At 38.5% G+C, this 144,179-nt stretch overlaps 3 protein-coding genes and 1 long non-coding RNA gene across 12 annotated transcripts in view; 1 reads left to right on the top strand and 3 right to left on the bottom strand.

Annotated features, from left to right (window-relative positions):
• The window catches only part of mecom (MDS1 and EVI1 complex locus), a 126,106-nt gene extending 112,055 nt beyond the window's left edge, over window positions 1-14,051 (bottom strand). For all 5 annotated transcript variants that reach the window (XM_063493851.1, XM_063493850.1, XM_063493849.1 and 2 more), the window contains exon 1: window positions 13,988-14,051. In XM_063493851.1, the coding sequence (XP_063349921.1) occupies window positions 13,988-14,024 (37 nt within the window). In that variant the 5' untranslated portion in view covers window positions 14,025-14,051. The remainder of the gene's footprint in view (window positions 1-13,987) is intronic.
• Window positions 14,052-23,561: 9,510 nt separating this feature from the next.
• LOC134641417 (sodium channel subunit beta-4-like) lies at window positions 23,562-41,472 on the bottom strand. The gene is made up of 5 exons (XM_063493835.1): window positions 40,690-41,472; window positions 34,016-34,179; window positions 31,329-31,548; window positions 30,962-31,091; window positions 23,562-29,587 (listed from the first exon to the last, which is right to left on the bottom strand). The coding sequence occupies exons 1-5, from the start codon at window positions 40,781-40,783 to the stop codon at window positions 29,494-29,496; spliced, it is 702 nt and encodes a 233-aa protein (XP_063349905.1). The 5' UTR covers window positions 40,784-41,472; the 3' UTR covers window positions 23,562-29,493.
• Window positions 41,473-45,053: 3,581 nt separating this feature from the next.
• LOC134641242 (uncharacterized) lies at window positions 45,054-74,215 on the top strand. 3 transcript variants are annotated; one of them, XR_010095515.1, is made up of 6 exons: window positions 45,054-45,162; window positions 45,288-45,357; window positions 63,431-63,619; window positions 70,942-71,052; window positions 72,001-72,029; window positions 73,246-74,215. It is a non-coding gene; the product is annotated as an uncharacterized LOC134641242 (long non-coding RNA). The 3 variants fall into 3 exon arrangements; XR_010095514.1 differs by lacking the exons at window positions 70,942-71,052; window positions 72,001-72,029; window positions 73,246-74,215 and adding an exon at window positions 63,699-63,848; XR_010095516.1 differs by lacking the exons at window positions 45,054-45,162; window positions 45,288-45,357; window positions 70,942-71,052; window positions 72,001-72,029; window positions 73,246-74,215 and adding exons at window positions 59,421-59,515; window positions 63,699-63,848.
• Window positions 47,606-59,696, bottom strand: scn2b (sodium channel, voltage-gated, type II, beta). Of its 3 annotated transcripts, none has more exons than XM_063493559.1 (6): window positions 59,449-59,695; window positions 53,769-53,929; window positions 53,465-53,681; window positions 52,457-52,649; window positions 50,897-50,953; window positions 47,606-50,655 (listed from the first exon to the last, which is right to left on the bottom strand). In XM_063493559.1, the coding sequence occupies exons 1-5, from the start codon at window positions 59,522-59,524 to the stop codon at window positions 50,944-50,946; spliced, it is 657 nt and encodes a 218-aa protein (XP_063349629.1). In that variant the 5' UTR covers window positions 59,525-59,695; the 3' UTR covers window positions 47,606-50,655; window positions 50,897-50,943. The 3 variants fall into 3 exon arrangements, with proteins under 3 accessions (XP_063349629.1, XP_063349631.1, XP_063349630.1); XM_063493561.1 differs by lacking the exon at window positions 59,449-59,695 and adding an exon at window positions 56,503-56,772; XM_063493560.1 differs by lacking the exons at window positions 47,606-50,655; window positions 50,897-50,953 and having other exon boundaries at window positions 52,453-52,649; window positions 59,449-59,696.
• Window positions 74,216-144,179: the final 69,964 nt, after the last annotated feature.

A 144,179-nucleotide genomic window follows, 5' to 3' on the forward strand; every position in this document is an offset into this window, starting at 1 on the left:
GTATTGTAAATTACTGCAGTGGTACCTTAAGAAATATTGTTGGAGACGTACAGACCCTTAAGTAGTTGAACACCTTTCATAGAAACCATAGCTTTAAGACACAGAATTATAGCTAGCTAGATAAGTTTAACAATGTTTTAACAATGATGTGCAAAACTGTAGTAAAAGTGGCTCAACATTACTTGAACTTTTACTATCATGTGTAACACATGGGCTTTCTCAAAGAATCATGGTCTTTCTATAATTGTGTCAAATAAATCAAAGTACCCAAATGGTCACTACACATCTTTATAAAAAGCAGCTTTTAAAATCCTCCATCATTTAAAATGGAGGTCCAAATAAGAAATCTTCTGTTAAAAAGGAGGGATTTTTCAAATCAATGGGCTCAGATAGACAGATAGCCAAGGATATTTGATCCAGGAGAGGAAATCGGGATTTGTGAAGCAGTATAACCTGGACAGCACATTTGGGTGTCTGGCAACCAGCTTGCAACTGTCGCACTCAAGGTCAAGGGTCACTGTGTGTAGACAGAGCAGAACTTCATAATTATACATGATAAATGTAATCAGGCACAGGAAGCATTTCACTCAGCTATTTACTGGCTTAACCTTGTCAGATGTTCCAAGCTGCAGCCAAAATCGCACTGAAGCATCACATTAGTGGAGTATTAGCGCATTTGCTGCGTTCACAGCATTTACATGTAAAGTGAGCCATAGTTAATAGTACATAACAATTCTAGACTAACACTAATCAATTGTCTAGTTGTATGTTTGAAGGAATCCTTTTGCATAGGAACATAAGTGCAGATTTTAAGGTCCAGAGCTTGTTGTGATAATGATGCTATCTGGTCCAAAGATATCTCCTTAGTGAACCCTATGCTCCTGCTGGATCAGATCATTGCCCATAATGGCTGACTGCAGCCAGGGGGTCTTGACCCGCAGACACAAAACATGGCGCCAAGACAGGAGTGAGACATATGGACAAACAGACAGATAGACATTCAGACAGACATCCTGTCTCAAACCACAAATAGATACAACAATTAAATACAGTCTGGTCATTTTCATTTCACTGACCTCTGACCCTCACCTCCCACACATAAAGAGACAAATTACTTCTGCTGTTGGATTTGGCCAACATTTCCAGTGCAAGCGAACATGCAGTGTGAAGTCTGAGACAGCGGACATAAATCATACCTGTATTTGATCTGTGGGGGCCCTGGGCTAGCTGGCTGTGTGACAGCTAGCATACACCCTATGTCTCTGAATCCCCCAGGGGGTGGAATGGGTCACTTGTTTTGCAGGGCAATTGAATTTTCAGTGGTGTATAAATCTGGGGACAACTGTAGCGAGCAATTAGCTAATGAATGCTGAAAGTAGGGGAGGTGATTCGAACAAAGAGACGGTGGCTACAGTACTGCTGTTTGAACACAGTGAAGCTAATACTAATAAGCAAGACATGCACACACACACACATCGTGTAAAATGTAACTACATGATGTATTGAGTGAAAGTGACTGATTGGTGAAGGCGGCTGTACACGGAAGCTATCATTCACATTTTTAAATTTATAGAAGTTATTAGTGAAAGTAGCAACTCTCCTGCAGGCTGTGAGATGAAAAGTTTGTCACTGGTGAGTTTTGGCATTAGCTAGACTGGGTACAGGTACATGTTAAATGACATTCAATCTTCTTGCAAAGCGACACAAATTACTCTTACCAGAAAGACGGACCTAAATCAAAAGCTCGTGCTTATGCCTGCTTCACTGGCTTTGTTCACCAGTGCTTGCTGCATCACTGTGTAAACATACAGCAATGCTTATTCCACAAAAACATTACCAAAATTATATAGTATCATTCCTTGGTGTCCCGAGAGAGATTACTATGTTTCATCGGGAAGTGTCCTTCAAAGTTTCCACCATTGTAATTGTATGCTCTAGAGCTTAGACTTTGTTTTTTGCTTTTCAGAGCCAGTTTTAAAACCCCTGAGGTGGCTAGTCTCCAGGCTAGGCGAAATCAGAATTGCATTAGCACCCAAAGAGCATTTCATCAGAGCCAGCGGGGCTCTGTGGTCCAGAACACCTGTAATAGAGTTTCCCCTCTCACAGGCGCAAAAACATTTTAACTCCTTTTGTATGGGAGGTTTTCATGCTCCCGCCTGCGAGGAAATATGCTACAACTGATCAAATCAGGCCAAACAAATTGCATTTGTCAAGAGAAGGATCAAATCCGAGCACCCACAACAAACATTAGCGGCCCGATCTACACGGAATACCCTTGGCAGAGCGATAGTATTGGATTAACAAAGTAACATCGAATAAGAGAACAAAAAATATGTGTATAAATCCAAACTGACTTCTTTCCTTTGCTTTTCCCTTGCTGAATTGCTCCTCTGCGCAGTTAGGAATTACCACAGTCGCATGCAAAGAGATGTATTGGATTAGTGTGAATTCATCTAAAGAGATGCTGCAAGCCAATTTCAACATAATACGCTAGGAGAAATAGATATAACTAATTTTTCAAACTACCACACCCTTGGATAACAGACAACTTTTCCAAGTTTCCTAAAGTTGGTCTAAAAGTGATCTTAGAATAACTCCACACTTCAGTGTCTGTCCATTATTTGCACTATAAAATGCATGAAAATGATCAGATTCAAACATTTGGTAATGGGAAAAAGATATATTTTTTCTTGTTTGTTATTTAAATAAACAGAGACAGGGATGTCTGGGATGTATTGGTGTGTGAAACACAGAGAAGAGAGAGCGAAAAAGACAGACTAAGGGGCCTGAATGTCTGACAGACAAGCAGACAGATGGACAGGAACTTGGCATTAGGGAATATGATTCTGCCAGAGAGTGATCCATAAAGACTCGAGGAGGTCGAAGGGCACCATCTCTATAATGACTCATCATCACTCAGTGGTGTCCATGCTGGGATGGCCAGTGTGCGTAAGTGTGTGTGTGTGTGAATCACTGAGAAGGCCAGCGATCTGCTGAGAGATAGTGCAGTATAAACAGCCAGTTCTGCTATTCTAGGTCTCTGGGGAGAAAAAGAGAGATCTCCCTGTTGTTTTATCAGAGCGCTAGCCAAATACTGTCACCCATAATGTCAATTAATTCCTTCTTTAACTTTTTTTTCTTTTTTTTTTTGGAAGGAAAACATGGGTGAGAATGTGAACATGACATTAACTGAGTTATGGAGTATGATAAATGTCATAAAGCGTATAGCATTCTTTCTGTAGTGGGATGGGGTGGGCTGCAGACTGTGTTTGACTTCTTGGGGTTGAGTAAACACCACTGGACGGACCGTGCCATGGCAGCTGTTCTCATGGTAACGTGGCTGGTAGTGGAGCAGGGCCGAAGGAGTTGTGGTGATTTCATTAACAGATTTTTTTTTTACTCACAGCCAGCCATTACTTTTACTACAGCGCACCCCGAACTGACCACTAAAAGGGTGGCGCTGACTGCCAACACCTTGTATATGGAATTCATAAAACAATGGCTCTCACTAAATTCCCTTGCTGCATTCTCAATCAAATTGCATGGCAGTGACTGTGTCTGTGCACATTTATGTGCATGCACGTGCAAGAAGCTTTTTTTGTGCGTGTTTGTGTGCAGCACTGGATGAATATATCCATTTCTTGGCACTTGACAGCCTGTTTGTCATCCACTCCACAACCAAGAGCTGACCTTCAGAAGCATAACTACTACTATCCCGCCATATCTCTCCTCTTCCCTCCCTTCATCCTTACATTTCCATTGCCTCTCTCACCCGATATCTTCCTCACCCCTACCTCGCTCTGCTTCTCCTTCACTTTTTTGCTCTGGCCCCTACTACAGCCTTTGTCATTGATCGCTGATGCGATTCGCTGCCTCCGTGCTCAGTAATGACCTGCACTGGTAACCAGCCGGCTGCTCCTTTCGGCCTCTCGTAGATTGAACTGTCAGATGGCAGCGATTAATGGCCGGGCAGAGAGACACAGACTCACACCTGCATTGCCCCAAACTGTGCTGTCCTGCCAATCCTCTGTCCCACATCAGGTACGTGTCCACAGGTACATGTCTGCATTTGTAAATATGCCGTGTCCAGATTTCTTGTAGGGTTTGTCAAATTTTCAAACACACTACTGCATGTGCTTATGAATACATATAAAGCATGTCTTTCATACATGTACGAGCCCAAAGGCACGCATTAATATTGCCCCACTGCAGTGGGTGTTGGGAAACATAAAGTGAAAGATTATGCAAGAGAAGCTAAAGAAACAAGAACCTAAGTACATAACTCTAAATGCTTTGAGAACCTTGAAAAGTAAAACAATTTGTCCATTTTTAAAATAACTCAACCTAACCACATCCCTCTTTCTTATCCATGTAAACGTAATCATTATTTATCTGCTGCGCTATACTTGCCCTGCGTTCTTCTATATTACTAAATTAGTTATGATTGCACCCGTAATCATTCACTTATTCTACTGTTCACACTTGAGTAACTCTGAGCAAGAGAATCAGAATAAACGCCCGAAATGTTAACATATGTTATTTCCCTGAACAGAGATGAGTAGGGTGTTTGGTCTGGTCTCTCTCACTCTGTCTGTTAAGCTGAACACTGCAGGCCCACGCGGCTGTCCCGTGTTGTACTTGGCTGGCCGTCTGCTAACTGTCAGCGCAGTATCTCCTTACACTGATGAATGGGAAGTTTCCAGACCATTCCCAAAGCTTTCATTCCCTTGTTCCAACTCTTATCCAGAGGAATGACCAAGGAAACAGGGGCTCCTCCTCCTGGCTACCAGCCTCCCTCAAGGGAAGTGCCAACATGGAGACGGGCATGGAAAGAAAAATCTGCAGTAAATTCAGGAGGTTTTCAGACCCACTTCTTGCACACTTTTTGTATTGAAGATTACATTTTAAACATGCAAAACTAGATTTTTCCTCACCAATCACTAACCTAATTACACAGTGAAAACATGTTTCTTCCTTTTTATCAATCTATTATTCCATCGTGCACTGAAAAGTGGACCATTTTCCCAGCCTGAGGTCACTCTGAGGCCAGTTTTGTTTTGTATTTATCAAAACAAAGGTTGTATTTATCATACGACCTAAACTTCATTCTGACCAGTCTACCCATATCTGCTGCTAGGGAATGTTGGGGTGGCTGTAGCTCAGGAGGTAGCGTGGGTCATCTACTGATCAGAAGTTTGGCGGTTCAGTCGCTGGCTGCTTCCAGTTTGTATGCCAAATATCCTTGGACAAGATACTAACCCCATGTTGCTCTCTGATACATCCATTGGGAAATTAATGTTTGTGAATATTAGATGTGTTATGCAGGTGTCGGCCTGCATCAACACCAAGCTCGACGTCTTCAGCAGCGATGTCTTCGCCGGATTCTGAGGATCCGCTACACCGACCACATCACCAACGAGGAGATCCTGCGAAGGAGTGGCACAGTCAAACTTCACAACATCGTTGCACGCAAAAGGCTCCGACTGGCCGGCCACATCCTCCGCATGTATGATACACAGATTCCAAAAACAGCGATGCGCTGGCAACCCCTGGGCGTTAAAAGACCACGAGGACGTCCCCGCAACACCTGGCGAAGGTCATTCCATCAAGACCTAAAGACATCGAATATATCGTTGGAAGAAGCTGAAACCCGGGCACAAGATCGAGCCTGGTGGCGTTCGTTTGCCACCCGATATGCCACATAAAGCATGGGAGGATCTAAGTCTAAGTCTAAGTAAGAATATTAGATAGAGGAAAGTGCTTGTATGAATGGGTGAAAACCGTTCTTTACTACAGTGACTGCAGTAGCAAGGTGATGCACAGACATTGTTTTAACTTCTGCTGAGAGGATTTAACTTTAGTTAGATCACACCAGAGACTCATCTTCCCTATACTCTCTGTCATTTCAGAGTTATGTGGCAAATGCATACGTTTTACTCCAGAGTGGATCCTGCTACTCAAGTCATTTCACCATGTAGGCCTCACAAAATGAGTGGTGGTGAGAAGGATAACTAGTGAGTTACCGTTGAGTTCCTTTATGCTTCTCTGACCAAGTGCCCTCTTTCTTTGTTTCTTCATGTCTTAACATGAAATCCAACTCTAGACGGAGGTATAGTGATTTCACACTTGTTTGATTTCACAACTGCTTAGGTCGCTGTTTTTCAAGGTGCACTCAGAGCCCTTTAAATTATTTCACAACCAATTTGATATCTCACAGTATTTTAATCAACAGGTCAAGAAAGAGTTTCTTGGATTTCATGAGTGACATGCACTAGAAATAAATCCTGAAAATATATGTGTGCCATACTACACTGTATTTTTGGGTTATTTGGTGTAGATTAATGGGCTTGATTAAAACTGAATCTTTGATACATCAAAAATGTTCAAGAAAATGGAGGATACACAATTTGCGAGTCCTCTGTAAAATGCTCTCTACTTAGGGAACTAAGTTGGAACAAGGGGGAGGGAAATAGAGATGATGGTAGACAGTAGACAAAACATAGTAGAAGAAAGACAAATGGGAAACATAAGAAACACCAAAGAAGGGAAAAAAAGAGAAAGTGAAAGAGGAAAAAAAGATAGACGGGAGATGGAAGGCCCATAATCCTCTGAACAGTGAACATGTGAATATCAGGCCAGTAGGGGTTTGGCGTGGTGTGTGAAACGGAGATAAAATCGATTAGCTTGCCCACTGACCCAGCGAGCAGAGGGGCCCCCCATCGCCCCAGTCTTGCCACAGCCCTGACAGAGACGTCCATGCCTCGAGGTCCCGAGGGGTTGCCTGTGGACACTGAGGTGAACAAAGTGGTGCCCTCCTGTCAAACTAAAGCCCTCAAGCACCAGCAAAACAACAGACCATGCTGTAATGCTTCACTGCTCTCTGATTCCACAAGAGACAAAAAAGATGTAGTACAGGCTGCTGAAAGAGCACGTTGTGCATAAGAGAATACAGCTTAGAATACAGTACTGCAGAACTTGCTTAAAGAAAAGTACTGCAAGTTAATTGGGAATTTCAGTAAAGTGAAAACACCACACTTACTCATTTTGATTTAGGTATTAAATTTTTTATGACTTTAGTATCATACAACTGTGTTTCTTAAAAGTATTACGAGTAAATAATATATTAAGTTAACAGTTTATAAAATGCCGTAGCAGTTATAAATGGATTAGAGAGGCAGTGAATTGTGACTTTAATCACACTTAGACATTTATTTATTTTCAACTTGAAACACAACTTTTATTGACTTAGTAATTCCAGACATTATAAGCTATTGCTTGGAAAACTGTAAAAGCCTTGGCCTAACAAACTCTTGACACCTGTTGACGCACCGTGAAAGCTCTCCCCATCACTTTATCGCCTTGTTTTCCGCACATGATTTCCCAGTCACATCACCATGTGAGGAACACCTCTTTGATTCCTGGCTCATTGTAGTGTATGTGACCTCGGAGGTCACAGCGTGGAAAGAAGTGGATGTGTCACCACTAAGCTCTTCTCCGTGTTAGAAAAATATTTCTATGGTGCTTTTAGGATGCTAACGCTAATCAAAACAGGACATCCTGAGGAGGGCCGTGTTCTCTCTTCCCTGGCCCCACTCACCGGCCACTTTGTGTTTTTGTGTTTGTGGAGGAGCGACAATCCCAGGAAGCTGCGAGGAGGGTTCATCAAAGCTCCAAGCGGGGGTCCCGGGTTGCTGGATCGCTGGAATGTGGCGTGGAAAGGAATCTCTACTGTCCTATTGTTCCCTTGTTTCCTCGGTCTCATCACATGCCGGCACGTCCAGTTCACTTACAGGTAAGCGGCGCTAATCAGCACCGCATTCTTTTCCACAGTCACATTCTTTTCTCTGCTGTGACCCTGGCTGACCAGCAGCAGCGGTACACACACGTGAAGTGCACAATTTATACAGACGCACACGTGCACACTGCAGAAATCATCAAGACGGACCTCTGAGGACAGGGACATGGACTTCCCTTTTCAGAGATAAGGCACTAGATGAGATGAACACCGATGGAGCATACATCAGTAACGACAGAACCTGAGAAGTGTTTAAGGTTTAAGAAAACAAGCATCTGTGAGAAACTTGGCCAAAAAATCTAGTTCACCTGAACAAACAAGCAAACAAATAAATAAGTAAACAATACCTACAGTCTGAATTTATTTCTGGTGTATAAAATTAAGGTGCTGTGTACCCCAAAAAATAAGAATAAATGTTTTGCATATTTAAATGTATGTCGCTACAAGTTAATAGCAAATTCAGAGCTTTTCGTGACTTTTCGTCCTCATGTCTTCCTCTCTAACATCACTATTTCAACACTTAACACAGGCAAGGCAGCCGCTATCAGATCCAATCAGGTGGCTGCGTTGCAGTCCAAACTTCATCAGGAAGGGCCCAGCTTTGATCACATCTCCTCCCCTCATCTCTCCCGTCCTGAAAAGGTGAGAGGTCACTCCTTAATGAGCCTCAGGGTCCAGAGTGGGAAGGGGGTGGGGGGCTTATTGTAGCACAGATAAAAGGTGTACAGGAATCACATACACATAGCACACAAACACATGCATGCGCACATCTAACTACATCGGGTCTGTCCTGTCCTGTCTCTGCACAAGACCCGATGCCCTGTTTTGTCCCCTGGTAATCAGAAACAACTCTTGAGCTCGTTCCTTCCATTGGGCCAGCCTGCTCCACCCAGGGAGATCCCCGAGCAGTGCTGGAACACACTGTTATCAACACATTCACAAAACGATTGTTGGGTAATTCCTGTTTATAGCTATGTGCTCCCTCCAGTGTGTAAGCACTATTCTCTCTATCACCCTTGCTGCACAGCCATTAAAATACAATGTCCATAAGCAATTCCATGAACACCTGTCAGTACAAAGTAGTGTATCACTGTCTCAAGACAAAGTTTGGAGATGTACGAAACGAGCATACGGGTCATTAAAATATGGGCTACTGGAATAAAATTGATAATTCTGTGTTCTATACTCGCAACATCCTGTTTGGGTTAAAGATGAAAAGTGAATAAAGTCAAACATGATTAATCAGACATCTTCAAAAAAGGTACATATGTAACATGACTGGGCAGCTGCCTTTAAACTGATAACAGTCCAGCGAAGTGTTACACATGTATACTGGCAGCTACCAAAGAGTCATATCAAATGTTTTGCCTTCCTGGCCATAAAAGCACTCAACAATGTAGTAAAGTGAGTTAGGGTAGTTAGCTGATGTGAGACATAAGGACATAGTGTCGGGCTCTGTTTCTACCACCTGCTCCAGGTAATTGATTGGCGCATATAAAATGATTGAGTTTCTTTAATTAGCTAACAAACATCTCTCCTCCAAGCATGCCGAGGCGTGCTAATTTCACACCGCCTCATTAATAGCCTGGGTGAAGTGCACCATCAGCAGTCTGTTGACGTTATATCTCTTCGGACATCATAACGACACACAAATCAGTTTGATGTCTGGGTAAACTTTTCAGTGCAGCAAAATGCCATTTATCTCAGACTAATTTGCGATGAGAGAAACTGCAGCACGTCTCACATTTGACAACTGCGCTCTGTGCACTCTGCACGCTGCCTTTTGTGTTGTGCATACACGCACGCCAAAGAATCGCTCGTGCACGCAGCCCTGACCAAATAAGCGCATGCACATATTCACCTCGCTCCCAAGCAAACACACATACATACATACACACACAATCTATAAAAATATGCTTAGCTCGGGACTGCTCTGTTGATAATGACCTCAGTCTTGGCACCGTACGGGGCCAGACCAGACTGACGACAGACTGGAGGCTTTTGTGTGGACTCCCTATCTCTAACTCCATGACCTTTAGGGGGAAGAAGAAAGCAGAAATGCGTTTTTTTATTTAGAAGGGGTAAGGCTCACTCATTGTTCTGCACTGGTACAGTTTCCCTGTGGTAAACACACAGTGGTTCCCAGGCTTGACATGGTGCTGCACACCCCCTCCCTCCATCCATCCCTTGGTGTTCCCACACTGCCCTGTCTGGGTCGCTGCATCAGCACCCACACACACACACACACACGCACGCACACAGACACACACCACCATCAGCGTACAAACACGGCTTTATGAAATTCCTTTTATTCACGATGGTCTGAGATGTAAGAAAGCAGGGACTACAGTTGGAGAAGTGGGAGTGAAACCCCCTGGGGCAGGGCCACTGTGTCAGGGCCTGAGAGGGGACTCATGATGAGGCCTGGAAGCTCCCTACTTGCTTGGGACAGAGGCCATCCTTCAAGTGGGTGACAACAGTGTATAAACAAACCACTAACCTCGTCAGCTCTCTGTTTACAGCTGTGAGACTAAGTCCTGGACGACTCATTAACATCAGAGACCTTCCAAAGAAGCCATTTTCTGAAGAGGGGTGAGGGTGGGCGGGTGAGGGCTTTGCCCATCGTAAGGGTAGGGGGGGGAGACATGTAAGACAGATGGGGACGTTGATAGATGAGAAGGTCCTGGTCAGAGTCAAACTGCCTCCCACAACCCATATTCCACCAACAAATACACAGACAGACATGCAAATACCGCAAAACTCCACCGATACACCCCAAACAGGCTGCTTGTGTACATACGAGTGTGTGTGTCGACTTATGTGACTGGGATATATTTCACACTTGGTTTGACAGCAGTTTTCTGACGATATTGTAGTTGTTCAAGGATTTTTTCTTTCTTTTTTTGTAAGGGTTGCACATGAATTAGAATGTAGCCTTAAATGTATTAACAGAAACCTTTTAGACTCATTCAAACAAGCATTTCTTATATGTGCCACACAAACTTTCATCTAAAGCCATTAAATAAACTCAGAATCACCAGCAGTGTGTCAGACGTTTCTGAATCATACATGCAGGCCTGCAGATACATCCTGCAACAAAAGTCTCTCAAAAGATGTTACATTGCCAACAACGTGAGCCAATCCTTGTTTTCCCTTGTTACAGATGCAATGGGTTATCTTTCCTGTGCTCATTTAAAACCTGCTTATATATATACGGAATAAAACGGTGTTTATATATATATATGTTTTCGTCTTTGCTTGAACTGATAGTAGGCCCTGATTTCCATAAGAGGATTTGGCTCTACTGTTATTTATTACATCAGAAATAAAAGTTCAAAGCAACAGTTAACTAAGGAGGACAACAGAAGGGGGTAACTTCTGCCTAGGGCCCCAATGATTCTTGACCCAGGCCATTACTGAAGGCGATATGGGACATTTGTATACAGAGCTTTGGCACCAAGCGGAGCGCAGGCAAAGAGCGCCGCTCCGGGACAACAAGGGCCGTTTAATGGGGTCTCTATTTCACTTTCCTCGCGCCAGCCCGCTCCCTCTCACCTTTTAAATGGGCCAATCTATTAACCGTTTTAATGAGCTCCGCCAGACAAACGCGAGATGCATGGCCCACTGCACAATGTGGGGAGGACGACGCACTTCTCCCAAGACCGAGAAGAGAGGCGCTGACGGACAGCGAGGCCCAGCGAGACCCCTCCCTCCCACATTCACACACACACACACACACACACACACACACACACACACACACACACACACACACACACACAAACAGGGCGATAACCCATCTAAAAAGCGTTATGGCTCCACATTTCTGGAGACTGAGTGATGACTGACGGAATATTGTGGTAAAGGTGAAAATGATTAGGCTTACCAAATAGTGCCTGCCTTGGGACACACGTTGTATTTGATTGCTCTGCTGGCACTTGTTAAACTTCCAAATATTTTTATTCACTTAATTGTCTAGTTTGCCTGAATTCAGATGCGTGCTATGGTTACTCTAGGCTGGTCTTGGTAGATTAATCGCTACTGTAATTATTCCTAGCAAATTATCATAGCACTCTGAACGCATTATAACGAAACGGTATTTATCGAGACTCAAATATGCTAAGTGAACCTTTAATTAGGCCTACACCGAGCTAGTTTGGATCACCAAAGCCCCGTCCATCTTTCTGTGGCTAACATTTCACCGCGGGGTGCGGCCTGCACGCCTTGGCTTAGCATAGTTGGGGAGTTTTTTTGTGGCGCACCGCATTACATCTGGACGTGCGGACTAATCAGTCAGCCTCCATCAATCACTCTCACGTTTACCACCTCTCCATCACCTCCTGTATTACAGGCACTTAAATAAAAAAAAGAAATGCACGACTGTTTTGCAAGGAGGGAGGCACACACTGAACGCATTTACCAGCAGAGCCCTTATGAGGGGTCTGGGAATTTAAATATTCACTGTTGACACTGTGCAGACCTGGCTGATGGCCAGAGCGGGCCCGCTGCTCCGGGGGCCAAAACATTTCCCCATTCTTACTTAACAGTTAGAAATTACCTCGAAAATAATAATCACACGAAGAATTTGACCTTCTAACTTCAGAGTAGCTTTAATTGTGTGCAAAGAAAGTTGGTGCAGTTGTTCCGCGCAGCTGCTCGTTTTCTGCATTTCTAAACAAAATCATAAATAATAACAATAAAAAACTCACAGGGCTGTTTTTGTACTGTGCACGATGACGTTCTGTGTGTTTATATAACCTGTGCACCATCTTCACAGGAGTCACAGGATTTTCTGAAGCTCCAGAAGGTCAGTGAAGCAGTTTATATATTTAGAATACGTCAATTAAGCTTCATCAGACTGTCTGCATTATGCTGCATTTCTGTGCGGACAAATAATTACATTAGAACTCGGTTTCACCTGAACACGTGCAGTCTTAAAAAAAAAAAAAAACTTCTGTGGAGCCTGCTCGTTAATGACCAGCTGCCCGGGGCGTTTCACAAATTACAATTACACCGTTTTATTCCGTGCAAGTAGCTGAACTCCAACGACATACGCGCAGATCTTTAAACGCGGTAAACCTCCTCAATATGAACATTTCTGTAAACACCTGAAATCTTGCAGGCCTCGGTCATTGCACTGTAGCCTTCTTGGATGTGACTTGCCAGAGTTTGCATTACAATTCAAGGTGAAGGCACAAGCGCGTCTTACACTTAGACATTAAAAAAAAAACAAAGATAAAACAGCGTCACAACTAAAAAGAGAGCGAACGCAGCACAGAACCGCATTTTTTTTTTAAATAGATACATTTTGAAAATTATTGTAGCATGATCATCTCATTCCATGAAGTTAATTAGGTTCAAGCAAGTAAATAAACGGCGACGGTAGCATTTAATTTAATCAAACATCAGTGGATATTTCAAGTTATCATTTTATCCTGAATGGATTTTGCATTAGTAAGAAGCCTGCGTCCTGTAGTGATGAATCTAAATTTTAAAGTCCGTAAAGTGTAACACTGTAGCGTTAAAAAGTAATATAAAAATATATACGTCTCAATGTCTTTTATTTACAGGTGACACAGAATTTAGCAAATGCTACAAATTATATATTAATAAGACCTCCGGAATGAACTGCGTGACTCAAACACACTAACAAGACTTAAAAAAAAAAGAAAAAAAGAAAGGAAACTCCCCGAATCATTTTAGCGTCTCTAAATCGCCGTTTTCTCCTCGTTTCGCTCCACTTTCGCTTTACTTGTTTTTCCAAGTTTCTCCCGGGAAAATGAAGTGACCCGCAGCCCACAGCAGCAGCGTGCAGCGAGTGCAACACAACTGCCGATGCACTGGACATGGGATTTTTTAACTCGCAATACACCACGTTACACTACAGCGCCCACTACATGCAACGAGCAATTCCAATACTGGAGCGGACGCCTTACACAAAGTTCCTCCATCGCACCCTCAACTCTAAAGTTTACGCTCTACTTCTGCTCGACTTTAATTATTTTCTTCGCGACAACATCACGGTTTGCTCTTTTTTCTTGTTTTTAAGCGGGTGAAAGTGAGGGTTCGGGTCTCCTCGTGGAAACTAAATCGTAACAGAAACTATTAATAGAAGCAGTGATAACAGCGACAGTCTATAGGTATATAAGATGGCATGTTTCAAGAGAAAAAAGAAAGGGATGTTGCACCTACTCGTGGCCAGTTTCCGTGCCCTGCCTTTGGACCTCATGGTGCCAGTCTCTCGGCGTGGGTTTGTTTGGATTTTTTCTTCAATCTTTTTTTCCTCCTTTTTGTTTTTTCTCTGTCCTTTTTCTCTGGGTTTCTCAATCCAAACGCGCTATCTCTCCAGCATTGTCAGTCTGGACACCTTCGCACATGCGCACAGCCCGAAATCTGCCGGCAGCAAGTGCCAGAAAAAGTTTGGGACGATTTATCACTTTGATATTAACCTGATCTGGTCAAGATGAGTGAATCGCGGACATCTCATTTCGTGTCAGTTTTTCAAACGACCACAGAGTGAGAAAGCGGGGCACACTGCAAAAAATGTCAAGAGTTGATGTTTCACATTTAGCCGTGTGTTATTTCTTTCTTCTTTTTTTAAACCCCAAAACTTTACAAAACTTTTAAATGGAAGTCTGTTCATTAGACGGAAGACTTACGTTTCTATGTATTTTGATAAAAAACAAACAAAAAAAAAACCCTCCTTACATAGACCTAAATTGGTGGATTAAAAAATAAAGCGGCGATTCACTGCAAAATTAGACTGAAAACTTTCCCAACAAGTTCACTTTAGTTACTCTGCCTCGTGCAATAGATTTTATGTCCTTTTTAAAGACATTAAAAGAAAAGTTTTTCAGATTGAGCCCTGAACGCTTTTTTTTCTTTAAAAAAAGATGGATAGCTATTTTTTGCAGTGCAGTCAGCACCCCGGATCTATGGAGTGCCGAGAGCATTAATTATAACGATCCTTACTCTCAATCCTTACAGCGCACCTTTTCTCTTTAAATGAACTCACATTAATCAATGCTCACTTAAATTGCCGATGCTGAGTGTGGTCATTAAAGATTTTATATATTTTAATTGTGTTTTTGAACATTATCCCGAGCACTGGAAAATGAATTAAAAAGTTCCCCCTCCCTCATCCGCTTGGGCACCCGACTGACAGCTTTAATATGAGAGTGACCACGTTTTCTTTTCCTCCTTCTTCTTCCTCCTTTTTTATAATTCTTTGTGTCACTCCGCTGACAATTATTAATACGTTGAGAGCTTAGTATTAATGCTCTTTTGAGTAGTTTCTGTTGAATTTCATCTCATGGTAATTGCTGAATGTTCCAAAAGGATGTTTTTACTTGATTTAACTGCGAAGGAGAGGGTTTCTGTCAAGAAAGAAAAGCCTTTTCTCCACACCCCCACCTCTGCAGGTGGAACAGACGTCCCCTTTTTCTCCTGTGGATTTTAAGGGCCACATTGTTTTATGATTGCCGTCCAGGCAAAAAGCAAGTTAATATACTCACTTCATCTCATCTATTGCATTACAGAGACACATTTTGAAACAGAGTCATCAGGAGAAACAGAGCACCAACCACACACAGGAAAGCAGATCCTCGGTATAATTCATTTTATTTGGTAACAACAAATAAAATGAGTAAAATCGGACCCACACATCAAGAACTGATATCTTATCTTGTTTATCCCTGTGCAGTGGGAGCCTATTATAATTAAAGTAATTGGCAATTAATTAGACCCACAGGAGATATGACTCTTCTTGCAGATGAGCACATTAATGGCTGTTTTAATTTGAGCTATCGATTCCAAAGTGCGCAGAAACTGGCTGAACTTGTGACATCATATCTTCTGGCGAAAAAGAAAAGAGTGAATGGATGAATGAATGAATGAATGAAATAACAGACTGGTCAAATTTAGATAATGTAGTGTGTTCACACGGCCACGCCGATTTTACTGAAAAGCTCTGTACACACTTTCAGCTTCTGCAGATCACTTTCATCTTCTGAAGGATTTAATTTCAGACCCTTTTGATGGGGCAAAAAAAAAAAAAAAAGACACACCGAATCTCACTGTAAAAATACACACCGGTTATATTCAACTGGCAACGCCAACATACAATCTGTGCACGCCTCTATTAACATATTCTATATTTTTATTTGATTTTATTTATGTAGCTCCGTGTTCACTTAAAGGGCAGAGTTGAGAGGTTAATGCTGATACTTTATTGTGGTTGTACCTCACCCTGCCTTTACTATATAATGACATAAATGGTGCTATTAAGTGGGTTGCGCCTATACACCGTGAAGGTGGCGCGTCGGGCGTGCACAAAACACGCTGCACACCGACTGAGAGGGAGCAAGAGAGAGAGAGAGAGAGAGAGAGAGCTTCAGGCAGGGCGCTCAATTATCCTAAATGGAAACAGTTTTCATTCACCGCAATAACTCACTCTTCTCTTCTTCAGTCTTCTTCTCCCCTTTCGGAGCATTTTCCCCACTACATATTTTATCACGACACGCGGATCCCGATAGTAGTGCAGAGAGAGCCCCGTGGGCTGTAATTATTAGACATTAATTGGGCTCCAGACACCAATTCCAAGCACTAAGGCAGCCTCACATCTGCACTTAACGTTAAGTCCGCATGTAAAAAAGTTAAATTCCAAATTGTTTAAAACGAAGAAAACTTGCCTGAAACAGAAAGCGTTTGGGAGGTTTACTGTAATGCAACGGCGGGTTCAGCTGTGGAGGGGTTAAAAAATAACACGATCTGTACAAGGGGCTGTGGAGACTAAAAGCGAAAAGGGAGCCTCCGGCGCAAGGAAATTACCAGGGCCCGCATGACCTTTAAGCAACGTAGCCTAATCAATCAAGTGATCAACAGTGATATTTATCACCACGTTGTCCCACCAAACCAGTCTGCGCGATCAAAATAAAGGATGTAAAATGTCGATATTTACGTTGTTTGATGATGTTAACTTCGATATTAAAATCAAGGCACACAGTATAAGTGTCATTTTATTTCACTTTTAATTACATAATAATAATAATAATAATAATAATAATAATAATAACTACATTTGTGTTTTCATTGAATAATAATAGAAATACAAAATGTGTTTAGGATGATTAAAAACAGACAGATAATCGTTAATGGAAAACTTTTTTTTTTCAACAATAGGCCTCATTTTGGTAGATTTGGTGTCCAACTGTAGACCTGTATAACTGTACTGACTTTATTATTATTATTGTTATTATTACCATTATATATAAATATATATATATTTTTTCTTAAAGGCAATTATTTTGTCCGGTGCGTGCTGCCCCTGTGTGGCTGCACCTGTGTGGAGAATTATCAGTTTAATCAGTAAACAGCCGCACAAAGAACCGCTAAGGCAATATAATAATACTGCGCTGGAGACATTAATCCATCTTCACTGGGAAAACACTTGGCAATATCCTCAGTTAAAATAAAAACAATGTGTAGGCTGAAAAAAAGACAACTCCTTAAATACAGTGTAAACGTTCCTGTCCCTCGCAGGGTTTTAAAACAGACATTATAAACAATATTTCTATTTGTAAATATGAACGCACAGCAAAGTCTGAGAGCATTTTTCCTAGCTTGCCTACCAGGTGCAAGTGATGTCGTTTTATTTATTGCAGTGTTTTTTTTAATGGTTTTACCATTTAATCACATTTTTTTTTCCTGGACGAAATTCTTTGCTCTGTTTTCTTATACTTATTTTTGTATTATCAGATAATGCAACGTCAGATGTATTTTTTTTAAAAGGTAGAGGTAGTTAGTTGTTTTTTTTTTTTGTTGTTTTTTTTTTTTAAAAATCAGTTGGTTTGTTTAGTAGAAATGTGTACATAGCACATCATAATTAAAATGAGATAAAAGAATATATATCGTTCTTTGGAAACATGTTTTTCAGCGACGGAACAAGGTTGACACTGATTATAATTTTAAAAGACATAGTCACACTCCAAATTTTAAACTTGGATGATTTTTTAGAGTAGTACAATTAATAAAAACCCCAAATAGGAAAATGTGATATTCCTTTTATGCTCACGTTTATTATTTTTATTATTAATTCAGGCTGTGTCGATGTGTACGGAAGGCCGAACTCGTTGAAAGTCTTTCTTTATACTATACCCCCCTCTAGTGGATGTCATCCAGGAATGTTTGAGATTCTAAAAAATAAAGTATGAGTGACTGTCAATGTGTAACCATCCAGCAGTCAAACGTCAGCCCAGTCAGTACTTCCCAGGTAGATGCACATAGACTATAGACCTCTCCCTTGAAATATAGAGGACTGCATGATAACAAGTCTCACAAACTGTGAAATTTATCATTGGACCACAAGAAGAAAAACTTAAAAGCAGAAGGTAAAAGTGAGAGATTAATGGGCTGACCTGGCTGGTACTGAAGTAAAGTGCATTTTAACTGCGTCTGCCCTCAGAGTCCAGCATGGCATACAGATTACGATGCGCTCCGGAGACAATTTGTGAAAGTACTATTGATAGGGCTGGTGTTGTCGGTGGACATATTAATCTCTGAGGACTGGTTGATGAGCGGGTCTGATTCCCTCCTCCCACCCGACACATGATACAAGATACACACTCATCCCATCAATTTGCAACTGACGGTCCTCTTGCACCAGTCACATCAAAAGAGAGATCTGAGATGTAATCAATAGAACAATCGATCAGGCTAATTTATTCCCGTTTCCAGTAACAACAGACAGTGGGATCCTTGTCAGGTTCCCGGTTGCAGAGCAATTAAAGAAACACACAAATGGATGCTTAGGCCACAGAAAAAGTCAATAACCTCCAATAATGCAGGCAGCTGACTGCTTACAGCACAGTTCATCTGAACTTGAACCAGACAACATAAAAATAAACTTGAAATCTTTATAGCTATCTTAACCACATGCATGTATTGAGAAATTTATTCCAATGACCATCAGGAATCTTTCTCTGATCTTTTGCCACAAATATTGGCCTCTCCAATAGCCAGGACGAGGATTCTGCAAGGCACTTAAAAGTGAAAAATGAGACAGAGAAATTATAATATGAATCATAACAAACTATAGTGTTATTTAGACATACACATTTCATTTTTAGGATGGTAAAAAAAAAGATCCTCTGTTTTTGTCTTGTCGTTGTTCTTGTTTCTCGTGAGATTAGTGTTTGCTGTAAACTTGAGCTCTTTTGTTTTAATTAAGCTATCAAATCAAGATGGAACATAACACTGTTATGTTATGTCTGACAAAAACAATTCATGGCTAGACTACAAATGGTAATCCATCCATTCTCTTCTGCTTATCCAATTCAGTCTGTTCCAGCTGCCATAGGGGGAGAGGCGAGGTACACCCTGGACAGGTGAAGGGTTAACACAGAGAGACAGACAAGCATTTGTACTCACACTCACACCTACAGGCAATTTAAAATCACCAGTTAACCTAACCCCACTAACTGCATGTCTTTGACGGTGAGAGGAAGTCAGAGAAAACATCCAAACTCCACACAGAAAGGATTTGAACCCAGGTCCTTGCCTCAAAGTGCCTTCTTGCTGTGAGGCAACAGGGCTAACCAACACACCGCCGTTCTGCCCACAAATACAAATGATGTTTGGTATAATTAGTGCAATTCTTCCCATAATACCTGCTATAGACGTCTAAGTGATAATCTTCAAATACTTGCTGTGAAAACTGAAACAAAGCAGCTCAGTTTTTCCCCACACATTTTCTCAAGTTAAATATAAGTTGTTTCTTTTTAGTGTACCATTTGTGTTTTATAATTATTTAAAGCAATAATACATTTTATGTTCCAGACTCACCAAAATTCTAGCAGGTTGGGCTTTTGCAAGTTTGACATTTGCAAGTCAGACATTTGAACCTATCTCTTCTCATTGTTTTACCTGACCTTGATTGATTAATGGCTCAAAAAAAAAACTATCGGTCATAGAAGTGATGCCAGCTGTCTCAAGTACAACATTTTGCCATTTTTACATGCACATTCACGGTTCCATAAAATTATAGTGTCACACATATTATCCTATCCTAAAAAGGGTCCAAATGATATGGTTATAAATCTGTGCGGTAATGCTGCTGGTCTAAGGCCATTGAGTGTTTTTAGGAATCTGACATTGGTTGAGTGGTTTCCTCATCAGGAAAAGAGGCTTTCTCTGCTGGCTGTGAGTCTTAAAGTCTGGTAATAGCATAGGCACCAACTCTTCCTGGAGGTGTGACAGTCAACCACCCTGCGAAGCTGGTGAACGATGGCTTCCAGGAACTCACCTTTGCCACTTGATACACAACTTGGCAGGAGTGAAACTGAGATTTGTTGTGGAATGAACACTGCCTATTTGCCTTGTGGTAGCTTTGTTTTTGTTCCAGCTCCCAATACAGGTCCTGAGTTGTTGCTTAAAATGATGTCACCTGATTCTCCATTACACATTTGCAGCAGATCCACCTTCTTAATTTCTACCAATTGTCTGCTCACAAAATTGTTAAGCATTACAAAAAAATGAGAACGGTCAATGGGACCATAGATGTCTTTAAGGCTAAGACCTCAAACAGCTCTGTGCCAGTTCCTGACATGGCACAGATACATATGCCTGCTCTTAAGAATTGCAGAACCAGCCCAGGTTTGTCTGTCTGAGCTTTGGTATCTCCTCTTGAGTTATGGTGCAGAACATAGTTTCTGTTTAAAATGAACTGTCTGGCCATAGTCAAGAATGCAGTTTGTCAGGAACTGCAGGTTGTTCTGAACGGTAGTAATTGTCACTCATACTTGTTTGGAGGGCTATGTTGTTAAAGGTCTCTAGTAACTACAGCGTTGGTTTATTCCTGCTGAGCATGAAACCATAGAGTGTGTAAAAGTGAGACTGGATACCAATCTCATCTGGGTCTCTGGTGGGACTCACATGAGCTCACCAGCCCTCACTGTATTTAAGGACCTCTGTATTTTAGAGCAGTTGGGGCTCAGGAGATTGAGCAGGTTGTCTACCAGTTGGAAGCTCAGTGGTTTGAGCACCAGGTGCTCCAGTCTGCAAGCTGAAGTGTTCATAGGCAAGATACTGAACCCTAAATATCCTCCAGTGCATAGTGGGATTGCATGCATGATAAAACTGCTGTACACATACAGTAGAATAAAGAACTTTCTGAATGTGAGTGTGAAAGGATGGTTTTGCCTAGTACTCAAAAACACTGATTGCTCAGGCAGAGCAAAAACCATTCAGGGACTGAGATAGCGTAATATGCATATTTAGTAATGTGCATATGTTCTTATATTTGTACATATATTTATTCTTATTTTTCTCATATTTCTTATATTTTGTTTTGTTTTTTATGTTTCTTGTATTTTGTACACCACTGTTGCTTTTGGGAAGCTTGCACACAAGAATTTCACTCACATGTGCTGCCAGTGTACCAGTAATGTGATGTGACAATAAAAGTGATTTGATTTAATTATTCCCAGTAGCCACTTCATCCTATCCTCTCCTGTTTCAATATTGTCAGGTGTCAGTCACCCAGCGATCCCTCTCTGCCTGTCTCGGTCGTTTGTTTACCTCTGGAAAAGGAAATAACTCTCCCTGGAATACACCCCCCTGTTTTCCCAGATGACCCTGCCTCTCTGCCCTCTTTATCCACCATTTCCTCCCTCATTGTCTATATTCCCCACTGCTCAAACATAACAAACTTATTCATCCATAGATTTCCACTGGTAAATATAACCTATGATCTTGTTCCTGTCTTATGTCACCTTTAGGGCCCAACAGTGTTTTCATTGTATTAGAAAAGAGTGTTTATACCAACTGTATCATTCTATTGCTACTTCACAACATAGGCTGTTCGTGACTCAAAGGAGGGCAGTTGCGTACTGCTTGATCAGATTTCACACTCATTCTCTGCTCTTGAAAGTGGTGAAGGGCTTTGTGTTCTTGATGATATCTCAGAGTCAACTTATCTCAGTGATGCAGACACATGTCAGTCTGTTATAGCTTTTGCTCACAATAACATGGTTTTTGGCAGGGGTGATAAGCTGTGAGGAGGCTCTGTGCCACATGGGTCTTACACAGTCTGTCCCTTAAGGATCTTCCAGGCTGCCCATCCAATATAACAGGTTTTATAGGATGAGAAGTCCATGCAGTCAAAGTTAATCAGTTAACTTTCCAGCAACTGGAGAGAAAATCCAGCTAGGCAATTATGTTTCTGTTGCAGTATACTGTACAACAGCAATAGTAGCTCACTGGCATAGAAAATAATCATGAAGTCGTATGTACCCTTTAGATTTTATATCTTGGTTTGTTATTCCTTATGTTTTCTGTCAGTGTTTTTTTTTTAATAATAAAACAATGAAGAAAGATGTGTGACTTTTCAGAGAAGAACTTTGTTTTTGTTTTTTGCCATTTTCCACTCTAAAAATTAAGAGGCAGACACAAACTGCTGCATTTGCAGAGTTGTAAAACAAAAACTGAAACACTGCAGCACATAATATGAGAAGACAACAAACAGAGCCTCATTAATTACTGCCTTGGTTCGAACAGAGGCAGAGAGAAAGAATACATTCATCAAGGATTGTGTCTTCCTGTGCTTCCAGTGGGGATTGTATGTGCTAGTGGATTTAAGATGTAAGACCCATATAGGAGAGATTTCTCATAGCCCTGTAGGATAAAGTAAATGCCTACAGAGCAAGATATAGAGCAAGCACATAGTTCCACATGTTTGATGTGCCAGATTTGAATGCTATCGTCCTGGCATAACCCCAAAGTGACTTGTCCTAGTTTCAAACTAAGGACCTTTTGCAGTTTAGATTGATGTGCAGTCCATTGTGCTCTGGAGACATAGTGAAGCAAAAACAAAAACAACAAACAGGGATTCTGATCCAGTAATATGGTGGGTATAATCAATGAAAAGTCAGTGAAAATAAATCAAGGCTTAATCTTCCCATTTAAAAAAATTTGGCATTGTGGGATACAATGTACCCAGTGTGTGGCACACATTACCTGACAGGGAGGACTCCAGAATTGAAGGTTTTATTATGTTTACACAGATAGGTTAATCAGAAAGTAGCTAAAAAACTGACCATTTCCATGGCAACATTACCATCATAGAATCATAAGAATAATTACTTCAAAAGGAGCTTTCTGTCACATCATTTAACTTCTACAAGTGCATTTATTTGTTTTTTAAACTTTTTCTTTTAATTGAGGCGTAAACATGGCTGAAAGACTGCTTTCATTTGCAATAAAAATATATTTTGTTTGTTTTGTGCAGTGCCAGGTTCATCTCTACAATATAGCATTGTAGCATTATATTATAGCATTATAGCTATACAGAGGAATGGAATAGAATGAATGGAATAATAAGAGAAAAACTATATTGGTGAATTACTATGAATTATTCCTTTTGTTTAATTATTTATTTATTTTTTGGGGGCCGGATTAGAAATCATTTTCCATTCAATTATATGGAGTACTATACTACTATCAACACTAAAGTTGTATGACATTTAAATCATATTTCTAGTTTATTTCCTTAGGATGAAAATATTAACTAGTACACTATAGTATAAATCATATAGATGTTCTGTTATGCTAGTGCCTGTGTAGCTTTTGTCTTGCACTAATATATTGACTACCAGTATAACAACTACAAAGACAAAGAGCAGATCTAACCTATCCTAAATCAACTGATTTCAGAGCTGAATAAACACAGAGAAAGAAAACAGCACTCTGGGAAATTCAATCAACATTTTATTTTCAGGATGTACTTTGCTAATAATTGAAAAGTTTGAAGTGCATAGTCATGAAGGGAGCATGAACAACGTGGACACAAATACAGACAGACAGCTGAATATTCACAGGAAGGTTGATCCAGAAAAAATGTGTTTGCAGATGTATTTTGCTTGTGTGTGTATGTTGAACAGACTACGGTAATGTAAGCAAAACATAAGAATTTGCTGCAACAGTACGACTTTCTATCAGTTGCTATAATTTGTATGCTATCAGTGGCCTTAGCTTGCTCTAGATATGACTTTGTAAAATCATTTTTATTTGGGATAGATTTATGTTTTGCAGCCCCAGGATATGTAAAATATTGATAGAATACTCTAAAATGCAGGACTGCAGTGACAGCATGTGGAGAGGTCAGTGCTTATAAATGAAACCTAAAAGAAATTCTCAATGCCTTTGTCTGTCAAACGTTAGTTATTTGTTTAAATCACAATATGAATCATAGTTTAGTATTTTTACCACTAATGTTAACTTCAAATTATCAAAAAAGACAAAAAATTTCATTTTTTCTGAACTATATTAATCTTTCCTATAATGTGTAAGAGGGGAAAACCCAGAAAATGTTGAGAACGCAATGCTATAAAAATGTGGGCACTTTTTACTTGAAAAATGACTTACAAACTATGTCCTTAAAATAGCTGTCAATTCCTTTTCTTGACTAAGTAACTGACTAATAGTTGCAGCTCTGGTGTGGAATGTGGGAGGCAGACATTAGACTCTTGGCTTGGCAGTGTGAGTTTCAGCTGCTAGAAATACAGAAGTAGTATAGAGCATCATCATATACAGATTAGCTTTCATATGCATTTTATACAGCAGTAGACAGTAATGCAACATCATGTTTTAGTAGTGTTACCGTAGTTAATAGATTGCGTGTCATTATAATCGTGTTGTAACAACAGCAGACATGAGACTCTTGGATTGGCAGTATGAGTTTCACCCGCTCTGGCAGTAAGAGCAATACTAACTCTAAAAAATCATACTAGTCAATGAGAATTCACAATACTGTGTTACCTAGTGAATAATGTTACAGCAGAACAAATGCTGTCTATAACTATTTTATGCTCACCAGTAGTAGTCTGATGAACAACCACTGTTCATACGTGGTTTATTGTTCAATGTATTTTTTTCCTAATTTTTTTGTGTAAACTTATACATCACATCTCCCCATTAGACTACTAGCACTATATAAAGCAGGAGAAACAATTGCAACATTATGCGTAATAATACATCTTTGAACTGCTTTAACACAGTTACATGAAATTATAATCACTTTTTTTTTCTTTTTTTTTAAATTTTGTGCAATCCTCATAGTCCAAATCAAAATGCATGCTAGTAGTATCATGGCTTGTACTACAGGGGCATTTACCACTGGGTGGCAGTCATACTGTATTTGTTGTGCTGTATTGCACCACTGCAGAGGAGCATTGTACACTGTACCGTGCACACTCAGTACTGCAGCAATCACTGCAAGCTGTTGGCTAACTTCAAGAGTCATAAGAGGTTCGGTACAGGTGCTTCTTGGAGGAAGACAGGACAGATCAGAACACCAAAGATGAAATAAAAAACAAACAAACATAACAATAATAATAATGCATTCAATGCTTAGTACAATGTCTTGCGATTATAAAGGCAACTGTACCAAAACCAGACCTGCGTTATGCATTAAAACAGCTCTCCTCTCCCCATCACATATACATATTTTATCACATCAGTTATGGCTGGTATTAAAACAGTACATACCTCTTATAACCCGCTCAGATACATATGCCTAATTTGCTGCACGGAGTTTTCTATTGTTGTTTTTTAAGTATTTTATTATAATTTGTTTTTCTTCATTAAATTAAGAAGAAAATCCGTAAACACAAATAGTGAGGTTTGAGTTATGTATTATGTGAATCCACCTATACTGTATTTTGAGTGTCAGGGTTATGAAAAGTACACTAACAGACACATTAACTCCACAATATTGCTTTTCCCTAACAGGAAGACTTTGGATGTATATACCCTCTTTACAGAGGGGTCCCATAACTCTTAGACAGTGTGTGATGCCTTACATCCACATCATTCACATTTTTACAGGTTCACCAGGATATATTCACTTCTAACATTGTACTGTTAAGGTTGATCACAATTCACTCTTGATCCCATTTATACTCAGCATATACTTACACTATTTAGTAATGTATAATAAAATAAGCACTTATGCTTCTTGGGCATAGGCGTTGTACTTTATATATTGTATGAAACCTAATTGCGTGAGTCAATTGAGGTCATATTCTACAACACCTTTCCTTGCAATGGTAATTAAATGCATCCCTCAAAGACATAAGTGCAACCAAACAACTACTCAGTACATAACATCAAATCTTATAATTAGGACTCCAAAGCAAGAACATTCATAATAGGTCAGTTATGATGTTTTCTGTGATTGCAACAATGGCTGCTTTTATATTACACACAGAAAAATATATTGTATTCCTGTAAGGGGGCAGCGCATTGGTTATCTTGTAGGGCATTTCATATTTGTCAGTTGGCAGTGTCAATTAGGGTGTTTTTAGCCCATTAGTATGGTAGCCCTGAGAGCTCTGAGTAAAACATACATTTAAAAAATGTAAAATAAAAGCATACTGAGACACATCTTCAACATCTTCAACAGTTTGACAAAGTAATAAATAAAACAACAACAACAACAAACTAACAAAGAAATAATCCACAGCAAAAACAGAAACTGCAGCTGCAGCACCTTGAACTCCCAGGGCCACCACTGTGTTATTATTCCATCTAGATACAACTTTTATGAAATAGCAAAGTACAAATGGGGTAATATGTTAGACATGTGTTATAATGTGGGCCTGGGTTCAAGCTTTTCCTGATACAGCTTTCATCTGCTCAGGGAATTTTGAGCCAAGTGTAAATGGGACCTAATATAGATTGATCCAATGCAGACAAAACCATCTGCTGTAGATATATGATCCTAATCACCATACTTAAACTCAGCTGAGATACATTTCCGTGGTGTGGATACATATATTGGTACAATGATCAGTGCCTTGGACAGAATTGCCAGCCAGTCCAGACACATCTTTAAAGTGCCTTATAACAGGTTATTGCATAATCTGATATCTGTCTTATTGCTTCCATTGAAAGCAAGGGAAATGCACTCCAGTATTAGAGAGGAGCAGGCTGACAGAAGTGAACAAATAGAAAAATAAAATAAAAGCTTGTCATAGAGCTCTGTTCCAGTAAGTTAACATGTACTCGAAGTTAAAACCATTTGACACAGTGCTGCTGTCAGGTACTCGGTCAAAATGACAAACACAAAGTGAGAATGTTGTGTTTTTGTTAATTCTCTTAATATATAGTATAAAAGAATGGCAACTGTGAGGCCACTTCCGTGATTTGCCATTGTAACAAAACCACTTTAACACTGACACAGTGCTGTATTGTTTGCAGGCAAGGCCAGTGAGCTGTTCTCTGGTATCAAAATGAATCCTCCTATGTGGGTATTTGTGTAGCAGCGTGTAATGTATGTATGTAGCTTTCAGCTGTTCAAACTATTTATGCAGAGCATGTCTGCGGTCCTCATAGAAAGGACGTCAAAGTGACTGTGACTACAAACTACAAAGAGAGGTGGTTCTAATTTCCCAAGGGCATTTTAGCAGTAAACCGATCCTTGTTGACTTATGAAAGAATGAAACAGAAATGTGAATTTATGAAGATTTTGTTACATTTTCCAATTTGGCGTTTCTTGAAAGAAATAAGTACTGGTGTTTATATTGTGCACATTTAAGCATTTACTTAAAAAAATTTTTTATATGTGTTTAATTTAAAATTTCTCAATTTACTCTCAGCAACATCAACCAACGTCCCTTTTAAACAGCCAAGATCAACACTGGGGCTGTTTGTGAAGTCTGAACAAAAAGTTTAAAATCTTCAATGGCCAGGGTTTTAAATACAGTCAAGTAGTAATTTTATCAGTTTAGACTCTATAACATGCTCAGTTTTGGCCAGTTGTAGATGTACACAAAATAATGTAGCTGACCAACAAGCACTTATGACTGCCCTTGAGGGGCATTCACACACATTCAATTCAGAATAATATTAATATTTCTTTGATATATTTTTTGTACTGAATAAAAACATACATTTTGGACAATATTTGACTGCCCAACAGTCTTTACATTCTTTTGCAGTGAGCTGCCCCAAGACAATGCTACCTGCACTACCAAGGCTATATTACTGGACTTGTATATTCTTGATGGGTTTGGCAAGTTTCCTTTGAATTATATGTATATCACTGAATCCACATGTAAATTTGGAAATTAGCATTTTGAGTTGCATGTGCTTATACAGATATCCTGCTAATAAGCCATTAAGCAGCTTCTCAAACTCCTCTGGCAGGGCTTTTCAATTCTTTCACTTAAACAGAGCTGCTAAAATGTTCTTACTTTTTAATTAAGTGTAAACTTTCTTTCAGTTATTAATTTTTCTACAGTAAACTTGTCGGCCAATATTCTAAAAGTTCTTTTTCAATAACCCTGACGTGGCTAAAAAGGTGTTAAACAGTTGCAGCAGTGTTGAGATGAGCATTGACAGAGCTTCCCGCAGTTCTGGCCAGCGTGGAGGGGACCAAACAGAGACACACAGAAATGTTCCTGTATTATGGTGTAATATATAATCTTATACGAAGCTATATAAAATGTGCACATGCTCAAAATGCATTGGTTATTAGTCAGAAGCAGCATGATTAAGTTCATTCCTTTCAATAGGGAGCTGGGTAGTCTGGGGATTGTCTTTGATGATGGTTAGGGTTCTTCTTTTTTTATGTAAGTTCTTCTCACCAGCCAAGGGAGCAGAAGCAGAACAGGCACCTGTGTTTATCTAAAGCAAAACAATAAAACCTGTGCAGAACTGGATCTTTTATTCACCTAAGGTAAGCCCATTTGTTAGTCCCTGCTAACCAGCATTTCACAGAAAATCTTTGGCCCAAACAAACCAGCAGTGTGTCTAATCTGAACCCAGAAGTTCACATAAAAATTGGCATTTCAGAGGTTAATGTCAGAAAGATCCTTTGGAAACAGTTGGGATTTACTCGTTACCTACAAACACAGTTAATCAGTAAAACAGCGCCCAGTGTTTAAAATGGCAAAATACAAATTTTACAGTCAGTGTTTAAAATGTAAAACTTCCTATTTTATTTATAAACAATTTATGTGATTGGGACTGAAAATTTTTTATCTTTTATTTATAACCAAACTTCTAGTCAGTTATCACCTGGCTTATTTTCATCCAGGTGCATTTATATCATTTGAGAGCTAAGGGAAAGAATTTGAGCAGTGTTGTGCTGTTCTTCGACTGACATCCTGGCAGTTTTTCATTATGGCAGTTCAACATGGCATCAAAGATATTTGTTCCCACTGGTTGAGTATATCTAAGTCCAAGTTTCACTTGGAGTTGTAGAGTTCCAGACTAAGAATCAAACATATTGTAGCTTCTCAACTGATACTGTAAAGCATGTTTTGGACTGGAAACTGAATACTGACATTGGGTGTATAAAAAAGATTTCTTGTGATGCGTTCTTGCTTTAACGTAGTGTGAATGTTATTAGATAGTAAGAAAGTACATAGAAAAAAATAACACGTCAACTGCATAAATTGGAGATTGCAATGTGAAGAAAGTGGAGCAGAAGCTGTACAGTGGAACAAATGGGCTACCATGGTAAGTGAGAGAGATCCAGGCCTATGCACACTTCACACTTCCCAAATCTCAAGCATGATTTAAAATAGACATTTTTACAAGTTGTTTTTGTTAGCCGCTAGTAAGATAATTGATTTTTCGCTGAGTGTGTACATTTGTCTAACATATATACAAACATGTAGGCATACTTAACATTTTGTTCAAGCCTTTGGTGTCCCTTTGTTTTCAGTTTTGGCTCCTGAAAGACCATTTTCTGTGTTGTCATTCCCTGAGGAGCTCACTAGGCACTCTTTACTGTAGAGATAAGAGAAACAAAGGTTATATTGAACACCTATAAAAGGAGACAAATACAAGCGATAAGGGCCATGTGCCATATATACTGCAGGGGTTTTAAAAAAACGTAACCCACTGAGCTTCAAATAATAATTTTGTTTTGGAAACATAGAATATGGGTGACGTTATTTCATTATTATATAATATAACAGATTCATATTAATTGCCCACTTTGCTCTGAGACAATTTGACCTATATTGTCAGCATAAAACCATTACTGATTACATCAGATATTTTAATTAGAAAAATACAGAACAATCCATTAACATGGCCAAATGAGTGCCTGGGTCAGCCACAGTCAAATAACTGGGTAAATCTTTGTGACACAAAATTATTTTTCAGTAAATAATGTAGTTTTATATGAACTGGTGTTGATGATATGACGTTAGACCTAGTGATAAAGGTTACAATGATTTTAGTAGTATTCATCGAATATAAATAGTTCATTTGTTATATGAAAGCAAATACTCTTGAAATTATGACGTAACACAATTGAATTTCCTCTAATATCAGATTTTCACTGCTAGATGCAGTTTTTATATCCATAAAAGAGATAACAGAAAGCTAATAATTCCACTTCTTTTGCAAACTGGAGTATGACAAGCAATTTCTTTCATTTTTTTCCAACATACAAACTTTTTGTTATACTTTTTAGAATTCAAATAAGACTTGCACATATTAAAAATATTTGTAGTACATAAAAATATTATTTACAACATGTATGTATGAAGATCACTTGACTTATTCTTCATGTCAATATGTCTTGTCTGAAAAATTGTGTTGCCGTAACAGTGCATAACTTGTGTGATTAAACAGGAAATATAAACAGTACTTCACCACACTTAATTATTTATAACTTCTGTACATTTCATACATATGATATTGCTGCAGGTATAAGAATAAATTATGCTACATGCTTATGTGAGGAGTTTTGAGCAGCGTGCTGCAGGCTATAGTGTCTGCAAAAGTCAATGACATCATAGGACTTGTAACATGTGTTGTATGTATATGAATAAAAATATATGAATAAAAACCATTCTGCGGCTGTTGTGTCCATATCAGGAAAGAAAATTCAATGGTTCCTTAAAAGCTGGAAATTTTTTTCATTAATGGCAAAAACTTCACAAATCTTTACACCCTATTTCACAAGATGTTAAATTTGCAGAAACACTTATAAAAATAGCATATAATAGACCAAATTTCTTTTTGCCAGCAATACACAGTTTTTGGCTGTTTGACTGTAGCTGACCCAAATATATATGATAACAAGATTATCTATCAGTATTGTTGATTTGCTCTAAATGTCCTTATTAAGATATTCAGTGATCTACTCACTTCTTCTCATCATCCTTCTGCAGGAAGTGAACAACAACAGCCTTTATCACCATGACAATGATAACTAAGCCTATGACTCCACCCAACGCTGAGACAATAATGATTGTCAAAGTGTTGTCAACTTCCTTCACTGAAAAGGTAGAGAGAGAGAGAGAGAGAGAAAGAGAGGGAGACAGTGACTTTGTGAGGACAAATAAGTATACAGAGTATGTAAAAACTGACTTAGAGCTCTAACAAGATCGAAACTAGATGCTAGTAGCGTAAGTGCAATCTTTTTTTTTAAGTATATGTATTTTATAAACAGTCAGTCAGCATTCAGATAAAGCTCTATTTTTGTGTGCCAGGTGTTTGTGCAACTTTTACATACTTTGATCCACCACTATAAGAGTGAAGATAGCACTGTGGTTGCGGTTCTTCTCTTTTGGATTCCTGGCAAAACAGATGTACTCTCCTTCATCTTCAAAGGTGATATTCCATAGCAAGATCGAAATGTTGTTCCTCTTTGAGGAGCCGACAAACTCAACACGCTCATGGTACACACGGACCTTCGGCTCCACACCCTCCATAGGGATCAACGCTTCACATAACTACACACAAGATATTTCCTTAGATACACAGTATTGGGTGTCAGCTACACAGCATTGGGATGATGACACACTGTGTTGTAATTTTGCCTTTGTACACCACCACATCACACTGAAAATCAAGACTTTAATTCAAGGGGTTTAACAAAAGTGTTTTATTACCTGTTTGGGCATTTTTATATATAGTTCCCCATTCTTAGATACTCAAAAATAATTGACAAGCAGTTTTATGGCCAGGTAAAGGGTCCCTTGACACTTTCTTACATATTAAGGAAATTGTGATCTGGACTTGAACTTGTATTTGCTAGCTGTCTGAAAGAACGTGTAGTTATGCCATAATCAAGCTAAAAAAAACTGTGGCCAAATCAGCTATTTGGCACATTGATCAAAAGATGGAATGAACCGAGCAGCTCAGCAAGACTTAAAGGCCAGGGAAACCTGTGGAGACACCTGTGAAGTGAATGATCACAGAATTCTTTCTTTGGTCAAAAAAAAAAAGTTCCTTCACAACCTCTAACAAAGTCAGCAACACTGTGGAGGTAGCTATATCATTGTCAAAGTCTACAATCAATAGATGTCTTGATTAATGGAAATACAGAGCATTTACAACAAGATGCAAACCAATGGTTAAAGAGAGAAAAAACAAAAGAAAAAATGATGATCTGAAGCGTGGTGAAGTCAATGTTATGGCATAGGTATGTATGGTTTCCAACAGAACTCATTCACTAGTGTTTACGGATCATGTGACTGCTGACAGTGGCTGGATGAATTCTGAAATGTACAGGGCTACAATTGCTCCTCAGATCCTGACAAATGTTGAAAAATTTATTGGGCAGCACAAAGTGCAAATCGTTAATCACCCAATGTATACTGCACAAGCAACCCAAGAGCCTCTCAAGACAAAGAAACAGGATTTAATTAAATGACCAAGTGAGTCACATGATATCAGAACATGCTTTCCACCAGAGCATTCTTTTCAGTAGAGTTTAGAAGTCCAGTGTTGGGGAGTAACGGAATACATGTACTGGTGTTATGTATTTAAAATACAAAATATGAGCAACTGTATTCCCTTACAGTTACCGTTTAAAATGGTGATAACTAGAATACAGTTACTTTGTTGAAATAACTGGATTACACAGCGGTCTTTTGCTTAGGCTATCCCCTCTCCAATTTTGGTAACTCCACACATAGCCAGAAACCCAAACAAGACACGAAATAAGAGGCTCCAATGTAAGCGTCCCGTTAACATTGGTGGCGTCAGTTACACAATGGACCCAGTGACAGCACAACAGAGCCAGCAGAGTACGAGCAGGAATGGATTTCTTACTTTGAAATTCCGACACCACTTCATATTTAAAGAAGAAAGGGATGGGTGAATTTGACCATGCAATGCAAACACTGTTTGCCAGCAACCAAGCTGCTCTCAGCGTCAAAAGACTCCAACCCTAAACAAACATCTGGAAGTAAGTTCTTTTTTAAAAACAAACGTTAGCCTACTGCAGCTACCCAGTTGTGGTAGCTACCTGGGTTATGTGCCACTTCAGTATCTTCGATGTACTATTGCTGTGTGATTTGTTTCTTTTACTGAAGGCTACTCGCCACCGAGTTAACATTGTTAGCTGGCGTTAGCCGAAGTTAGTTCATAGACTGTAGATTATTAGACCTGCTTAAACATTAATAACCTGCGAGCTGCAAATAATCATGTGCAGTTTTGAAAGCAGTCTATGAACTAACCTCAGCTAACGCAAGCTAACAATGTTAACTTGGTGGCAAGTAGCCTTCAGTAATAGTAATAAATCACACAGCAATAGTACATTCATGTAGTTGTAAAAAGCATGACAATATATTAAGTAATCCAAAGTATTCAGAATATGTTACTCACACTGAGTAACTTAATGGAATACGTTACAAACTACATTTTGGGGCATGTATTCTGTAATTTGTAGTGGAATACAATTTAAAAGTAACCTTCCCAACACTGCAGACCTCTAGGCAAAGAGACCCACAAACAAGCAGCAGCTGAAAGTGACTGCAGTAAAGGCCTGGCATCTCAAGGGAGGAAACACAGCATTTGGTGATGTTCATGAATTTTAGACTTCAGGCAGTCATAACCTACAGAGGATTTTCAAGTAATAAAAGCAGATTCTGTATATTAAAAAATGGCCGCATTTCCTAAACAGTTAATACAGGCTGTACTTTAAAAAAAAAAAAAAATCACATGTGATGGTTAACAAAGGCAAAACTACAAGAACTATGTGATCATCAAAGGTTAACAAAGGCAAAATTACAAGAACTATCTGATCATCAAAATACTTATGAACAAAACTGTATCCCCATGCCTTCAGAACTACAACAGCATACACTCACCTACTGTTTATGCGAAGAGACACGAAACATATGAAAATGTTAGGAATCACTATTTTTATGCTTTTTTTGTATCCCTGTTGGTGTTGTGATTGTGTGCACGTACCTTTATGAGAGTTCCATTGTCATTATATTGCCAGTTGAAGTAGAGATTTTCGATGCCAATACATGAAGAGTAAGTGCAGGGCAACAAAACCGTGGAGCCATTCATTGCTTCTATTGAAGACACTTTACCTGTGGAAACTTCCAGTCCACCAACAGTCCATACGCCTAAACCAAAGGAGAAAGGAAAAGTTAAAAAGTTTTTAGAAAAGGATAGAAAATGTTTTTTGAAATGCAATAAAAAGACAATTATATAAGGCAAAATGAAAATAAAAAAGTAAAAGATAGTACAGAGTTTTGTGTTTGTTTGATATTTGCAATATTTGTTGTGGCATCAGTTTATTGAGACTTAATTATGTGTGAATTCATTATGAAATAACTTAAGTAAAAGTAGAATGTGGCCAAGTAGGCAACACTATTCTGTCTCTCTTCTTTTAAAATTAAATTGTGAATAAAAATCTTAATATGGAGTCTAAACCTAATATATTTAAAATTGCCATCACAGGGAGAAAAATGACCACATGCTCCCTGATTACTTTTTTTGTGTACTTTATGGACTTTATGGCAAACTTTAGGCTTTGAAAATTAGGCTAGGTTCTAAATGCAACTTTGCAGAAGCAACTGACAATTTTATCAAATGACATTTATACTGTATGATGTCCTCTATGTAAAACCTGCAATGCTCTCTCTTCTATTAGTCTTAATGTTAAAAAAATATGTAAAAAAAAATGAAACATAGAATTTTGGTACCATTTCTTAAGAGAAAAGATTTGTTCTCTAGTTCATTAAGTCAAACTAATTAAGCAATCAAAACATTTGATTTTATCAAGACCCAACTAATCCAATTTATGAATAGAGTATAAGAGTCATGTGACTTAAATTCACATGGCCAGGCATGTTATGTGGGTTTTGCAATGACAGCTGGTGTAATTCTCAGATTGTTGCTCTGGTTTCTCTCTCACACACTTGGGGTCTATTTATAAATACTCTCTTCCACATTGACCTGCTCAGGATCACATTTCACTTGGACAAGGTACAGACAAGGTTAGAGTACATGTATGCCTCTGCTGAGGACACATAGACATGTATGTATACTTGCTTAAAAGAATTTTGCATCACCTGCTCTGAATGCTTTGAATAAATCTGCGTTAGCACAAGAATCTCAAACACTTGAGTCCTCATATTACTGGATATGGATGAAATCATGTGAAATAACCTTTTCTTGATATACACAGAAAAAGTTACTTGGATAGAACTCATTCAACAGACAGCACAACTTATTTTGTATTATATTAAGTATATTAATGGTGATTTACTGTGTATGGCTAGAACTAATAAAACATTGTCAGAAAAAAAAGTAATAGTGTTGTAAGAAGATTATTTCAAGTAAGACTTATTGGAGCTGAAACTTTTAATTCATATTGGGAAAACTCTTTCAGTATCTGAATCGTAATTCTTTCTGTTTTTTTATCAGCTGCTTTTGTAAAATGATATAAATAAGAAGAAAGATATTGCTGAAGTAAGCTTTTAGGGTTAATGATACAAGCAAGGAATTGTAAATGTGGGTGGAACTCCCACTGAAGAGTATGTGTTCCAGTAGTGCAAATACATAGACAAAAATAAACCTCTGCCTGTATTTTATTATTTTTTTCAGATGAAATTAACTAAATGAGTGCCTTCTGCAAGTCACATATTGGTTATAATAAATATGTGCACTGTTATACCTTACAAATAAATATTTATACATCAAGGAAGTATCAGTTTGTTTGGCTTTGCTTTTTTGGTCATCTATATGCTTTTGTCCCACCCACTCTTCTTGATTTTTTTGTAACACCTGGTATTTAACTCTTCAGTTATGCTGACTCATCCACTTTCAGCTCAGGCATTTTTAATTTTGAACTTGTTTGTTTTCTGTTTCCACTTTTGCTCTGTTTTAATAGCCTGACTTACTTTTTTATAGCACTCGACAGTCTGGACAATTCCGTTCTCACTCCTTTTTTTCCTGAATCTTTCTGTCTTAGTTGCTTTCAGAAGTTGCTCCTGCGGGAGACAATACCTAAATAAGAACATGGAAACATATGTGTGTGTGTGTGTTCCTGTCTAGCTATCTTTGTGAGGACCGAAAGCTGCATTCTACTATACTTGTGAGAACCAACAGTCACTTGTGAGGACACACTCACCGACACACTCAAGTTTGAAGGCCTTTTTGAGGCTCAAAATGTGGTTTTAGTGTCAAGGTTACAATTAAGTTATGGTTAGGTTTAGGGTAAGGGTTAGGGTTAGGCATTCATTTTTAATGGTTAGGGTAAGGGGCTAGGGAAAGCATTATGTCAATGAAGGTCCTCACTAAGATAGCTGAACGGGCTTGTGTGTGTGTGTGTGTGTGTGTGTGTGTGTGTGTGTGTGTGTGTGTGTGTGTGTGTGTGTGTGTGTGTGTGTGTGTGTATTTTCTACTTTAAGAGGCTTAGAGGTTTTGAACATTGAACTATCTTTTAAACTCTTTGGTAAATTCAACAATGAAAACAAACATTTATCCTCTATCAGTAATTAGTTGCACGTTTTCAGTGAATAGTCTGTGAAACAAAATGCTCCAGTGGAGAAAAAAAAAGATGTAATCCATTTACAAAAACATTTCTAAATGGATTATATGGTGCCCCCTCCTCATGCTTAGAAATAAACTTGACACCTCCTTGGCTTTACTGCTCTCTACTATCATGGTTTTGTACATCACTTTACTCTTCACTATCCTCTTTTTTTGTCTTAACAGTTTGTCCTGAAACCACCCACAGATTCACATCCTGAAGTAGTGTACAATTCACTTATGTAATGTATGCACTGTTATCTTTTTATGTGATGTGTGTGTCTGTGTATGTGTGTGCATGCGCATGTATGTGAACTGTATATATGCACTTACTTAGTTTGTGTACATATCAGTAATACTGATGGTCTGAAAAGCAACTGCGTGTGTGCATGTATGTGCATATGTGTCTGTGTGCATGTATGTGTGTGTGTGTCCTTGCCTGACTGTCAAGGTGACTGTTTTTTTTTTTTCTTCTTCTTTTTTTAAGTAGGCCAGTAATTGAAGAGTTAATGTATTTCTAAGAGAACCCATAGAGAACTGACTGAGGACACTATTCTGCAAGATATACAGGGAAGTGATGGGAAAGGTGGGAGAGGGGGGTATGAACAAGGAAGCGTAGGTAATGGAGTTACAATGTGTAGGAAGTGATGGAAGGGGTCACAAGGAAAGAACAGGGGAATGGATATGAGAGAGGTGAGGGATGTGAGATGTCCTTTTCAAGGTGAATGGGCAAAGAATTACACCAGCAGCTGAGTTACTTAATAGGCAGAGCTGCTGGTATTGTGGGACAAGATAGTTTCAGTTTTTCACTTCAGGTAATATATGCAATGTGATATTCATACAAACAATGCTGCAGTAACTACATTTTCAGGCACAGTACTGGAGAAATGTTAACATGATTACTATGTTACACCATGATCACTCTGTAATTTTGCTTTTTACTGTATCTTTTGTTTATTCGTCACAAAAAAGGATGATGAATAATTTTGCGTGAATGAAAATGGAAAAAATGAAAGTAGTTGGCATGACAGTTGTTCCAACCTTTTGCATCTTCCATGCTGAAAAGTTACAGATATCTGAAGAGTATCTTTATTCTGAAAAAAGTAATTATTCCAAGTTTTGTCTGTGGTCCTGCTGCAATAACAGCTTCTGTCTGTTAATACTGAATGACACTTTCATATAGATCCGGAGATGTTAATGAGAACAACCTACTGTTAAACATGTTTCCTTAATTTCACACCTGACTTTTATTGGGACCTTTGCTTCACTGCCTTCATTCTCTTCTTTCTCTGTTGCCAAAAGGTTTTGTTGTGACAGATTGCTGTAATACTTTGCACATTACTTGATTTAGGCATTACTTGATTACATAACAGAAACAGTTGAGCATTCCAATACAGACACAATTTAGATAAATAACCATATCCTGAATATATAAGATGTTAACAATGATAAAATGCATTTAAGATGGACTGAAGAAGTCACTTGGATGAGTGACGAAACGTTTCTCCCACAAAACGCTACGTCCAGATGAACAGAATCAACTTTTGGAGATTTACTTTCCTGGATGATTGAGAATGCATCAAGACCATTTAAGATGGACATTTTCATAACAGATGAACCGGATCTCTTAAATCGAGGTGAGAATTTAATGATGTAAGTGAACAGTAAAAGAGATCAAACCAAGGAACTACAAAGACTTGAATGACTAAAACTCACCCATGGAACTAAAGCCATATCCTCCTGAGAACCAGTCCATCCATTTATGTCCTTTGTAATGGACATTTGTTTTTGGTCTCTATCTTGTGACTTATTTGAGCTATCATATTAAGTCCTAATGTACTAAATAGAGGACATTGTGGGCTTTCCATTGATATCTCATGCATTTGGGTGGTCTCTTTTAGCTCCAAAGAGGAAGGAAATCCCAAAAATAGTTCAATGGGAAGATTCTTTCCTCAGTTCTCAGGAGGATATAGTCAAATGTATGTATTTATTCATAAGTGTAGAACTTGAATTGAAATTTAAGAGTTCTTCTAACTTGGAATATGGACTGTTGGGCTGTTGTTGAGTCATGATGTTAAGTTAAAATTTAAGTTATAATCTGTTCATTTATAAAAATTAAGGTATTTTGGGGATATTGAGTTACATATTTTACTGTTTAAGAACCTACGGTGACACCTCTTATATAATCCATTTTGTTGATTGATCTTGATGTTGCTGATTTACCGCTCCCATAATTTTCCTGAGTGTGGAAATGGGTCTGGACTCTTATGGGTTAAAAGATATTTGAACTTATTTTATTTTAATTTACAGATACCTAATGTAAACCAATCTCGCACCACCACTTGAGTCAGACTGTTAAAAGTCAAACTAAAACAACAATGCTCTATAATGCTGTGGCTATCCTTTAAGGATTCGCTGATAAAAAATATAATTTGTTATACAGTTTATGTTTCTTTCTTATTTGTGTTAGCCTTGCCTGTACTTATCTGTTGGTGTATCTAATGCCTGCTGGGATAGTGGGATTCAGCCTGAGAATATGTGCTTAAGAGAAAATGATTTCAGAGAAATTCCACTGAACTTAGATGGTAATTTAGACAAAACAACCAGATCAATGCTGTTTTTAGCATGATTTTTGGGACAATATTTTACTAAGAAAGTGTTATTTGGTGCAGTATGACTTTCCACAACACTCAACAATGTCATTTGGAAATATGTGTACTGACAATGAAATACAACAAGAAACAAATGAATATGAATAAGATGTATAAGATGAATAATTGTAAAACTGTGCTTTACAACTGTTATTTGTGTATGCGAACTATGATGTAAATGAAGTGTGTATATTGCCTGTATTTGTTCCTCTTTCTTAAATGAATATTTTGTTAAAAGTTTCTGGTACATATATTTATCATATCTATCCAAAAGGACTAAACTATTGTTTAATCCCTTTAAAGTGAACTAATGTTGTATTGTGTTAGCTAGTCAGAAGTGTGTTCGCATGTTTTCAGTATGTGATATGCTATGACCAAATTTGACCCTACTGGGACAAATGATGATTTGGTCTTGGTGCTGCCGCTAACCTGGACTCACGGACTCTTGAATAATTTAGTGAATAACTTTGCCAAAATGCAAAATTTTATTGAACTAAAGTTATTTGTTTTAATATTTCCCCCTGATGTTTGGTTGGAAAACATAAAAAGCCCAAATATTTGCCAAAAAACCAAAACAAAACAAAACTGAAACAACAAAGTGCTGTTTGTGTTTTTTGGATCTAGAACACATTTTAAAAAGCAGCAAGATAAGATGCATTCTAATCTTACTTGTCGGTTAACACTAATATTGCAATACTGGACACATACTAGTCCCATTTTTCTTCCATAAAACTCAATGGTGCTCAACTTTCCAAACAACTGAGAGCCAGGGGGGGATTTTGAAATGTGGGGGCACTATTGGGCACTACAACAAAATCAGGGAGGGTATGAGCAAAAGCACAGATCATCACTGCACCACTACGTCATTACCAGTAATGCTATGTTCACACAGGCATGCATGTAGATAAACTATAGCTTGTTTTTCTTTACTTTGAAAACCAAAAGTTAATTATTTGTTTTATTTTCTCCTATATGACGGCTCTGTTTAAAGTACAATTTCAAAGCGCGAAGTGTCAGTTACTCAAACAGTCCAGCAGCAACCCTACAACACGAAATTGATCTCAGTCAAAGGTTTGTATTGTTGGCCTGATTGTTCTTTAACAATTAAATATCACCTGTGACAGCACCATACATTGTAGTGTTTGGGTATGGAAAGAGAATGATTAAACATGAGCGCTGAAGCAGATGCGACAGAGCAGCAGATGTAGATATAGCAGATATAGAATAACCAAAAAAAGGTATTGATTTACTGTAAGAGGGCTGTACCACCCACCCAGACATAATAAATAAGAAAAAGAGAGCAAAAGGAGCAAATGAAGAGGGTCTAAAGGGCACAGAAACAGGTTAAAATGTATAGGCAATTAAAGGGATAGCCCCATCCAGAGACATGTTTGAAAAGAGTGGAATGACATGGCACTTAAAGGTACAGAGATAAGTGTAACTCACCAAGCAGCAGTGCAACTGCCAGACCAGCGTGAAGTAGATCCCCTGATCTCAGCCGACCAGAGACACTTGAACCAGTGCTGTCCACTGACGCCATGACACCTACACCACCTGTCTGTCTCTGTTCTTCTCTGCCTGTCTATATGTATACAATGTGTGTCTCTGTCAGTCTGTCTCCTTGTCTGCCAGTCACTGTGAGTGTTTGACTTATGTGCCTCTGGACCAAGGTGGGACACTGAGCTGTGCAGCTGAAGGCAGAGTCTTGCTCTCAGTCCCTCCCTCTTCTCTCCTCCTCTGCACTCTGTCCCAGGAATGAACAGAATGAGGAAGCGCAAAAGAGAGAAGGATAAAATTCCTTTAGGGAGCTCTCTCACATCAAGTTGTTCCTTGCACTGCTCTCCTGCAGCCCGGGGAAGCAGAGGAAAGGAAAGACTGAAGAATGCAGCAGTTGAACGAAGAGTGCAGCCTCTCTGTTTCTTTGCCTCCCTCCTCTGCTGTCCTCTGTCGCTGTCTCTGGCAGACACAGTGGTAATTATCCAGCAAAGCAGAGTGTGAGGCGAAAGGCATAGAGGAGAAGCGAGGCAAAGCGGCACCAGGGTAGCAGCGTTGTGTCAGACCGCTCCACTCCTTTAACAGCAGCAGCAATAGTCAGGTAACCAGGCTGGCCAACAAACCCCATGGGTGGGGGGGAGACATAGGCTGGAGGGGGAGGAGAACACACAAGAGGCACAGAAGGATGCTGGAGGAGAGCCAGCAGGCAGAAAAGCAGAAAGTATGCGTGTTTCCCCTGCCGGCACAGGGAGAAATGAGGTACTGCAGAGGTAGAGGTGAAGAGAGAGCGAGCGAGAGAAGGAGGGGATAGAGAGTGGGGGTGAGGGGTACTGGGTGATGTCTGCTGCCACATAGATGCACACACACACACATGCGCCCAGCACAGAACAGCTGAGTCAGCCTTTGCTCAAGAAGGTCTCCGAGTCAGTCACGGGCTGGGTGTTTCACCCATACCACATACCCCTCTTTACTACATCCTTTGCTCATGTCTCCACTTTCATGCTTCTCTCATTTCATGGTTCCACTTTATATCTGTGTTGGCAATCGAGTTTTGCTTCCAGTAGCTCTCTTCCCTTTCTCACTTGAGTTTCACAGCAGCAGTGTTGAGTTTGTCATCAAAATATCACTACAGTGCAATTTTTTGTAAGGAGTTTTCAGGTTTTTATCCCCCAATAAAATCAGTATGTTCGAGCATAGTGTCCACAGTTCACATGGCAGCAATTCACTTGAAGATAGCAACAACGACTGCCAACCTTTTGGTATTAGCACTTTTTTGTATTTTTACATCATCTCAACAATTTGATTTAAAGTGTTAGGTGAGCTTTTGGAATGGTTCCTAAGCAAGATCTTCAATTTGAACAAGACTTTTTCTTGTACAAATGTGGACACAACCCATATTGCCTGTGTGTTGCCTGACAAAGACAAAACTCCACCAAGGGCTTACTGATGGTGGCTTTGGCTAGGAAAGTTCAGAAGGACCCCCAGATACTTGAGTGCAAAATGCCAGAAAGAAGTAAGAACATGATCTTTGTGCAAAATGGACCAATTTAAAATGTCAAACAAAAATAGGTGTATGGGCATACAATAATTATGCAGTGCTTCCATATGTGTGTGACCTGTGTCTCCTTTAGATTTGCTTGACAAATCACTTATTTCTGCAGGCCTCCTCATTTCCTAAGCCCAAATGTTAAAGTTCAACCAATACAGCTGTTTCCAAAAAAAGAAGCCTTCATTTACTGCACTTTAGCTTTCATAGTTTTATTATTACCGAAGACAAAATCTGTATCTGACATACATTTGTATAATGTTTATTAATTAGCTTAGAAACATATATTTTTTAGAGATTTAACAGTAAATCAGTTAGTAAATCAAATAGTTTAAAACTTGTAATATTTTATATGTATATTTGATTTATCACAGTTGATTAATGAACATACTAGGCTATTTGATACTTGTTCATGTGCTACACATCATGTGTTCTGACTCAAACAGAGTGATGCAAAGTGGTGTCTTATCTGTAAAAATAGGCGATCATAACATCGCAAAATAAAGTTTTAACCCTCAAGTTTGTGATTTTGTTTTCTTTTGTTTGCCATAAAAGTTTGGAACAAACTACCTATTGATATAAAAAATATTCAGGTGAGCAAAGTGAGTAAATCTGTGTGTCAAAATGTAAAAAAAAATCTGTTAAATAAAGTGTTGCAGAAAATGCCTTTTATTGAATTGTGGTGTTATTGGACTTTATTTGAGTGTAGCAATACTGACAGTCAACTACAGAAAGGGTGGAGCCTATCATAGGATTGTTTTTATGCCTGATTGTTTGCTTGCAATGTATAAAGGGCCTTCTTAACACTTTGTTACAAAACATGGATGCACCAAGGCATTACCTGACCATAGCCCAGCCTTCAACCCAACTCAGCGAAGGACCACTGTGACAATTTGTAGTTGAAATGTACAGCCTGGCCTCATTCACAAGATTCATGTCTTCCCTACCAATCAACAAACACATTAATAATATTGTCACTAACGTCAGAGCCACACAGGGCCATTTCTCATAACAATTTCTCTACACCCAGTATAATTTCCCATTTCACTTAGTGATGTAAGTAAAACGTAAGCAAGCAACAAATTTTGCCTCTGCCTCATGTCAAGTCTACTGGCCTTCACCTGCCATCATAACATTAAGCTGAAAGAGCGATGGGAAATAAGACTACTTTTTTGCAGCACTGCAGCCTTGCAAATGGAACTGTTCGTCATCTGTAAATTGCTAGCACTCCTTGTGTACCCCACAATCACATCTAACATCTTGAAGAAAATTATAAATGAATCAGATTAGTCATACACAGAATAAGCTACAGTCATAACAGACTCATCCCACCCACTGTGCTCTTTGGCTGCAAGTGAATATCCACAGACAAGACACCACAACATGCTGATATGTTTAAGAACATCTTCAAATGTCTGTGTATTTGTTCTTCTTTACTTTACTTTGATTTTGATTATTTAAATTGTTGTTATTGCTCGGGAAAACTGATATAAGGTTGAGGAAGGCAACATAGCTACATTCTGCACATTTAAATGTAAGCAAAAACACTATAAAGTCTACTGATACATCATCATATATATGCTAAATAAGGTTACTTGCTCCTACATGTCGGGATTTTATCTTCACTACACTACAGAATTCCATTTTCTGGAGTCTGACACATTTTCACAGATTAATATTTAATTATTACACAATGATAATGATCATTGGTGTTAATTACACCATTCAGTCTTATAAAAAACAAACAAACAAAAAATACAAACACATTTGATGTATGACCCAAGAAAAAAATAAAAGATGAATAAACATAAATAAAAAACACTGATGATGTATATTATGCATGCTCCTTACCACTTTCGAGATTTTATTTCCTGTTTCTCTCCCCCTTTTTTTCAGAACTATCCAAACAGACGCGATGGATCCTTGACCTCCCCGGCTTGCACACACCCACATGTTGTCAGATGATACATCGTTTGGAATTTAATGTCATTTCCAAGTTCGAGTATGTGTGGGTTGCACTGATACATAGTGAGAGACATCCTCTGCCTTTACACAGTAAGGTATGTGTAGGCAAATATGTAGATGAATTCTTAGTAAATCCATGATATATGCACACAGCAAAAGAGGCAGAATGAGATGCATACACATATACAGTGATAAATCAACACATCCATCTTTGCATATGCACACTGCCACACAGTCACATGTGAGCACATGCTCACACACCTGCCACTGGACAGGGTGACCTTGGATGTGTGTAAAGAAGGAAGGCAAAGCAAGAGAGGATGTTGCACTAAAGAGAGAAGAAGAGAACATTAAGGATCAGGAGTGGAGGATGTGGGTCAGAGGAAGAGAAGTTAAAGGAAAGGAAAGACAGGATGGGTACAGGAGGAAAGAAGGGAGGAGCGGTCAGGGGAGCAGGTGGGGGGATGACAGGAGCTAGGGGAGGAGAGATGACAGGAGGCAAAGGAGGGAGGTGAGATGAGAGGCGGAGAGAGGGAGGGAGTGGAGGATCTGTTTCTGGGACGGCCAAGCCAGTGAAATGCTGCAGTGGTGCCATACTGCTCTGAATACAGCTACAGAGAAACACTGAGCTCTTAGTCCCTTCCCTCTCCTTTTTTCTATTTCCATACCTCCATCCTCTCATACCCATCCACCCAGCCACCCACCACTTTCACCTCTCTGGTTAACCTTCATCTCACCCCATACTTCGACACCCCCCCAACCCCCCTCCCCCCCCACCCCCACCCCCCTCTCTCTCTGCACCAGCCGGTGAGTGAGCAGATTTCACAACGCATCTGAGTGGAGGAAGACAAGGTGTGGGCCTCTCTCCACCTCTCCTTTTCATCTGTCCTTCCTCCTTTTCTTTACCTGAGCAGGTCAATCTGTCTCTGCTTCTCCAGCACCCATTCTCTTTGTCGCCCTTTTCAGATGTTGCTGCATGCTTGACTTTTTGTCTTTCATTGTCTTTGCTTTCTTTTTCAAATTTGTTTTGTTCCTGCAGTTTGTGGTCCCGTTATTTATATGTCCATCCATCCATCTGTCTATCGGTGCGGATCCGCATTCATCAAAAGGTGAGTCATGTCTAAAAGTTAACAGCAAATGTGCTGTCCATTTTGATTCACGCACTCACACACCTACCATTAAAGTTAGAGATGTTAAGTACCAGATGGCAAAGCCGATATTTTATGAACTGCAACTGGCCTCTTGCTGAAAATTAGTTTTGGAGGTTTATTGTGCAGTATTATATTGTCTCATTGTTAAAAGTCAGATATCAAGTTGTGTATAATTGGCTTAGTACTCTTTAACAAGATGATAGCTTGGTGTCTAAAAGGTTTAAGTATAAAAACTGTTTGCAGAAATAAGTTTTGTGCAGTAGCACTGTAGCCAGACCCTTTAAATGCATCATTTTGTTGTCTTAAATTTTTTTTTTTGGTTTTATATGTCCCACATGTTGTGTGATTAACTTCACAAGAACATTTCAATCTCCTAATATACATCATAGGAATGTTTGTCAAACTATACACAGCTGTTATTAGCTGTTTCTCTGTAGACTTGTGCTTTTGGTTTCTCGACCATGGTTTTTAATCGGACATTTCTGTATCACCTTTGTAGTTTGAAGTGTCAGATTTGTTGCACTGTTGTCATTATGAAAGCTCTTCCAGAGCTGAAAACATTATTTCAAAACCGAAGTATTACTGAAACTGCCGTTCTGTGCGTGGTTTGATGTAGGTTTGCTTCTTGTCTGCGTTGTAGTAAAGACACTGAATGCATCCTTTAATCTTCATTAACAAAGTCACCTCTGATTGATTCTCAGTGGAGCAGCTCCAACTTGTCCTCTTGGATGAGATCAGAGTACAGCTTGGCTTTCTAGCTTTGAGAATAATTACTGCTCATATAGTGTATACTTGAGCTATCATAGTGTAAAGAGCAGATCCTTGGAACAGTTGAAAGATACTCACTTGGTGGCATAGCATAGTAGTAAAAGAAAATATGCTGTGCAGTACTATCAAAGACAATGAGGGCTTTTAAGATGCAACAGCATTGCTTTTTACTGAATGACAGGTGAATGATGGGATGCTATAAGTCGCAACATGGTTACAGCTGTTAGCGGTGTTAATGGATGAAGGATTTGATATCACAGGTTAGCTTTGACTCTGAAAAAGGGGTTCCTACTGTGGCATTTGCATGTAGGTCTGTATCCTTGCCAGTTTTCTTTGGTGACTTTGTTTTCCACTCAGTGCAAAGACATGAGGTGATGCCAGGACTCTAAATAGACTGCAGCAGAAAGTGAGAGTTATTTTATCATGCTTGTGACAACTGGTGCTATATTGATTTTTACTTGTTCCTGTAATCACAAGACATTTTTGATAATGCATAATGTGCTTCCCCATCTTGGTGTTGTTCCAACATTGCAACTGACCAATCACCTTGTTGTGATGTCCTAACTGCAATGTGGGGAGAAAAGAAAAAATATCTTTGTTTGTATAAAATTTCTCTGGCACAAATGGTAAAGAAAGTGTTTTCTTTATTAATACACAGAAAACAATAAATATATATAAAGTTAGGTTAGCTATTAGCCAAATTTATGCTACTCATGTTATTTTACTAGTAGTAGCTTTAAATAGAATTAGCCAATTTTTGCTAATGGTAACTGAATCCCACATACCACAACATACTAACAGGAAGCTATCAAAGAAGAGTTAATGTATGCCACCCTCAGCCCAGCAGTCAGAGCCTGATCTTTATCAGGTAACGAAAACAGTGATCAGCCAGGCTTGAAGCACATTGGCTTACATTTCTCCCTGTACATGGTTCTACAGTGTAGAATTGTAGTTGATTGCTTTAAAGTGTCTTCGGGCTGGTTTTCAGCTCTGCTTTGTATTTCCAGCTTTGTACAGAAGACGATTAGGGCTACTGGAATAAAAAAGTGGAGGCATCTTTTTTTTCAGAATTCTGAGAAAAAACTCAGAATTCTGATTTTCTTTCTGTGTGTTTAAACAAACACTAGAAGACAAATTGTTGGGATTTGTGCCAGGGAGTCGATAAGTAGCTCAAGCTTAATACTATTAACTGGTAATAATGTGACAGTGCATTTCATGTTATGGAGTAACAGGAAAGTAACATAACAAGTAGTGTAACAAATAATTTTCTCTGGTGTGTAAATAAGTAAGACAATGAAATATGAAATGAAGAAAAAAAACCCAAAAGGTACCAAGTGATGTGTAACATATTGCATTTTTGCAATGATCAGAACAAACATGTATATCTCTTGGATGGATAGTTAAAAAATGACAAAAACCTGATATTTTCATATATATTTATTTGAAATACATTGCCACTTGTTTTAGAGGCAGCGCAGTGCAAGCATAACTTTGATGTCCACTAACATGTAAAGTGATATAACAGAAACTATTCAGGGCAAATTCATAGCTTGAGGTGGAAAACAGCAGTGCACAATATCTAGCACATTATATATTTTTTTAACTGTAAACTATTTTGAATAATAAGTATACTACACCACAATATATATACAATATTGCTGATAAAACCTGTCTGGTGATAACTGCAGTAAATTTGCCCTAAATGTTAATCTGCCATCACCTAATGGGTCTACAAACCCTGTAACTTAAACATGCATGATTACACACAGACAGCAGTGTACCAGGAAATGTGAAAAAGCTAATGAAAAAACTCAAAATTTTGTAATCACTTTATTATTCTTTAGCGCATGATTGTACGAAGTGACAATTTAAGCTTTTATTGACCAGCACAGAGCAACACAAAGTTGTGAACATATTACTGTGACTTTAAAGATGTGCCATTAATATTTGATGAAATTATGCAGTACATCATCCATAATAATGGACAAAAAAATGATAAAATCATAGATCTTAACAGACCTAAATATAGACCTGTACACAATTTATTTTTTTATTATTTTTTTTAACAGAGCCAAAACCCAGGTCAGGCCAAGCCACCAGATTTGGAACCCTCCCGTTTAACAGTTACTGAGACATCACCTTGTGACACTGCTGTCTCATTATCGTAGTAAACTGAAGTTGAATCATCATGGGACATTCTGACAATAACAAAGTGTACATGCTGGATTGATATTAAAGAGTGATCAAGTATTTTACTAGGAGAATATATATTTTAAAAACATTCAAGATTCTCTAGTCAACTTAATAGTGAAATACACAATCACACATTCCCTATAACAGTTTTAATATCATTATAATATCTGCACTATATATGTTTTTTCTCTCATTTCCATTATATTCACATGATCTCCACTACATTAACATTAGAATATGTATCACTGTTTTGAGGTGCAAACAGTTTTGCACACCGTTGTTGAGGTAAAGTCATTACTTTGGAGACTTAGCTAGAATAGAATATGTAAAGCTTTACAACTATTTAATAGACATTTTTTCTTAAGCTTTTATATACACTCTAAAAAGTGTATAAATTGGGAAGCAGTGATTCAGTTTGTCCATTTTTATGTTTCTATAAAACAGGATTTCTGTCAGTTAGGAATGTAAACATTCAAATATTTGCTTTCAGCTGGGACTTATACCAGCTCGTGATATAGGAGATGGAGATTAGTACAATATATTGCTGTTGTCTGTGTGTAGGTCACTGTTGTGACAACCTTTAATAGATTCTATCAATAAAAGTTGGCACATAAATTATAAGACTCAATATTCTTCAATGTTGTGGCCGTCATTTTAAACTTTCTTTCGTATGTTTTTGTTCTTTTACAAAGTGTTAGTTGTGTTTATATTGTGTGGATTTCTGAGAATTCTGAGTGGAATATGCAAATGACTGTATAATGCAGTGCAGTCACAGATATCATCAGGACTAAAACGTTTTCATTGTATGTAAAACAGAGAATGAACTGAAATCTGTGCTTATCACTGCAACTTCTCTATTCAGGCACTCCAAGTCATTCCTATACAGTATCAGGCTTAATGGAAAGGTGCCTGTTATGGGGGTGGACGGTATGACATACAGTAGAATTATTTTAAAAAGAAATTTAAAAAAAAGAATAAAGAATGCTATTTTGTTTGCATTAGTATAGAATCTAAACTACATAACATATTCTGAACAGCAATTCATGTAATCATGTTATTCATTTAAGTTATTTAATTTATTAATAACAAACTGCTAAGACATAGGACAGAGGCAGCTCAAAAATGTGTAGATACTGAAAAACATTTTGTTATTTTGAAATATTTGCAATAATGAAATCTTGAATGGTTTGAAATAGTTGCAGTATTCTAGTGTAAAGACAAATATTAATGGGGCACTTGTTTTTCTGGTTTCTGAGAGAAGTTGACTGAATAAAAAAACCCTATCTGTAGAGTGCACAGACCAACTGCTTTGTCAAAATTCACCAGATATTAGGAATGTTTGAGAATGCTTTCTGACTCAGACACAAGTAGATTTCGAGCTCCGTGTAAACATAATTTGGCTCACTCACTGAAAACTGGTCATATTTATATAATAGCAAAATCCAGCTGTGCATCTAATGTATGTTAAGACATGGTGTCCATACAGGCAGTTAAAAGACTTTAAGGCAATGTTTAAAAATACCCCACTAGATTCACAGTATGTATGTTAAAAAAACAACAAAAAAACCATTCAAAACAAAACCCCAACATTGGACGTGTTAGACATTGGAGTTATCAGCAATTTACTGCCACAACAGATATACACGCTGCATATGATAGTTGAAATAGCTTCAGCTTTCATTATGTATGAAGCTTTATCTCCACAACCACTGTTATATTTATCAATAGCTCATTGCAGGCAGTTAAAGGTTTTTCTCCCAAAGCATGGGACTGAATATAAAACATTACAGCTATACAAACAGTAACAGCAAAAATATTACACTGTCATTCAGTTTTTTAGTTAAAGTTCTATATTCAAAATATACCCTCATATAGTTTTTTTTAAGTCATACCGCCCAGCCCCATAGCCCGCCATATATTATGCTATGAAAATGGCATTCTGTGTCATAAGAAAGACCTCTAATGTTATTAACAGTGAGTTAAAGCTATGAATAAAACAATATGCATTTACTGGGTAAGTTACCAGATATTTTCGAGGAAATAGACACATTTGATTCAGACATACAAAAATATCCTCAATCACATAGACACTTTGAAAACACACACACACACACACACACACACACACACACACACACACACACACACACACACACACACACACACACACACACACACACACACAAAGAAACAGATATATGTGCATTAGACATCCACGCACACACAAACATGCAAACGGGATGGAAGCATAAAGAGGTGTGATTACTATAGATCCTCAAGAAGGGATGGATATGTCTGAAAGACAAGAGAAAGTAACATTTTTTACTTAAATGCAATAGGTATAGTGTGTTCTGTTCATTACAAATCCCTTTAAATTTCTTGCTAATGACATTCTTAAATAGCAAGTAAGATGGAAAGCTAACATTACTAAGGTTTAAGTTAACTGTTTCCTTTTTTTCTTCAGGTCAAGTTACACTCCATAGCAGACAATGGGCTTCCAATGGATAAATAACTGTTTAGCTGAGGAGATATTTACCAGGGTTTTGGGAGCTCCACAGGCTTCTGGTTTAACCACATGATCCATTATGGTTGCCTGTAGCAAAAAGAGATGCAACATTATGACAGCAGGTTAGCTTTCAAGTAGAATGACACATAGATAAATAGCTACATACTTTATTTACACCCAAGGGGAAATTCAAACATCCAGCATCTCCATTTAAAAGCACACATCCATACAGTTCTAACCATAAATAAATACATAAATAAAATATTTAACTCATGTTAAAAATGGGGATAAAAGAGGGTGTTAAAAAGACTAGGAGCCGTCTGCCCAGCCAGTGTGGAGAGGGTGTCTGCTGTTGTCCATTATAGCTTTCAGTTTTTCAATGATGATAAAGTGAATAAGTCAAAGACATAGTTCTGTCAGGGCTATTTTATTTCTTTTGTGCCAGCAAAACTCTTTCCATCCCTGGCCATTGTTAACACTTAAACCTGCACTATAACCAACACCAAAATCGAATAAATAATAAATATGAGTGTAAATAGGTTGATTCCCTGCGGCATGGCGCTGATGACTGTTGCTGCTTTTCTGTTTATTGTTATGTATCTACTGTGCATTGGCAGAAACCACTTACACTTCCATTTCTTATTGCTGTAAGACACTGCTGACTATTAATTGTAAAACCAATACCACAGAATACTGCGCGCACTTATGTGGTAGCCAAGTTAGATCGGCAACCATTAGTCTGGTATACAGAAATGGCATTTCACAATCAGGAGTGGAATACACTGGTAATACGCTAACACGTTTTACATGAAAAACAGTGATCACATCATTTCATACCTAAATCATTTTTTTTGCAGAAATACAGGGTCTGTTCCTAAATGGAGCTCTTTAGATGGAATATTGGTAAATGGACTGGGTCTTATATAGTGCTTTTCTACTTGAGCGCTCAAAGTAATTTTTAATATAATAAGTACTGCAACACTGCTAAAAGGTGAAGTTCCTAAGAAGATCATCATTTAGTGAAGCGGCTTTGTTTTATGCTTGATGTATGTTTTAAGTCTGCAGACATTTATATATAAAACATTGTTGCAAAGCTAACATAAGCTAAAGAGTACAGTTTGGCCATGACAAACACTAGAAATGAACACCTGGCACAAACTCACTCGTGTTTTTGGGTCAAAACAGCTTCTGTACTATTTATATTATGATAAAGTTAAACTTGGATATTGCATAGTTCACTACTCCAGCACTTCTTTCTTTCTTTTTTCTTTTAAATAAAAGCACTTGCTATATTTCTGCCCAAGAAGAGCTAAACATGGGGCGTTTTGTTTTTTTCCTTTAGAAGTTGAACTTAACTGGGAAAAAATGGCAGTAACAATAATAATAATAATAGGAAAAAAGTACCAGACATTTATCCCCTAGTGTGCTATGTGATATTTGCCATAGCAGAATACTCTTTTTATACGTAGCCTATGTTGTAAGAAAACAGCTGCTGTAGGAGAAGTGGCATCCCACTTCTTTACTTTTCTGTGTTTGTGCTGCTCGTAGTTTTCAAGTGATGGTTAATGCTTTTATGTCAAGATTTCTTACTTGGTTCCTTCTTCTGCAACACCTTCAGCCTCCAGTTTCCCCTCCTCCTCCATTTTTTCCTCTGAAATGAGTTCCTGTTTCCTGTGTCGACGGAGACATTTCACAACTACCATGGAAAGGATCAGCAGTGCTAATGCTCCTCCCACAGAAGCCCCAATGGCAACCGCAATGGTTGAATCCCTTGGAGGTGGGACTGAGGAAAGGAGAGGAAAGGGTTAAGCATTTTGTAGACAAGTGAAGTGCTGACTAAAAGCTCTGTAGGGTTGATTAAACAGAGTGGAAAGTAAGAAAGTGCTGCTGAGTTGGTCCATGTGAGTGCATGTGTGTGTGTGAGAGATGCTGATGGACTAAGTTCAACCTCTTGTTGGTCATTAATAAGTAAAAAAGCTGAATCATCATCATCAGGAGATCGTCATGCTCGAGAAACAAACATATACAAAGTATGTTAGATGTGATTAATATATGTCACTTATAGCTGAGTCATTTTTATATATTTATTGACACTGGATCTTCAAAAATCTGCTGTTGATTTCATTAAATCATCAGAGTGGCTTCGTTCCCTGAATGAAGATTTGCAGAAGTAGGTAAGAGAGAGGCAAAGCTGCAGATCATCCTACACAGGATAATCAAAGCAGTCAAAGCAGTGCAAACAGCCCCTGTATGATCAATGTTATGATAAAGTTAAACTCGCATGTGGTATAGTTCACTATCTGCTACTACTAGTAGTGAGATACTACTTTTTGTCTTACTGACAAGTGGAATTTTTTAGGAATCTGGTATAGTTGAATATTTATGTATTATTTTCCAAACTGACAACATTTTGTGCTGTGGTTATTGTAACTTGTTGTTCTGAGATGATTTCATATTGCATACTGACGTTAAATGGCACCAAATGATGCTTAGTGAAATGGGAATGTAATTCTGACACACATGCATTTGTTTCACAAGTTGATCAGTGGGATAAGGTTACCCACTTTGTGTGTGCAGAAGTTACAATTAGAATCTTACGTTCTGTGACAACATTGAGCTGTATGATACCATGTCCCTGGATGCGGTCTGGGGGGTTTCTCACATAGCAGTTGTAAATACCCTCATCCTCCAGTTGAACATTTAATAGAGTGATTGACAGGTCATTCTTATCCAGGTTCCCAGCAAACGTGACCCTTTCCCCGAACCGTTCTGATCGAAGAGGCACCATTCCCCTTTTCTTATAGTATGTCATGAACTATGAAAAGAGAGCAAGCTTTTGTAACTGGCTCAGAGATTTAAAATGTAAGTACTTTGCTAAAAATTTATGAAGTATCCATTTTACCAGTTCCTGTGTATCGTTGCGTGTTTCTTGGTAGGTCCAATTCATGGCAAACTTGGTAACATCCATCTTATAGCAGGAAGTGAACACGCAAGAGATTTTTACCGTTGTTCCATTTAGTGCATTAATGCTATTGGCCACAATTACGTCCATGCTTGAACAACCTGTGAATACAAATAAACAGCATTAGTGATGATAGTACTAAGATTAATACATTACATTTAAACCATTAAGGAGGCCCCGGGGCAGACCCAGGACACGCTGGAGAGATTACATCTCTCGCTTGGCCTGGGAATGTCTTGGTGTTCCCAGGCCAAGCGAGAGACATCATCTCTCGCTTGGTCTGGGAATGGAAGGTGTGGGTTTCTCTGCTTAGGCTGCTGCCCCTGCGACCCGGCCCCAGATAAGCGGAAGAAAATGGATGGATGGACATTTAAACCAATTTATATCCATTTAAAGTTCGAAAAAAATACTAAAATTTATGAGAATGGTCAAAGCATAATTTAACATAAAATGTCTATCAACTAGTTTAGCGTTATTAAAAGCTGAGAACTATGTTCATATATATATTATATATATATATATATAATATATATATATATATGTATATATGTATATATGTATGCCATTTAAGCAACTATTCTGATATTCTCAAATGAAAGCCAAATGCTTCTAAATGTACATAATATAAAATGAAATGAAACAGAAGTATCGTTTAGGTTCCTCAAGTTTCCTCCTCCCCTCTAACATCCTGTCTCAGCATGGGCTCACACTCCCCAGACAGAATCTGTGCCTCTCTCTCAGTAAGTATGTGTGTGTTTGTGCGTGCGTGTGTGATGGGACTCTGCACCATTCTCTCCTCTGCAGTCGAGTGTTTCTGGCTCCCTTCCCACTGCTGCTGCACCACTCCACCGGCCTGCCTCTCTGCACCACACGCACCCACACACACACACACACAATTTTCTATGTGCACAGTCCACCATAGTCAGGTGTGCTGTGAAGCAGCACTGCACCTGCTTCAACCCCTATCTCCCTAATAAACACACACATGCATGCATACACATCCTCCAAGAAAGTGTTAGCAGTGAGCCCACCCCACTAGCGGTGCTGTTTCAATGTCATCCCTTCGTAGTGACCTATCTGTACACTGCTAACAGCAATGCACTCCAACAGCCGTTGCTGTCCTTGCCGCACATACACACACATACAAGGACTACCGTCATATGTGTGTCTTTGGTAGTGGAAGCTGTAAACATTCAGATATAAAACAAGGGAAACTGTTTGACATAGGCTCCTGCTGACTCAGCAGTCCTGTGGAGAGTCGGAAAAAAAGAGGCAGATGCAGAGACTTGCTAACAGATGAAATACTGCAGTGAAGAACCCTCATGTGACTCCTCCCTCTCACTGCCCCTCCCAATTTTCCTCTCCCCCATCTTTGTCCACCTCTCTTGCCTCCTTCCTTGTACCGCTTTCCAACCCCTAACACAGCCCCCCACCCCCAACCCCTTTTTTCTCTTTTTGTCTCAATTGCTTCTTTGTAATGCAAGGTCAGTGCAGAAGAAAGTAAAGTGAGGTAGATCTCTTACCTCCTCCATACTGTTCCCTCTCCATACCTTTATTTCTTTAGGTTTGAATTGTGCAAATGAAATCAATTTCACAATAAATGTGTAAGTTGGTAAAAAGTATCCATTTTCATTTAATAGAACAAAAATATTATGAAGGAGTAAAGCCAGCAGTCTAAAATGATTCGCAGACAACATAGTGTTCCAAATAACTACAGCCCTTTGGTTATCCAGTAAATATAAAATCCAGTAAAGTTTTGTAAAAACATATATATCTAGATAGTATGCATATAGCATGATTTTCTTTTAGAACTACTCTGGACTAATCTCCTCTGCTTCCAAGTCTCAATCCAATTAGGCCTCTGCAGGATAGCATGGACAAAACTTTCAGATAAAGAATCCGCTGAAGAGCAACTTTACAGAATACACAATATCTGAAAGTCTCTTCTCCACATAGCAGCAAAACAGCTTTGAGTGCACAAACGCTTCAGTTAAGTATTGAGAGGTTGTTCCAAATAAAATGACATCCCCCCAGCTTATTTTAATTTAATTGATTTAAAAAGACTAAGCCTACTGAGGAGAGGCTTAATATGAACTTCGTGTTTGACTCTGACCTCTGACTTCCTCATCCCTCAGAGCCTGACTTCCATGTTTACCACAAAGTGTCCATAACCCACTCTAATTGGGTTTTAAATTTCACCTACACTGTCTGTCTAAAGACCTCTGTTGTTGTCACAAAATCTAATATTTTAACAACAAATCTGCCTTCAGCATTCAGTCAGACAGTGTCTGCTGGTTCAGAAGTGCTTATTGGTTTCGCTAAGCCATGGGCACTATATTATGTGCACAGGAGATTTGGGAGATTAAGTTGGGACAAGACAGTATTTGTTATTCACTTAGCTTCCACTTGGACAATGATCGTGTCACCGCATGTACTGTTTTTGCGTGTGAAAAATGTTCCAACAAACAAATGACTTTTTGGTGTTTTGGGAGACTTGGTGCAAGCTTGATTGCATGCGGGAAAGGGAGAGAGTAAACACTGGGAACTGTATATATTGCTCCAGCAGCAGAGATCAGTTTTGTTGTCAAGAGTTACACTTGTTTTTAAATAAACCAGACACATTTCTGTGGATAACATTTCACACCGGCATGCTGCTTTTAAATGTCTGACTCACTTGAACTGTCTCTAGTGCCCTCTGCCTTGGAGACAGTCTTACTACATTCTGCATACTGCAGCAGCCAGAAGCAACCCCCCCCCCCGGATCAGATTTTCTCTGATTACGGCACAACTCATCCAAGCCAAGGCTCATTCTGATAACCCTGTAAGATAATACAAAAAGAAAATGGAGACTATTTGGGTGATATGTTACACACATGTTAGTTTTGTACATGGGAGACAAATAACCAGTGATGTAGCCAGGCCTTTATTGATCTTCTTTCATTTTAGTGTTTTAGCCTTAGACTTTTCCTTTAGACTAAAAACAAGACACGCAAAATATTGATGAGTGGTTTAAGGAGGAGGCTTTAAAAAGTACGCCATGTTCTCTGTCTTCCTTCACCCTTTATGCATTATTGACAACCAAGTGTACTTATAGTAGAGTCACAAAGTCTGGATGTTTTATGGTACACTTTACAGATATTAAAACAGTCAGCAGTCTCATAATCTTTCAGTAAACTCTAAGGTAGACATGCAAAACCACAAAAGTTTGCACATGTTCACTCAAGTTTTTATGTGGAAGATGTTTTATAACAAACTAAGTACCACTTATTGGTATTGGTACTGCAAAGTACCAATTATTACTGGTTATTAACCAACCAAGCAAGGTATTAGCGACCTTTGTAATGGATCATGTCCACCAGGACAATGACAAATTGTTCATTACTACCTCTAAATAACAGCTGTACTATTCCTAAATATACTAAGGTAAAAATAATTCGTTTAACAGTTCCAGTTTGCTCCTGTGCTAGGAATCATGATTGTGTCCCCAGTTTTCTCTTGCCAAAGTATACACCATACATAAAGACACTTGGACACCCTTCCTCTGCAGCAAAGTGGAGCTAATCATGGCTTTCCAAAGTACTTGTCAAATATCTTCCAACAGTCCAGCTTTCTGCTACAGTTACCAAACTCCCATCTGCTGCAGAACTTCTTCATTTTTCTTCTTCTTGACTACTATTACATTTGACTCGGATATCATGACTGGTGGTAAGCTACATACACACTGGAAGCAAATCACAGGAATATCATCTCTGAGACTACACAAAGCGTGAAGTGACTACTGCCCATTTCCCATCATTCCCATAACTGTGGATGATAGGAAATGGGCAGGATGCGAAATAAACTTTTCTCAACTGAAGACTGAAATGACTACCAATGAGAGTGAAAAGCACTGTAGTGTTAAGCTGCCCAGTTTGGAAATCAACTAAGCCACAGCGCCTATGACAATAATGATGTTAACATCTCACATAATACAGTCGTGTTTAAAGTCCAGCCTTTTCTGTTTCAAACATTTGTCAATTATATAAACAAATTAAATTTCCACCACTCTGAATTACTGTAAGGATTCAGCTGTGATAACCTGAAACCTCTGTACTTAAGCTTGCCATGTTTTAAGGCAGTGCACTGTTATTACATGCCTCCTCGTGTCATTGTGCTGCTGCCCTCTAGTGCCTCTCTGTGAGAACTGAAATGGTGCAGGTGATGAGTAAAGTGACACTGATGGACAGAAGGAATTGTGTTAGAAAGAAAAACTGCAGAAATAAAGTCTGTAGGATGCTACACTCACATGTTTACAGAATTATTTGTCTAGACAACTGATAATTCACAATCCATAACAACATTTTACTGTAACACAAAATATCTCATTGTTTATGGGAACAGCGTTTTAATCACCTACTGTGTCTGAAATGTGGATCAGCATTGCTAAATGACACTGCAGCTGGCTGCTTAGTTCAGATTTTTAATAATGTGAGGTTCTGTTTTTGATATATGAGCCTATGTAAGATGAATTTGTCCCAACACAAATGCACACTCACACACAAAGAGGGTGTGTGTGTTTCAGCTTTTCTTTCCTTTAGTACTAGATTTACGTTGCGAAAAAACAAACAAACAGTAACACACAAAGAAGGTGTGTCAGGCAACAGGTTTGCTGGCAAAAGTTAACTTTTGTGCATCTATTTTCAGCTATAAAAAAGGGTGAAACAACAAAGGGTGCTTTCATTGAAAACTATGCTGCTATGAGTTTACCTATATTTCTAAAATGGTTAATATAATTTACACTATTGAAATATGATCCTTCATGACATCTCCTTCCCGTGCTGTCCCTAAGACCGACCTTCCTAACACAGTGCTGGGATTTTGGATTTCACATTTGAGACTAACATAAGTAGCAGTGGGGGAATATTGGGGCTTCTATTATAGTATAATAAAGAGAGCATTGTTCTGATCTCTGCTAAAGATGTGCTTAAAATTTGGGCCTCTTTACTTATTAATACATTGTTGATGGTAAGGCTCTTGTAGGGTGTGCTCACAACGTTACTGTGAATTATCATGTCTATCTGTTATTGAACAGACAGGAGTGTCTCCTGATAACATTAGCACAGCCTTAACACGCCATTAAAGGCCTATTTCTATCCATCACTCACTGCACTCACAACATTGAGCCATACTTGAGCGACCTGCTGGGTACTACTAGTACTTGCACAAACAAAGCCAATATTTATTTTTGTATGCTGCATCATAATCCTCTTTAAGGGCTGTGATGTATTGGGTCAGTAATTTAGCTGTCAACAGAGGCTAAATTAAGATACAGAGGGGCAAACGGGTCGTTTCCCAGTCAGAACAGCGGATCAAAAAGCAGCGCTTTGCTTAAACTGGTCGCATAAAACCACAGTATTATGTTTTTTGTCACGGCCTTGTCAAACTAGTAAATGCAGGGATGTCAGTCCCGCGACATTATCTCATATTATAGGAATGGCCCCCTCCACCCCTCCCATCTACCCCCCTCTGTTACCATACAACCCACACGCGCAAATACGAGTGATAAGGAAATATAATGTCATCGCACCTTTGATCGTGTACCTATGTATCAGAGCATCGGTTCGGGTGTTTTGTTTCTTACCGGAGAGCGAGAGCATTAGCAGCAGCGCGCTCACCAGCTGAACGCCAGACCTTCTCTCCTGCGCGGGGTAAGACATTTTCTGTCCTTCTTGTTAAAAAAAATGAAGCCTATATCTTTATAAAAAATATAGTAAAATATAAAAGCAGAAAGCCTGCTCGTGTTTGCCTTAAAATGCTAAAAAGAGTGTTTCTTTTAGAGGCAGGAAATGGCTGGCAGTGTCTGTAGCGTTATGACGGTTGATTTCGTGGTTGTCGAGTTCTTGGGGGGTAACGCTGTAGGAGGGAGGGCAGGACAGAAAAGCGTGAAAGAGGGAGGATATCTCCATTCAGATGCGACCTCCACAGACCATTTGTCAGAAATGGTAAATATAGCCTACTTCAAGGCAGTAAGCTCAAGGATAAATAGATGGACGACGATTCTTCTTCTTCTTCTTCTTACTGGATACATGTACTGACTTTGGTGGGAAAAATATGTAATTTTCACTTTAGCAAAATTAACTCTGGCGTTTTATACTTCTATTTCTTATGCATCAAAATGACAGGGACATTTAAATGATTGTAGGCTCAGTAGGAAAAAAATATTACGTATTTTTATGATTATTTATTATCATGAATAACAAAGCTTAAACTGAAATCAGCCTATCATTAGAAAAAAAACAAATACACATAAAATAATACAATTTTTAGTCTGTATTTATTTTATGCGTTTTATTGTGTTTTGTCCTCGCAAAAAAAGAAGCGGTCATGTAGAGAAACAAAAAATAAATTAATTAATAAATAAAAAAATCGACCACCCTGCTTTAATCCATTTCTCCATCCAGCCTTACCTTTGTGGTAGGCTGGAGACGATGCTGGGAAATAAAAGAGGCAAACACCCCCCTGGTCACATTCACTCATCTTTTCACCTGCTATGTCATCTGCTGCTATGGATACAAACTGGAGAGGCCAGCATCAAGTGTGGCATATATTTGATAAAACGAGGGAGATGGGCTGGAGGAAGACATGGCTGTGAGGTGGATGCAAATAGGAGCCAGTTTATTCCTCACAGCAGAGATAATATCAACTTTCCGAAGAAAATGATAATGTCAGCATTTAGGAAAGAGAAGAAAATTTGGGGAAACAAAGACTGAGATGGAGGGTAGCGGGTGCTTAGACAAGGAGAGAGTAAGAACCCTGAGGGTAATAATGGGGAAGTGGTTTATGGACATTGTTCCATTAGGAGTGGAAAAAGGTTGGAAGGAAGAGGGCAGATTGGTTGCCACTCTGTGTTTATCATAACAACCCTGCTGACTACAACAGAAAAGCACTTAAAAACGTCTTTATCAAAGCAATATGGAGTTATATATGGAGTATAAGCACAGTCAACTAAAAGTTATGTCCGTGGGTAGGAGTCTGCTGCTATCCAATCCATTTATGAAACTATCATACTGTAACCAAACACCACACAGACGTGTTATCTTTTTTACCCTGCAGACAGTGCTACTGCCAGATTACTCAATTCATCAGTTACTTTTTCATCAGTTACTCCCCCAGTTACTTGTGTGTGTGTGTGTGTGTGTGAATGTTAGAATGTACTTAGGCATAGATATGTGATTGGGTGAGTGAGACTTGTAGAAAGCACTTTTGTAGAAAGCCTCAACTGAGGCCATATACTTGCAGGCCATTTCTGTACTTTCCTGTTTACAGGATGTTGCTAATGTGATGGAATCCGAAGAGCAGCTTGTGTACATACTCCAGCACCATCTGACAGTAAATCAATCACTTACATTAATTCAACAGACTTAATGTAAGTTAATGGTTTACGCTGTGGTGGTGCTGCTGGTGCTAAAGAGATGCATTAGGCTGAGGAAAAAGTCTGGAACGTTGGGGGTAAAACACATTAAAACACATAGAAGTAGTGCTGTTAAAACACTTAGAAATGTGTGTTTGTCTGACGAACCATCATGGCAGAACCAAAGAGCCTGGACATTGGTGGTGGGACGATTGAGGCTTAAATGGAGCTCTGAGTGACTTGGATGAGGTTTCACTAATGAGAGTCTAAGCACAGATTTAAACCACGCAGAGTGATGGCTGATTGACTCAAAGAAGGTGGGCAATAAGATGATTAGACTAGAATAGTGATTTCAGCATCAAGATTGACAGTGTGGGAAAGTGGTAGTGATGAACAGACTAAATGGTAAATGGACTGTTTCTTATATATTACTTTTTGAAATTTACAAAACTTTATATTAACAGGTTATGGCTTCAGATGAAGGTAGGAGCATACATAGATGGGCCAATAAATCCACAGCTTTACTTGCACACTCTTCACCACAACAGACCAGTACAACAACTGCATCACAGCTGATGACACACCAACCAATCTGCCAATCTTCACTCCTCTACACTCAAAAAAATGAGTCAACATAATTTTATCTTGCCACTTATATTCCATCTAAACAACTCATGTTATATTAATCCATCTTGATTGTGTTGTTTCAACACGATATGTTTGTAAGTGTAACATAATATTAACATTAACATTCAATTAATTTGACTTTTATTCAATCAACATGTTTGTACCAAGTTAGTCTAATCAAATTAATTAATGTTATATTGTTTAAACACTTTGGCACATCAAAAATGAACTACATTTATGAATTACATGAACTAGTAAAATATTTGTTTGTTACACCAATGTTAATCTTGTTGAATGAGCAAATGTAACTTATGTCTGTAGTACATGTTGTGTTCATATTACATAATGTTCAACAAAAAATTCACCGGATTTACAACAACTTCTAATCTATCCATCCTCTTGTCTTTATCTGGGCTGCGGGGGGCAGAACCCTATAGTGATAGGGTACATCCTGGACAGGTCGTCAGTCTATCACATAGAGACAAACAACCATTTGCACTCACATTAACACCTTTGGGTAATTTAGAATCACCAGTTACCCTAACCCTAATAACTGCATGACTTCTAACTGTAGAGGAAACTAGAGCGCCCAGAGAGAACCCATTGCAAACTTCTTGCCCTGAGGCAACAGCGCTAACACCATGCCATTGAGCTGTCAATCCAAACATAACAAAAGTATGAAAGCTATCCTTGATGCGGAATTTTCTTTATGTTTTTGTCCTTGACAGTTTAAACCACAATAAATAGCAATAGCATATATGTTGCTATGGTTGTCTGCCTCTTATAACCCCAGTGATTTTCCTGTGGTTTGAAATCTCGTGTGATCTTGTGAATTTCGTGAGTGCAGGCAACTAACTCTTCCTAGATTGTATCATGTCATCTGAACAAGAACAAATTAAGTTGGTGAATTTCATGCAGATCCAACATGATTTAATTGCATTCACCATAGAAACATGAAATTATTTTGTTCAAATGACAAGTTTTACTTTTGTAAATGTAACAACCACCCAATTTTCTTTTTCTGAGTGTAAGGCTACGTCCACACTAATGCATTTTCGTTTGAAAACGCATCTTTTTCTCTGTGTGTGTCCTTCCGTCCACACTGAGACGGCGTTTTCGCTCAAGGAAAACGCAGCGTTTTGAAAACACTCTCGAAACACATACATTTGAAAACGCTTCTTTCGCGTCGCAGTGTGGACAGCGAAAACTGAGACTTTTTGAAAACGATGACACATTTTAGTCATGTGATGCAGTCAAGTGACCAATTAAACTAAGATAGCGGTGGGCATTATACAGCAAGTGTTTTGTTTGCTCCCAATTTTGACAGCCCTATTAAAGATTAATATCAGTTTGTCATAGTCTGGGTGAGTCTGAGTAACTTTCCACAGCATCGGCTCTCCTCCTCTGGGTGGAGCCCTCCTTGCTCCTCCCCGTTCCTCAGCTCTGGGCAATTATTCTGGCAGTATTTAGGAGCAGCGCACACAAGTCTTCGCCAGATTGTCTGCTAACCTCTGTTAGTTCACAGCCTCATGTTTCTGTGTATCTCTCAGTGTGCATTACTTAACTCTCTTTTCCTTTCTCCTAGTCGACACCTGGACTCATCATCCAAACCCTGCCATAGCCACGCTTCTGAATTCTGGTCAGCTGCTGCTTAATCCTTTTCATGCAAACTGCCATTCACACCTGCCTGCCAACCTGCGCACCCGTAAAGGACTCAGTACTCGCCCGGACCTCGCCTCACCTCCACCACCAGCTTATCCCCGCCTGCAAACACGTAAGCCATCTCAGCTTATAAAACTGGGAAACTCTCACAACTCCTTGGACCGTTCTGATTATCCTCTCCTTCGTTTCAGTGCCCCTGGTCTGCCATAGTTTCCACCTGCCCCACTCCAGCCCTCAGCAGTTTTTGTGACCTGACAGTTTCATGCTTAGCCTAAGCCCAGCACTTCACAGACACCACGCTTGTGCACAAAATTAAATCTTGTTTTTGTCTTGATTATCTAAGTTAGGAATTCTTGTAAATAAAAGTTTTGTTTTTGCAAATCACTTCAAGCCTCCGGTCTTTTGGTTCTGCGCATGAGTCCATTCCACTTCACGGGCCTCTGAGCCATGACACAGTTTGTACATGCTTCAGATAGCTTTTCTTCAAATTCTTTAACTCTCACTCACTTTTGCAACTTTGTACTTTTGTGTTACTCGCAGCAACAACTCCACCTCATTGTTAATCCATTTAAAAAACTCAGTGCTTTTCCTCAACATTTTGCCACGACGTTTTGTGAAAACGACCCACCTTGTTTCAGCTTCACACTTAAAGATGCTAATTCTCATGTTTGCTGCTTCACACTTGGTTGCAAAGTGATCCAACGCAAACTGTAGGCCACCCTGATGAAGAAGATCACTACCCTATCCACATGGCACAGAACCCCATGCAGTTGGTGGGGCCAAAGGAGAGAAGGGTTGAGGTTCTTTTGGGCTGAGTTATATGCTAAGGCCCAGCCACCAGGCACTGTCCTTTGAGGACTCCTCCTGGGCCTAGCTCCGAGCTGGTACACTGATAACATAATCTTGGGAAATATATATTGGAATTTTACAGAGGTTTTCTTGTTTAAGACTGGCCCTTTACCCATTTGCCTTGAAAAAACCTACCAGGGTCAAACTGCCTACGAAAACATATCTCCAGGGTCAATGCAGTCTTTCAAAGCACAATAAAGTGGTGATGCATAGAAAGGTGTAGTACAAACCGGATTCCAAAAAAGTTGGGACACTAAACAAATTGTGCATAAAAACTGAATGCAATGATGTGGAGATGGCAAATGTCAATATTTTATTCAGAATAGAACATAAATCACGGAACAAAAGTTGAAACTGAGAAAATTTATCATCTGAAGGGAAAAATATGGTGATTCAAAATGTCATGGTGTCAACAAATCCCAAAAAAGTTGGGACAAGGCCATTTTCACCACTGTGTGGCATCTCCCCTTCTTCTTACAACACGCAACAGACGTCTGGGGACCGAGGAGACCAGTTTCTCAAGTTTAGGAATAGGAATGCTCTCCCATTCGTGTCTAATACAGGCCTCTAACTGTTCAATCGTCTTGGGCCTTCTTTGTCGCACCTTCCTCTTTATGATGCGCCAAATGTTCTCTATAGGTGAAAGATCTGGACTGCAGACTGGCCATTTCAGTACCTGGATCCTTCTACGCAGCCATGATGTTGTGATTGATGCAGAATGTGGTCTGGCATTATCTTGTTGAAAAATGCAGGGTCTTCCCTGAAAGAGATGACGTCTGGATGGGAGCATATGTTGTTCTAGAACCTGAATATATTTTTCTGCATTGATGGTGCCTTTCCAGACATGCAAGCTGCCCATGCCACACGCACTCATGCAACCCCATACCATCAGAGACGCAGGCTTCTGAACTGAGCGTTGATAACAACTTGGGTTGTCCTTGTCCTCCTTGGTCCGGATGACATGGCGTCCCACATTTCCAAAAAGAACTTCGAATCGTGACTCGTCTGACCACAGAACAGTCTTCCATTTTGCCACACTCCATTTTACATGATCCCTGGCCCAGTGAAAACGCCTGAGCTAGTGGATATGCTTAGAAATGGCTTCTTCTTTGCACTGTAGAGTTTCAGCTGGCAACGGCGGATGGCACGGTGGATTGTGTTCACTGACAATGGTTTCTGGAAATATTCCGGAGCCCATTCTGTGATTTCCTTTACAGTAGCATTCCTGTTTGTGGTGCAGTGTCGTTTAAGGGCCCGGAGATCATGGGCATCCAGTATGGGTTTACGCCCTTGACCCTTATGCATAGAGATTGTTCCAGATTCTCTGAATCCTTGGATGATGTTATGCACAGTTGATGATGATAACTGCAAAGTCTTTGCGGCGTGAAATGTTAGTATCAATCTGCTATATAATAAGAGAGGAAGTAAATGCTGCAACTGACAAAACTACAGCCCCAGCTTAATTCTATGAAGGAGGATTTGAGTAAATGCAACAAGAAACTTATAAGTACAGCAAACTCTCTCAAACATGAAGGATCGCGAACATACGTTGGAGAAATCAAAACAGTTACTCATGAAAGCAGTGGCGGTCCTAGCCTGTTTGGTGCCCTGGGCGAACACCCCCTCTGCCCCCCCCCCCCCACACACACACACACACACATATGAAGAGAGAGAGAGTATGGATTGTATGCAAACGGCTACCAAACAGACATCATAATTCGTCATACAATGAGAACAGGACAAATCAACAATTGACACTGACTAATTAATATTATATTATTGTATATATTGTTTGGAGTTTAGTCTCTTACTGTTACTATTTTTACCATTTCTTCTTGGAGGAACTGTAACCCACATAATTTCCTTAGGGATTAAGAAAGCATTCTGATTCTTAATGTTTTAGGAAACATGACCTGCCATTATCCAATGACACATCTGCTTACCTGTATCTTTTGCTCGTTTCTCCTTGTAGGAGCCATAATTAAATGTATTGAATTTTAATGATCACTGGGTTTTCATTTGTTTGGTTGCTATGGTGATGTGTAACGGGAGTCACGTGGGTGGTAGCGGTGACATTAAGAGGGCGTTGTCAGTCTGTCTTTCACTGGTTTGATTTTGACAGAGAGCAGGGCTGGGTAGCCGTAGTTTTTGTTGACCGCAGCACAACGAGTTTCCCCTTGTTGCATTAGAGCTGTGATGTTTTAAGAGTTTAAATCGCGAGCCGATCACATTGCTCTGTAAACTTTTCAAGCACTTGAATAAACAAGCAAGCAATTCCACCTCTCGCATTATTGCGTAAAGTTGACAGCGCGTCAGGCAAATAGGCAGGCTCCATCCCCGGCCTCTAGCGACTGTGGAAGTCGCTAAACTCCTCTTCTTTTCTCTTTTTTTTAAACTTTAAAAACGGGTTGTGTGTGAGACTTTAAATCAACAAAATATAAAATATACATTTTAAATTGTTATTGATCCCTTTACCCCTAGTCCTAAAGTGTATATTAATGTTTTTACTCTTAAAAATTTATTGTTTGTTTACTTGCACTGCTGTAACTGGAGCCTCGTCGTCTCGTCTCTCTATATACTGGACTGTATGTAGCGGAGATGACAATAAAGTTTACTTTGACTTCAGCACAAGCAGGCGCACCGAGGGCTCTCGCGCTCACTTTTCGCGTATAGAATTTTGAAAAAACATCGGTGCAAATTATAAGTCTGTATCATGATGTCTGGTGTTTTCGTGTTTGTTGGTTTGTTTTTATTTTCTTTTATTTTGCGAGTTGGTTATTAGATGCTGCTCCAGCCAGCCAGAGAATCCCCCGCCGCCCCGCCCTCTCCTCCCTGTGCCGCAAGCAGCAGGCGCACCTCGCAAACGGAGGGCGCCATTACTCCCAGCTAATGGGCGATAGAAAACCGATCAGTGCCTATGCCATTCCCAATATGCGCTGGCTGACGTCAGCATGAGTACGAGTACGAGCAATTTTTTTTTGCTGATGCCCGTGATGCCGCCCCCCACCACGATGCCGCCCCGGGCAACCGCCCGTCTCGCCCGTATCTAAAACCGCTACTGCATGAAAGAGAATAAAGAGTTGAGAGAAAAGGCTGAAAGTTTGAAAAGCCACAGCAGCAAATTCAATTTATGTGTGTCTAGACTAGCAATAGATATTGAAAAAGAACAACCCAACAACTTCATGGTGTCTCTCTTTAATGAGTTGTTTAGGGACAAAAACGTAGAATTTTGTGGAATTTGCCCACAGAATTGGATCAGAAAACAAAATTTGGATATAGAGTAATGATGGTGAGGATCCAGAGATATGTAGTTAAAAAACCTATCTTGAAAATTGCTAAAGAAAATATGTTGGTCAGAAGTTTTATCTGAAATACACCCTGAAAATCCGTTGGCAAAGTTTGAAGTGTATATTATTTATGCAGGTAGTGGAAAAGCATGCACCAATAAGAAAATGTACTGGTTTCACAGGGAAGGAGCATATGGTAGAAAATTAACAGCCAGCAAATCTGGTTATGAATCAGATTGGCAGGTATATACTAAATTAAGGAATTTTTTTACTGGGTTAAATAGAAAGAAAAAGAAATTATTTTATGAAAATAAGATTAAAGATGCAAAATATGATTAAAAATATGGAATATATTAAAGGATTTAATGGTCAAAAACATAAAAGATATGCCTTTCTATATAGAGGCAGGAGGTCAGTTTTTATTGAAGCCAAATTATATTGCAAATAATTTCAATGAATATTTTCTAATTAAGTTAAATAATCTAAAAAAAATTAGTATGCCTAGAACAGACACAGAGGCATTATATTTAATTAAAAAGAAAATCCTAAAAGGAAAAAGAAACTTTAACCTAGTAAATATAAGTACAACAGACAATATGTTAAAAAGATGTAAAAACAAACCTCTGTGTATTGACTGGTTTGATATGACACTGCTTAAAGTACTGCTGATCCGACTGCTCTGGCCATTTGTCATATCATAAATGTATGATAAGTTTTACTGAAAGAATGCCAAGCATGGAAAATTGCAGTAAGAAGTATTTTTCTCTCTGCGAGAAAATAGTAAATGACCTTTTTGTGGATCTAATAGTCATCCAATAAGTTTATTACCCATTTTATTAAGGATTACTGAAAGAATTATGAGCAGATAAATGTTTTTTTCAGTGTAAATATTTAATTAGTGAATATCAGGATGCTTATAGAAAAGGGTATTCTATAGCTACTGCCTTAACTCAAATGAGTAATGATTTGTTACGATGTACAGAAGAGAAGAAAACAGTTGGAGCGGTAGTGCTGGCTTTTACAGCTGCTTTTGATATAATCAATCATGAAATACTATTGAAGAAATTAGAATGTTATGGATTTGTTATGGTGCTGTCCTTAATGGGAAGCACAATGGTTAGCATATGGTGGTTAGCACTGTTGCTTCACAGCAAGAAGATCCTGAGTTCTATTCCACCATCAGGCCGGGGTGTTTCTGTGTGGAGTTTGCATGTACTCCACGTGTTTGCGTGGGCTCTCCACAGGACTCCGGTTTCCTCCCACAGTCCAAAGCCATGGAGTTAGTGAGGTTAGGTTAATTGGTAACTCTAAATTGTCCATAGGTGCGAATGGTTGTCTCTCCCTATGTGTTAGGAAACATGGACAATATTCAAACATTAGTGTTGTAGATTGTGGAGTACCCCAAGAAAGTTATCTTGGACCACTGTTTTGTACTATTTTTTCAAATGACATGCCATTTGTCCTCAATAAGGCAACTATGTCTATGTATGCAGATGATATGGCATTAAAAAAAGAGTTAAAGATAGATCCAATTAATAGTTAAATGGATAGTGGATAATAAATAGATTTTGAATGTATCTAAGACCAGTAGTATGAAAATTGGCTCTAACCATTCTATTAGTAAGAATCCAGTTTTGCAGGTTTCTATTAATGGTGCACCTGCTAACCAGGAGACCAGGATCCTGGGTGTAACTTTAGACAGTAAAGTGTCCTGGACAGAGCACATTAATAATTTCGTTGCTAAAATGAGAAAAAGTATTTCAATAGTTAAATGCCATGCAAGGTCTTTGATTGTCTAATGTTGTTTATTACCCGGTAGTATGGTCTGGTAGTACAATGGAGCAGATTAAGAAATTGCAAATGGCACAAAATAAAACAGTACAAATGATCCTTTGTTGTGGATAGAAAACAAATATTGTAAGAACGCATAAATATCTTAATTGGTTAATTGTTAAATATAGATTGCTTTATTTTTTAATTGTATTTATTAGAAATATTATTGTTACAAAAGGCACCATCACTTTGTATAAAATATTGAATTTAAGTATTGACAGACAGGAATACTGTTCTAGACTGGCTACAGGAAAAATATTTTTATTACCCAAAACAAGAACCAGTTCAATCAAAAGAACGGTTTTGTACAGGGCTATGGAAGAATGGAGTTCTTTACCAATACAGATAATACAAGAAACTTCTAAAACAATATTTATTTGGTCTGACTTTTGACCGGTGTTAAAAATGGTAATATGAATTTGAAAAATGGGCGTGTGTGCTGTAGTAATGACAGTACATTAGTCTTATGTTTTTCAAATGTTGTATTATCAGTGCCTATCCTGATACGAGGCCTAATTTGTCCTATATGGAGCAGTTTTTTGTTGTGTATATGTTTAGTTACACTGTATATGTGTGTCTGTCTTATGCATTGTTAGAATGTAAAGATTTGCAACGCCAGGAAGAAGGAAGAATAGCTGTTGCATTGCTGCAGTTAGTGGGGATCTTAATAAACATAAACAGTTACATTAACACTAGCTTTATCTGTCTAGTTTTGGGAAATCAGCCATGATAGGCAGATGTTACCGAGCTGTTATGGCTAAATAAACAAACAAGTCTACTGGACCTCACAACAGAAATGATTATGATTTATTCTGAGTGATTGTTTTCCCCATGCTGCACTACTACAGCCAGTCTTAGGATTTCACCACGTCTCAAATTCAACAAGTTGGCCTCATGGTGTAAGTTAGCATTAGTGGTTGAACCCCTGACTACTGTATATTGTTCCGTTTGGATGTGCAGTCACATTTACAATGCAGGAAACAACAAATAAAGCTAGTTTTGTTTCTTATTTAATTTTTTTTCATGCTGAGGAAATGCATTAGAATTAGAATTTAGGTTGAAATAAAGTTTGTATTCCCTTGTATTAATATTTTATTATTATATTAATATGGCACAAGGTTCAGTTAGCTTTGCACAAAACCGCTGGAAGGAATGTCCCCCAAATAACCATTTTTACTTTTAAACAATAAGTACATTTTAGAACATTTATTTTTTCACTTTTTCTTGTGTAAGGAAGGAATCAGTACTTCAGGTTTTACGAGAATACACGTACACGAGTATCTGTACATATACTTGAGAGAAGAATGAAAAATGTTGCATACAATATTGATTGGTAGCAAACATTTGTTTGCAGAGCTACAAAAAATAATGAGCCTTTGAAACTAAAGCTATTAAAGCAAGCAAACAGAATTGTAAAATAATTTATTGTTTTTTTTTCTATGTGTCTCTTTCTTTCTTTCTGCAGTGAGAAGAAATGTTGCTATAAAGAGAAGCCTTTTGTTGCTAAGCAGCAGCGATATTGTACAAGAGTGCATCCCCGCTGTACTGGCTGTTGCTGGTGTTATGTACATCAAAGGTAGGGATCCATGGAGGTACTAGACTAAACAGTCTCAGATGTTGTTAAAGTATGCAGAGTAAATATTTTTAGGTCTTAAAAATGAAATTCATCCACTTTTTTTCACAGGACTGCCATAAATAATACAACTAAAAAACAAGCACTATGATCGATGCATGTTAATGTTCTGGCACAAAAGCAGGCAAGTAAAGTATATTGTACACTTATAATGAATTTGTTTTGACAAAAGCTATACTTGCAGCTGCACTGTGCACACTTTCCAAGAACAAAACTGCATCTACCATAGTTTTTTCTCCAAGGTTTTATTAGTACCACACTACCATATGACACACACACACACACACACACACACACACACACACACACACACACACACACACACACACACACACACACACACACACACACACACAGGCTCCTTTACTCTCACTTTCACCTTTGAAACCAGTTAAAAATTGCTAAACAGGTAAGGTAGCTGTAAGTTCAAAAGTTATTTCTTTCCCTTGCGACAAAAGAACACACTGGAGCTTTTCACCCTTGCAGGCAAACTGACAATCAGAATCTGGAAAAAGAAAAACATAACCCATAGATATTTAGCCTTGGGTGTTTATTTGTCAATAATAAATGTATTAGTTGAGCTGCTCCAGTGAAATTCCTCCCTAGGTATGTGTAAATAACATTACAGAGGCATAAACTCCAATTTTTAATTCTCCTACCAGTGATTTTGCACATGGGTAGTTCACTAATGGATAACTGGGATTAATGTAGTGTTAATGTTTTCAAATTACCCTATAATGCAATGAAATGTATCAACCTGCACATAAAGAGAGAGAAAGAGAGAAGACACCTACATTTATATTTATTATTAGTTTTGAACCACACAATTCTGGATGGATGAGCAAACCCAGCCTGTGTTTCATCTCCACTAAAAGACTGACCTTTCTTCAGGTAACCCAACACCTGATCCCCAGGAAACAGTAAGTATACAATGTGAATTAAACCATGATACAATCTATATGTTTTAGTATGTGTCACATTTATTTGCAAAGGTGAAAATTTGCAAAGTGACGAAACATTTCTCCCACTGAAAACACTACGTCCAGATGAACAGAATCAATTTTTTGGAACATAACTGGTAAATCTCTTTTAAACCATTCATTTTAAAACTATAATAAACAGATAAAAGCCAACCCCAAACACCCAAGCTATTTTACCTTAAATGTTATTTTTAATAAACTCAGTGCATACTACAGAGACACTGGGATTTTATCACTGTACTTATTCCCACTGAATTGACAGAGCCTTCCTGTCTGCAGCCTAAATGTTGCAACCCCCCCCCACAATTTTTTATCAGACTTATTGTAATTATCTCCAATTATTAAAGGCTGATCAAAATAAAATTGTCTTTGGTAAACCATAAGTATGACTCTTCCAGATCTTTGCATTGCATGTACAGTAGTTGAGTATACACAAATGCAGTGAACATCTCAACCGTGTCCATCTATGTTCATCTGGTTCCAGAAGAGGGCGCTGTGACTCCACGGTTCACACAGCAACAATCGGGAGTAAAATTATTGCCGTATTATTATTATTTTTCCCCCTATTGTTCACATGTTGAAATGAATTACTAATCAATCAATCAATCAATCAAACCTACACTTACACATTTTCTCGAGGTTATTAATCTCCAGTAGCAGCATTTAAGCTATATTTAAAAATAGGGGGAAAAGACGCTTTTTACTGAGGGTATAAAGTTGTAGTTGTCCTAAAGACATGCTCGTTAGGTTAAATGGTGATTCTAAATTGGCCGTAGCTGTGGGTGTGAGCATGTGATGTTATCTGCCCTTCTGTGTCAGCCCTGGGATCTACTGGTAACCTGTCCAGGGTGTACCCCATCCTTCACACTGAAACAGTTGAGATAACCTCCAGTCTCCCTGTGACCCCAAGTTAGAAAAGCAGATAAGAAAATGGATGAATAGATACTTTTCATTTGACTTCACGAAAGATTGGGCTTGAAGGTAAACACAACTAGATTCACATGCTAACAGTAGATTATCTTCGCACAAATAGACCTGTACTTCAGTGACACACGGAAAAGGGGCTTCATTCCTTTTACCATGGTAATGAGGTTAATTAATTAATTATCACAATATTTTTTTTAATTTCAATTACAATTTTTGTTTTATTTCTAAGGAACAAAGAACAAAGCATGGACCTTGAAACAAAGCAAAGGTAACAACTGTAGCAACTTTAATACACTGATGGTCCTTCAGGTAAGTTCAGAAGTCCACAGGTGTGCCACTGGGATAGAAACTCCACGGAGTTTGACTGAATGTCTGATTGACAGCTGTGTTTCCCCAACTTCTTTTCTTATCTTGTCTTCTACACACGTCCATTTTGTCCCTCGCTTCTGACACCCCCAGACTCTTTGATCACTCTGCATGTTTGTACTGCACTGCAGAGAACGACTGAAGACTATAGCCAGACTAGGAGAGAAAGAGATGGAAAGGGGAGGATAGAGAGAAAACATTCCATCTCTTTGTTTTTCTCTCTGTGGCATCTTGCCTTGTGGGAGTGAGACTCTTTGAGGGGAATTTGAGAGCTTAACACTGGTGTGTGATTGAATTTGTGTGAATTTGCTTGTGTGTGTGTGCGCACACAGGAACCCAGGAGACCGCCATAGACTCTCTCTTGTTGACTTCTAAAAGTCCTCCAGTGGCCTGAGACACGACGCTGTTCCACGTCCTCAACTAACCAAACAGATGTGAGGACAAAAACACAAAGAAGAAATCAAGAGGAATAAAAAGAGGGCAGCTGGGAAGAAAAAAAAAATTAAATGTACCAGGAAGAATTCATTAGGGTTAGATGTAGAATACGAGTGAGACTCGGTGCAAGAGACGGAAATAAAGACAATTGACAACAGAGGTACAGGGGATAAGATAGAGGTACGAAGCTGATAAAAGTAAAAGACGTTCAGAGGGATAACAAGGAGACGTGCCATTCATCTGTCAAGGTGACAAAAAGTACAGCTGCCAGTTTCCTTCACTGAACATGTCTTTGCAGATTTATTGACTTGTTGTCTTCAAGAGTTCAAATTGCGGTTAACTGCTGAGTTTGAAGTGGCTTTGGCTGACACTGTAGACACCTTTTAGGTGAAGTAAAACATCACAATAAATTCTTATGATCATGTCATTGGGATCTGTTTGTGGCACTTACTGGCTTGCAGTTGGAGAAAGGTGATCCTGTCCTTCATAAGGGTAAAGTGATGAATTTTCACGCCATCATGATTACCGTGATGTCCTTATTCTATCCTCAGTGACTAAGTAGATAAATCATAGAAACGAGTAACATTTGGGTCATTTGATTGTTTTCTCCAGAATACTGTAGGGTCTTTACCTGAATGTTCATTTAAATGAACTTGAATTGAAATGAATTGAGTTTACTGAGACTCCAGTAATTATTACATTTACTCACACAGTTAACAATTCAGAAAGTTATGTCCAGTATACTGGTGATCCTCGCCACTGCTGAATGCAAACACTTTCAAACCTTGACATTTTAGTGATGCCCTTCTCATATTTGTAATGATCTCTCCTACTTCCAGTATGTTTACCTGGACACTATGACTGACATTGTCACAAGATAATCAATGTATCTCAATTAGCTTCTGATACAAATCTTGGAATCCTCCTAATTCAATCCAGCAGTTGTGCTGTAATACACCTAAAGAGGTTTTGTAAATGCTAGGACTACGTCCAGTCATTTACTGTAGATATCTAGGCAAGTGTGGGATTTAGTGCCCAAAATTACAATCTTGCTGCAGTGCAGAACCAATTTAAAAATGCTGTTTCAGCCAACCAAATGGAGGTGAATTCTTTAACTTTAAATCTTTTTCAATTTTAAACCTTTCTTTAATTTTAGTTCTTAAATTATAGTCATTAGATACTTAAATTGCATGGAGTTGAAAGCAGATCATTAAAACTGAACCTTCAAAAGGTAAGAATAGCAGTTGTAATACTGTTTTCACATTGCCATTTTTAAAGAAAGTTAAGCTTTTATTTGAATTCCTTAAATTCCACATTACATTAAGTTAACACTCCTCTAAACAAGGGCAATGGCTTGGGGGAGTATCAGGTTGCACAGCAGGTCTGACGGACTGCAGGGAGTAAATACAGGATAAAATCAAAGGTTTAGACTCACCTGCAATCTAATTGAGTTATTTAACAAGTTTATGTGGTCATCTACTTCAAAAGAAACAATTGTAAATTATTTCACATGTTTTTTTATAGATGGCTAAAAAATGACTGTTTTCAAGCCATCATGTTGCTTTGTACTTCAAAGATTTGAGTTTATGTAATGATTAAAAGGGGTTAGCAAAATTTCACAGTTTGTCAGGGGGTCAGAAACAGATGTATTATAATTTGTTGGTGTCACATAGAGGCAAAGACCATGTCACTTTGAAGTTTGATTAAAGCATACAAGTTATCTATCTATACATAGTACAATCATCACTGCACATATTGACTTTGAATTTAGGCATTAACATAAAAATAAATAACTTTTCAGGGAAAAAAAATCCTACCGAAGTGAATAACTTTAAAATTTTGACTTGGTGTGTGATTGGCTATAAATATAACATATATATATATATATATATATATATATATATATATATAGAGAGAGAGAGAGAGAGAGAGAGAGAGAGAGAGAGAGGGAGAGAGAGAGAGAGAGATATGGTGTTCACAATGTGAATGTGCACACAGGCTTTGTCTTGTGTGCAGAGGAAACTTCTTTAACTGTTATACATATTTCATTTGATAAATGAGAGGCTATTAAGCTTTCTTTTATTTATGGTGGTGGGATGGCACGGTTGCACACAACATTTTCCTCTATGTTCACAAAATTCCCACGGCAAAGGCCTCCACCAATCATGATGTTTGAACTTTCTTACGGTGAGGCAGCGCTAACTTCTACACTTCCTTGTGGGCCTGAACTCATGGTACAAAAGAAAGCTCCCCGTCCCCCCCGTCCCCAATAAGGGCTAGGAGATGAGGGGAGCAACAACAGTAAGAGCTGGGAAAAGAAAAAAGGCTGAGAATTTTGTAACAATAATAATGATAGGCTTTTATTACAAATGACCACGCATAAAGAGACTGCAATGCAACTGTAACAGCAAGCAAAGATATCCTGAAAGGGAAGAGGTTAAATAAAAGAAAAATATTTCTGCTGTCATCAAACCCAAACTACTCACTAGCAGCACCACTAGTCTGAAGCACAGAAACTCAAAGCACACCACCACAGTTCTCCACTCTCAGGGCTTGTTCACACACAAACCGACCAAGTAGCCTTTATACTGTTTGTTTGCTGATTGCAGAGTGGGGCCAGGTGCACACTGGCTCCTCATGGAAAACAGTGTCTGAGTTCAACAGAGACACAGAACACACCCACACAACACGCAGGCCTGCTAGGGCTGTAGCACTCCCTCCCATAAGTACAAAATCAAGTTTGTTAATGTGGAGTCCTACAGTTGAAAAAAAAGATAACAAAAACAAAGGGTTTAATGACTGAACTATCACAGTCGCAGCCAAGGGTACACTCTAAAATTCTCTCACCATACACCGTAGCTCCAGTTCACTGACCAGGCTCTGTAACCTATGAGTGTCAAGTAAGTGATCCATGTGAGTCCTGTCAGCTCTAGGAGCAGATGTCTGTGACACCAAGGAACATTAGCAGGCCTAGCTAAACCACTTGTTGCACTTGTCCCCATTGGCTTCATTATACTGGCACGCTGTTGTGCATGGTGATTGTGGCTGCAGAGTGTAGGCTATGTCATGGAATGATGCAATATTAGGTGACAGCACTGGGGTGGCACATCCAGCATGGATATTGTCAGCCTGCAAGAGCGCTGACCATCAGTCTGACACCCATGACTGACTGACAACCTTTAAAGCTGGTTTATAGCAAACGGCTGCCACTTGTGTTTTATTTATTTATTTATTTTTTAAACCTGCCGTGTCTGGCAGCGTTAGTGAGCAGAATCATGATCTGAATGCACTTTTGTGCCAAACACATTTGCTTTGCCAAGAGGAACTCTATAAACTCTCTATAGGCTTCTCTTGTTAGTCCTCTTTTATTTATGTATCGATTTTATTATTCACATTAGTATACTTGCAGTTTAACAACGCCAGAGTTGACAGGTGGGGAGGGGCAGATTAGCGAAAAAGAAAATAGAGAGCAGAGAGATAAGGAAAAGAAGTGAAAAGGGAGGGAAAAAGAAAAGAAAGTGGAGGAAATAGGAGAAAAGATTGAAATAAAGGACAAAGCACAAAGCCAGTAAGTGTAGCATGTGTAACAGAACACATTCAGAAAATAAACAGCACCTGAACAGTTTCCTCAGTGGACTGGTATTCATCAGCCTACAGAATGCACTTTGTCATGCATGTGAATCAATAAGGCCAGTGTCTTTATAAAGACTGGTTTCAGGAACAGCTGAGTCAAGCCAATATACAGCTTTAGAGTGTGTACAGTTTCTATGAGTTTGTAAACCAGCCTATTTCTGTTCTTAAAGAAAGCCAAGACAGCCACTCAGAGTTCCCGTGCTTATGCTGGCCGATAAAACCTCATCAGAACCAAATCTGTGAAGACAATTATCCTACAGAAAAAAATGTCTGTACAACTCAAGCAGGTATGGAAATAAAGTTCAGCCCACGTCTTTCACAATGTGACACACATACTTAATTAGGCTGAAGATGACAGAAACAGAATCTGAACTTTCATGCAAAACCTCAGTAGCTCCTTGTATATTTTCTGTTTCCAAGCTCAGTGTCACTTCTTGTCACCTCATACATATGTCCTACTTTCACTAATTACAACTCTTCTCTTCTCTTCTCTTCTCATGTAGAAGCAAGAGGTAGAACCTGTAAACAAATATAAACTTCATCCTTTTGGAGTTCAGTTCTTGTAATAGTGGACCCAAAGCACAGGGGTCTAATTATTTCTTTGCCATGCTGAGGGCTTGAAACCAGGACTCCCTTGCTTTGTCAGGAGCTGTACAATCTGACACTATGTACACTTTTAAACAGTGAAAAAGCAAGCTTAATCGTATTAGTCCCCGGGATTCCAGTAATCCCAATTTACTGTATTGTAAAACATCAAGGTAATCTAATAGCTCTTTAAAGGATACAAGAAAGATTACACAATAAGAACTCCAACATCCAGATAATGAGGACTACCCAAACACACACACGCACACGCACACAAAACACAGTAGAGCCATTATCTTGTTCAAACACAACAATAATGTGCACATGTACAATATGCATGTAGTATGCACCACAGAGCAAAGATTCACAGAGTCACATACAAATAGAAACAGAAAATACCCAAAGTCTTTTGGGGAGATATTTTCAAATGAACCAAACTCCCTCTTCGAACAAACTGAATCTATCAAAAGGGTCTCAGTAGGAGTTGGCCAGCGCTCGTCTCTTCATCTCTTTCTTTGCCTGCATCGTCCTTCTTAGCTCTTCTCCAGGGATTTTTTTCAACCAAATTCAAAGTGAAAGGATTTTAGAGGCTAACATTCACAGCTTTGTTTGGAGATTAGTCAAGTAGAATAAAGACGATGAGTGTGTGTATGTGTGTGTGAGCAAATATGTGCATACTGTGGCCCTTTGTTGACAGCTGATGCATAGTTAATGTGATAATGACAAGCAGAGATGCAATTTGTTTCCCAGGGAGCTGCGTCATTGAGCTGTTGTGGGGGGTTAAAAGGTCCACAGCAAAGCAGCACCAGGAAACTGTACCATCAGGATGTTATATTTATAGCCAATCGCACTGACATCAACAGGGATTATATTATTTATCGGCATCAACAAAAGTGACATTATTTATCTGACTTTGTAAATCAGTCTTTCCCTTTACTCATCCACTTTAAACCGTCTGTCGTTTATACTGTTATTCACTGTTGTAATATGCCTGGACTTTGCCAAACATCTGCTGTTTAAGTATCGGTTTTTCACTGGCAGTAGGGTCTGAAAGAAGGCTCTGAAAGTAAATTGCTTTTTTGTCATAGATGGCAGCTAAATTCAGCTTGGACTCACAGCAGGTATGTTGTTCCAACATACCTGCTGTTGGAACAACATACCTGCATGTGGTGATGAAAAAAAGACATTGAAGAAAACAAGTGTCCTTTCCAGTAGCATGCACAACATCTCTTTCATGTTGGAAACATTAATGGCTTCCTAAAGCAATGGCTACATGCGGTGCTTCAAAACTACCAGAAGGCAATGGTGTGACAAAACCTTACGTAATTGGCTATAACTGTGGTTCTTAACTTGGTAGCCAGAAGCTAATGGAATATGAATATTTTCATCTTCAAAAAGTGGTTGTACTATTAAAGAGGTAAAAACTGCTAGGTTTATCGCAATGCTATCATTATAAAGCCCAGTAATTTTACTCTATGATGAAACCAGGGGTCTGTGGTTGCTGTGTAAAAGCCAAATAAAAACCCAATGCTAATTGCAAGATTTGCTAATCTCATAAACCCATATTTTAAGGGCAAAACAACACAGAAAATACTTCAAATGCCTTAAATTTACTGTTTTCTGAAAAAATATGATCCCATTTTAAATTTGAATGGAGCAACACATTTCAGCAATGTCTGACGGAGCAACAAAGGCTGGATAGGTAAGTGACACTAAAAAGAAAGAACTGGAGGTTCTTTGGTGGAAAATTGCGAACACTGAATATTTCATCCGTTGCGGTTACACAAATCACAATTTGAAATTCTTTTTTGAAAACACGGACACAATATTCTCTGGACTAAAGAGCAAAGGAACCATTCAACTTGATATCACCACACAGTTATAAAAAATGTGTCTCTGATGGTATGAGGGTACATTGGGGCTTTTGAACACCAACACATCTTTTTGCCATCAAGTTCTTAAAATGGTACGTTTTGTACGTTTAAACACTTGCTATATTTTCTAAGTTCTACCATGAATAAAACATGGATTTATGAGATTTTTAAACTCACTGCATTTTGTTGTTATTTTACACAATGTCGCAACTTTTTTGGAAATTGAGTTCTGACTGCACAGTATACTTGGAAAATGAGGGAGACTCATATCATATTATGTAAGCAAATTGTTCTGTGCATTTAGCTTGCCAAAATGTACTGAGTACAGCGTTCTCACAACTTGAACAGTTAGAACAATGTGCGCTTTTTGCAGCATGTTCTCTCCCTGATGTAATGTCATTGCTTCCTTCTCCCACATGAAAGTGAAGATTAAATCAAGGCACATTTACAAATGCTTAATGACATATTTCTGAGCTCAAAAACTGAGTCACTGGGTTCTAATTGTCTTCTTCTGTGAAACACATTTAAGCTGACTTCTAAGCCTACTCATGATTCCACTGGTGTTTGACAGTAAAATGTAAGTTTTAACTTGTTTCTATTCAAAAAGCTAAACAAGACAGAAGCTTGTAAAACAAGTTTCTACTTCATGCTGCTTGTTTATGAATTTTCCTAGGTAGAGTGTAAATAGAGAGTTTTTCAACCTATGCAACCAGGCTTGCATGCCGTCCTCCAAAAACCCAACACATGGACAATGATACGTTTAGGTCGAACACTGAATGATTAAAAGTGGGCCAGAACATGGCATTGACTACAATAGCCAGTATAAAAATACACGTATTTTGACTTTTGTTGCCATGATGCCAGGGTCTCTCTTAGAAATTAGATTTTTTACCTGGATAAATAAAGGACTAATAATAATAAAAAAATAAATAAAAAAGATGGATGATGCTACCGTGGTGTCACCCATTGGTTTCTGAAATTATGTTTTAAACTCTAAAGATGAATATTTATTATGTCACTATCTTGGTTGTAAAATACTGAGTGAGACAAAAAAAGTTGGGTCTGGCTGTGAAACTGTATGCTCACTGGCTAAAGGCTTGTGAGAACAGCTCATTAGCCAACGAATGTGGATTTTCACGCCACAGATAGTCCTCCATTTAAAAAAAAAAAAAAAACATGACTAAGGATTTACCGAACACTTTTTTTTTTTTTTCAGTATGATCCAAGATTAGTGACTGAGCCCAAAAACGTAGCAGGTAGTTGTTTACAGAGCTTAAAATATGCTTTCCCATAGACTTCTATAGAAAGTCATTTTGCATCTACAGCTATCGCCATCTGGTGGCTTTCAGATAGAATGCAGATTTGTTTGGTAGTTCTGCGGGAGCTTCATTTTTTTTTCAACCCAGAAGCTACATCCACTCTGCGTGCTTTTTATGACAACAAATGGGGATCCCAAATAACTGAAATTCAGCACATCATATACTCATTCTCTACTTTTAAGTTTAGGCTTTAAACTGTCCTTTTTTAGTAAAGCTTATAGTTAGGGCTGGGTCAGGCTGAATCCTCCCGTAGTTACACTGCAAATGGTTTGGCCTGCTGTGGGCTTCACATAAGGCACTGAACATTTCTCGTTCTCTCACGTATTTTCACTCACCATGTGTTTATACACCGCTCTGACTTTAATCATGAGTTATTATTAATCTCTGGCTCTCTTCCACAGCGTGTCTTTTGTCCTGTTTCCCACCCTCACCCCCAACCGGTCGCAGCAGATGGCCACCCCTCCCTGAACCTGGTTCTCCCAGAGGTTTCTTCCTGTTAAAAGGGAGTTTTTCCTTCCCACTGTTGCCAAGTGTTTGCTCATAGGGGGTTGCCTAATTGTTAGGGTTTTCTCTGTATTATTGAAAGGCAACTGTTGTTGTGATTTGGTGCTATATAAATAAAATTAAACTGAATTGAATTGAATCATTACTGTACGTATGTGAGTATATGTACTGCATGTTTGTGTGGGTCTTTGGAACATTTAAGCTTTTGCTTTTCTCTGATGATTTTCAAAGTTTAATAATAGTTTATATGGAAAAATGTTAGCAAAACACATCACATCTGTTCACCTGAAGCCGTGGCACCAATATAAAAATTAATTTAGCATTATTTTAAGGCGAACAGATTGTGTTTTCCACCCCCAATTGAATGGGATTGATGAAGTATATAGAGCAGAATTTCAATTTTGTGACCAAATGTCCACACTGTAGGAAATTCTTGGCTAGGGGGGAATAAGGAATCTTTTCAACTGAATCAGTTGCTTTGTTTTACAAACCTGCACTAAGCCTTTTTCTATTTTTGATTATTATTTGTTATGAATATTATTTTATTATTTTTTTTTGTATTAAGTAGCTTTCCATAATGTGATCAGTTCCACATAAGCACATGTTACCTATCCTGTCACATTGTTCACAAAACCTCAATCAGGGTTATATTTGTAAATGTTACTGCAGAGCAAATATTACTAATAAAAGTAACAGTTGTTGTTATCTGGTTGAGCATCAAAGCTATAAATGATGATGTCAGATGAACAATTTCTGAAAAATAGCTATGAATTAAAACAGTAGTATTAGAGTCCTTTTGACTTAATGACAGCCTGACTAACAAACACAGCTCATGTTAACATTTTCTCATATAGATAAGTCTTGCAATAATCTGTCTTTTGCACTTCCTATAATGTCTGTTAACCAGTTTTAATGCTGAAATGTTGAAGCAGCCCTGTTTAGCCATATATGTATGGTGTGTGTGTGTGTTTTCATTTTTAATAAAGGCTTTGAGGCTTCTCATTATGGAGAAATGTTCTTGTGCATTGGTTACACATATGATATCATAGTAGCAGGCAACGTTTATTTAGCCATATTTTCAAGTTGTGCCAAAGGGCCACAGTGTGTTTATCCTTGTAATTACAGAGCTGTACTTGTTGATAATATTGTAATCATGATTTAAAAGAATAAGAATAAGAAAAAAAAACAACTTCCCTCTGGTCTATGCCAGGGACCCCTGCCGTTTAGTGATCTCTGGAAATGACTGTGCTGCTTATTCATTGCTCTAGTTCTTTTTTCCTTACCAATTTAGCCGCAGCAGTGTGTCTCACCAGATCTTTGGCTGAAGATCTGATAAACAGATCTGCTCTACCATGTTTGTGTTCTCGCATTTCTATAACAGCATTGCTAATGTGGTCCAGGGTGGATGGCAAGTGGGAAGGGACATGCTGCAACACTCATGGGAACAGTGCTGGACAAGTGTGCTCCACTTAGTGTTCTGCCAGAACAACTCTGACAGCATGTCAATGCTAGTGAGGCGATGGGTGCCAATACTCTACCCCATATTAAGATTTTACACTAGAGCAGATGCCATATGTTCTTTTCTGCCACTGCCACATGTCTCCTTCCCCTTCAGCTTCTCCTCAAAGGGATCCAGTAAATGGGAGGTGTGTGTGCGGGGAATAAACAGACTACTCTCCAGCTTTGTGTTGCTAATGTGTTTCAGTGTTCAAAACCCAACACTGCTAAAAAAAAAAAAAAAAAAAAAAAGCTAACTTAACAGCATAAATACATACATACATAACAATAAACATCACCATTCTTCTGTTCCCTCACAGTAAGTGCACAGTTTTTACATGTATCTAGTTTTCTGGCACCAGTTTTTTTCAATATATCACATGGCATGTGTGTTTGTGTGTGTTTGTGTGTGAGAGCGAGATAATCAGGCTTTTTTTTCAGAAGACAGTTGCAGAAACACCGTGGCAACAGTCCCGAGCTTCAAGTTTCAGCTGAAGTAAACTGCTTAAATTCTCAACTATAAACAAACTAAAAAAATACACAATGTAGGTTAGCTAACAGACATATATGAGAGGCAATATATATGAAAAAGGTCACAAACTGTTGGTAGCTGTTCTACCTGCTCTCTCAGGCTTCTTCTGACTGCTGTTAGCGTTCTCGCTTTTGTCATGTGATTCTTTTGTCATCTGTTGTTCTTGTTTTCTTTTCAGGATGAAGATGATGTCTAAAAATTCCACTTTTGACAGTGTCAAAAGTGACACGCATTTTGACAGGCTGAAAGTACCCTTTTTTATGGTATTCTCTGCCAGATAATTTGGGTTTACCGGGACACTAAAATAGAAGAGACCCTAGTTATGTTAATACATCTTGCCGCTTATCAGGCAATTTGAAATGTCTCCAGTTTCATATTTGTGTTATTCTGAAGAGGGTCGTGCTTCACTCTTAGAGTGTCAATAATAACTTAAATCTGTGAAAATGGTCTTTGGCTCTCCTGGCCTTCCTTAGGTGTCTTGCATCAGAGGTTTTGTTTTCTACTCAGGGTAAAGATTTATCATAACCCATTTCTCTTACAGTAATTAATCTATCGGCTTCACATTCTCTCCTGCCTCATTCTCACTATTTTCCCTTTTTTATTCTTTGTTCATTTTCTTTTATTCTTTACTTCACATCTTTCTGTCTCTTTCATTCCCTTGTACACTAGCTGGTGTTTATTTTTTTAAACTTTTCTTTTCTTTTCTTTTTTTTAAACCATGTCTACAAGCCTGTCAAATTGAGTTGAGATCATCATTTGTTGGGTAGATTTCTTGTTATTATATTTTTGCTCCTTCTTACTGGTGCTTATATTTATCCAACATTATCCCCATCTGAACCAAACTGACTTGTTCTGGATTCCATTTTGTATGACAAGATTTTTCCTGGCACCTCATAATGAAGAGAGGGGGGACTTTGTTTACTCAATTTACCAACTTATCCATCAGACTCAGTTTGGATTAGTCTTTATTTTTGGCACAGATTTACTTTTCCTATCAATCTCTCTCTTGCTCCCTCTGTCTCATACGCATGCACATCACTCAATCTTGCTGTCTTTGTGTGTGTATATCCCTGTCTTTGCCTCAGTGTTTAGTGTTGATGGTTAATGAAGAATGTTGACAAAAAACTCTACATCTAGAATACAAATGTCAGTGAGTTAAACAAGGGTCTGTTTTGCTTCTCCTCTGCTTCAAGGCTCTTTTTATTTATGATATTCAGTGTTATTTCTGGGGTTTTTTCCAACTGAGATTAAAGCAGCTAAACAGCAAGTTGGCCTGCTGTCATCCGCTTGTATCATGTGAAGAAGCCATTTATCAGGAATCTACAAATAAATGCATTTAATGACCAATGCCTCTCATTTGTCAGTCATGTTTACTGATACTTATATGTTTAAGCCGTGCAGATTCAAATTCTACACATGGTTTTGACATTAGTGGAAAGACTGTAGAACATAATGTAAAAAACTCAGAAAGACATTCAAACGCAGCTAATTCCATGATTTTGTTACTTTGATGCATGCTGAGAGACTTTCCCACATGCTTCCCATTGAGATGCTGAAGTATCTTAAGAATCTTAGGTTAATTGTCTGTCCTGTTTTTCACATTTATTTCATTTTGTCTACAAGCTGCATCAAAGAGGAGTTTTGGAAAATTGTTGGTGAACATATCTGACATTCTGTAGGTGCATAAACAGATTGAGGTGTAGCAGATAAGAATTAAATAAGGAGAGAGCCTTAGAAAGAACTGAGCATGATTTATTGGTATATAGAATTCAGTTATGCTATTTAGCGATTAGACTCTGATGGCCCATCACAGCAGAATGAAATCCCAGCTGTGATAGGAATTAGGGTAGGACCCCTAAACGCTGGTGGTGGCAAAGATAAGATGAAGGCTTGGATGTAGTGACCTGCGTGAATTGGAGATAGTGAGGAGGTGGGTTCCATGAAGGAGTCTGCAAGTGAGAATGAAATATGAGCAGTAAGATGTAAAGTACGCAGAGCAGAGGCTGATTGGCTTGTGGAAGGCAGGCAGAAAGATGTCTGGACTACAGCGATGGTGTCAGCATTAAGTTTTACAGCATGGGAAGGTGGATGTGAAATAAAGAATAGACTAGCAGCCAACCACCTGGGAAAGCAGACAAATGAGTGAATACAAACATCCTTTATTGAACTCATGTACAAGCTTCATATTTTATTGCTCAGTTCAAGATTAAAATAATTCCACCAAATAAATAAATATATAAGTAAATAAAACAGTGCAATGCTGTGTAAGTCTTTCCTTTCAGAAACTGCAAACTGAGGGTCAGCACACTTCCTGGCTATGCTGTCTCTCGTTCACAAATCAGTAAGTAACTGACTCTTAAACAGTATCTTTACATTAACTGTGCCTCCTGCGTCATCCAGTGGGTATCACCATGTATATATTTACGACTGTTTATTTCTGTTGTTTCCCCCTCTGCCTGGGCAAGCCCAGTCTGTAAACCTTATCAAAGATTCTGTCTGATCAAAATCTATAAATTATGAATACACAAACAACCATGTGTAACTGTGTGCTTGTCTACATGTTTAGACATCTTTGTGAGGACAGAAAATTGGCATGCTACTATACTTGTGGGGACCAACAGTCACTTATGCTAGCCTAGGGAAAGCATCATGTCAATTGGATTTCCTCACTAAGACATGAAAATGTGTGTGTGTGTGTGTGTGTGTGTGTGTGTGTGTGTGTGTGTGTGTGTGTGTACGGGTTCGTACTATCCTGGTGGGGACCAAAATCTGACTTTTACTATCCTGGTGGGGACTTTCTGCACCGTGGGGACCAAAATCCAGGTCCCCTCGGGGTTGAAAGCAATTTTCACACTCAAAATGCGGTTTTACTGTCAGGGTTACAATTAGGTTATGGTTAGGTTTAGGGTAAGGGTTAGGGTTAGGCATTCATTTTTAATGGTTAGGGTTAGGGTAAGGGGCTAGGGAAAGCATTATGTCAATGGGATGTCCCCACGAGGATAGCAAACCAGACATGTGTGTGTGTGTGTGTGTGTGTGAGAGAGAGAGAGAAAGAGAGAGAGAGAGAGGGTGTAAGAAGAAAAAATTGACAGTGAAAAGAATAGTTGGATCAAGTCTGATCATATTTAATTAGTTCTGATAATGAGAACAAACAACTGTTTGATAGTAGAAGAGGAAGCCCTGCAGATATTCTCAGCTGAGTGCTTGAGAGTAAGAGAGATACAGAAGGCAACTGTTTTATGCACTTTCTTTGCTCTGAGCATTTGGTAAATTAACAAATGTTAGATGTATTTTCAAGTCATTTGTTGTTTGCATTTAAACTCATACAGTGACCGTATGCCTCATTTATTAACCATTCATATTAACCATACATACAGTTTTGAGAGAATGCCTATGCTAATTTCTACGCAAGGAACCTGTTTCATGACATTAAATTTAAAACTATTTTACCAGCTTAAAAAAACAAACCAAATAAAGGACAGCACAAAACAACCAAAAATAAATAAATAAATAAATTCTGAACATCTCAGAAGTCTCTAAAAAATATCCACCTATCACACATTTTCTTTACATCAGTTGTCAAAGACACATTCAGTAGTAAATTTTTAAGCTTACAGGTTACTTTGCTTTGCTTTATTATTCAAGTGGGTTATAGCATCATACTATTATACAGAAGTTGAAATATTTTGGTTACATTATTTTGTAATATTTATTTTTAGTAATTTGTGCTTTTAAATCAGTATTGAATCAGTATAATTTTCTACTGCCTGGCCATGGCCAAGTGAGGCCTTTTATCTCATTATTCCATTATATACTCGACATATAAAAGACCTGGAGTTGATTCCAAATGTTAGCCATGCATTTGGTTGCTATTCACTGGAATTCTCAATGTGAGGTACAAAGGTATGTTGATGCAAATGAGAGATGCCATTATTAGGATGAGAGCCCCAAATAAACCAACAGGGAGATGCCAAAATTGTAAAAAGAGCCAAATCAACAATCTGGCACATTGCTAAAAGAAGTAATGCATTGGAGAGGTTCACACCAAAACCAAGACCACGGAAGATAGTTAAAATGGATGTTCACAAATTTAAACATTCGTTTAGAAAAATGTTTTAATAACTTCAAGACAAAAGCACTCTTAAGGACAGTGTATAATTGTAAAAGTCTGCAATTGAAAGATACCTTCCTGAATGGAACTACAGAGGTTTTATGACAACTACTGGAAACACTCAAGAACAAGAAGGCTACATTAGAAGTTGCTAGTAAACTTCTACAAGAGTGCAAAAAGATATGGAAAAAAAAATCTTTGTACATGTAAAGCCGAGATTAAGAGAAGAAACAGTTCATGATCCCAAATATTCCATGTCATCTGTCAAACAAGGTGTATGGCATGGGTCTGATTAGCTGCCAGTAGAACCCGGTCACTAGTGTTTATTGATGATGTGACCACTGACAGAAGAAGCAGAATGAATTGTGAAGTGTATATGGCCATAGTCTACTCAGATTCAGCCAAATGTTGCAAAACTGGTCAAACAACACATACAAAAGCAGCACAAAACCAACTGAATGCAGAAGGATGCACTATCAAGCAGCAACTGAAGGTGGCTGCCAGAAGGTCTCAAGGGAGGAAACAGTATCCAGTGATGTCCATGACATCAGGCAGTCACTTTCTGCAAAGCATTTTGTCCTTTTGAGCCTCTAAAAATGGGGGACTATAAATAAAAGGGACTGAAATGAATGAAAGACTTTTGTCAGTTAAAGCTGAAACTCCACACTTTAATCACGTCTTAAAAAAACATGCCATTATCCAAAAACTAATGGAACTAACTGTAGGTGATGGAGAAGAATAATATAACTGAATCCAATTAGCCATTTTCCTATTTTTTTTTTTATTGCTTTTTGTGGTATTGGAGTAAAGCAAAAATCTTGAATTTGATTTAAGATATTTTTTTCTGTTTTTGCAGGGCAGTGAAAGACAACTAAACAGTTAAAAAAATAAATAAAAGAGGGATGTCTTCTTAAAAGTTACGGTCAATCAAAATGCTTCATTAGCAAAGTCAGAAGAATATGACAAGTAACACATGCATGTGTAATTGAAAGTTGCTTGCCACAGAGATGTGTGAGATCTACTGAGATTAAAGTTTTCATGGCTATGTTCCCTCTCTTTTTCATCAGACGGTCCAGTGGTTCAGATGACTGTTTGAAACTTCTGCTGATAAACTGAATGTGGTTTGACACGTTGTAGTCCTCATTCCCCCCCCCCTTGTACATGGTGTGTTTGTGTAGCTGAGTTTCCTCTTTGAAAACTGTGCCCACCATATCTGTGTGCCAAGGCTTACTTCCTCCCACACAACAGGACGGCCACCTGGCCCATCCGCCAGGAGCATTGCAGGGCATTAAATACACACACACACGCACACACACAAATGCTCAACACTCCCCTTGACAGCTGATGTGAGTGTAACATCATAAGCTGTGCTGTTCACTTAGAAGAAGACTAGCTCAGGGTAAGTACTGATTCCTCTTTTCTCCTTACTCTATCTTCCTCTCTCCACATCTCTCTCTTTCAAGCCTGGCTTCCAGAAGTGTTGTAATTAGTTTCATCCACAGACGCACGTCCCTTTGCAAAAACAATCATGGGAATGAAACTACAGCACTTTGAATAAAAGGGCTCTAAATATGGTTCATCTGGTTCATCTGTCTGACAATTTATGCTTTTTGCAAAGTAAGAAAGTGAGAAAATATTGCCCAGTGCTGATGAGCCCTCAAAAGCATATCATCCTTATGTTTGACAGCAGGTGTAAAAAGTTTATCTGGTTTAGAATTCTGAGGTGATAAGCTTTTTGCCTTGTATGTGTTAAGATAGGGCTAAATCAACTGCTAAAAAACAAAAGTCTGCATGTCTTTCATGCGTTTGGGTAAGTGCTTTGCAGCAGGCATTATACTCACCAAAAAGCTTCAAACTCAGTCTACAGGGTGGGCCATTTATATGGATACACTGTAATAAAATGGGAATGGTTGGTGATATTAAAGTCCTGTTTGTGGCACATTAGTATATGTGAGGGGGCAAACTCCTCAAGATGGGTGGTGACCAGGGTGGTCATTTAGAAGTCGGCCATCTTGGATACAACTTTTGTTTTTTCAATAGGAAGAGGGTCATGTGACACATCAAACTTATTGGTAATGTCACAAGAAAAGAAAAATAATGGTGTGCTTGGTTTCAACGTAACTTTATTCTTTCATGAGTTATTTACAAGTTTCTGACCACTTATAAAATGTGTTCAATGTGCTGCCCATTGTGTTGGATTGTCAATGCAACCCTCTTCTCCCACTCTTCACACACTGATAGCAACACCGCAGGAGAAATGCCAGCACAGGCATCCAGTATCCGTTAGTTTCAGGTGCTGCACATCTCGTATCTACACACCATAGACAATTGCCTTCAGATGACCCCAAAGATAAAAGTCTAAGGGGGTCAGATCCGGAGACCTTGGGGGCCATTCAACTGGCCCACGACGACCAATCCACTTTCCAGGAAACTGTTCATCTAGGAATGCTCGGACCTGGCACCCATAATGTGGTGGTGCACCATCTTGCTGGAAAAAACTCAGGGAACGTGCCAGCTTCAGTGCATAAAGAGGGAAACACATCATCATGTAGCAATTTCAAATATCCAGTGGCCTTGAGGTTTCCATTGATGAAGAATGGACCCACTATCATTGTACCCCATATACCACACCAAACCATCACTTTTGTTGTTCCAACAGTCTCGGAGGGATCCATCCAATGTGGGTTAGTGTCAGACCAATAGCGGTGGTTTTGTTTGTTAACTTCACCATTCACATAAAAGTTTGCCTCATCACTGAACAAAATCTTCTGCGTGAACTGAGGGTCCTGTTCCAATTTTTGTTTTGCCCATTCTGCAAATTCTGTGCACCGATCTGGGTCATCCTCGTTGAGATGCTGCAGTAGCTGGAGTTTGTAAGGGTGCCATTTGTGAGTAGCTAATATTCGTCAAAGGGATGTTCGACTAATGCCACTCTCCAGTGACATGCGGCTTGTGCTACGCTGTGGGCTCTTGCTGAATGAAGCTAGGACAGCCACTGATGTTTCTTCATTAGTGACAGTTTTCTTGCGTCCACATTTTGGCAAATCCAACACTGAACCAGTTTCACGAAACTTAGCAAGCAGTTTGCTAACTGTAGCATGGGAGATGGGTGGTCTCGTAGGGTGTCTTGCATTGAAATCTGCTACAATGACCCGGTTACTGCGTTCACCAGATATCAACACAATTTCGATCCGCTCCTCACGTGTTAACCTCTTCGACATGTCAATGGCTGTGAACAAAGAGAAACTTGTAAATAACTCATGAAAGAATAAAGTTACGTTGAAACCAAGCACACCATTGTTTTTCTTGTGACATTACCAATAAGTTTGATGTGTCACATGGCCCTCTTCCTATTGAAAAAACAAAAGTTGTATCCAAGATGGCCGACTTCTAAACGGCCACCATGGTCACCACCCATCTTGAGGAGTTTGCCCCCTCACATATACTAATGTGCCACAAACAGGACTTTAATATCACCAACCATTCCCATTTTATTACGGTGTATCCATATAAATGGCCCACCCTGTAGAAAGGACCAGGCATGTTTTACTTTTCACAACCATGAGTCTGTTAGGGTCCTCTTGGGTCTGAGTGATGTAATTACATCATCAGATGGTGAGCACGAGGCTCTGAGCAGACAATACACGTCAAGTATGCATGGAGCTTTAAGGCGAACTTCAAAGAATTATAAGAAGAATGACTACTTGGCTGTGGTGTCTCCAGCTGGCTGTGTCCACAGCAGAGTATAATCTCCACTTTAGACAAGTCCTAAAGCCCGAACCAAGAAGCTGGTCTCCAGAAATAAAGCTTAATGGAGAAGACTGGTAAAAAAGAAGGCACTAAGTTATGAGGCTAAACCAAAGAAACTGAGTCAAAATAACACTTCAGTGAATACTGACTAAAAAGAAATTCAGAAACTTCGACAATGCTTTGGAGAACAAAAGAATGAAAGCAAGACTGATTTAACATCAAACACAGGTCGAAGGTGGCGATAAATCAAGACAAATAAAAGGAAATCCCATCTCTATGGGAAGCTCTTATTGCTTTCAGGAGGGGGCAAACAGGTCTGCTTAGAACTACCGGAAAATAGGACAGTGAGAAGATCAGAGCTGCATCCCCAAAACAACCTGGTCAATCAAGGATAATTTCAAGAGTCTGAGAGGGGAGGAAAGGCACAAATCTGAGTGCAATTGAGGAAAAACTGAGAAGGTGCAAGATAGCCAAAGAGGAAAGATATCTATTATAAGACAAAGGTATTCAGCGAAACCACAGAAATAGGGAGGTTTATGAAATACCTCTCTCTAAAGAGCTGCACCACAATAAGATGGAGCAGAAAGTAAAAAACACAATACTGTTGAGAAGAGCCTGTGCAATACAAGCCAGGTGGTGAGAGTTGTTGATCATGCAAAAACAGAATGGCTACATTTAACTATTTTACTTCTTTATAGTTTCTGTTCTCCAGGTTTGCAACTGAGTGCTTTGGTTTCCTCCCTTTAATTAAAATAATTTTAAGTAACAATAAAGTAAATATTCTTTTGTACTAGCTGCCACACTAAGACACAAACACACGCACAATAGTTTTAGTGTCAAAGTTAACAGTGTGTGTTTCATGTGGAATGTGGTTTGTTTTCATGCATCTATGCAATGCATGCAGGAATGCAATTAGAAATGTCAAAGCTGACTATTTGTTGTTTGAAACATCAGACAATCTGAATAAACTTGTGACATTTTAGATCATTAAACCGTTGATGGACATACAAAAGCCATAGAACTCCCCCCACAAAATATGAGGAATGTCATGAATATGAGTAATACAAGCATCGCTTTGCTTCTGGTTCTCGGTTCAGTTCTTTTGATATTATGCTCCCATAGCACATGATCAAATGATCATATTGTGCCAGACCATTCCCATAATTATTTTTTCTTATGTTGCTTAAAGCACTCAAACATTTAGATACATTTAGATTTAGAAAGGAAGTCAAAAGATAACTACAACAGCAAGCAAGTAACTGATTTTAGTGAATTGTCTTTGACTTATATTTTCAATCTCTCCCTGGACACTAACAAACGTCTTCTACAGAATATGGAAATATGTTTTTGTTCCTCCTTGTTTAATTGAATTGGGCTCAAATGGAGCTGACTGGGATTGTACCACAAAGGGTGGCCTAAAGAAACAGGGGGGTAAAATGAGTCATTTCAAGCTGTTTGTGAAAAAAGGTGATGCAACAACATACAAACTGTAGACATAAATAAGGAAAATTTAAAACAACAACAACATATGAACCTATTCTAGTAGACCTCAAGAATAAAATTATAAAGCCAGCAAATTAGTGTAATATGGGGCCTTTAACATTTTGTTACTATGGAAACTTACAGTCTCATCAGGCAGCCGCTCTGCTGACAGACAACAGACATAACAACACTGCACTGGGGCTAGGCTGTATTGCATATTGATCAATAATGCATGCTGCTGGCAGGATGAGAGAAGAATTGGATTCCCCAGAAAGAGGAATGGTAATAGAATTGGCAAACAATTCTTGATCTTCCTGTTTTTTTTTTGTGTGTGTGCATCCTCGCTTATTGAGAACATACTTGCTTATACTAAATGAAGTTAAAGCTGAGCGGAAGAATGCTTAAACCGAGTTCTTGAAAGATAGATAGATAATAAAACTGCTGCTGTGGTGGAAACTGTGAAGATATGGAGCTGAGTATAAAGTGCTGGTCTGTACAACTGGAAGGTGTAGACGTATATATGTATATGACAGGAGCGGTGAACTATCATCTCTGGCAACCGGCATTCCCATCTGAAACAACTGGTCATCAACTTAAAAAGTATATCAAACGCTCACTTTTGGGTTACTGATCACTCTAGTATTCATATACACCGGTCACTTTTTTAGGTACACTTGTTCTTTCACACTCAATGTATTAAGGTGTTTAGAAATAGTCAAAGACTAGTAAATGAGCATCAGAATTGTGAAGAAAGGTCATTTAAGTGACTTTGAACGTGACATTCTTGTTTTTGTTGGATGGGTTGGTCTGAGTTATCCAGAAACTGTTGACTACTGAGACTTTCACACATAACCATCTGCTTCGTGCTGATAGAAAGGGAACCGTAACTTAAAAAAACACTCATTTCCAACAAGGTAGGCGAACACCCAACACAAGGAACTCTTAAACAGTTGGGGATATAGCAGCAGGAACCACACTTCTGATAGCTAAGAACAGGACACTGACTACAATTCCCACAGACTCACAAAAATCTGACTTTCCAGGTCTGCTGCCACATTTGCATGGTAGTGTCAGAATATGGCCTAAACAACATGGATCCATCCTGGCTTACATCAGTTGAGGCTGTAATGCTGATTTTCTTGGAACCTTAGTGTTGTGGCTAACCATACTTTCATGACCACAGAGTACCCATCTTTTGAATAACTCACTGTATCACAAAGCTCAAATCACTTCAGACTGATTTCTTGAACATGACAAAGAGTTCAATGTACTGAACAATTTCTCACAATATCGCAATCCACTTTTGGGATGTGATAGAACAAGAGATTCACATCGTGAATGTGCAGCTGACAAATCTGCAGCAACTTTGTGATGGGATCATGTCAATATGGACCAAAATCCCTGAGGACTATTTCCAACATCTTTCTGAATCTATTAAGGTAGTTCTAACGTCAAAATGAGATCTAACCCAGTGTATCCAATAAAATGCCCGGTGAATGTATTATATATTGCTTTTAATGTTTTTTAGAGAAAGGGTGGGCAAAATAAATACACATGAGCAGTGAGAACACCTTCTAACATTTCTGCCTAGTTTAACAGACTCACAAGATCTCAGGCATTGTGATATTTGGAGTCAAGTTATCGAACAAGTAATTTAAGAACAATGGAGTAGGCAAGTTTTGAAAGGACTGGAGCAAAGATGTTTGGCACCTGGGAAGAAAAGGGGGGGGGGGGGGGGAGCCATAAAAGGAAATGCTTTAGACAGAGAACAGTAGGGGCCACTCTAAAAGACAGATATTTAAGGCAGGAAAAAAGAAGTGAGAATAAAATTCAAGTGATTGTTTTGCAAAGGCATAAAACTGATGCAAGACCTTGTAATGTGGGTACCCCCACACATACATTGACATGCACACAGACTCTTCAGTTATTTATTTCTATCCATATCTTCAGCTAAACATCAAGAGTAAAGATCACAGAAGAAATGTTTATGAAACTGTTATGCCCCTATTCTAGGCGTGTAGAGACGCACATAAGGTTGGAGGAGAGAGAAGCAAGTACCCGCCCTGGTTCCCAAACCAAGCAGCCGAAACCAGTTATGAGTAAAAAAAAGGTGATTTTATTTAATGTCAGGAAGCATAGCTCCAGGGTGAACCCAGGCCAAAATAATAAACAAAACTAACTAAGTCCTGCCAGAAGAAACTAACTAAACCCTAAGAAAGAAACAAAACAAACAAATGACAATTCTATCCCTCGCTTCCTAGCCCAGAAACAGGAGAAAACAATTCAAAAGAAAAAGGCGGCTCACCCCTTCAGCTTCAGCCTATGCATGCATAAGCACTGAGTTTATACACCAGTGGCGGCTCTCACAGAGCACGCTTACACAGATACAAAGTCACGCTAAAAGTTGGAAACCAGGGCCAGGTCCGCGTCTGCTGTCAAAACTGCTCGCTCGCTTCTCTCTCTCCCGGCAGCTGTCAGTGCGGCTTTTTGAACGCAGTCACGTGCCCCATGGTCCAATCAGCAGCTCACTACTCTTCATTAGGGGAAGGACCTGCAGAGAGTCTTAAGACACAGCAAAGAGACAGAAACACAGCAGCTCACACAGACTTCTTATGGCCACAGGCCGTAACAGAAACGCTGCAGCTTTGCATGGGCCAAAAACCAATTGACCATGAGGAAAGTGATGCACGTAAACACACAGCAAACCAAACTGCCACTACTTAAGCAACAACAACAAAAGACATTTCCCTGTCCTAGACAGATGCCAATAATAACTGATGACAAACAGTTTGTGACATAAAAAGATAGCCATGCTTCGGTGTGAGCAAACCTAAAGGGTAAACTACCACATAGCACAGAGCTCAACACACCTATCCTTTCATTTCATTTGCTGGCTTGGCAAAACTTGACAAAACCTAAAATTTAAATGATAAATTGCGATAGGCAATCCATGTTTTCTTCATCAGGGTCTGTGCAGAGTTCCAGATAAAGGGCAAGCAACATTTCACCCTTCTTCCACACAAAACAGACCAAATGAGTACCACCTATTTTAGTCAAGAAAAGCAGGTCTTTCAAATATATTGTGTCATCAATAGACCTGTCAACAGTACTGCTGAAAGTCTGTTTTTTGAACCAAATCAATCATAGAACATTAGCTATAGTAGCATTGGGTTTGGAACATGCATCAATCATAATGTGCTGAGGGATCTAGTCAGACTTGGGAATACCTGCAGATGATTGGTGGCAACAAGAAAATATGTCACAATGACCCAGCAGCAGTAAATGTCCCTTTGTTCTGCTTTATTGCACACTATACAAGTGGTAAAAGATGTACTTTTTCTAGGTCTTCCAAAAGTATTGTGTGTAATTCTATGGTATTATATGGCAATTCATTGACTTTAGGAAATGCCAGTGACTGGGACTGTCTGGATGGTTGAAGTAGATAGTTAAGTTTTGGAACTATGACATTTTTTAAAAACTAATAATGATAACTTGAGAGTTGTCAACATAACCTAGTTGATTTCAATCTGTGTTAATCAAACTTTGAGCTATGGCTATGTGAGGCTCTAGGTCATTTTGTGGGTAAATCAATTTAAGCTGATGGCTTTCAAAGTACTTGCTCTAGAAAGTGCATCTATGAGGTCTATTAAAAAAAGACCTCATAGATGAGAAAAGTAGAAAAAAACTACCATGACTACCTTTTTCGTCCAACCCTTTCCAGCCTTTATCCTAACACACATCATCAGCAAGAAACTTCTGGAAATGCATTATCTATCCAGGTTTATTTAACTTGGTTTCTAAAAATATACATAATCACATAAGCTGGCCCTACAAATAGCTGCAAGAGCACTAGCAGCAAACCGATGACTACATTAGTAAGAAGGACAAGGAGGTATGTGGTGTACAAAATAAATGATATATCCCACTTCCGAGGAGAAAAGTCAGACTGTAGGTGCTGTCTGTTTACTAAAAGTTCCAATTAAGATTTCTCTTTATGAGGTGAAGAGATAAAAAACGGAGAAGGAACCATAAAGGCAAATGTCACACACAGTCAAGGAAAGCCTACTCAAGCTAGAGATGTGGTCTAATAAACTCCACAAAGATATCCAAATACCATGCTCTAATTATGTTATCAACATATTCGTCTAACATCAAAGTGAGCTTTTCATTAAAAAAAAATGACCATGCCCTTTTCCGTGTCTCTTATTCAAGCGTAGTCTAATCAAATGCATCTTAAAACTTGCTTCTTTGAAAAGTTTGGACCAACCTGAAAACTTTACTTCAGTTCACTTGTGTTGTTTCTGAACATTTGTACACAAGACAAGTTTTGCTTTCAATAAATGTCACCATATCAATTGCACTAGACACTAGAGAAAACACCATTTCAACACCCAGCAAATTTCACAAGGAAAAGTTCAGCTTAAAGTCCTTTGCTGTTTTTCTATCTTGCCGAGGTATAGCCTATTTCTTATCTTACCACCATTCAAAGCCAGCTAAGTTTAAGTATATGTTAACTGCATCAATGACAGCAGTGATTTCCCAAGTATTCTCACTTGTGAACCCTACAAAAAGTCACTTGCATACACTGTCAAGCCTGTTGTGAGCAACTGAAGCAAAGAACAATTTTCTGTCCAATTTTGTTCCATTTGAATAACATTTAAAGGCCTCAGTAGACAGATTTCCCCGTACAATGAAAAATAAACATAATTTTATGAAGCAGAAAGATGTTTTTCCTCCTCATTTTTCCATTAGTCATTTTACTATCCTTCATTATCTTGCAACTAGATGGAGAGTCGTTACCCAAAGGATTGGAACAAATGCTTTTATAGAATGGATAACACATGCAGCTCTCAAATACTGACAGATGAGAAAAAGTCTTGTTTTTTCAGTGGTTTCAGTGATCACAGCTTATCTAATACTGGTATAAGAGCTACTGATCATGTTTCCAGTGGGGATTCAAGTACTTTGACTTTAGTATGGAGGTATGCTGATTTAAGTCAGAGATTTTATTTAAAAGGCCATGTATTGATCTTTTATACAAAAATAATAATCAAAAAACAATTAAATGAGTGTTATTCATCCCAGTGCTAGCCTTTGATGCAGTCCACAGTCTATCCAAATGTCCAGATGGACAGACTTACAGTGTGTGTGTTGTCTTTATGAATGACTTCATGTGGGTGTGTCACTGGAGGCCACAAGACAGTGAGATGCCTCCTGACTGGCAGAAAGAGACTGTGACTGTGACAGTGAGTGAAACATCTGCAAGCATTTAACCTTAAAACGTCTGCAAGCATTCAGCTTTAATCTAATGACAGTTTTGTGCAAAAGCTTTTTTTTTTTTTGTTTCCATCAGTGGCCTGTAGAGGTCCCTGTTGTACTATGACAATGGTCAGACGTGTGAGGTTGTAAGTAGGAGCAGTGTTCGGGGGTCTCTATACATACCTTTTTAAATACCTGTTCTAGCTAAAGGTGACATTGCATAAAAAAGTTTGAATGTTAGTAAGTTACATTTTTTGCATACAGTAAAAGTGAATTTGCTTTATTTTACTCAAAGTCAGCGTGCTGAGAGCATAAAGAAATAAGATAAACACAGCCAATTTAATGTGTGCTGCTTGTTTTGTTAATGCAAATGTTTCTTTTTACCAATATAAAGTATATTGCAGAGAGAGAGCAACAGAGGTACCCTTTACATGTTTGCCCGTGACAGTTTCTCTAAGTAGGTCAGTCAGTACATCGGGCCCCTCGCCAGTAACATCAGAGTGTCTGCTAAGAACCTTGTTATCATCTTTGACCAACATCTGAATTTTGAATCTTACATGTCATCCAGTCTTGCTTCCATTACCTCAGAAATATAGAAAAAAAAATCAAATCTTTACTGTAATTCATTAATTTGGACCTCTTCTTGACTTTTGTAACTCACTTTTCACAAGCATCCCCATAGCCTGTCTCCAATTGGTGCAGAACGCAGCAGCAAGGCTGCTAACAAAAAGTGTAACCAGTGCTCATATATCAAACCTTTTCTTACTGCACTTCCCTCTGTCTCAGTGAAATTGAGAATCCACTTTAAAATCCTATTATTAACATATAAAGCTCTAAGCTCCTGCTCATATATCAGAGCTATGAAGATCTTATCACTGATACCGACTTCTCATCTGATCAACGTCTCCTAATTGCTCATATTTTGAATCCAGAGCTGATTACACTTTTGAGGTTGTAGTACCCAAATTTAGGAACAGTCTTCTTCAGCCTAGCAGGTTTGTTTGCTGAAAACTCATTTTTATAGATTAGCTTTCCCTTAATCTTTTCTCCATTATTTGGGCAATACCGTGGATCTATTTTTGTGTATGAAAGTGTGTACGTTGGAATGAATGTCTTACTCTATGGCTGATTATGAGTCTGTATGTTGGAACGTGTAAACTTATCTCTAACGTGTGGCTTTTATTCAAACTGTGAAGCCAGACAATATATTAATCAATCCATTTTTCCTCCACTTATCCAATTTAGGGTGGAGAGGAAGATGCAGGGTACACCTCGGACAGATCACCAATCCATTGCTGGACAGTGACAATATATTAATATTATGTAATTTTACAAAAAAACCCCACACATTTTGAAATTATTAACTGCCTCATTACAGTAATATGAAGCCACCTATTTGAATACTCAGTGCCTTGGGCAGATATTGTACATGTTTTTTCATACATCATGTTAACCAAGAGACTTTCAGTGAAATACAAATGCTTTGCTATGTCTCTCGGTCTGTTCTCTTGGTTTTCCAGATCTTTTCTTAACTTCCACAATTTTCTTTAACATGAAGTTCTTAATGATTTTTCAGAAATGGGAAACTGCAAGCTCAAAGTGCTTTGATATCTTTTTATAGTCCTTCCCTGTTTTGTGGACACCAATTTGCTTCATTTTCACATCCTTACTCAGTTGCTTAAGGAAGACTTTGTTTGCAGAGTGCTATGTTAAGGTCTGAACACTCATTCAAACTTATCAATATCTGGGAAAACAGGTAATTTGTGCAGTATTGCCTAAATATATGCATACAAATTACATGTGGGGTAACTTCAAGTGAGGTTAAGGACTTTCTCATGGCTGAAAAAGAAGCTTAATTCAGTCAGCCAAACTATATGAAAAGCGTAAATATTAGATGCATATGTACAGCTCTGAGTTGTCTAGGGCTTTGACTTGATTGCTCGCCACAAGAAAAAACCAAGCTCAGCACAGCAGGAAGAGGGGAGTAATGGTACTGACTCGGGGAAAGGTAAATTCGCAACCTACACGTGGGCACTAGAGTAAAGGAGGGAGTTATGAAATGCTCATTATTGCCAGAAGCAGTAGCAGCCTCAAATCCCAGCACAGTTTCGGTGAGCGGTATGGTACCAGACAGCAAAAAACTGAGGGGCACAAGTTAAACCCACTACCGGCATTCAAAGGGTCCATTGGGTCGATTTTGCCATGTGAATGGGAATTTAATTTTTAAGCCAAGTTTTGTTATTCAGCTTCCAACATTAAAGTCAGATAACAGGCCAATTTAATCCACTAAGTGTAGCTGAATGAATACCGAGGTACTGATATCATTACTAATAAGTCTTGGTTAAATATCAATACTTGCCTCAGTTGGATTATTACCAAAAATAAATTGCTCTCTTGCTCTTCCTAGTGTCTGCAATTTTTCTGTGTAGCTTTTTTTGCTCAACATATTTCTTAATTATCACAGAGAAAAACCTAGGGTTTTTATCAAGCTTCTTTCCTACATACTGTACATTTGCCAATTATGGTAATAAAAAATGATTGGAAACATTCTGTGCTGCTTAGTATCAGATTAGAAGATGATTTTGTGCTATTGCCTACCATCCATTACCCTGACCACCACCTCTCACTTTCATTTTTCACCAGTACTTCCTGGATTGACGCTGAACACTGCATGAGTCGTGGACCATGCACTACTGAATTATAGATGCAAGTAATTTCTAGGAAGATTAAATCTAGGCTCACATCTATGTGCCATGTGTTTAACGGGTAGCAGGTAAAAGGTGTGAGATGACAAGAAAAAATTGTACTTTGACAATATATCATTATAAAGAAAGTAGCCACCAAATATTATAAGATAAAATAAAAGAAACAAATCAGCAGTTTAAGATTACATCAGATGTCACCAAAACAGTTGGGAGTTTTTCTTAAGGTATCAGTATAGAGTTTGGAAAAATTTGGATGGTTATTGTATGCACAGTGAGGAAAACATCAAACATCAATTTTATATTCTGTGATATCAAGAAACCATGATATTTCCTAAGAATGTTATTTTGCACTCAACATCTCCTACCATTGCAACCGAAGTTCCGAAATGAACTTTATTTTTGCTTGTGTGAACATGTCTGTGTTGTATTACCAGCGACAGTAGTCAATCTTGGGAAGGCACTCCCATATACAACGCCCAGAAGGTTTTAGAGATAAATAAATTATAATTTAAGAGCCCTTCTATCTCTGGTGACAACTTTTAGCTTATTTCAATCTTTCAGTGACAGCATGCACTATGTATTTGTGTACATATGTGTGAAACCTGGTAAAACACACCACGTGTTGACCTGAGTCAACACAGTTTAACCTAAATAGATGGAAAGAGACGTGAGAGCGACTTTAGAAGGACAGTGAGTGACAGAAAGATGGAGTCAGATTAGAGCAAGGCCCAGATAAGTGTGCTGGAAGGAGCTGAAGAGGGGAAGAGAGAGATTGGAGACATGGTGACAGAGATATGTAAATGACAGAGAGGGGCGCGCTGAGAGTAGATGCTCAGAATGGTGGAAGTGGAAATGTCTGTCTGGTGACATGTGCATTAGCATCTCATCAGAGGAAGAAGGCCATGACATTGAATGGAGGTGACACAGTGAGATATGTAGTAGCCAAGAAGAACTCTATAAGTCTTCTTCTTCTTCTTTATATAGTCTGTCACTCTTGCTTTCTCTGTGACCCCTCATTCCACTCCTTTCTGTTTTTTTTCCCTCTCTGTGTTTGCTGTCACTGTATTATATTTTTTCTCTACCCTTTCTCAAAGGAATAAGCACCACTCCATTAGCCCAAAGCCACGTCCTCAAAGATTAATCTCAGACTGCAAAAATAAATGCCAAGTTTCTGCTTCTTTCACTTGACCTCAGACTCTTTACGTGACTTTGGGTGTTTTTATGCGCATATAATGCACTATTTTAAAGAATCTTAAATGTCAACTGTGCGCCTTGGAGCTATTTTAGTGCAGCTAACAAACCTTTTGCTTAATATCTGTGCCATATTGTAACTTGCTGGTTACTTGAATATGATATGCAAGAACTGAAGAAGCCTCTCAGATGAGAGGTGAAACATCTTCACAAAACTTAAAGAAGTCCCATTGCTTCTTGTTCCAAGCTACTTATAATAACATGACCTGGAACCTACACTAGCTAAAACAGTAATTTTAGCTAGACACTAGCTAAAACAGTAATAATTGGCACTATAAAAAAAACCCCATCCATCCATCCATCTTCTACCACTTTTCCAGGTTTGTGCAGGGGAAGCCAAGACCTCTAGCACCTCTGAAAGTCAGTCAAAGATCTTCTTCTACATCAGAACAGCCTAGGGTTTGTCCTGGAGGCTTTCTAGTCAAATACCTGAACCATCTCAATTAGCTCCTTGTGAACAACTCCACTCTGAGCCCCTCCCAAAAAAAAAACAAGCTTCTTGCCCTATAAAGCTGAGCCCAGACATCCTTTGGAGCCTATTTCCCCCTTTTGTATCAAAGATCTTATTGTTTGGGTTACTACCCACAGCTCGAAGCCATGAGTGAAAAGAATAAACAGAATCTGAGACAAAGGGCAGTCTTGGCAGAGTCCAGTGCGCACCAGGAATGAGTATGACTTATTGCAATGCAGACCAAGCTCTCACTGCAGTTGTACGGGGACCAGAAAGCCCTCAACATGAGACCGATACCCAATACTCCTAACAGGATGCCCCAAGGATACATGTAGACTGGTTGGCCAAATTCCAATGCCCAAAGAAAATTCCAAAATGTGGGATAAATAAAGTATTTCTTATTTTATCTTACCTTATCTTATCCAGTGCTTCGCAACCAGGATGGAAACCGCATTGTTCCTTCTGAATCCAAGGTTCTAGCAACATCATCAGTACCCTCGTGTACACTCTTGGCTGAGGGATGTGATTCCCCTGAAGTTGGAACACACCCTCTGATCCCTTGAAAAAAGAAACAATGAGCTCAGTCTGCAGTTCAGAAGCAATGCTCCAGACCTCAATGTCACAGAGGCGTGTCAATCTGGACAACCCCACAACATCCAGAGCCTTAAGGGACTTATCTGCACAAATAAACTTCCTAAATAAAACTGAACCGATTATTGCATACTAGGCTAGCATGGTGTGTGTTTATCTCTCATATTCAAGATGGAGTAGGCTCCAGCACAGACAGAGCAGCAGATGTCTGGGCAGCCTGACGTGGCCTCTCTACTCGCCCACAAACGGGCAGCATATTGACAGTCTAAATTCATTGCAACAATAGTCATAACGATTGATTCATAAGCTGTGCTTCACAAAACTACACACTGCTTCCACAAAATCTTGATATTTTCTGTTTAGAAATGGTGAAGTCACTATAGTATGGTTGTAGCGCATATGCATAACATGTCATTTGAAAGGTCATTCAGAGAAATGAAGACACACAAGCACAAATGGAAAGAGGTAAGTGAATTGTATTCAGTTATTTTACTTCTATTTCTCTGTACACTAAACTGCAGCTGGAGAGGCAAATGTCAATAAGGTGTTAACTGCTGCCACGTCATCTCCCAAGCCCAGATACACTGAAAGTATGTCTATATGTGATGTGTATGTGCATTCTTGTGGGTGTGAATCAGTCCTTGTAAAATAAGTAAAGGAAATAGGATTCAGTGTTGTAATAGGGCTTCCTAAAGAGTGATTGTCAGTGTCTTTGGAAAAAAAATACATTTGCATTTTGTATGTGACGCCCACTGAAGTGTGAGCTCACTTAACTTAATTTATATTTCTGTTGTTTCTATTGCAAATTGCCATTTGAAAATACTGTTGATTAACTGATTTAAGCTAAGGATCTAGTTTCTCAGCAAGGACACTTTGTATTAGTAGATGGCAATGTGGTTTAACCTGATCATTACACTCAGAATCACATGTTTCATGTTTTCCCTCATAATGGCTGAAAAGTCAGCAAAGACAAGACACATCTCATTGTCTTTCTTGTTTCCAGCTTAGGATTTCTCCCAGGTTTCTCTGTATTTTCAGACCATCTCCCATGGCCTCCTGTTATAGCCTTTCTCCTGGTAAGCTCCAGTAATTTGTGTGACCCTCAAAACTGACTTTGACTTTGAACACTTGGAATTCATGCATCAGTAAGTTTTATGTGTTCATCTAATGTTACACGTATCGCCAGATTGTCTCTAATATGCAGTCGACACACACAATCCACACTGAATAGAATTTCAGTCCATCTGTCAATGCAATGTAGCAACACACAACCCGATTCAAGTGGTGTGTGTTGCCACTTGTCTGAGATAATCAGCCCTTATCTGTTGTTTCACTAATTTAGCTCTCTTTACTTCAAGGACAGAGAAAAAAAATGGTGAGTTAAAAAGAAAAAAACAAAAACAAACAAACTAAAGCCATATGTGTGACTCTTCAGATGTGTGTTACAGGGAGTTTCTGACTTCAGTATAGTTGTAAAGCTCTTCACTGAGCCGAGCTTCAGAATTAATAACGCATAATTGAAACATTAACGATGCCTCTTTCTAACTGTAGACAATGAGTTGCAACCATTTTCATTATAATTATCCATTCTGGACCATTAGATGAAAATGCCTGTAAATTGTTGTCTATGTTTGGAGAGAGATACCGAGATGAGTGTGCAGGGACTGTCTTCAAAGTGCAAGTCTGGAAAAATTTTGAGACAGTATAAAAATATCGTGTGCCTAATTAATCTTATTAGAGAAAATATTTAATAATTTCAATGTCGAAATAACATCACACTTTAAAAAAATCCATAAATAAAATTAGAGAATTCAGCAAAGATAAGCCAATTCTGCCAGTCTGATTATTTATGTATGTTGTTTAGAACTGATAAATAGAGCTGTCCATGGGTGCTCTGCCCTGGTACCTGTTATATCTATAAGACATCACGAGTCACTGGAACTCTATTCTTACATAAGATATTCTCTCATTTGGTGTTATGATAATGGTTGATGTACGATTGTGATTAATCTGATGAGTACAAAGGCCATTGCACATGATTCACATCACAATCCTACCCAGCAGGCTCTTATGTGCTATCCTGCAAGTGACCAGTCACCATCACTGAAATAAATCATGTGATGAAGGTAATCACTTATTTCAAAATACTGATTTCTAGTGAATTTTGTTTCTACAGAGAGAAGTGGACGCAACCCATTCCAGAAAAATGCCTTTCCTTTTCTTTCCTTTCCTTTCCATTCCTTTCCTTTCCTTTCCTTTCCTTTCCCTTCCTTTCCTTTCCTTTATTAACTCACTTTCCCCTGTCTACCACTTATACTGAAGGAAACACCTCTCTTTCCATCTGACCCTGTGCAATATCAGCATAACACTGTTAGGTGATTACTTGCTGAGGGAGCAAGATGTAACCGGTTACAGAATATCACGCAGCACCGCTTGATTAACAATCTGTCTGAGACATGTTGTGCAACGGCTGCTTTCCTCCAGCGGTTTTGGCTGCTGCCTCAAAGGACAGCAAAGGGACAGCAGCTAGAGTCCAAGAGCACTAATAGAATCTGACGCAGCCAGTCAGTAGTGTATATATACATGTATGTGTGCGTGTGCGCGTATGTGTGTGTGTGTTTGCCTGTGACAGAAAACAGAAGGATAAGTGGGAAAGGTACAGCACTCACTGTAGAGACATACACAGACATCTTTCACCATATTGCTCTGTCTTTCTTCTTTTACTGACTCAAACACCCCTTCTCACTTGCCTTTGTGGTTCTCTCTCTGCTTCCTCCATTCCTCACCTTCATATGCAAATGAGTAATGGTGAGTAGTGCCTAATATGCTTCAGTCTCACCTACGCTAAAAGGGAAACAGTGACACGATCCAGCCCAGTATGAAATACGACACTCGGATTCTCATAAGCACATTTCCAAAAACTTTTCAAAAGTTCGTGACTCTTGAAGAGGAAAGAAAAAAGAAAGATGCCCTTTGTGGAAATAGTGGTTGAGAAAGCTGTACTTGTGCCTTAGAATGCAGGGTTTGTGAAGAGAAGAAACAATAATGGAGCCAGAGAAAGGGGGAAAAAATACAGACAAATAGAAGCAAGCACAGAGAGACAATGTACAGGCAGAAACTGAGCATGACAGAGCATCTGTGTCTCTACATACTCCCCCACAAGAGAGAGTGATAACAAAAGACAGAGAGACACAGAAAAAGAGGCCAAAAGTGGATGCATTTTTCTTCCCCTCAATTAAGTGGCACGCTTTATTTATGGTTACTTTTCATTGCCTAGATCCTCAAGCTCTCTGTGTGCCGGGGGGTGTTTTTTAGCAAGTTGTCCCAATGACTGGGTGAAACAGATGAAAACGATGCGATTTGTTGTAGGAGTGCTATTTTCATGCCATCACTTTTTTTTCTTTTCCTGAGCTTTTTGTTGTTTTTGTTTGGTTGACACTTAGAGAAGGGGATCTTTGGCCCCCTCCGGAACTGTTCCAGTTCCAAATTCCCAGTTTGCTCATCAGCGCATGTGGGCGTGTGTGCATGCACATTTGTGTCTTTGTGTGCATATATTAGCTGTCTTCATGCTACGTATTTCAAAATGAATGGATTTAAATAGAGAGCCTGAAAACAGAAGCAAAGCAACAAAGCAATCTCAATAATCATTATCACCCTAGGTGAAGGATCAGACATTGACAACCAAATGATGGAAACTGTGGGTTAAGCTGTGTTGAAAGAGTTATTCCCTCAGAAAACATGGCCTATCTTAGTCTTGAAAAGGCTGAAGTGCTCAAGAGATATTCTGATGGCTGAACGTGAAGAGATCGTGTTACATAAATACAACTTAGATTTGTCATGCAGCAGTTTGACCTTTCTTGTAAAAATGTGTCTGCTGCACGACTCATTAAAATAAATATACATGGGCATTAATACAAAATGTGTCTAAATAGATTTTAAAGAAATAACAAGCAAATTTATTTATAACGCCAGCTACGCCTTAGTCTGGATTGTATCTGGTGTCATGGACATGTGTATCAGACTCCTGTAAAACATTGGCAGGAGAAGGCAGAAGTTTTAAAAGGAATTTTGAAGCCATGCACCCACAAGCTTAGTCAGTGTGGTTATGTAAAAAAAACAACAAATATGATGCAATGAAAACAGCTGAACTGGTTAAAGTTAACAGTGTGAAGGCAAGGTGCAGATGACGATGACAAATGACACTGTATATGTGACTATATTGTCAATATTAGGGTTAGAATATATTTACAACAGTACATAATACCGGTGTTGATTTTATTACTATGATTGTGATAACCCTACTGCAATGTATTGATTTTTTCATTTTAGACACAAAAGCACCATAACGTATTGACCCAGCTACCATTACTTAGAGTGAGTTTCTCTTCTAGGATGGAATTAAATTCTACACTAAATAAGCCAGAGGTCGTACCTTACTATCACGATTTAATGGTGTCAGTAAATGGTCGGTGGTAAAGGGCACCAGTCCTGTAAATGGCCAAACTGAACAGTAGAATTTTCAAGGGACCATACAAATGAAATATGAGTTGTTCTGAAGTATTTTCACAGATTTGCTGACAGCCACAGGATGTGAACTGATGTTGATAGCTGCTGCCCATTCAGCCAGTCAGTGTTGCCACCTTATAAAGACTGTATCCTGCAAACATTAAATGCTGAATGACCAATGTCATCGTTCAAAAGTCCATTCAAGTCACTGTGTCATTAGTGAAAAATAGTTCCAAAAGGACACCTGTGCTGATGTCCGGGACATTAATCCGAGGTCTGTCGGATGTCCTTCCTGGGTGTTGGAAAGTGGGAGCAATGAGATACACAAATGGTCCAAGAAAACAGTGATACCATGTCCTCAACTTACTGAACTAACTGACTGCAACACTGACGACCAAAACATCACAGGCTCATAATGCTTACATGGAAAAGGACAGAGGAACAGTTGTTAGGTGGTGTCTAGAGGTCTATACTGATAACCAGGAACACCACTAACTGCTAGAAGCCTTAACTTTTAGGTGCCATAGCCACAGCTAATGTCTGTGAATGCATCACATGGATAAACAAAAATCAATTATTTATAGTACAAAGAAAGCACATGAGAACTAAAAATGGGCTATAAATGCCAGGATACAACATGTTTTTCCTACTAGTCTAAAGAAGGAAAATATTGAGTTAGACACTGTGGGGGCTAAATATAAAAATTAATGTTATTACCAACCTCATTTGCTTGAAGCCACACAATGGAGATGGACAAATGATTTGAGAGACGGTTCTTCGCCTGGAATTTAAACAAAAAAGGTGAATTTAGGTAAGCAGCAAAGGTATTGGATAAATTAAAAAGAATGAACTGTTAAATTTTGGAATGCACATTAATCATTAAATTAATCAAAACAAGTGAAAATTTTAATTTAATCAGACTCTCACCACATTCAAACTCCCAGTTCAGAACTTTGGAATAAATAAATGAATAACTGCAATCAAACTTACAAGAGTTTTAGAGTTCTGAACAGTATAGATTGGTGATATTGACTCATATAACATTAAACAGACCTTTCATTTACCTTTCACATTTGAAAAAAGGATAACGAGGGATATACACAATATGCACTCTGACTAAATGTGTTTAAGAAAGTTCAAAAAGAACACGTGTGAGTGTGAAGGATGTGTTTAAAAAAAACCTGCTTTTTGCTGTATATTCGCTGTGCACGCTGTAAACACACGTGTTCTTTCAGAAGCACAAAGGAATACGTGGGGCTCTGAGTTTCCTTACTGTGTGTGGTTCTGTTTAAGCCAATTCAAAATATGTGTAGGCTTTGTGATCCATGTAGGATGGTGCCAAGTTATGAAGGAGGATGGATACTTTTTCAGCAAGACTATCTATGTCTTTTTAAAGCATAACCCACAATAACCTTGCAATCACAATAATACAAGTTACTGTAAATAAACCAAATTAATACACATACTTTGATATGCACTCCTGTGCTTAGCTATGGTACCTGTTTTTTGTGTGCGTGTTACTCCACTGGCTGCGAAGTCATCAGTGAAGTCATTGCAAAGCTAGGCTGTGAGAAGGTTTGGTTCCGAAGTCTAAAGCAGCTTTTTCTGTGTTGTGTGATGTTACAGGTCACGAAAAACTACTTAGATACTCTTTATAGAGTTGCTAACCCAACTCCAAACTTCTGCATTGCTCCAGTTTTTTTCTAAGTCATTTGCGAGATTTTGTGTTGTACCTGCTAACACCAACTACACCTGATTACAAGTGCACATTCTGCTGGCTCTGCTGTTTCTTCTGGTCAGAAGTCATAGTACAGTAAGAGAATAATGGGGTAGTGACATGGTCATTACAGGAAATGAGTCACATTTGAAAGTAAAAATTCAGTTTAATTTAGAGGCATGGATAGATTCATGTGGGGGGGTTTGGCACCTGTTGTATGAACTGATGATTAACTTTGTGACTTGTCCACTTGAAAGATGCTATAAAAATAAGTTAACACTGTCAGACAAGAGAGATTGTTGTTATTATTTTGCTTTTTTGAATCTTTTGTATTGATTTTAAAAGGAAAAAAAAGTAAAATTACTTTCTTCCCCTCTGTCATCACACAGAGCAGATTTTTACACCTAACACCGTCCTAGTGATGTCACCAGAAAACCTGCAACAGCCCTGACTGTATGTCTAAGAATTTGAGTGGGTGTGTATTTTTACCTTTTTGTTTTTGCTTTGGAGTCATTTACTGTGTACTTCATTAAGGTTTACATGTTAACTTATGGCTGACATGTAGTGATACAAGGGAAAAAAAAAAAAACTTCTCTCACCTGCGGTTTAATGCCTTACCTTTGTCTTTCTTAGAGTATAAGTTAGACCTGAATTGCACCCGTTGTTGTGAGTAATCTGCTTCGACACTTTCTCACCAAAATAGGCTTTATTCCCAGGCTTGATGCCATTGTAGAGAGTATGTTTTTATTTTACTACGATGTATCTTGTCCAAGGTGCAAACAGGGACTGACTGTGACTATGATATTGGCAAATAGTTGATTAGATGTTTAAAAGGTGTTTTAAAAAACATTAGCAAGATAATCTAATGCATTTACATATATCTTGTTTTATTAATCCGACCTGTTATGGCCCATATGCAGCAATAAATAGCCAAACTGTCAATACTACCACAACCATTCTCCAAAGATGGGTAACAATAGGCTTCCTCGATAAGTATATAATTTGTTTTACTGCAGATAGGGAAAAGAACCCAAAATTTTAAGTGATGTTTTTGAACTTTTTCACTCTAATGGGCATTACCACTGCTGAGTTCTAATATTTTCAGAAATCACCTTTCCTCATACCATAAATGACTTTGACTTACATACAGAATTAGATACAGAATGTAAATTTAAGTTATTTAATAATAATACAGATAACATAATAGTAGGCAGCGTGTAAGGAACCATACAGCAAAGTGACATGGATGCAAGCCAATAGAAGACATTTCACTATTTTAAAGCCTATTACACCATTAGACATTGAGATGGGGTTGAAATTTAACACTACAGACATAACATTTTGGACCAGTCATATCTTCAGTGATGCTGGATGGCCAGAGGCATAGTGCCAATAAATCACAGTAAAAACCTTCATGTCATGTGGACTAAAACACCTGACACATTTTCAATGAAGAGACAGTAAATACATTCTTCAAGTTAATAGTGTTAAATTCTATTAATATTTAATGCAGTTTAAGTGGAACGTACTGTTTGAGCCTGTGTACATTTTTGTGAAATAATTTAACTTGAAAAACTTGAAAAAGAATAACAGAAAAGGGATAACTGCTACTTCTCACTTATGCTGCAACCAAAAATTACAATCACAGTAACATGAATAAATGACTACCTTTAGCTAAACTTACAGTTTAGCTAAATGCTATTTAGTTTATTTAATAGCTAAATGCTATTGCTCTGCTAATAATAAATATTATCATTCTAAAAATATACATAACAAAAGTTGTAGTTTGTGTTTGGTGTTAATTAGGAGCATTTTCTACAGTTATGTGCTAAATTAAGTTATTATATGTGATATGTTGTTGGTAAAACAAAACAAATAAAAACATTTTAAAACAGGAAATAAATGCATGATAGTATAATGAGATTAACAATGTCAACACATTAGCAAAAACTACTCTATATTGCCAAAAGTATTCATTCACTCATCCAAATCACTGAATTTAGGTGTTGCAATCACTTCCATGGCCACAGGTGTATAAAATCAATCATCTAGGCAGCAGAACCCTAAACACATTAAAATGAAAGAATGGGTCACTCTCAGGAGCTCATTGAATTTCAGTGTGGCACTGTGATAAGATGCCATCTGTGCAACAAGTCCATTCATGAAATTTCCTCACTACTAAATATTCCATTGTGTCAAGTGTAAAGTCAAGTGAGGAATTATGGTATGGGGTTGTTTTTCAGGAGTTAGGCTCAGTCTCTTAGCTCCAGTAAAATGAACTCTTAATGCTTCAGCATTCCAAGAAATTTTGGGCAATTTCATGATCCACACTTTGCAGGAAAAGTTTGGGGATGGCCCCTTCCTGTTCTAACATGGCTGCACTCGAGTGCACAAAGCAAGGTCCAATAAGCAAGCGAGTTTGGTGTGGAAGAACTTGACTGGCCTGCACAGAGTCCTGACCTCAAATTGATAGTACATCTTTGGAATGATTTAGAGTGAAGACTGTGAACCAGGACTTCTCATTCACCATCAATGTCTGGCCTCATATATTTGCTTCTGGAAGAACGGTTAAAAATTCCCATAAACACTCCTAAACCTCGTGGAAAGCCTTCTCAGAAGGCTGCAAAGGGTGGGCTAGCACTATCGCAAACCCCATGGATTATGAAGTGGATGTCACTCGCAATATAGCAATATAGTGCATCTTTTCAGCTGTAATTTTATAGAGTTGCCCTCGTCATGTACTACTTTCAGGTATCACATCTGTGTGCAGTGAGATTTGTTTATTATCATCGAACTTTGAAACTCTCTTTGAACATTAGTATTTTGTGATCATAAGAAGCTAGTCTCCTTTGTTTCACGTTTCAAGGCATACCATAAAACCATATACCATAAAAATTTGAAATGTTTACAATTGATTTCAAAAAGTAATCCCCAAAAAGTCATCCATCAACCCATCAAAGAAAACAAAGCATAATTTTATCTGAGAACCTAAACAGATCATTGTCAGTACAGATGTTAGTTTGTCTGGCTGTTCGCATGTGCAAATACAGTTTACTGTAAGTCTTTACATACATTCGCCCAGGTTTGTTGCAGTTGTACTCAGAGGTTTGGGAGTGGCCAAAAATGTTTGGTAAATCCTTGCAAGCAGATTCAAAAATTGTTTATTAAAGTGTGTTTGTGTATGTGACAGCTTGCTAGTTTGCAAAAAATTGTTAAAGCAGTGAATTCTATTTCAGGCTTTTTTCTGAATATAGATCACTGAACAGGGACAACAGTGGTTGTATTCAAACTCATATGTTGCAGCAGAATCTCAATTACCTGCACTAGTGGGCCTAATATGAATGGAAAATTTATGCAAACATTTAATGCATGATTACTATTACTATCTCTGCTCTGTTTGTACAATAGGTGTGCGTGTGTATGTGTGTGCATTTATGTGTGGATGTTTATAGCTAAAGTTTGTGGAAGATTCTTCTTTTCTTGCATCAAGGTTGAATTACAATGAGATTTGCTGTGAGGGGAAAATGTTTTGTAATGTATCTTGTCTCCCTTGATGTGCAGTTCAGCAGACCACTAAATCTTCTGAGGAGAAATTCAAAGTGACAGAAAACAAAAAGCAACCATATTTTTATGTTAGCACAAACAAGAACCCGGAATAAAAGAGAAAAGCAAGCAAGAAAAAGAGAATTAACAGGAAAAGCAGATGGAACCCCATCCTCTCGAGCCGTTTAATCCTTCTGCCTCGCTGTGAAACAAAAGGAAAACTGGGGTGAAAAGTTTGTTTAAACCATTTCTGTGAAGATTAGCCATTCTAAGAAATAAATGTGGAAAAATTACACATCTCTAAGTACCCTCTTCATGATGACCTGCCTACGTGTTATGTGCTCTTTACAAGTGGAAACAGATGCTGTTTCACTCACCATCAGAAATTGTGCTTAGTCAAAAGGTGGCACTAGTACCACACTTTGGCCTTTTGTTTTACAGGCAGTGAAAGGGGGCAAAAGAGAAGGGGTAAGGTGCAATGGAGTGGGGTGGGGGGTGGACGGCAGTGGAGGTTAGCAAAACATTAACAGAACAAAGTGTGTGTTGAGTATGTTTGTTTGGTGAGGCACAGGGTAAAAAAGTTGTTGGTTTTTTTTTAGGTAGTATAATTAATTTAGCAAAATGAGCCTCAATCTGAGAACATTTCTCAGGCTAAACTTCCAACCCATGTGAAGAGGGAAGGATCATTTTACACAACCTCTCATGCTAAATCTGTCCCTAAAAATGTGGAGTGACTTAAAGTCCTCAACTATGATAAAGTCAAGGAAGTGGGACAATGAGGCAAAATCCTGGGCGGACAGTAAGTGGACATGAAGAAGATGCTCAACTGGACAGGAGTGCCTAAATATTTTACTTTTTTTAATTATATTTGACAAACCAGAAAAAAGTGCTGAATTTCATTTCTCTCCCATACATGTCTGCTTCATCTATGCTCAAAGACTTATGATATGGGTAATCTTGTGTTATAAAAAAAATCTTACTTTGGAATAGTTATCTTTTTAAATACAAACAAATTCATATAGTAGACAAATAACTAAAGTATTATACACTGGATAGGGTATTAATGATTATGTGTTAAATTTCCAGCAAAATGTGTAGTCAGTAAGAGATGGTTAAAAAAAAGAGAGACTGTCCTATACTTTTCTGCCATTTTTGACTACTATCCTGTCAGTATCCATATGACCACATGACCATCTTTTAGCTGAACAGTTTTTGAAAACTTTGAGAACATTGACAAGATGGGAGTATGTGTTCAAGATAAATTCCATGCCTATACAGAATAGTTATTTTGTTCTTTTGTCCAGCAGGACATGTTAGGGAGGCATCTAAGGGCATGCTGTAATTGAGCATATGACTGGCTAGAAAATAACCTGGAATTGAATGTATAAAAGAGAAGAGCATAAGTATAGTGCATGGGAATGGAACTGGTGACCCACCAGAGCCAAAGTAGTGACCAAACTACTAAGTGTGGAGTGGGTCAACTTGGGACTGGAAGAGAGACTGAGATATTTAGATATTTTACAGTATGTGACAAGTCATTTGATCAATTATTAATAGTCTTTAAATATATGTTTGAGTTCCAAGCACACTCTGTGGTTTCTAAATTTGTGTAATTTTAGATGTGCTGTAGTGGAAGGACAGAATAGCATTCATCTGAAAGATATTCCCTCATTTGGCATTTTGATAATGGCTGTGGACAACATTGTCTAACACAGTTGGTTCATTGTCTTCCATTATTGTTCAGTTATTGAGATCTAGGGACCACAAGGCCACAGTATATCATTCTCATGTTTTTCATACTTATCAAGCCATTAATTGACCTCTTGTGGCCATGGGAACATTGTTGTCCTCACCACAGAATAAAAGTGATCACTGAGATCAACTTGTCCTGATTTTAACGCCTACCTCTAAGAGGACAAGTGGATACAAGTATTTGTAAGTCTGAAAAAATTAGGCACTTGTTTAAAAATTCTACAGAAACATTAGCAATGCTTTTACCTTTTGTTTCTTATTGCACCACTCACTGTTTCTTTACAAAAGATTTGCAGCTGTCGATTTGTCAATATGACCTGTTTGTGGTGCCAAGCCTAAATCCTTCACAGTGCTTTCTTTCCAGAAACCTCTCACTTATTTAAAAAAAGGAAATTAGGAAGGGGGCAAACACATTTTCAAAAAACCATTGAATTAATGTCAGTTAGCTTAAATATGTGTTAAGTACATTTCTGATTTCCCTCTAATTTCTAATTTTATCTCTGACTGTAATATTGTTTCTTCTAGATTTCCTGCTTGCATCATCTTCTATCAAATACTGTGTCTCTGAGTTCTTTTCAAAAGTGTATTTCTCTCAGTTATCAACATGAGTCTGTTACTCTAATACTGTATCTATATAGGAAACAGTTCACATCAATGTGAATTGTACTGTATCTCTGTGTGCACAAAAGTACTGGTATATTAATAGGGTATAAGTATATTGGAGTCATACATAGGCAGCTGAAACCTGGAATGTTCATTTGTGACCATCAGCTTCAAAGGAATGCTTAAAAAGTATATCCCAAACTGGTTTTACACTTGTAAGCCAAGTTATCAGTGGAATCTATATAAGGCACCTATATGTTTAACAGAAATAAATAAATAAATAAAAAGAAAACTGTGCTGCTTTCTTGAGGAAATTTGAAAGTTAGGAAGCAGTAGCAGCTACAATGCAGTTACCATGTCATTAAACAAATCCATGCTTGTAATAAAAGTTATTAAATCCTTTAAATTGAAGCTCTAAATACTTTGAAGGTGATTTGAATAATATGTCTGTCTCTTATTAACATCCAACATTCAACAGTAGCTCTGACCTTATTAACAACTAATTCCTCATAGACGTGTATATCTTAAAGTGATTTTCTGATTATCCATCATCATATCTATTATCATATCATATTCATTATCTTATCATTATCTGAAGTCTGGTCGTAGTAGCAGCAGGCTAAGCAGTGTATTTCAGACATCCTTCTCCCCAGCCACACTTTCCAGTACCTCCTGAGTGATCCCGAGGCATTTCCAGGTCAGACAAAGAATATAATCTCTCCAGTGGGTTGTGGGTCTCTTCCCAGTTGGGTATTCCAGAAACGCCTTTTCTTCTACTCTGTCCCATTTGAGCTCCTTGCCATATCTCTAAGACTAAACCTAGACACTCTGCAGATTGAACTAAGTTCATCCACTTGTATTTGCAACCTTACTCTTTCTGTCACTACCCAGATTTCATGACCACAGGTGAGATCATGGGACGCAGATAGTCTGATAAATCAAAAACGTTGCCTTTTGGCTCAGCTCTCTTTACTCTCAGTTCAGAACAATGGTCCTATTACAGCTGATGCTTGACAAATTTGCTAGTCCAACTCGTGCTCCACCTTTCCATCACTCAACAGTAATAATATTCTAAGATGCTTGAACTCCCTTGCTTAAGCCAGGGGAAGCATTCCACCATTTCTTTCAAATCTGATGATATGGTAAAGAACCACGGCCTCACATTTGCCACACTCTGAGCCGCTGCTTCTGTGAGTGAAAAAAAGCCTGCTGAAGTGGTGCAGGCATCTGGTTAAGATGCCTTCTGGCCGTCTCCCTTTGGAGGTTTTCCAGGCAAGATACCCCATAACACACTTGAGAGATTATATTTCTGGTCTGTCACCTTGAGATCATGTCCATGAAAATCAAGAACAGGATCGGAGTAAAGGTGCAACCCTGGTAGAGCTGAGCACCCACTGAAAACATGGTTGACACTGTGTCAAGGACGCAGACACAGCCCTCACAGTGGTTATACAAGAACCTAATGGCCTATTGCAGCAGGCCTGGATGAGTATGGGGTCAGTCTGGTCTGGCCCTTATACTCTTGCAGTACACCCCACAAGTGCCCTTGGGGAACCTGGCTGCAAGTCTTCCCTAAGTCTACAAAACACATGTAGACTGAATCGATGAACTCCCATGATCCCTCTAGAAGTCCTGCAAGGGTGAAGATTTGGTCCACTGCTCTACATCGAGGACATAATCCACATTGCTCCCTTTAAATCCCAAGTTTTGTAACTGTGATTTGCAAATGTTGCCAGAATCCAAATCCATGCAAGGTATCTCTTTGGATGTCTTCTTTTTGATCCATCTTTTGCAAGTCACTGCCACACTTAGCGAAATGCTGAAATGAAGTCCATAAATAGACAATTTGCTATTAATAGTTTCAGACCTTCAAGATGTTTAGCTTCCAGGGGTTATCTGATTACTTTCCTTACAGGCAAAACATGATCAGGAGACAACTTAGTAGAAAGGGAAAATGGGAGAGGAAAATAAAGCAGCATCTGTGTTTGCGATGCTAATAATGACAGTTTAATGAGTGTGGTAATGATAATCTAATTTCATGACGTATTCACTTGTGACTGCAGGGACATGTTCTCTTCTTTTCTCTTCTTGTTATTTCCTTTTTGCTTGCAAAGTTGCAGCATTTTCAACTGCTGTGGAAAATTGCCTCACATTTGCATTTCTTCCCTGCTTTGTTTTCTCTCATAACTTATTCTCCTTTAGAGCGCCCAGCTTTACTTTTCTTCATCTAGTTTACCTCTCCACATTTACAACCAATCTCTTTGAGTCATTCTCGTCTACTCCATGCACCTTTTTACCTTTTCCCAACTATTGGCAAATGAACCCCGCGAACCCACTTGATTTCTTTTCCTTCTTCCACTTTCTTTTCCCCGATTTTCACTCTACTAGTTTAACCCCTCCACATCTGAAAGTCTTGCTGCTTCTTCCCATTTTGTCAGTACCTGTTCACCACTTCAAAGTCCAATTTCGGCCTTACAAAACTTTAAAAAATAGTCCTCTTAGTACACTATGTGTCTGAAAACACTCAGCCCTATAGAAACTAACAAGTGTTTTAACACTATTTACTAAGGTGACAGTTCAGCTGTCCTGAAATTTTAGGTTTGGGAACACCTAGTCTTTGAAGGGCCATGTGTCACCCTCTGTTCATTTTACTTTTGCCCCGCTCTTAAATACTTCAGTTCCAGAGCATAAATCCACATGAATCAATCTCCTTTTGTTCTCTGGTCTGTTTTAACATTATTTACCTTTTTTTTTCTTTGGTTCTTGGCATTTTCCCCTCTCACCACTCTTTTTTTTAATTTTAACATAGTTTTGTTTTTACTTCATTATTCATCCTTCTTCATTTTGTAACTTAATGTGATCTCAGCAAAAAATTCTTTCTCTGTCTGCCATTCCACCCACATTCTCTCATTCATTCCTGCTGTGTAGTTCTGATCAAATTCTCAGTAACATCACAATGAGCTGAAGGCAAAGAATTATTGTGAAATGTACGTCAGAGTAAGACTTACAAAATTACAACAATAATCAATCTTACATTACGTTGTTTTAAAGATCGAAATGTGATGTTCAAAGCAATCATTACTTAAGCTTTAGGCCCTGCGTTCTCTGGACATCAAGAGGTTCATATTAAAATTCAATACCTATGTGAAATTGCCTTATTATCATGAGGTCAAACATACAGCACGCTGCTGTAGTTGTTTTCAAACCTTTCCTGTCTCGCCTTACTTATTCAGCTCTGCTCTTCTGCCCTTCACATCCTCATTGTCTTTATGGGGCACATTGATCGATGTGCTGCTGTAGCAGACTGTGACGAGGTTAGGAACTCTGGCCTCGGGGGTGTCTGTGTGTTTGTGTATGTGATGAACTCAACCGTTTATTGCATGGTTGTGCACTTATTTGTATGTAGGATGTACATATACTCCGCAGGAAAACATCCATCTGATGTCAAGTTGACTGTGAAGACTGCAGGAAGCATGCTATTCTGAACAGTGTTTAATGCTATATATGGTTTGTTATTCCGCGCATGTGCGAGACTGTGTGTGACTATGAGTCTGTGTGGAGAAGGTTTGTAACTGTCAAAATAATGATTCCACTACTCAGTTTCTTGCTGTTCTTGCAGTGAACTGAATCAATATGACAAACCCAGAGTCCACTTGTGCCTTACTGTGTGCATGCACACACACACACACACACACACACACACACACACACACACACACACACACACACACACACACACACACACACATATAGCTGTCATACTTGTGTTGCCGCTCTTTGAACTAGTCTCATCGATTGCTCTGCTATTCAAACTCCCGTTAGGAGTTTGTCATGGTTTTAGCTCATTGTTTTTACCCCTGACATCTTAAAAGCTGTGCTCCTTTAGACAATCATGAACATGAACATAAACATTTACAGAGACGTGCATGCTCAGGTTCATACATAGTGTATTGCTTTCTTGAGCTTATAAATATTCTGCATTTAGAATTTTGGAATAAAGCCTTACAAATGTACAGATGGGTGATGGAGAAGAAAATCTGACTAAAGGAAGTGGAGAACCACAATACATATGAATACTTTCTCACAGCTGGGCTGGATACTACACAACATTCAGTCACGCTCTGTGGCATGTATTAAATGTTGAGCAGGCTTAAATGATTCTGTTCCTTTTTTCCCCACATGATGACCAGAGGAAATGAGCAAAGTGACTTTGAAAAAGGGTTCAATGTTGGGGCACAGAGCTTTAATCAAAAAGACTGCTTTAATAGGAAATCTGAATAAAACGGTTCCTTTGCTTGTATGTAAGAGAAAGACACTGGTAGATGCCAGAAATTCAGCAGAATTTATGACTCGCGTATTAGTGAAATATAAACAAAATAAACTGATGAGCAACTCTTCTTCGGGTGACTGAGCACATCAGTGCAGAAAACGGTCGGACTGTGTCAGTGAGAACAATATATCGATTACATAGCGATGGATGTTATAGTTGGGTTGCAGTGCATAAACCCTTCATAACCAAGATGAATGCACATTTGACAGTTCAGCATTGGCACTCAGACTGCAGGGATGAAAATGAACATGCTGGCATTTGCTCTTTAGACTGCACGTCCCATTTTACCCATATATTCATATAGCACTTTATTCTACACACTTGATTACTTTATCTGCCTCACATCCACAGCCAATTCAAAATCACCAATTAGAGATTACATCTTGCTGCGAGGCAACAGAGCTAAGCACTGCAGTATAACAGAATAACACATCTGATATGGCCCGATGATTTATTCTTCACCGCATACTTGATATGTGGGCTAGTGTTTGTGTGGTCTACAGTACACTAGAGTAGGGAACAGTACAGCCCTGAATGCTTGAGGAAGGGACATATTATGAGCGATCACCCTTTTCCTATGATGAAACAGTTCCTTCCTATTGAGAGCGGCCTTTTTTAGACAAACTCATGATACATAGGGCTTTAGAGTATGAAAATAATGGGAATATAATATTTTGGCCTTTGCAGTCATAATAGTGAATCTCGTTGCTAGAAGGGCTCTTTACCACAATCATCAAAACACACAGCAGACCTTTTTATTTTTTATTTTACACATGAACTCTGGGATAATGTTGGAAGAAGCACATGTGGATGTTGTCAGAAGTTACCCTTTATCACATGTAGAACTAAACAGGAAGACATGTTGTTGTGCACAACCTTGTAAGATGGTTTTATTTTTTTTTTCTCCTCCCAGAATGTTTTCAGAATGCTTTGTTGTACTTAGCTGGTACATAGCATGACATTTAACATTGTTGTCATGTCCTAAGCTCTGCAACAGCATTTAGGGGCTATGAAGATTCACAAGTTTAGGGAAATAAAACAACTCATCATGTGTAACAGGATCACAAGGCAACTGAGAAGAGAGAGAGAAAAAAAACCCCACTTCATGATATCTGACACCCGGCATCTCTGCATCTTGGCAACTAGTAGTTACCATGGTGATGGAGTTGGCAACGGCTATAACATCAGCTGATGACATCAGCTGATTATGGTGTTGTTGATCAAGATGAGGAGCGATAAAGATGAGATTCATGTCTCCCTAATATTTTGAATAATTATTGTAATCTTTGTACTTTCTTTATCCGTGCCTTTTAACTTAGCTGTTTTGCAGGGTGTTCTGTGTCGAGGTGTACCCCTCATGGTTAGCAGTTTTTCAGTATCATGTTCAAGGACACTTCAGCAGGAGAGACGCTTAGTGACACAGCAAGGCACAACAGTGACATATCAGGAAACTGTGCCCTGTAGTTAAAAGACAATCTATCCACTCTGGTGCTAGCTTGTTACAGGGATAAGCTTTAGCTTTCACTTAATTTTCCTCTTTAACAGGAAATTATGGCAGAAGTGAATATGCGGAAGAGACTGTAATAAAGCCATACAGTTATTTGGCATGGGCTACTGGGGTGTTCTGCTCTAAGTCTTCTTGGCTCAAGAGGTGTGATTCTGGTTGAAATCTGGGCCTGATCATATTTAATTCAGTTGGCCTGTTTTCAGGTTGATTTTGGTCTTAAAACATTACAAAGACAAGAGTGCTGTAGAGCAAGAGAAACTGGATACAGCACACTGAAAGTGAAGTTGAGGAAACAACATGAAAATAATTTGCTGTAACATAAGAACATCTACAGAATAACATTAAAAATAGTTGTGGTAAATTCATAGCAATTGTTCAGGAATTGTTTGAGAAACACAACAAAGAGCGGAGCCTTAACCCGACCTCCAAAATCCCCATAGCTCAATCCACAGGTGTTTCTGTGTGTTGACTGTTCAGAACTGTTTTGCAATCAAGAGAATAACCTACACAAATGAAGGCAGACAATTTTATTGGCCAGAATGACAGGTGAACTTTAAAATTTCACTTGTCAATGATAATAATAATAGTAGTAATAATAATAATCCAATAATACATTTAATTTATTGCTAATTTTCAAAACACTCAAGGTCAGCTTACAGCGCTAATGAATAACAAGAACAGTATTAAGAGAGATTTAAAATGTAATGCAAAAATACATAAAACAAAACGCCACCAACAACGAGAGATGGTTATAGTTGATACACTGCTGTAAAGAGCTGTGATTTAAAGTGGTAGTGGTTCCAGTGACACGGCAGTGCAGATAAAGGCTTTGGCACCCATGGTGTTCAGTTTGTAATGAGGAGCAGTCAGGAGTTCAGCAGAGGCTGAGTGTACAGTACAGGAAGGGGTGTGAGGATGAAGGAGGTCTGTGAGATATGGGGGTGCCAAGTCACTGACAGCTCAAAAGTGTGGAGCAGAATCTTGGACTGGACATGTTAGGGAAGGATGAGCTGCTGAAGGTGAATGAGAATATGTGTAATATGATTGGTGGACGTGGTGCAGGTGACACATCTTGCTGCAGATTTCTGTACCATTTGGAGGCGATTAAGGAGTTTTTAAAGGAGACAAGAGAGTATGGCATCACAATAATCCAAAAGAAAGGTGACTAAAATAACATAAATAAATGGTGTAATGTATGTCTCTTATATTTTGCATGTAGGTGTTTTTATTTAATATCAAATTACTTGGCAAATTAGAGAAATTGAAGTGACAAAATTTTGCAAACTGGAAAGAGTTAGATGTCAGGCAAACACCAAAAAAAATATCACTGGACACTAACACTATCTTATGTTGCCCTTTGAGTGCCATTAGAGCAGTAGCTAAGTAGCACTGTCAGAACCTGTGGCACACACACACACACACACACACACACACACACACAAAAATTCTGACCTTGGAGTGCCTTTTTTAAGGGAAGAGTGTTCCTTTCTGGAATATTAGAGACTCAATAGCACACAAGAACTAATGAATAATCTTGAAGTATAGAATATTTTTTTTCTATGTCCCTAAAACGGAGTGTTGGCTTTTCAATGTCCTTATGTAATTCCATTAGTTCTTTGATATACTGTAGACTGTAGAGTGAATATTAGCAGGAGTGTGTGCGTGGAGAGATGACTTTGACAGAATGTTATGAGCTGATATTCATATCCGAGGACAAAGGAGGCCCAAGCACTGCTTTAAAAAAAGTGTCCAATGAGCCATACAAGACAGAAAAATCTGAAAAGTTAGTGTATCTCAATCACACCCTCATAGTTTACTATATACCATTTTAGGTATTTGGCTGCCTCTTGGTTTTCAGAAGGGCTGGGTTTTTACTGTGTGAACGTGAATGCTTTATGTTTCTATGTATTCACTCGATTTCTATTTTTAACATGCAGATATGATGAAGCTGACTGTTGTATTTAAATAGACTTGTGAATGCGTTAACCCTGTGATCTCGGCTCTGTGACAGGCTTCTCACCCATCCCAGAAGTCAGTGGCCTGGGTTAAAGTGCAAATTACAAGTGAGACTGCTGCCATGATACATGTGCCACAACTACAGAATTAAATTCAGCGTGCTTTTGTTTTACTGATGCTGCCTCGATATTTCTCATTATTTTGATACCTTTTTTTTCTGTGATTGGTGTCTATGAAAATCATGAGAACTGTAGTAAATAAAGCGTAGATGGATAAAATCATTAGTCCTACCACACACTTACACAGTTTTCTGTCACCTATCGGGATCATAGAAAAGATGCCTAGACGTTCTTCTCTCCAGCAAGCTCCTGCAGCTCTCCGGCACCTCTGAGCCCGAGAACCTAGCCTAGCCATCACTACCCACAGCGTCTGGCCATAGGTGACTGTAGGAACACAGATCAACTACTATATTGAGAACTCTGTCTTCATGCTGAGTTTTTTCTTCATCACACCAAGCTTTCCCAAACAGCATCAGTTCATCTTTCAATACCCCGCTCCACTCTTCCCCTACTTGTGAGTAAAGATTTGATCCTGAGACCACTGAACAGGGCACCGTCTGACACTTGACCTTCAGGGTCTGTCCACAAATAAGCAGAATAGGTGAAAAACTGCAGCACTGTTGCTCACAGGAAACAAGTCTGATTTACTGGTTATCAGGATGAAAAATGCTTCATCGGGGTGAAACATCCAGGTTTAACTGTTATTTCTCAGGAAAACTTTGAGGTTCCCCAATAAGACCATAGAGTCTGTGACTAGGATGCTTTCTAGCAGCCAAGAAAGTTTTAAAGGTATTCCAAGAAGGTTGCAAATGTAGTGGTGACTGGTTCTCCACTGAGACTTATTTCAGTGTTGCTTATCCTCTGTCTTGTTCAAGGGTAGAGGTTTACTGTATACCAGTGGTATACTATTGAGCTGACTGTTGAAAGTAAGCAGCACTAGATCACAGTAAGAATCTTCTGTGAGGCAAGTCTGTAGAGGCTAGAGGCTATCAAGGTCATGTTAGAAACAAGAAGGCTGTCGGCTGAACTCTGATAGGCTTGACCTTTTATTTTATACTGTATGAGACTTTGATGAGAGGGGAGAGATATGTGCGCGTGTGTGTCTATGTTTGTGTAGACATTCACAAATACATGAATCTTTTCAGCTGGTGGTACAAAGAAATTGTTATTATTTTTGTGGTTTGATTGGCAGGCAAAGAAGTAGGGTGCAATTTGGCATCTGATTCAACAGCAGATTGTATGTGTGTGTTTCTTTGTGTGTGTGTGTGTGTGTGTGTGTGTGTGTGTGTGTGTGCCCAGTATATTTCTAACTTATTAATGATTAAGTCTGAAGAAAGATCTTTTTGAATCAAACATTTAGCTGACTCAACACTCACATCTGACATTCAGGTCTTTGGAGGTTTCATTGCAAAACAGAGCTTATGAAAAAAGCTTTTTCAGTTTTGAAAGAACTAGTGAAAAGTGGTAGCTACTCTTTGTATTCATGCATTATTGTGTGCATATCCCCACATGAGCAAATTCCACTTCTGTGCATTGTTCCTTTGAATTGAAGAAAATTACATTTAGTGCTACAGCGATCAAGAAGAAGCTCTGTGTTACTGTTGCAAAGACCCACCGCTCCAGAATAACGTCTATCACAGAAGATCCTGGCATTTTCATTGGGGTGAAATTTTATCACTGTAAAACATAATTTTGCATTTTTTGAATGTGTTTTGCAAACAGGTGTATAAATAAAGTATTTCTTCTTTTGCTATGATGATGATTATTATTCTTATCATTAATTTAAATGTCCACATATTTAGCAAGCATTATCTAAAGCACTTATTTACAGTTTATGCTTGAACATGCTTGAAGAAAATTATGAGAAGACTGGGTTGCAACTTTATTTGTAGACAGAATCAAACTAAATTATAATTATTAATTTTCCAAATTGATAACTCGTGTCAAATGGCCCATCAATAAAGGGTAAAAGAGGAAAGCTGAAATACAGATTCTGAAATAGTGATTATGTTCAAAGATGAAAAAAGATTTTTGATTGCTGCAAGAGCACGGGGCTAATAGATTTGAATTTCCTCGCAAACATTAAAAAATATATATATATATTTTTTGGTAATTTTAATGGAAATGTGTTAATTTATTGTTCTTTCTCCAATTTTATGAGTGAATATTTGACCTGATATCACTAACATATCATCTTGGTTAGCATGTTCAGTTACCTTTAAATGGAGAAAGGAAATAAAATGATTAGCAACTAGAATGTTTTGATAGTCATCGCTTCAGAGTTGAACTATTCTACTCCTGTCAACCTGGATTTGTTTGTATTGCTATATATCGGCATGCACAATATGTTACATTTATCAATTTGAGACAGCATTAATTCACTTTCACTCAATTTAAACATCAAACATACACAAGCTTCTAGATACAGATAAACATAGTACATGTACACACAATCTCCGCCGTACAATCGCTTACTTACATCCTACATATACAAGTACAGCTTATAAGCATGACGAACCACATGCTTATAAATATGCATACTGCAGTTATTCATATAAATATAGTGTGCCATGTCTTAGCTCCAACTCTCGGAATAGTGGTGTACTGAAGTGCATTCACAGATGGAGTGGCAAATTGGTCACACTCTACAGAATGTGTCACAAACTGGTAAACTTTTTTTCTTGGTTGCCAAGGAAACAGCTTTGAATGACAGCAGTAGTAGTAATGGGGAGTTTCCAAAACAAAACTGCTGCCTGTGTATTTCCCTTTTTTCTATTAAGCATATCTGTTCATACATCATTTACCATTCCTTAAAAGTTTCATTCAGATTTCCCTGAAATGCTGTCAGACAAAAATAAAGTATAAGGACTTTTAAATTTGCAAGTCATACTCACCATTGTGCATGCATCATTTATTCTTTCAGGTTCTCTGAGATTAAACAGGTACTATAACTTCCCCTAGACATGTATTAAGCGTATTCTCTATACTTTTTAAAAATAACTATAATTTTATTCATTGCCAGTGGAGGTCGAGTCAGAACTTAGAAAGCTGACAAATACATGAATACGTATTTATGTCTGCTTACAACTGTAGTTTAATTTGGTACATATTTCTGAGCTGTTCAAAGAAGATTTTGCTTTGCTCACAGCAAGAAGGCCCTGGGTTTGAATCTGCTGGCCGGGGCCCTTCTGTGTTGAGCTTGCATGCTCCCCATTTGCTCGTGTGGTTTATCTCCTGCTTTCTTCCCCAGTTCAAAGATATACTAGGTCACTTAGTGGTTCCAAATTGGCGGTCGGTGTGGATGTGATTGGTTGTCTGTCTTTTGGGCAATTAGAAAACCTGAAAAAGCTGAAAATATTGCTTGGTAGACAAAGTAAAATACTGGAAGAATCAAAATTCTAATTAATGTAGTCCACAAAGCAATGATGATCACTAAGTCTTTGTCTCATGAGTGTCTCTAATTCCAGGATGATGAATTATTTTGTATTTCATAATGAGCTGATTCTTTTCGGTTACAGTAAAGAAAGTACAGCTAATTGGCTCTGGCTCTGCTTTGTCTTAGTGTTCTGTAACCCTTATTTGCTGAATAGATTCATTGATTTTCTTTTTCTTTTCGCATTTACATTTTACTGCTCTATTTTGTTTCGTTTATTATAACAAGTGAATCATTGTTGTTCTGCAGGACACTCATCCTTTAACATTTTCTTCACTTAGCCCCATTTATTTTCCTTAGTCAACCATTCTGTCTTTTCCAAGCCTCTCACTCACTTTCTCTTAGTTCTGGTTTCTTTCTTCCCCTCTTCACTGTCATCCTCACTTCCCCTCCTTTCTTCCTTTTCTCTCCTCCTTCTGTCTCTAGCTCACTCTGGGCAATCTTCCAGGCAGATTGTATGTGACGCTATCTGTGGCTCTAATTGACCCTGACAGGACATTCATCATTAGCCACAACCTTTAATGCTGCATCGCTGTTAGGGATTCAGTTTCTTCACTAAAACAGACGTGGGCCATAATATATGACCATTAGAGAGAAAAATATATCCAAATCTTCTTGGAAGTCCCTTTATATACAAACAACTTCCTGAAAGTGCAGCACTGGGAGATGCACCCCTATAAGTTTTTACAGTAGTGTTAAAATTTTCACCTGAATTAAAAACCACCAATGTCAGATTTAGTTTTAACATTGTCTTCCTAGAGAAAATAATTCATTTTCAAACATAAGTAGACAGACAGCTTCAGCTGACTGCAGTTGATGATAAATAAATAACTGGCCTAGCCAGTTTGACTCCATTATGCTGATTTTTTAATCTAGCAGTTCATCAGTAGGAATTAAATCCATCAAATCTAGGTCCAAAGAAGCTTCATCTAAGTTCTCTTTGCCATGGATCACTGGATGTACTCACTTGTCAGGGCTGTTTGTCTCCTCCATTCATCCTTTGTAGTGTTTACTCACTTTAGGATGCTTGTGCCTCCACACCTAATTAATTTGCGCAGCTGCCAATTTCACAATTGCGTTTGTTTCACGCTGGAAGAGACACACACAAACGCACAAAATAAAAAAATTTAAAAAGTCTAAGGTTATATGCTTTTAACAGACTGATACATTTGGATGGCACAAATTCTGAAAAACTACACCCAAACGACAGACTCCCTGACATACGTTCACTTAATCTCTTTGCACCTCATTCACGTGCAGGTAGTCAAGCGATTATGCTGTAAGTACTACACAGAGTCACTTTAGAGCTCCCACAAAGTGAATATTTGAGTATACCTCTTTAGTGTGTATGGAGTGTTTGACTAATTATTTAAACCAGGAGTGTCTGGGGTCACTCCCTGCTATCTTTGGCTCTCCTCTGCAATATTAACTCTTAATAAGAAGTAATTCTTCCATTGTACCTTTCATCACTCCCCCACTGTGCAGACAGATGAGGTGTTTGACATTTCTCAGCTTTTGCTAGAATAAATTGAGGATAATCTTATTTTTGCCTTTTTAGAATATCTGCAGGGGTACTGCTGCCAATTAATTTAGATCATCAGCTTTCCTCTGCCTCCAAGTTGCTGTCTTTGGTGTCTCATTACTTATCGCTGGGTACTTTTCAATTCTAAATGTGTTTGTCTCCTCACTGGAAATTGTTGTGCATCTCCCTGTCAGCTCTAGCCCTGTGGTTTACATTTATCCTTGGTTTATCCCTTTCTCTCTGCCCCTCTCATCATTCTAACCGCTCTGTCTCATTTGTAGGGGGAAAGGATGGGAGAGACAATAAAAGCAGAAGGATGGCAAGGAAAGAAAAACGGACCAAGGTGAGCCAGATAAGACTAGGACAATAATGCAATGATGAGGATGCGGTGATTAGACAGTTCATGTTCCACTTTCTCTTTGCGATACTCATGCTTTTTTGCAAGCACATGCGCATGTACGTGCACACATATGCACCCTCTCAAATCAGATTTGGTTCATAATTTTGCATAATGATACTCTGCAGTCTGTGCTCAGATCGGTTGACAGTTAATGAAATTAACCTTGAGACGCTCAGAGATGCTGCATAACAGTGTCTCTCAAACACACTCACACACTCACATGTGCAAAAGCTAAACTAAAGAGCTGATTGAACCTGGAAATTTGGGAATCTGTCTCATAATTAAGAGAACCTCTTTTAAAATTCCACTGGCATTTCTGAAAACACAGTTTTGGAACAATGCCAGTTTGTTATTACCTTTCTGTGTAGTTCCTCATACAGATGGCTCATGTTAATTTCTTTTTTAGCAGCTTTTTGCAAACATTTCTCTACATTTGTAGGTCAACATCATGGTGTGAACACAGAAACTGGGGATCAACTATCACATTAAAGCAGTATTGCTTTTCGTTTAAAAGAAAATAATATAAAAGGTAAACTGAATAGAATATAAAATGCAGGCAATCAAAAATGTGTTTTTAGAAGAATAATCAAAATAGATCTATGGAAATATTACTTTCAGTAAAACGAGTCACAACTTTTTAGAACTACAATTATAAAGTTTCCAAAGAAAAATTATTCACTTTGAAATGTGGTTCGACTGGCAGTCCTTCAGATGTGTACCCCATGTTATTTTCTCTCTGTAGTGGATTTTTATACTGGACAGCCTCATAAGGTCATTAAAACTGACTTAAACCTCAGATGAGTGGGTTTTAAGAGCAAGAAAATAGACAAAATGACACAAATAGACAACATGGAAGCACAAAAAGGGTCTTGTTAGAAAGGAAGGAGTTCTTAAGGAACTCCTGCACATCTCTGTAAGAGATAGGATAGAAGGCAGACAGTTCATAGCAGAGTGAAGAATCTCATCTTCATGTAATCTCCACAAAGTTTAAGAAGGGGGCTTATTGCTCTTTCCTTTTCAATGGCAAAAAAAAAAGACAACAGAAGAAGAAAGTGTGTAAATTGAAGGAAGGAAGAAAGGAGCTCAGAATCTAATCAAACCAAGGACACGTTGCTGATTGCCTCTTCAAAAACAACAGGGAGAAAATTGGTTTGGTTTGTTTCCGTCATGAAGGCAAGAGACAATTGATACTAAAAATGGTTAAAATGTTGAAGGGGAGAAATGAAAGAAGCTCAAAGTGAAATAACTAAATTACTTGTTCACAGAATGCAATGGGGGAATGGGTAATCTGTGGCGTCAATCCCATTCTCTTCTCTTGCCTCTTTCTTCAGTCCGTTCCTCCCTTTAACAATTACAGAGCTTTTCTAAATCCATCCTTTTCCCCTTCTCTGCGCCTTCAACTCTTTCTTCACTCTCTTATTCATGCAAAGACACCAAAAGCCCAGAAAAGGAAAAGCCGCCATATAATGGGTCTGGTTCTAAGATATGCGTACCGCTAATCTAGAGATAGGCTATGCTCTATTTAAAGCACTGGGCACCACACACACATAAAATGTTAGTGAATCTGAGTGGGCTAAAAATAATAAAAAATCAGTCACTATTTATCTACACTGCTTTTCTATACATTCTAAATCTGGAGAACTTATAAATACTGTGCTCTTGACAAAATATTTTTGAAGTTACCAACACTTGGCCAATGTCTGACTCAGTGTACTGGAGGTCTGAGTGTCAACAGTGATGCTATGAAGTGGAGATTGATGGTCTCTTGAGTACGCTATGCTCAGCCAAGTGCAACAATCCAACAAACAACAACATCAGCTACATTAGCTATGACAACAACCGTCTACACCAGCACGAGGACATTGTCGGTAACACAAAGTGTGGCACCAGCTAATTAAAACATAAGTAACTCAGAACCTAATGAGTTGTAATTGTAGATAATTGCAGAGTTGTTGATGTATGATGTCTAATTGGCTTGCATTGCTGAGATAATGAGAAAAGTTTGATTACTTTATGCTAAACGTGTTAGCAAGGTAGCAGGTGTTGTTCAAGGAGGTGTCACAAGCAATCCCATAACTCACATCTCAATCTCATCACTCAACCTCTGCAGAGAAGGAAAGGGAATGGTCTCTACCTCAGTGTGTTAACCAAGACTCTAATTATACTCGTGAGCTAATGGAACTTGCTTTGTTCCTCTTTTATCTCATTTAAAAGCAAAAAAAAAAAAAAAAAACATTACAAGTTGAGTGTGATTGATTTCATTCCTTTTTTAAAATTTTGCATTCCTTACATATGACAATGATTTTCAGAAAGACATGTCAGGTGATTTTTATAAAAAAAAAAGATAGCTTTGCACCCAAACAGGATCAAGCTCAGGTATTTGCAGTTTCAGTCCACACTGAGTTATAGCGTGGGATTTAATTATAAAGGTACTTTCTTCTTTTCCCTTTTTTATCTTGTTTCATCCTCACCGTTGTCTATGAAAAAGGCAAAAGTAATTATCTTCAAACCCTACACATATGCTTGATATGATCTTTGGGATGAGTGATAATACAGATCTGCCAGTGTATAGGCAGATCTAACTTTTTGTTACTTAAAAGACCCACTGTCCCCGAGACATCCGATCTAATGCTCACTTTATCTGTTCATTGAGTTTGTGCCTATCATAAGCACTTACAATATATCTAAGCCTCAATATGTATGCGCCTCCTAATGTCGTGGATCATATCGACAAAAATCAAATAATATTTTGACGGTAAAAACATGTACAGCTACAAAATAAAATAGATAAATACACTAAAATTTTTTAAAGCTATCAACTGACTCTTTAGAAAATATTCTTTGTGGCTTATGAACATGCTTTTGAGATTGTCTACTCTCCTGAAGGGAATCATGTTGATGAAGGCAGCCATGCAGATGATTGAAATTAAAGTCAGATTATGTCCTTGGGATACAAAACCTGTTAAGGTTCCCTGACCTGTAACTTCTTAAAAGCAAGTGCAAGTGTATGCATACAAATGCTGACAGCATAGATAGGCACGCAACAAAAAATGAATTTGTTAAAGAAATTAAAATCAGAAGCAGAAAAAGTCTTGAGTGAAAAACTTCCAAAGAAATTTGACTGTTATCAGTGTTCATTTGATTGAAATAAAGCACCCAGTAGCATATACATTATATAAAAGTTAGATATGTTTCTTTCCTTCTTATGACAGTATGTTAGTATCACATTCATAATAGCAAGGAAACCACAGCTCTTGTGGTAGGATGACACCAGGCATAACAGCATTACATTTTTGGTATTGCAACCCCTTGTCCTGCACTTTTGGCATACTTTGCTCGATATTTAAGGTTCAGACCACACAAATCATTTAACTATAGCTATATACTGTACTATAGCTAAATACAAGTTTAGCACCTGTAAACTGGATGATACAGTGTTGAAAAAATCTACCAAAGGATATCTAGGTAGACTGACATGTTGGTATTTACCAAAGTGTGCAAACCCTTTTTTGTGCTACTTTGAGCTACAGATCTGTAGGACCACATCTTGCCATGATGACAGAGCTGATGACAACACAGGTACACCCAAATCAAAACAATACAAATAATATGCATATAATTATATATAATACATTTAATACAATACTAATAAATTTAATCTGTAGACAACTAAATCAATGTTTCAAAAGCAGAAATATATGAAGTATATGATTTGTTATATGATTTCTTGATTTTATTAAAAGAATACTTAAATGATGGTAACTATTTCTAAGACTAAATTTGTCATTTTACACTACCTAGTGTAGTATATTAAAAAACATAAGTGTAATTGCTTAAATCAGTTTTACCGCATTTTCTTTATTATGCTGCAAAATTTCCAACTCCCTTCTTTTCCTCTTTTTTTTTTGGAAAAAAACAAACAAACGAAAAAACAAATAAATAAAAACACAATAGATTTACGTGTTGCTTTGTAAAGTTAGCAAATCCCAGTGTTATGATTCTTATTTTAGGCATGCTTTTATAAATACTTTTAATTTTGGAAATAATAAATTTTAATGTACAAAGGTTAAAATGTGGCTAAAAAATTTCTCTACTGAGGTTACTGCAGCTGGCCCTGTGGTCACAATCCCACAACTAACCACTTTAGTTCAAACTTGCTTGTTGACTGGGGCCATTTTTAGTCACGTTTGCATGTTCTCCTACTGCCCAGTGACATACCTGTTAGTGTAACTGGTGGTGATTTAAATTGGCTGTAGGTGTGTATGTAGGAAATTACTGCTGTCTCATTCTCTGTGTTAGCTTTCTGTAATGGGCTGCAATGGGTGCAGTTACCACCGTTGCCAGGCCTGGGTCTGAATCCACCAGCCAGCTGGACCTTTTTGTGTAGAACTTGTTCTTCTTGTGCCTGTATGGGTTCTCTCTGCTTCATCCTCTTTGTTTGCACAGAAGTTGCCAGAAAAGCTACATCTACCAGTTTATTGCAACATAATTAACTTCATAGCTAGTGGACAGTATATTAACTAAGTACAATGTTATACCACCACATTCCCTGTCACAACCACTGGGCTTAACAGCTTTTCTAACCCTAACCCTACACTGTCAGTACATTAAATTATTGGCTTAATTAATAAGCTTCTTGTCAAATGTTAGCACTGACAACTTTCGTCTTTTCTTCAAGCGTTGAAGTTTAGTGTAAGTTTAGCACTTTTCTCAGATTCTTATCATTACATTTCTTTTCAGTCCAGTTTAGTTTTAGTTTTCTTTCCCATTCACTAGAACACCATCCTTCCCATCCCGCCCCCCTACCAGCATTTCATAGATGTTTATGTAGATCGCACTGTGGGAGGAGAATATTTAAATGATTCAAACATACATGGTTTTCTACGATTTGTAGCAGGGAATTTAGTGCAAATTGTGTTCAAGTTAATGTAAAAAAAATCATGTGTTACTTTTGATTTTAATAAAATGACAGGTGGAGAAGTTTTCAGAACAAACGTGCAATTAATGTGGGCGGCTTGCTCAAAGCTATGAGCATGTTGCCTAGGGTTTGCCTTTGTGTAGCAGCTCTTCAATGAGTTCTTACCCCAAATATTTAAAGCTAAGCTTCACATTTCTCTTCTTTATTCTTAACAGAACTGAAATAAAATGAAATGAAAGTCTTTTCTCAACAGTGCACACACAGAGTGTCATGACAAACTAACAATAGCTTCATTAACAAACTTAGATGTCAAGAACTGACAGTAAGTAATATTTTATGTTCTTCTACGCATCATACAGTTGAGTGTGACACAGATTTCATGTTTATGTGGTGGAATAGTTTGTAATAAAGCATCTCTCGTTTGGATAAATCCTGTGCTCCACCTAAGCTGTCAGTTTTATTCAGAGAACTGTCTCAACCCACAGAATCACAGTCCCCAGAATTTTCTAACAAAAGAATTAAACCAAAATCAAGCTCCAGGAAAAGGTCACCAACATGTAGCCACACATCTGAATGCATATTGATTTGCTCTCCTGATATTTAGACTGTAGTATTGATATTTATATGATATTTGCTATACCATGTGCATAACCAGGTCTCTAGAGTGCGACCAGTTTGGTCGCATTTGCGACCATATTTTTTAATGGTGCGACTAAAAAAATATCTTACTCCAACTGTTGGAGTAAAAAAAAAAAAAAAAAAGACTCCGCAACTGTGAAAGTCTCCGATTGGTCAACAACAGACATACATTATGCCCCTATCGTGGTCTAAACCAATCAGAGATAGCCAGGGGCGGGACCTCTCTGATTGGTTGTGGTCCAGATATTCCTGTAGTCAGTGTGTACATTTGAAAGTGCAGGCGGATAGAGAGAGGTGAGTAACTTGAATAAAGCGATATCGATTCATTAAATCCTGAATTGACTTTTAAATATAAATGTATTTTGCCAGAAACTCCAGAATCTCAGGTTAAAGCTCACAAAACTATTTCAACAACCATCAAACAGTAAATGAGAGCAGGTAAACAGATTCCACACAAAGACATAAACACAGAGCGCGGACCCAACGCATCAGAATCAGCTTTCTCTTTCTCGGCTTTCTCACTCGACGGCACATACATGGACACGCCGTCGGGGCTGAAAGCCGACAGCTCACTGATTTTGATGCGTTGGGTCCGCGCTTTGTGTTTACCTCTTTTTTGCGCTAGATTCTGAGCTGCAGGTTTTGTCTCTCTCCAACCAAAATTCACTGAACCAGCAGCAAACTACGCTTCACATTTGATAAACATCGTCATGAATTACTTACTTTTGCTGTTTTGCTTCCACCACAATAAAAAAATCACACTTCATGCACAGCTCTCTCTCTCTCTGTGTATTTCAAGAACAGTTTCCCATCTCAAATCTCTGTTTTCTGCATTATTCATTGGCTTATTACCACCAGTCTACCATTGTTTACAGCGCTGTCGGCCGCTGTCTTTCTTTTTTTTTTCTTACTTAAATGACCGCGGACAAGAAAGCCTAATTTCTGCTGTTAAATACTGAAGAAATTTAAACTTTTTAAAATTATGCAAAATTGCAGAATATTTTTAAGGTTATCTGCTATAAAAAGCCAGGCCAGGAAAATCTCCATGTTTTTCTGTGTTTTAGCCTCAGTTATTTTGACACAAAGGCATCTGCTGTGATGATCACAATTCTGATGAAGTCTCACATGCATCAGTACTGATAAATGATCAGAATTATAGTATTTCTGACTGTCTGAGGCAAAATTGAATCGAATCGAATCTGGATCTTGTGAATCGGAATCGAATGGATTATAGAAAATCAGTGATGATACCCAGCCCTAGTGAGTAGCCTATGCCCGACAGAAGTGGATTTAGGAAAAAAAAGAAAAGAAGAAGAAGTGGATTTAGCTGTGGGTAATAAGAAAAGATGAAAAGAACTACTGATAACTTTTTTTGTTAAGGCCTGATCCGTCTGAAATTCATAGCCAGTGCTCTGAAAACACATTATATGCAGCGATAAATGCACTGCCCAAGTGTCCCCTCTCCCCACTGCCTTTCAGCGGCAGGCAGCAGCAAACAGGTCGTCAGAGGAGGCCGATGTGATCATTAAGTTTAACATTGTCTACAATATTGCCAAAGAGTGCCAAAGCACTTTAAGCACAAGCACAAGATTGTTAGTTAATCATTTACAAATCAATATTGTTTGTATGGACAGCAATTTACCCCCCCAAAAAGTGCACATGTAAAACTATGGTGTTAAGCGATGCGGTTGAAAAATTTGGGTGCGCCTAACTTTTGTGCTGGTGCGCCTAAGAAAAAAGTTAGGTGCACCAGTGCAACTGTGGCAAAACGTTAGTCTAGAGCCCTGATAACGTAAACACGCATGTAAAACCTGCACTTACACTACCTTTTTTGTTTAACACATTGTTATTAGATCACCCACAGAACTTTCAACTTCCATCAACATTTTTTTTGTGATTGCAGCATCATGCTAATTTTACTATGCTTAGTAAACCCAGCTGCCCGTCTTCTTTTTCTTTAAGGTATCAGACCTACTGTACAACAGCATGGAAACTCACCTTGTGGTTCATCCATTTGCTGCCTTCCTTTATATTCCCATGCGTATGTAGCTTAGCTGCTGCAAATGAATTTAAAAGTAGAACCAAAAGATCCTTCATTGGCATTAACAGGATTGGCTGTGATGCGTATCCCAGCCATACTGATCTTAATGCTGATAATGCTGATTATCAAGTTTCTCTGGAGGGATGTGTGGACCCTGCTATCAGTTTGTATATCAAAGTCTCGCTACATGTCTTTGATAAAAGCTACCTGAACTCTGATTCACTGATTGATGCATATGTGCAAAGACAAGATAAATAAAAGATTTTCTAACCTTCAGAAGGCAGACTGCAGAAGCAATTATGATTCTCATGAATATGTAGTGTAAATGCAAAGTTGTCAAAGCTTATAGAAACTTGGTTTGATGCAAACTGTTAGCACTCTTGGATTACCTTGAAACTTTCAGTGGCTTGTATCTAATAATATGAAGATGATTACCTTGCTCTGATGTGCCATTTCAGGCTGCATCTTTATCTCCCGTGTCTAGCCCTATACCATAAGCACCATGAAACAAATGCAGTTTATAAAAAACTGACACAACTGTGGGGTGAGGAATATAAATACTGGCAAAGTTGGAGTAAAAGGAGAAAAGAAAGAGGAATTGCATTGGTGCAGGCTTGATGGAGAGCCACAACATGGAAAACTTTCAGTCTATTTTTTTTCTCTCTGCCTACCATCACTTGCTACAGTTCCCTCCATGTCCCCTCTCTTGCTTCCCTGCTTGGATGGGTAATTGGATTTCAGTGGTGAGCCTGGGGTCTACTCTCTTAGAACTTTCTGGAAGGTCAGAGGTGGCAGGGCAACACCGTGGCACAGTTAATCTGTCCCTGGACAGCTCTGGGTAAGTCAGGAGAAATGGCACTGTGTGTGCATGCCTATGTGCGTGTGACAGAGAGATTTTGTGTGAATGTGTGTGGCAGGTAACAGTCATCCTCTCTGTGCAGTCCCAGTATTCTTGGATGGGAGGAATAACAGAAGGAGGAAACACTGATTCTGTGTTAGTCATTTATTAGGAGGTGACCCACTCTCCACAGACTGAAGGAGACACTGAAGAGGAAACTTGCAGACCCTGACAAGCCTTACCTACGCTTACTTAACATATTCTCAGATATCAGCCAACACTCAAGGCCACTTACAGGCAATGTATACCCCTATCTAAGATAAGATCAAGTTGACAAGATAGGACAGTGATTCTTATGGGGCACTGCAATAACACACGTATAGGAAAATTAGAAAACTGCATCTTAGACTACTGACCCTATAATGGGGACATAGCAGGTATTGTACAGTTTCAAACAGATTAATTGATATGTAACATGAGATCTGTTAAGGGGGGGACATAGGAGAGATATTTTCTGTAGCCTGTGAGAAAAGCAAGAGGTTCATCAACCATTTGGTTGGAATAAGATGGAAGAAGCAGCACAACTTGGAACAAAAAAAAAGTCTGGAAAACTTGGGACACATGCTGTGAGCTTATGACATCCTTTGTGTTGTTTCACTTGCACTGAAGCAGACCTCTGCTGTTTTGTTGTTATATCCAGTTCTGATATCATTCTTGTACACTTTGGAGAATGTGTGCTGATATGGTTTTGTGTATCTCTGGGACTCTGACTTGTGGTAACTTTGAAAGAATACATTATCTACCTAATCACAAACTAGGTTTCGTGTTTACACCATTGCCCCAAGTTTTGTTTTGGTTTGTGTGCATGCCTGTGTTTGTATCTCATTAGAAAGAGAGTAGAATATTTAGGAGGGCCCAAGCGATTTATCATACTAATGAACATAATCCAGAGGGGAAGGGACACAATTTTGGGTAAGAGAGGGGGCTGGTGAGGGAGGGAGATGTGAGAGAAACTTGCAGAATTGCAGAGAAAGGGATCATTACAGATGCCAAACCAGGACAAATCTTATAAGAAAGCACTGTTGTCCACATTGACACTAAGCATTACTACGTTGGTTATTAATGTTTGGTGTCTCATCACTTTACATATAATTTTGCAATTCCATAAATACTAAGCACATTTTTTCACCTCATATCTTAGGTAAATCTAGTGAAATAAAGACAGGAAGAATGCCATATGAAAAAAAAAAAAAAAAAAAATATATATATATATATATCTCCATAGTGTTATGACACATGATGTTCTTACTCTCAGCACAGCTGAATGAGAGGATCACTGAGCCATGCACAAACAAATCTTATTCACTCAACAAGAAGACATGAATATAATGTTTCTGTTGTGAATATTAAAACAAGAAGTAAATAAAATAAAGATGACAAGTTGTTAAGAGGAGCAGTTACTGCATCTGCTTTATTCTGACTGATTGCTTGAATGCTATGAGATTGCTCACAGATGGAGGAGCCTTTGAACATGTCGCAATAATATGAAGAACTGTTCATGCACCAGTGATAGAGCATGGACATGCGTATACTTAGAATTGGGTGCATGCGGCACAGGCACGCATATACTGATTGTGTGTCAAACTGAAGGACTCTAGTGCTCATTGCAAAATGAGTTAAAGAGAAAGGAGCTTGGAGAAACCAGGGAAGATGACTGCCCATGAAAAATAAAACAAGAGAGTGAAGGAGACAGAGGGTGTCTTGGGACAGGAAGCTAAGATATGAGAACTCTTATTGGTGGCCTTGCTTTAACTTCTGCTTCTGTTTTCACTGCAGTGGTTCTGGTTTCTTACTGTGGAGCATTATTCACAAAACAGTGTAGCTGCTTTTTTTATCAGAAGTGGCAGAGTGTCCTGGTTACAGAGACATCTCTGGGTTGAAGTTTAATCACCACAATCAAACACAGAAGCTTCCTCAAGGAACCTCCTGGCTGTAGATAAAATTAAATATAACCATACTGCTATATATCACATGTGCCATGAAGTTGCAAGAAGCAAAACTCATATGAATCAATAAAACATTATATATTAAAAAAAGATAAGTGAACTGCCTTTCATAACAGAAGAAGCAGGAACTGTTCAGTATAAGAAGAATATATATGATACCTATTTGGGGGGGGGGGGGGGGGGGGGGGGGTGAGGGGTGGGGGTGGGGGGTGGGGGGTGAGGGGTCAGGGGGTCAGGGGAGGGGGGTTTTGCCTGGGGGCATTGCCCCCCACACCCCCTTTGCCGAGCTTAAAAACTGACATCTTGTACACGTACGAGCACGCGCGCATGCACTCTCATGTACGCGCTTTCAGTCTTCCGAAAAGGGACACTTCCTGCGGTCCCACTGCGCATGCTCTGTCTCCTCCTAGCAGGGTGTTTTTTAATTAAAGGTTCATCAACCGCTGTAGGCATTTCGGGCTTTTCACGGTAAATTTACACAAACAGGAATGACTTTGTCTTTTATTCTATAGAAAGACTTTTGTTGTCAGAAAATCAAGCTGAAACGTCAGTGTGTTTTATAAGCAGATTTTCTACAGTTAGTAGCTAGTTAGTTGGCTGTTTCAGACTTTAAGACGCTGTTTATCTCAAGAAATGGTGAATAAGGATGTGGAGAGAGACCAAACTTTTATCCCTTTCATTAAATAACTGCACCCAAAAAAACCTTTCACCTAAGAACAGCGCCGTTAGTTCGCATTCATTTTCAGTTAAAATTTAAAATAATTAAAACAAAAATAGGCGAGGGCTTTCCCAGATATTCTTTAAAACACAGATGTGCAACGCATTATTTAATTAGTGTTTATCAGCCGATGCGTTTTAGTTTTCAGTGTGAATATATACAAACAGGAGTTACTTTTGCAATAGTGTTTTACACACTCTAACCGAAATGGTAGGTTTTGTGTGTTTTTTAACAACTGCACTTTGGGGAGGGGATAGTTAAGGTGAATTTGAGGTCTGCGCTTTGGGGTGGGGGAAGAGGCATAAAGGTTTATAAAAGCCAGCAAACTCTATCCTTGAGCCTGACACCCGCACGTTAGTTTGTGTATTCGACCGTAAATTTTTAGAGAAAATACGCATTGAATTTTGATGCCATTTTTAAAACATAGATGTGCAATACATTATTTTAATGTCATTTATCAAACGCTGTGTGCGTTTTGGTTTTCACTGTGAATGAGTTACTTTTGTAAATGCAGGATCACATTTTTTTAATGGTGCTTTTGAGACACTGATCTGAAAGATAAATGCTTTCGGTAGAAGCAGCTTTGCTGGATTTGTTTTTTAACTTGGTGAAACATAGTGCGAAACTCGTAATTTAGTATTTTTACAGGTTTTAACTGTGTGGTCTTTCTGGAAAATGTTGGTAAACTTGTGAAATGAGAGCATGCACCGTGCTCTTCAGACCTGGCAGCTTTGCTCGTTTCATAGATCCTCTGTTGATAAAACTGATAAAACTTTAAGCTCTAGATGTAAAATTTTAAGGCTACATATTATTTATCTCGCACTAAGTCTGCTATGTATAAAGGCTCTTTCCAAAAAAGTGTAGAGGTGACTTTAGCGTGATTAATTTATTACAATGTCAGTTTCTGGGAAGTTTTCCGTTTTCCCTCCTGTGTCTAGCTGGTGCAAGTTTTTTGTTTATTTGTGAAACTGAGCGCGGTTGTGGACAATTCCGACTGTGCTGTTTGATTTGTGTTTCGTGCTGGATCGCTTTCTTTAATTGTTAATTCTCTGCGAGCAATGAAGAACCAAACTAGTACTTCAAAGTTTAGAATCAGTTTTGCCCCAGTGGCCAGTGCGAAGTTGTGCTGCAGATCCCAGTATGAAAGCTGAGGGTCCAGCCAGCCGGCAGAAAGGCCAGTTGATGCCTCGACGGGCGTTGGAACCGGCTTTGCCCGCACAGAGCGTTTCTGACATGCTGGCGTTGCTTATGCATAAGAGAAAAGCAACAATACAGCGTGCTTCTCTGCTCCAGGACTTCCTTTCACACGGTATGTATGTCTGTCTGTCTGTCAGCGCTAATTATTCAAACCCTGTTTAAAAGGCGACTCATTTGTTGTCCAAAAACATTTCCTCTAAATTTGCAAAGTTACTGATTTAAAAATATATATTTTCGATTTTAACTGGATGTCACACTCTAGACTCTTGAGCATATTTATATAGCAAAATTCACAGTGGTATAAACATGTTAAATAAAAAGATGCCCAAGTGTCCACCAATGCACTCTAATGCATGCCATTAATTACCTCTATAGCTGAAAAGAGTCTGCATCCATAATTTGTGGATCTGCTGATTTGTTTTTAATGTGGCACTTTTTTTTCACGAACTGCAGATGATGAAATCGTCTTTATTTGAGAAAGTGTCCCTAAGCTATTGTTGTTCATACTTACTGAGTTCCCTAACCACTTCTTTACTATGTCAGCAAACTTTCTGAACAGGAAAGGTATCGTAGATTTAAAGACACATCTTCATTGAAGCAAAGGCAAAAAATTGGAATGAATTTTATGTTCATATTAAAGAGTGAAAATCCAAAATCTGCTGTAATCTTTTGTATTAATGATCTCTCTCTCTCTCTCTCTCTCTCTCTCTCTCTCCCTGTGTGTGTGTGTGTGTGAGTGTGAGTGAGTGGGTGTGTATAATGCTGCGTGTGTGTGTGTGTGTACAGGAGAAAGGTAATGGCAGGAGCTTTTTTAATGCATTTCGAATCAACTTTTTTTTTTTTGTTTTACAAGAAGTGTATTTCATACATTGGAACAAATGTAATCTTTTCTATACTTTATAACTATGAAACTCTAAAGATTTTAAGTTCATGCACATTGTGAAACAAGAATCTAAATCTTTCTGTCACAATGATTTCTATAAGCGCATGTTGTTTATGGGGATAATGTGAAAAATCTTTTGTGGGCTCTAATAATGATCAGTGGTGATTGAAGAGGAAGCTTGAACCCCGACTCTGGAGATTTTCATGACGAGTGACAGAGCAGACATTTGTTAATGAGAGGATATGTTTTATCATCATAACGACTGCGAATTTAAGCGTCGTTAATGTGTCACTTCAGCAATGCTGCCGGGAGAAAGAAGTGTTGACTGATGTTTTTTTAATAGAAGACTTAAAACACTAAACTCTAATTTCTGGGGTTTATTTTAAGTTTACAGAATATAACGTCTGGTATGACAATGAGTTTTACTCCTCACTGTCTGTGTTATGTGTATCCATTTATCATGTATGCTACTTTGCTCTGTGGACTAAAATGTTTCATTGTATTCATGAAATAAACCAGAATTTCAATGTCCGAATCTTTTTACTGTTTTTCTGCTTTTGTTCACTCCAAGTTTGACGAAACCCACAGCTCACTAACAATGTGGAGCAGTCTCAGTGTATTTAGCTGCTTTTTCCCTAAACACAATCAGTTGACTGGGAGAAATGCCTGTAGTCCTCACTTTGGTCATTGTGAATGTTGAAGGAGATTTGTTTCATAGACACCTTATGCTAGTGTTTCCTACACTTAATCCAACACTACTATGTTCTATTTAAACCCAGATTCCTTTTATAGTTTGCAGTGAAATTTGTTAAACCGTTGCTTAATGGGACAGCAGTACAAGTCACTCTTTCCTAACACATTGTAGATAAGTTTATCGCTGGACAACACAGCTAGCAGTCTCACACACTCTTTAGGTTTTTGAAGTTTTGTGTGTAATGGTTTATTCTATCAAACCTTACCCTTTTCTCCCAGTATCACAACAGTATGACTCCCAAAGTACAGAGCAGTAAACAAGCAAGGACTCTGAAGTCAGAACAGAAAGATACAGTTGGAAGATGAATGATTGTGTTTTTATGATGCGTAGTAAACTACCCCGTCTTCTTTTTCTCTGTGTTGTTGTTCTTGTGTGTGTGTGTATGCTTTTAAAAGTCAAAGTATACATTAGCCACACTTACAAAAAACATTTTGAATTTCATTTAGAACTGAGATTCTACGTTGTAAGCAGAAATCTTATGCTCAGCCAGAAGCGTGTTTCCCCACTTTCACAATGCTGAGGTGTCAAATCCACAACCCCCAACAGATGGTTTGTCACACACTGGGTTCAAACACTCAAAAAGCAACACAACAGCAGGTTCATGAAGGACAAGGCCCCCTTTATTTGCACAGCCTCACACACTATAGATTTTTAAAGTTGTGGTGTACAATGGTATAGCCACAGATGTGACTTCTACTTTTGATAAAGATCTCTCCACATGCATATTTCTTAAGAAATGAAGCGTCTTTATTAAGCTCTTATTTATACATGTCTACACAATAATAGACACCGTGTGCTCTGTGACATTATAGTCTTCTACTTCTGCGTCCATTGGTTTGCATTTTCAACTCCCAACCTTTCAGGTTGTTATGAACGGCTTATATTTCTAACATTTTGTGATGTAAAAGTGAATCATGCAGCTTTTTTATTTTCTGTCTGATGGAAGGACTTAAGACACGAGTTATTTAAACAATTCTAAATGACAGTGTGACGGCCATAGTACTTTATGCGGGTGAAATATGTTAAGGATAATGTTTCTCAATGTAACATGGCAAAGAACTTTTGGTTAGGATACAACATTTTGTAAACAGGTACCTCAGAAGCTGTACTGTCAGATCTATGCATGTAAGGTTAAACTTTCCACAGTACTTCCACTTAAGTAAGTAACCAAACACATAAAGTCACCCTCACCAATAATCAACTGTTCCTTGAAAAAAGTAGCACAAAAAGACAACTGACTCAGCAATGATAAGTAGAGCTACCCGAGGCCGATACTCAAGCAGAAGAAAATTAAAAGTTGTTTTGTGTTTTTATGGCTCGAAAGATTGAAGAAAAATATGTTTAATAATTCAACAAGACCCTGCACCTTCAACACATGTGCATTCAAATTTTGGAACAGGCTCAACATTGCTGTTGTTCAATAGTTTTTATCCACTTTCAAAAGTCATTTTATGGTTTTAATATTTCCAGCTGATAAGGAGACTTACAGCATTTCA

The sequence above is a fragment of the Pelmatolapia mariae genome, linkage group LG14 (assembly GCF_036321145.2).
Source record: "Pelmatolapia mariae isolate MD_Pm_ZW linkage group LG14, Pm_UMD_F_2, whole genome shotgun sequence".
Lineage (NCBI taxonomy): Eukaryota > Metazoa > Chordata > Actinopteri > Cichliformes > Cichlidae > Pelmatolapia > Pelmatolapia mariae.

What these genes read in the sequence shown, in the direction of transcription:
- LOC134641417 (XM_063493835.1), bottom strand. Translation starts at nt 40,783, where the DNA reads ATGGCGTCAGTGGACAGCACTGGTTCAAGTGTCTCTGGTCGGCTGAGA. An exon ending in GGCAGTTGCACTGCTGCTTG is followed by an intron (nt 34,180 to 40,689) that starts GTGAGTTACACT and finishes CCTTTGGTTTAG; the next exon opens with GCGTATGGACTGTTGGTGGA. An exon ending in ACAATGGAACTCTCATAAAG is followed by an intron (nt 31,549 to 34,015) that starts GTACGTGCACAC and finishes TCTTGTGTGTAG; the next exon opens with TTATGTGAAGCGTTGATCCC.
- scn2b (XM_063493559.1), bottom strand. Translation starts at nt 59,524, where the DNA reads ATGTCTTACCCCGCGCAGGAGAGAAGGTCTGGCGTTCAGCTGGTGAGC. An exon ending in GCTAATGCTCTCGCTCTCCG is followed by an intron (nt 53,930 to 59,448) that starts GTAAGAAACAAA and finishes TTGTATTCACAG; the next exon opens with GTTGTTCAAGCATGGACGTA. An exon ending in GCTCAATGTTGTCACAGAAC is followed by an intron (nt 52,650 to 53,464) that starts GTAAGATTCTAA and finishes TCCTTTCCTCAG; the next exon opens with TCCCACCTCCAAGGGATTCA.